This window comes from Carassius auratus, unplaced genomic scaffold (genome assembly GCF_003368295.1).
Source record: "Carassius auratus strain Wakin unplaced genomic scaffold, ASM336829v1 scaf_tig00004858, whole genome shotgun sequence".
In the NCBI taxonomy this organism is placed as follows: Eukaryota; Metazoa; Chordata; class Actinopteri; order Cypriniformes; family Cyprinidae; genus Carassius; species Carassius auratus.
Genome location: NW_020523620.1, coordinates 355,100 through 490,000, shown reverse-complemented (window position 1 = coordinate 490,000; position 134,901 = coordinate 355,100). Strand labels below are relative to the sequence as shown.

The window sequence follows — 134,901 nt, the reverse complement described above, 5'->3', positions numbered from 1 at the left end:
GTTTGCGTGCGTGCGTGTGCAAATCTACTGGTCGCACATGTGCAACTGGATGTAAAATTCAGTCGCACACTCTCAAAATTTGGTCGCAAAATGCGACCAATTGGTCGCAGTCTGGAGCCCTGACTTCACCTAAATGCACTTTGTTTTTATGAGAGAACTGTTCATTTTAAAAACCTTTCTGCAGCCAGTAGGCCTGTACATTATTATTAAATATACACATGAGTGGGATAAATTTTTAGTTTGAATTTTATTTTATACTGTGCATTGTTGCAATGTGCTTAATAAATATTTGCATCATTTGTAATTGTATTTTTATGTTTTTTTTGTTTTTTTTAATAAGTTATGTAATTGTAATTATCTTTGAAACTTTAATATTAATTTATGCAATTGCAATGTCTTAATTTTAGTAAAGTTAGTACACGGTCATAGCAATAAATGCAATGGTACTAATAATTGGCATAATTTCTTTCGGTGTTTCGGTTTCGGTTTTTGGCCTTGGTTTTCTCTTTTTCGGTTTTCGGTTTCGGCCAAGAATTTTCATTTCGGTGCATCCCTAATCATTATAAGGAATAATCACACAATATTTCTTCCATGTTTTATTTTTAATAGTAAATCCCATTGGTTTACCAAAAAAATAAGTTTGCTTAATTTTCAATAATTAAAAGAAAAATTAAATGAATGTTTTAGGTCTTAATTTGAAAACCAGAAAACAGAATTTCTGAGGGGAAGAAACTGGCTATTAAAAAAAAAAAAGAAAAAAAAAAAAAAGATTAAAATAAGATGTTTTATGCATTTAAACAATTAGATATGCTAAAACACAGAATTAGGTAACAATAAAACATATGGTGAAGAAAAAAAAAAACATTTCATAGGGCCCTAAACATGTAATTTTTATTAAACTTAATAAATTGTTATGAAAATGTATGTGTTATTTTAATTAATTAGACAAGCTTTTTGATTAATACAATTAAATTTAACCATTAAAAAGGAGTTGAGAAAAACTTAGAGAAAAAAAAAAATAAAAAAATAAATAAAACTGATTTCATAGGGCCCTATGATTGACATGTTCAATGATTGGACTTGTGACATGAGATGTTATCATACATTAGTGCAGAGGCAGCAGGACACAGGTCAGAATGCACATTGTTCAAGTTCCACATTAAATTAATTAATTAATTAAAGCTGTTTCACACGCAACACGTGTTTTTGGCTAGGTTTAAAACAAGTAAAAGTGCACTTTTAGATAAACAAGGAAATAAATATATATTAGGGATGCACGATCATGATTTTTCAAGGCCGATTCCGATTTTTTTTTTTTTACAAGCAAACGGGCCCATTCAGATACCGATTTAAAAAAAAAAAATAAGCTAAAAGGGTGCATAAATAAGATGTTTATTTGGTATTTAATAGGCCAAACTGGCTTTTGGCTATTGAAAACAATAACCGTAACCATCTGAAATTAACAGCAGTAACTGCACAGTAAGTAGCCTACATTCAATACAAACATCTATACAATCAGCATTTAGCTTTTGTTTTTGTTTTTTGAGACTGAGACTGTTTCTGAATGTGGTGTTTTAATTTTAACTATTTTAACAAGAAAATTAGGCTAATTATTGTGTTTAAATGTGTTGCCGCTTTCTTGAGCAGCTTATTATCCAAACCTAGAAGTAAAATGCATGAATAATGCGTTTTTTATATTAGAGGTCGACCGATATATCGCTCGGCCGATATATATTGGCCGATATTTGTCATCTTTTAATATATCGGCATCAGCCAATAACCCGTGTTATTGGTGCGGTGGAAAGTGCTGCCGTGCATGTGAAGGACCCCAAGCCAAAACGTTTGGAAGATTCAACAACAGACCTGGGAGATAAAGGTAGTCAGAGAATCTCACTCTGTAAATGGGGTGGAGAAGTGGGCAGCTCTCACAAACACTGCAGCGTGATTGAGGGCTCCGTTACTCCGCCCCGCTGACAGACAACACCGTGCTCGGAGAGACTGATGTCCTGGAGCTGCCCAGAACAGTGAATCACATGTGTTCGGAAGCATGGTTTGATGCAGACAATAGCCAGGTTTCCATCCAACTCATTTGTATTTAGGGATGTCAATATTCAATCATTTCCATGACCGATCGTCGTTTAAATTAACGATCAATTAATAACCTTAATATTGCAAAATGCGTCTGCAGCGGTATTATTATGTGCAAAGCCACTTGGAAACAAAAGCTCTCAACCGAATTAAAGGGGAATAAAATGCTAGTAGCAGGACTGTAAAATGAATAGATGTATGATCATTTGATAAAATGAAGAGTGCGCCATACGTTTTAGTTCATGTTACTTTGTTCACTGTTTCCCGTCAAGGAGACCGCTGAATGCATCTCTTTAAATGGTTTTGTGGTGCTCGTTGTTGTATTTTAAAATAGTGCTGCAACAACGCGTCGACGTCATCGATTACAAAAATACGTCGACGTGCGTGAAACGACGTGTCACACTGTTTGTTTACATCTCGCGTAATGGCATAATGTGAATGGAGAAAGTTGCATTCTATCACAAAAACAGAGACTATGGTTATCAAAAGTATGTGAATACTTTAAACACAGGACAAATAAAATGGCCCTTTGTTCCCTTTGTAAAACCGATATGGTGAACCACGGCAGCACAACTGCGATGCGCGAGCACCTCAGAGGAAAACATCTTGGCGCTCTCCGGTTACGGTTTAACTGGTTACCGTGTGATCTGGTGACCAACTTCCTGGTTCAGGTCTGATATTCTTGCGCTTGCGGCATTCTGAAAAGTTGAGATGTTTTTAACTCGATGCGGTGCGGACGCGCCTGGAAAAAAATGTTCATGACGTCTCAGACAACTGTAAATTTATGGCTACTGTGGTTTAATTATACATGCTATCATAAGCTCATATTTATCATAGTAAAATTATTTTCTTTGCCTCTTATTTATTTTATACTGTAAAAACTTCAACCACATAAGTTCAGAATGAATAAAGGTTGAAATATTATATTAGAAGTTGTACTTATATTTATTTTTTTGCTAAAGTTATCCTAAGGATTCATGAGCTAATTTTAAAAAAGAACATTAGATTAATTATTTATTGTTATAAAAATAATCGTTAGATTAGTCGACAGAAAAAATAGTCGTGAGTGCATGAGTGTGTGCCTGCGTGCGTGCATACGAGGACAAGCAAGCACGGGTTTGACTAGATGTATTTGGAAGTTATTGCTCAGGTCTCGTTCTGCGCATATCCAAATATCCACATTCACGATGTATCTGAATGTTAAACTATAATATTATTTTTTTTTTTTTAATGTAAACTAGACGGAAAAGATCATCCTCTCCACATGAGCAAAAACATCCTTGTCATAACAGCACAGTGGACCGGTAAACTACGGTCTATTCAAACTGACCAGTGTAACCTTTTAAATGTTTGGTTGACTGTACTTTATTTTAATAATGAACAGTCTGCGATGTAAGTTTGAAATTAGAATGGACTGTGTCATCTATACTAAACACAAATGTTGCTGGTTGCTAGTGTGTTTGCAGCACTATATTTTATTTTTTGTATAATTGATTTTTATTCATTACATTTTATTTAAATGTATATTTAAGTTTACATTTATGTTCCAACAAACTTGAAAAATTGATTGATTGATTGACTTTCTGATTGACTTCTGTCTGTGCTCAATAAATGATGATAAGTTTAGAAATGTTGTGCATCCACTGATTATTAGTGTGACATTTTAGCATGCAAATGAAGGGGAAAACTTCAAGGTATCGACCCTAAAAATCGGCAGCACATATCGGCCATCGGCTGACCCTGACCTCTAAACATCGGCATCAGCTATAGAAAAACCCATATCGGTCGGTCTCTAGTTTATATTTATTGAGTTTAAACTAATGTCTATATGAAAGATTGTTACTGTTCTGAGATAAAAGACTAACAATGCTGAAAAAAAAACTTGTTAAGTATGAATTCAAAACAATGAACAAATGTTGTGTTTTTGGGTTGAACAGGCGCGGATCAGTAGCGTCCTGTGTGAAAGCACAATGAGTCCGTGCTGCAGACTGCATATGCACTACAGGCGGAGTATGTGTGAAACAGGAAAAAAACGTAATAAACCGGAAAACTGGCATAATTTAGAAAAAAACTGTGATATACATTTTTGTTCAAACCGCCCAGCACTACCTTCCAGTCAACTTTGCATTTAATATGCTCCGTTACAGCACTCTGACTGTAGATACTGTACAACAATGATTGTCTAATGAACTTTTGCAAAGTCAGCAGTCTTCCCCATTACTGTGATTTTAAGAACAAGAGATGCCAACAATTTATCCTGTAGGAATTGTCAATTACTGAAACTAATGAAATGTAAAAAAAAAAAAAAAAAAAAAAAAAAAAAAAACTTTTGAAATGTTTTACTTTACATTTAATGAATCTAGAATATATCAAAGTTTCACTTTGAAATAAGTAACTGTGTATGTGTTCTCTTTGTGTTTTAAAGTTATTGTGTTATAAAGTGATGTGAAGTGTACTGTTAAGTAGACTGATGTCAGGCTCACTTTGGTTAATAACGTTTATTGTTAAATTGTTAAATACCCTGCCTCCATTAACATATTTCTGTCACATCATTTTAAGAGTTTGTTCACCACATTTGAGCTATCATTGCTAAAATGTGTTTATGTATATAATTCTGTTTATCTATACACTGTATTCAATATACACAAAGAATATCAGCCAATACATCGATATCAGAATTGTTTTAATCACTAATATCTTTATCGGACGCTATTTAAAATTAGAGGTAACCACAGCATTTTAATCACGATCCAAACAAAGATGCTGCATACATGCAACAGGAGAAGTTTTTAATCCAGGTTAGATTTTGTCATTTCAAAATCTGAAGCAAAAACAATGTTCTGTGACTGAAAATTTATCTGCATGAAACACACAGCAGATGCACTTAAAGAAAACACAAATTCACTCTAACAACAGCCGCACCAGCGCAAAACCCTCTTTTAGTATCCTACTAACTAATGACATGCAGTGAAAAGCAATAAAAATGTGTTGATACGGTTATTTTTGCGGCTGATCTTTTTGCGTATGCATTTGTAGGAGTTTCAGATTAAACATTTATGGCAGGAGAATATTGAAATCCGGTGTCTATATTGATCTGAATTACTTAAAAAGTATCATCTGTCACGATCAATTATGTCAGTTCTCTGATAACAGTCACAATTACATTAATAATTCATGCACATTCTTCAAGAGACTAAAAAGTATGCTTTGAGAAGACCTGCTTGAATAAATATATTCTTCCAGTAAAAGGCCTTTTAGCATTTGTGCAAACGTCCCTCTTCAGGTCACAATGCACGGTCACTGCTGTCAAATCTTTGCTGATTTTTATCAAATAAATGTAATAACTTATTTCCAGATGTACACTTGGCTTCACTTGAATCATTTATGTAAGTATCTGCTGTACTCTTATGAAAATCTCACTGATTTGCATTACTAGTAAAAGCCTTTCATCTTCATTTTTGCCATATGGCCTAAGTATCAGCATTTACACTAACTTAAAAATGTTTAATACTATTTTTATACTATTACATATTATTAAACTTGCATATAGTTTGAGTCTCTTAATAAAACAGAAATGTTTTTTTCTCCATATTCTCACCTCATCATATTATATGAGCCAAACGCCACATATGCAAACATTTTTTTACTTATTCGTTGTACAAAGGTTCAAAAACTGAAGAAAAAAAGACACTATTTCATGTCATGTGCTTTACGGGGTTACAGTTACACACAATTAAATATAACTTTTATAGTAAAATATTTAATTTCATATTACTGGTCTTTTTGTGAAGGACTTAATTCATTCATTTGTTCCTTTATTTAGTCATCTTGCAATTTTGCATGTTTGATTATAGATTACATGTTTCATAAGGTTTGGGTAACATATGTCCAGTACAACGGTCACTGTCACGATCCAATCAACAGTTGATGGATAAAATCAAGTCCCAAACTACATTTTGTCTGTTTCGATGTCCCAAATAATAACTTTAACACATTTATCCAGAAGTCAGCTCAGCTACATACCATCAGAAGAAACACACATTTAATCAAGTCATCAAATAGCATTTCACTTTAAAGACTCATGCGACTGATTCCGTCTTTGTTTAACACACACTTGCTGCTTAACTAACAGAAACATACTTAAAGTGTACCTTTGCCTGCTGCAATTAACAGCATCCTAAAACAGTGATGGCATAGATAGATAGATAGATAGATAGATAGATAGATAGATAGATAGATAGATAATGCACTGGGCCAAAAAATGGATGAACTTACAAAACATAATATCAACATGATTAAAGCTTAGGTGCAATGTGCAAACACTGACTGCAGTCAGAGAAATACAGTTATTTATATCAGATATAACCTCTTGCTTGGTTAGGTATGTACAAATGAAAGGTTGCAGTCTTCAGTTGTCAATGGTCATGACAATCAACACAGAAGAGCCAGCACGAAACGCTTTGCCAGGCCAGACATTCATACTATCCCTAGATGACCACTGACACACGGGACTAACTTATACAGCAGTGTCGTGACCATCTGTATCACTCTCTGAGCTCCACTCTCACGCATTAGCGAGTTTGCATCATATCTGTTCATGCACAAGGCTAAAAGAACAGCAAACTTTGTGATTTAAATGTCAGGCCTGCGGAATGATCCTGCACTCAGCTCAAAACACCAGACCCTAACATTACTCAAAGCATTTAGCACAACATGCATTGATTGTCATCGGAGCAAGGTGTGTATCCAGATCCGTCAGTTTGTGTGTGTGTTCATTAGCAATGTTAGCAACTCACATTTCTTCAGCCACTTCACCCAGCAGCGCACGACGAGGCTGTGGTGTTTCTTGTTGTCGATGCACCACGAGGATAATCCCTGGATGGACTCCATCGTGTTGGAGACTCCTTGAAATCGCCGGTCCATCGATGACTCCAAAGCGGCCGCCATCGTCCCTTCCCTCCCCGCAGCGCCGCATTTCACCGGCAGAGGGCGACAGTGCGCGGAATCTTCTTCTTCTTCTTCTTCGTCTTCTTCTTCTTCTTCGTTTACTTTTTATGGCGGTTGGCAAACCAGCTTTAGATGCATTTACCGCCACCTACTAGGGTGGAGTGTGGAGCATTGACGGTAATGAAAACTAACTAGAGAAAAAAGGTAACTAACCTAAGTGGTAATTCTTCAAATCCTATTAATTACCTCTGTATCTTTGAGATACCTAATTAATCTCTGAAACAAGTCTATATCCACATCTTTATTTAAAATGTTCTGAAGTGAGATCTGATTTGTTTCTATATTAATTAATTCTGTAAGTTGTAATCTTTCCTTATCATATCCTTTACATCTTATTAAAATATGTTAAACTTTTTCAGGAAGATCACATTTTACACAAAGTCCAGACTCATGTTTACCTATTATAAATAAAGATTGGTTAAGTGCAGTGTGTCCAATTCTAAGGCGAGATATTATACGGTCTTCCTTTCTATTCCCACAAATTTCCAACTGTTCTTTGAATATTTTATAAATGCCGTCCTTTATTCTCACCATCCCATTTAATTTGCCACATATCTTTTAATGCTTTTTTAATTAGCCCTTTTATTTTGTAATTTACTCTTGGACTATTAAATTCTATGTCTGGACGTTTTAATGTTTTTTATCTGATCCACCACTTCATTACCTTCTATACCTATATGTGCAGGTATCCATACAATATATATATATATATATATATATATATATATTTATTTATTTATTTATTTATTTTATTTTTTATTGAGTTTCTGATATATATTTCTGATCTAAATATTTCTGTACTATTGAACTTTTAGATTCTTGTCTATTCTTATACTCACTAAAACCTGAAAGTCAACTACAGGCATTGGGAATAATCATGGAGGTGTTACTGGCAACACAACAGTATTGCAAACATCAAAATTACTTATTCCAATTTCATGTGCCTCATTACTTGCTTTCCATTCAAAACTATTTATATTTACATATTCATGTTCCCAACAGTTTTCTAATACTTTTTTGACTGGATGTATTTCCGAATGCCCTTTTACAGTAGTCCAGTATACCAGTTTCAGCTTCAACCTGCGAAGCTCCAGTGGCATCTCATTCATTTCAACCTGTAAAGCTGGTGCAGGAGAAGTTTTAAGTGCATCTGATTTAAAAGAAACATATTCAAACATTTATTTAAAATCTCATGAAATCTTTGTATTGAATGTAACACCAATTTGTAAAAATGTTAAATAAAATAAAAAATATATGATTTTTTAAAAACAGTTTCAGTATTAATGTATCAATCTGTATCAATCACAGCCAATACATAATTTCCTGGAAAAATATGTACTGTAATTACAGTAAAAGTATGTAATTATGAATGCAATAATTATTAGAACACACTTTTTTAGTTTAAAATGTGTAGTTTGTTGGAATTCGAAAATGTAAATAGTAATGTGTTTCAACATTAAATATATTTGACATATAACACATGCTACTATATTTAGCATTAGTTTTAGCAACAAAATGTATCATGTCTTTAATAATCTCCTGGTAAAGGAAAAAAACAACAACTTACCTTTGCTTGTTGTTACTGAAAACCATTGACCAGCAATAGATCTTTTTGAGGTTTTCTTCAAAGAACTTAAATAATTTGTAAATAATTAAAGCTTTAAACCTCGGCTGTCACAAGACCAACAGCGAGACACACGAGGGCAGCAAACGATTCTCAGTGAAAGAAAGTGTACAAAATGATCACAGCTGTCTGACCCTGCACACTGATTCTGAGTGTTAACTACGTGTTTTAACATTCATATACCAATACAGGCCCTTTTAAATAAAGTTTTTAATTCTAATTTGCATCCAGTTTCAATATCATTCTTTAATGGTGTGAATGCATGCCTTTATGTTATACTGTGGCAAGTTTGATCCAGTAAAACTCAATGAAATCCACACGTGGCACTGAAATAAAATGCTCTCAATTCGCTTTATGACCATACCAGCATTTAATCAACAACAACGATGCTCCATTAATCTTTCAAAAAATGCTTTTGGACACAAGCCTTTATTTAAGAAGAAAAACCTTTTCTCTCTCTCTCTCTCTCTCTCTCTCTCTCTCTCTCTCTCTCTCTCTCTCTCTCTCTCTCCATGTAGCCTAATTATGGATGTAAACAGCCCAAAGCAAAGAAATCAATTAACAACAGTGAGTGGTTTTCTCTCTTTTTTTTGCTAGTATTTGATTACTATTAATGTCCCCTTCACAGAACATGCACACAATGCCTACACCTGTATAGAGCAGCCAGCGTGTCTCACTTTGAGTTTAGGACAGACATGTTGTGACACCATCAACAAGTTGTTTATTATCAATGTGCAAATTGTAAAAAGCAACAAAAAAACAAACAAACATGAATAATAATAAAATATATATATATATATATATATATATATATATATATATATATATATATATATATAGCCTACCAACCAAATCCCTCTTTGGAATATTTGAGGCCAGCGCATAACTGTGACTGAGTATAACCATAAAAATACTTCACTACACTACGAGAAGCATCAACCTGAACTTAATTTTGATTTAAAAATTAAACATTCTAGGAACGTTGATTTGTAACATTCCAAGAACATAAAAAGGTCCAGTTTCCATATTGGTGTAATGTTATTTTAAGGTTAGTAAAATGTTCCTGCAACATTCTCTCAGTCATTCAAACACCTGTTGTGATCAAGCAAGAAAGAAAGAGAAATAAGAACACAAACTACAACTTTCTTCAGCCACAGTCTTAGGTGAACTGAAGATACAAGACTTTAAATATATCAAGATCTGAATAAACAACTCCACAAACAGCATTACCAGCTTCACTTGTAGTAATACTAACCAGAATGAATTTATTTCTGTCATGCATCTACAGAAGCTCTTATTGAGAATTCACAGAGGTTAAGATGTTGATGTCTTAATTAAAATGTTATTTTTTTTTTAGATCACCATCATAGAGATCAGGGTTTGCTTTAGTTGTGCTATAGACCCTCAACATTTGCTGCAACACTTTTTTCTGCAGTTGCAGTTGTTTTCAGAAAACATTTCTGCATATATAAAGCAGATCAACAAGTCTGTTTTAATAATTACCAACTGACTGACCTAATATGGTTTAAATGACCCAACTGATATAAAAATAAATAATTTAAAACACTATTGTGGTTCATACACTGATGTTTAACAGTGAATAAATATTGTTTCTGCTAACTTTTTGTTAAAAACATGTTTTAAATTATTTATACACTCACAGACATCAACATTTGGCGTATTAAACACAACAATGGTGACATGTTTCATGCCAGCATACAAAACATGTTCATGGCTCCCAGCATGCATTGCTGCAATTTTTTTTTTCCGGGATTGTCACCACTGTTGAGGATTGTACGACAGCAATACAAAATACAAAATTTTATTGTATTAATGCTACTGTAATCACAGCAACATTGCTGTATAAACACAGAATTGTATTTTATTAAATCAATAGTATATTTCTTGTATATTGTTTGCTGTAAATTTACGGCAATAAGTTGCCAGGAGTTTCCTGTAAAAATACAATAACTTTTTAACAGTGTAGTTAATAGATTTGTAATCAAATCTTTGCATAGCTGGAAACCCTGGTAACTAATAATGCCTTGGATAAAAACAGTTAATCGGAAACAAATAAAGCACATAAAATGCAAATATGAAATAAAGGAGTAATGGAATAAGCATGTGACCTGAACTCCTGAAACACTGGTGACTCATATTTTAAAGCGGTCAGGGTAGCACTTTATTTTACAGTCCTGTTCTTCATGTACATATTATGTACTTATTATATTAATTACAATAACTATGTAATAACTAAGTAGCCTACTTACCCTGAACCTACCCCTAAACCTAACCTTACCCCATGTAGTTACCTTGTGTTACCAGAACTTTCTTAGATATATACACTGTAAGTACACATACTGTAAAATAAAGTGCAACCGCAGTCAGTACAATTTGTGAAAGAAGTCAGTTAAATCTTTATTTGTGTGAAAATATTCCTATGTAACTCCCTTTTCTGGTTACTCCCCAACACTGTGTGTAACAGGAATACTCTCCCAGATCCATATGTTGTTGTTCAGTTCCACATTAACGTAATGCTCAGTGGAAACACATTGGATTGAACTATTCCCAAACATCCTCTGTTTCTGATGACGGACCCAGAACGGTTGATGAGATCATCTTCACGATGGCCAGAATGAGCAGATCACAGCTGACCAGCTATAAATCAGCTCTCCCTCTCTCTCTCTCTCATTCAGTTCCTCTTCTCTCTGCTGCTTGATCTGTCCTTGTGTCCATACTGTTACTATACTGTACTGTTGTGTTGTGTGTGATGCTGTTACAGAAACTCCTCCAGTTCTAGTCCTGGATCTGATTCCCAAAGGAGGAATAGTTCACTGAGCTCATCTCGTTTTCTTACTGTCTATCTGAGTGCATATTATTATTATGCAACAAAAGAACGAGAAATACAAATACAAAGACAGAATAAGACCAAATACAATGAGGGTTACATACATTAATCCAAAGCATATGTTAGCTTATGATAATCACACCATGAAAGAGTCTTACATTCAATAAAATTATTAGTTTCCTAAAGGGGTCATATGACATTGCTAAAAAGAACATTATTTTGTGTATTTGGTGTAATGCAATGTGTTTATGTGGTTTAAGGTTAAAAATACACATTATTTTCCACATAATGTATATTATTGTTTCTCCTCTATGCCCCGCCTTCTGAAATGCGTCTGAAAAGTGAGGTGTGCTCTGATTGGCCAGATATCCAGTGTGTTGTGATTGGACGAATATCCCAGCACGATGAGACAAAAACAATACAATTTCTAGTTGTGTCCTCTTTGGGAAGGACAAACAAAGTAACTTCACTTTCACAATAAAACAGCGTCTCCATGACATGACGGAAGCAACAATACTACAGCGAGAATAAAAGTCACGCCTTCTTTCTTTGTATGAATGTTTGGCTGGTGTTATACAAGTCTCCCCACATCGTGACCGAGACATGTGGGGGGTGTTTAAATGAGGTGTTTTAGGGGGGTGTGATTGACTCTTAACTTTAAAGAAATATATTTTATTTAAAGCTTTAATCTTTGAAACTTTACTGATATCCTTTATGCACCAAGAGCTTGTAACACTCCAAAGAGAAAGGAAAACTTGTAATCACACCATATGACCATTAAAGAGTTGAGATATATATATATATATATATATATATATATATATATATATATATATATATATATATATACACACACACACACAAACACACACACACACACACTTTTCTTAAAAGAAAGAAAAAAATGTTTTCTTTGGAAATATACATTTATGAATGTAAAATTAGGCAAGAGATAGCACTACATTAAGAATACATTTAAAGTGAGAAGGGTCTAGATTAAAGGTTTAACCAAAAACAAACAAAAAAAAGTTCGGACAAAAATATTTTTGAGTATATTTTGATATTCCACTTTAGACATTCTCCTAACGATAAGTTACTTTTAATAGAATAATAACACATTTTTCTTGTAGAAGTCAAAAATCTTCCCATTCTATATCACTATTTATATTATCCAAAAAACTTACACAAGCAGGTAAAGAAATCTGAGATCTATTAATAATTGAACGAATGTCTTTGTTTGACATGGTATTGGAGTAAGTGCATATTAATGTACACAATTTAGTTTCCTGTTTTTGAAGTACCTTTTTCTGTCTTCCTTTGCAGCATTCAGCTGGACCCCCATTTGTCCTACTTTTAAGATAATCATTATGTAACACTTTATGCAATTGCATACAATTAATTGTTTAAATATGCAATGTTTAAGTTACTATGAAGTGACACATTTCAGACACAATATGTCAGTACCAAGTGTTTTTGCTCTATTCCGTTATAAAAACCAAATTAAATATACACCTCTCCAATTCACTGTGTAGTGTTTTGTTCCTGAATAATTCAGCATTTTTTGACCAGATCAACTGAGTCAGTGATTCAGTGGCCCATTCACTTGCTTTTTCCTGAATTATTCAGCTGTTCTGAACAAATTGGTTGAATTAATAATTCAGTTATTCATTGGGACAGTGATTTCCCATCAGCTGGCAGTTTTAGTTTCATATTTAAAGTATAGGTAATACTTTAGAATAGGTAACAGATATTAGTTGCTTATTAGAATGCATATTACTAGATTATTAGCCATGTAATAGTGCTAATTAAGAACATATTAATGCCTTATTCTACTTGACCTTATTCTACATCCCTAATCTTACCCAATACCTAAACCTAACAACTACCTTACTAACTATTAATAAGCAGCAAATTAAGAATTTATTGAGAAAAATGTCATAGTTAATAGTTAATAAAGGGTTACCAAAGTATAATTTCATTTTCCCCCAACACTGCATATTTCTATATTTTAAAGGTTTTATATTTAAAATGTTAGTCATATATTAAGCCATTGTAAGGCCAGTGTAAATGCATTCATGACACCTCTGAGCTACATTAAACAGTTTGTGTAAATGCACCTAAATGCTGCTTCTGTGCCATATCTGATTGCATTCTTTGCAGTGAATGGGTGCCATAAGAAAGAGAATTCAAACAGCTGATAAAAATCACATTGATGAGACACTGATGCAATGCTACATTTCTACCAATCTGATGAAGAAACAAGCTCAGCTACATCTCAGATGGCCTAATTTTCAACCATTCCTTTTAATAAGGTTTATTTAAGGGTGCACAGAGTTTGAATATTTGTGTTTTGTAAAGGCTTTCCACCATTACTGCAGAGTCAGTCAGAGCCGATGCTGATGATTTGATCAATACAGCATCACAGCAACAATAAAGACCATCGTGTAATCATTAAGTGTAAATATCAGACTGTTTTCATCTGGTTTATTGCTTGCGATAGCAGAATTTGTTCTTGCCTCACCAGCTCCACATACAGAATTGCTTCAATAACACTCAGAGCATTCATCTAAAAGACTCTAACAAAACATGGTTTAAGTCTTACCGAATGCCATGAGACATTAATAACATGAAGTGATCTATGTGTTTTCTCTTAAAGTCTTCACAGAGCTGTATGTAAGAAGCCAGTGAAAAGCTCACAAGTCATATTAATTCCTGAACGTGCTCCAGCGGCCTCGTCTGACTCCATCTGGAAACAATAGCACATGAAGAAGAAGAAAAAGCTCTGACTCAGCGTCAGCAATCTGCATATCTGCTTCCTACATCCAAGACAGAAAGACAACACAGCCTGTAATGTGATGGCAATGTGACATGCATCATGTTCAATAAGAACTGCCATTTAAAACAAATCCTGCATCCACTCTTCAGTATAACGATTACATCCATCTACTGCTGCTGTACTACAAATGCAAATACTGTAAAAGATGGAAGTCATTTGTGCGACGCAGCTCTCTTCAAACCCCACATGTGCCGCATCTCTCCATCAGACCAAAGACAGATTTACAGTTCTTGGCAGTCGAGCTGTTGCTAAAATCGTCGTGCGAAGAGAGCTGACGTTGTTAAACGTGACACTTCTTACAGATCATTAAACTAGTTTAATTGGCATTTTGTTTTCCTCCAAAATAATGAAACCCAAACACATAACAGTGCTGTGAAGGCATAATTAAACACAAAAATAACCAATCGTGCAACTATACCCGAAGATGAACAGGAACATAAAAAAACGTATGTTACAGCAAAAGAGCATTCTGGTATACTGCAGTATTGTTAATAAATAAGAGAATGAATATCAATCATACAAAAGCGCTGAATCATTATCATGTTAATTAAAAAACCTGTTATGCAACAGCTGCTCGGCTGCCATTAATATCAACATATAGCACCAAACATGACTGTAGCTCTACTACCTGACGCCATATTCTCCACAGTGAGATGCATTGAGCACATGTTCATGGAAAAACACAACACATGTCCATGCATCTGGACACATGGATTTAGTCTAGCCTATATCCAGAGCCACACTCTGTGAAACACTGTGAAAGGAGTCTTTGCACTCTCGCTGACATGCTGTCGCCTCCAGAGGGCTTCGGCGATGATGTCATTTCCTGAAGAGAGCGGCACACTGACAGTCTCGCTGGCAGTGTCATTCTCCAGACAAGTCGCTCTGAGTCTTTAGTATTGTCTTTGTGTTCAGTATGAGGGCATGGCTCCGCTCCATCCAGGGCTCAGAAGTCAAACATCTCGAGAAGTTCTTACGGGTTCGTGTGCGAGCAGGACTTGCAGCATTGCTTCCCGTAGAACTTGTGGTTGCAAACGCCATGCTGCGGCACCAGATAACACCAGCTGAAATTATCCTTACAGACCAAATCTGCACAGAGAAACACCGATGTTACACAGAAGTATGGGATACATGTCTGTCACACTTCAGCTTACTAATAGTCAGTAAGGCAGTTGTTAGGTTTAGTCTGTTGTGAGAGTAGTTTGTGATATCCAGTTCAGGAACGAATCATTCGATGTAACCGGATCTTTTTGAACCAGTTCACCAAATCGAACTGAATCATTTTAAATATTTCGCGTCTCCAATACACATTAATCCACAAATGACTTAAGCTGTTAACTTTTTTTAATGTGGCTGACAATCCCTCTGAGTTCAAACAAACCAATATCCCGGAGTAATGCATGTACTCAAACAGTACACTGACTGAACTGCTGTGAAGAGAGAACTGAAGATGAACACAGAGCCGAGCCAGATAAAGAACAATAGACTGACTCGTTCACGAGTGAAGAACCGGTTGCATCGGTGTTCGGATCACCAGTAGTTCTTTCGGACAGTTCGATTCAATAAACCAGTTGAAGAAAACGGTTCACTGGTTCTTTTGCGCTCGACGTAATGGCGTCATTGGCGATGATTGGCCTTGAAGGGGGAAGTCGTGGCCTAATGGTTAGAGGGTTGGACTCCCAATCGAAGGGTTGTGGGTTCTAGTCTCGGGCCGGACGGAATTGTGGGTGGGGGGAGTGCATGTACAGCTCTCTCTCCACCTTCAATACCACGACTTAGGTGCCCTTGAGCAAGGCACTGAACCCCCAACTGCTCCCCGGGCGCCGCAGCATAAATGACTGCTCCGGGTGTGTGCTCACAGTGTGTGTGTGTGTTCACTGCTCTGTGTGTGTGCATTTCGGATGGGTTAAATGCAGAGCACAAATTCTGAGTATGGGTCACCATACTTGGCTGAATGTCACTTCACTTAATGGTTAATGGTTGATTCAAGCCTTCGGTTTACCCGCGCTCATAACACTAGCACAGAATCAATCACCAAAAGAATCAGTTCAGTTCAGACGCTCTGTGTGTCGGTCTGCTTCACGCTGAATCACACATGCTCCTTGGTTCACGAATCGGGCGCGTCTGACAGAAACGGTTCTTGACTCGAGTCAGTCTGTTGTTCGTTATCTGGCTCGGCTCGGTGTTCATCTTCAGTTCTCTCTTCACAGCAGTTCAGTCAGTGTACTGTTTGAGTACATGCATTACTCCGGGATATTGGTTTGTTTGAACTCAGAGGGAGTGTCAGCCACATTAAAAAAAGTTAACAGCTTAAGTCATTTGTGGATAAATGCGTATTGGAGACGCGAAACATTTAAAATGATTCAGTTCGATTTGGTGAACTGGTTCAAAAAGATTCGGGTTACATCGAATGATTCGTTCCTGAACCGGATATCACAAACTGCTTTGTTTTGAACTCTCTCACAACAGACACGGAAGAGAAGACAATACTGAATAAAGTCGTAGTTTTTGCTATTTGTGGACCAAAATGTATTTTCGATGCTTCAAAATATTCTAATATTCAAAATATTCTAACGGACCCTCTGATGTCACATGGACTACTTTGATGATGTTTTTCTTACCTTTCTGGACATGGACAGTAGAGCTGAAGATCTTTGCCCGAATTTTTTTTAAATGACTAGTTTTTATTGGTGCGTTGGTCTATTTATAGGTTAAATGAGCCTATGTCTAGAATGCTGAGATGTTACGATGTGACACAGGACTTATTTTATTTCTTTATTCCAACTTCCAAGTGGTCTAGTCTATGTTAGTTATGAGTAAATTATGTTAAAACATGAATAAATTGCTCATTGTTGGCAGAAGGCAAAAGAGTTGTGTGCGTGCGCACATTTGAATAATGTCGGGCTGTAAACGGGTTCGGGCTTTAAAAAAGCTGTCAATAAAAAAAAAAAAAACTTGTCGGGCTCGGGCCGAAACCTGTCTGGCTCGGGTCCTGTCGGGCCTAACTTTTAAGGCCCGATTACAGCTCTAATGGACAGTATCCCGTACACACAGCTTCAATGGAGGGACTGAGAGCTCTCGGACTAAATCTAAAATATCTTAAACTGTGTTCTGAAGATAAAAGGAGGTCTTACATGTTTGGAACGACATGAGGGTTATGAGTTATTAATGACATAATTTTGATTATTGGGTGAACTAACCCTTTAATATGTGCTTTATAAAGACAAATAAACAGCCAATATCCAAGTAATACGCATGCTAACGAGCAAATAGTTAGAACCCAGGAGAATTGGTCTCTAAATTAAAGTGTTACCAACAAGGGCTTTGTGCATTTTGACCATTTCATTTCAACTGATTTGTAAATCACAATAAATAATAAATAAAAATAAATAATTTTTATATTTAACTTTAATTCATTTTCATTATAGTTTTAGCAATTGTTTGTGTGTGTGTGTGTGTGTGTGTGTGTGACCCTGGAGCACCAAAGCAGTCTTAAGTCTCTGGAGTATATTTGTAGCAATAGCCAAAATATTGTATGGATCAAAATTATTTTTCTCTGATTACATAACCAGTATTATGTCATCATATCATGTCCCAGCTCACGACAGACCTTTCTTCTGTGGCTGAGGGCAGAATGCAGTGTTGCAGGCCTGGGACATCACAGGCTTCTTGTGCGGGACACAGCCGGAGGAGGGACGTCCGTGAAGGAGACACTGCACGGAGCGCACCTGAACACCTCCTCCACACGACACCGTGCACTGCAGACCAACACAAAACATTAGGGATGTAACCATATCATCAATATCGCCATAGCAAAACTCTCTCCGTATTATCATGGTCACATTACGACATGAAACGATAGGTCTTCCGGGCAAAAAGAGTGGTTTTGCATTTTTGTAAGGATGTTTTCACTGAATTTGGAGTTTTCTGTCAAAATAAAAGCTCTACTGCCATTTCCATCAAAGTAAAAGCATGAAAGGGCATTATGAATTCCTGACAGCTAGCAGTTTAAAGCCAATCCAAATTCAAAATATCTCTTTCAAGTGTAGAAATCAGGAAAGAAGTATTGTAATTTTTCTACAGAAGTGTAAAGCAAGTGAAATTAAGTGCTGGGAGTACATGTGAGACCACACTCAAGAGTGTGAAAGTGTTAAAATAGGAGTGTTAAATTAACACTGAAGCAGATTTAAAGTTAATGAGGTAATTAAGTGATTAATTGAGTGATGATTGACCATTATTGATGAGACCTGATGTTAACATGCAGAATCAACAAAGATGAAAATCACAATTTTTATGTCACCATTATAGTGGTCAGTGTTTGGTTTAATTGTGCTCTTGAGCCTTAGATTTTAAAAGTCAGATTTGGTTTGGCTGTTACAACTGAATTGTAACAAATAGACAAGAAAAAGTCAAAATATGGGCATATGACCAGAATCACCAAACCCATCTAAAGTCTAAATGGATTTGATTGACCTCATTGAGTATAACAACCCTGTGATTGTACAGTTCCCGCTAATTAAAAGTATTTCTTGAAAGTTGTTCTGATAATAAAAAAAAAAGCTTGTTTTAGGCACACACACATACATCACAAATTAGTGTAGGAATCTCAACACCGGTTACAAACAGTATATTCAGAAAAAACAGATCAACTCTACTAAAAGTTTCACAGGTTGATTCTTGATGTTTGCATGTCTAAATAAAGACTCTTTTGAAAGATTTTTGAACAAACAACTTTTAAGAAATTCCTCAGATTGTATCTAAAATGCTGGAAATACATTGTTGAAGAATCACAGCGCTGCAATAATCAACAATGTAACTTTAACTCAGTAATTCAGGAAAAACAATACTCTTTGCTTGTCCATCAGTTTTATAACATAGTTATAACAGGCAATTAAAATCTGACTTTAACATTTTAGGGGTCAAGAGCCCAACTAAACCAAACACTGACCACTATAATGGTGACCTAAAAATAGTGATTTTAATCTTTGTTGATTCTGCATGTTAACATCAGGTCTTGTCAATAATGGCCAATCATCACTCAATTAATCACTTAATTATCTAATTAACTTTAAATCTGCTTCAATTAATTCAATTAATTTAACACTCCTATTTTAACACTTTCACACTCTTGAGTGTTGTCTCACACATACTCCCAGATGAGTTCATTTCACTCAGATTTTTTTGCTTTGTGAAATATTAATTTCATTTATTTTACAGTGCAATTGTTTTGTAATATTTGGCTATAACCAGGGCCACTGATGGCCAAATGGGTGCCCTAAGCAGGACTGTATTGTTGTGCCCCCTTCCTCAAATATGATGATGGAAAAAAAAAACACCTACTTGGGGGTGAAAATAGAACTTTAATCAAATAAAAAAGTAAATTAATACATTTTATTATTTACAAATTACAATTGTAGCTTATGACATTTACCTTTGGCTATAAAATTATTATGACTCTAATTTATTTTATAGTCTCAAACATTCAGAAATCATGCAAAATGAAATTAAGCAGTTTTACTATGATAAAACCATGGTTTATTTTTGTAAGGGTTGTGATATGTGAAGTTTTTTTTTTTTTTTAAGAAATTATAAAGGCTGTGTCATCTATAGCAAAAAGGTGGCCAAACCTGAAAGATTAAGTAAATATTTGAATGAAATGTTTGGTCAGTAGCCTAAACAAGGATTTGATTGTCCTGTAAGAGTAACAGCAGCAATCACATGACATTTGGCTCCCTATTTGCCTACATTATGCATTTTATTTATTTTTGTTATTTTTAACCAATCATTATTGCCTCGTATTTTAATATAATGCATTTTAAGTAATTTTAAAGACTATTGATGGCTTAGGTCTGTTTTTATAGCAACAACAACAACAAAACAAAAAAATACAGTATATTAATACTTATTTGGGTCCCACTTTATATTAGGTGGCCTTAACTACTATGTACTTACATAAAAAAAATAAGTACAATGTACTTACTGTGTTCATATTGTATTGTCAAACACTTTTGCTGCTATTGAGGTGGGATAGGGTAAGGTTAGGGAGAGGGTTGGAGGTATGGGTAAGTTTAAGGGTGGGTTAAGGTGTAAAGTATGGGTCAACAGTGTAATTATAAATGTAATTACAGAAATTAAATACAGGTGTAATTACATGTAGTTTTTTAATATAAGTACAATGTAAAAACATGTATGTACACAATAAGTACATTGTACTAAATTATTAATTAAAATGTAAGTACATAGTAGTTAAGGCCACTTAATATAAAGTGGGTCCCTAAGTGGGTCCCTTATTTGTAAATTATTATTTGAAGTAACAAAACGATGGTTAATTTGCAGTTACCATGGCTACAAGAACGATGATTTGGGGTGTTATAGTTAAAACCATGGGTCATTTTTGGGTAGCACTTTATTTACAGTCTTGTTCCTCATGTACATACTATGTACTTATAATAGTAATTACAATAACCATGTAATAACTAGGTACTAACCCTGAACCTACCCCTAAACCTAACCCTACCCCATGTAGTTACCTTGTGTTAACAGAACTTTCTTATATAAATACACTGTAAGTACATGTTAGTACACGTACTGTAAAATAAAGTGCAACCCATTTTTGTAAGAGAACCTGAAAAAAAAAAAAAAAAAAACTTCGACAAAAATGTGCCTGAAACTGATAAACGGGCCTTGTTTTTACCTAAATGATTTATAATTTATTTGAATATATAGAAAAAATGTATAAGGTGTGCATTTTAGCTGACATCTAAATGAACACATTACAATTGTTTTATGACTGCAAGTATTTCTCATCAAATGATATTGAGCTTCATATTTGCTTTTGAGCCCATGTGAAAAGGTAGCATAATTTACATATGATTTACAGTTTTAATAAATATAAAACATTCAATTCAATTGTGCATTATAGCTGTCACCTAGATTAACAATTATAGTTGATTTTATGACCGTAAGTCATTCTCCTCAAATGCTACTTACGATAAAAAAGTGTATACCATATCGCATGTAACTTTAGATACGGTCCCTAAATTTGAGACTCTCAAACATCGAACGTCAAGCCAACTTTAAACCTTTTTTTTTTTACTTTCTTTAGTTGTCTTTTCTCTGCGCCGGGTTGCTGATGTCCTTTACCTGGGCATAGATGTCCATCAATTATGAACATTGAGCTGCAAACATGAGGTGCGAGCAGTCACGAGCACGGATGGGAAAATGGAGCATGTTTTTTTTTTCACTGTCCCTACGCAGACAGTGTACTCTACGTATAGGGAGCGGTGGTACTGGCTATTACTGTCATTGTTGTTATGTTGAATGTAATGAAGACTGAGACAGTTTAGGCAAGTTAATTCACTTACTTTTCTCTGACTCAAGTTAATATCATGGGTCAGAGCTCTTAATTTTGAACTCTCAAAGTGCATTAGATGGAATAATGTAACTTTAAAATGTACAACATTAACGCCCCCATCCCCCTCAACACAACATCAAGTGCCTTTGCTTTCTGCAGAGCTCATGGCCGAGGGAAGACCTGCCTGAGACCACGGGGAGGAGTACCAGTCCACTCTGCTCTGAGGACAGTCTGACAGGACACAGGTTCTCTGGAGATCCATGGAGGGTTTGGGCACATGCTGACACTTTCTGGCTGACAATTCTCTGTATTTTCCTGCGACATCCTTCTCTGCGCACTTCACAACACGCAGCTGAAGGCCCTTACCACAGGACACTGAACACTGAAGAGAGACAGAGAGAACATCACAGCCCTCGGTCAGCTCAAACACACGTCTGTGCATCAGAAAATGTGCTTAAGATCATGGGCTCAATTTTCTGAAAATGCATGAATTTATATATATAATGAATGCAGTGGCAGTTAAGCATCTGCCAAATAGCATTTACACATTTATGCATTCAGCAGATGCTTTCAAACAAAGTTTAGTTTAGGGACCAATTCTCACTATTAACTAGTTGTTTATTAGCATGCATATTTCTAACATATTGGTACTTATAAAGCACATATAAATGCCTTATTCCACATGAACATATTTCAGATCCTTTAATCCTTAAACCCCATATCTAAACTTAACAGCTACCTTACTGAATATTATAAGCAGAAATTAGGAGTTTATTAAGGAAAAAGTCATAGCTAATAGAGACAATTGGTCCCTAAAAGACCAGTTATTTTTTGCAAGTGCACTTGTTTAGTGTTGGTTTGGGGTTGTGAAGTGGTTATGCAGTGATGGAAAAGTAGTCTAAAGCTGTTTCCTGAATGTTGTGATGGTTTCAGAAGTCCAGGTGAAGGTTTGCAGCTCGTTTTACCGGAGAGGAACAGAGAGGGCGAAGGTTCTGGAAAGAGACTTTGTGCCATGTTGTAAAGGAACAAGGTGTACCAATTGTTTAAAAATGTAACACGTGCTGTAGCTGTACACTTAAAAAATTCACATTAGTTGAGAAAATGTAAAAAAAAAAAAAAAAAAACCTTGATGCAGTAAGACTTTTTGAGTTCTCTCAATAATAGTTTTTAACCTCTTCTCAGTAAAGATACTTTGGTTAGCCAGTGTAAATTTGTTTGTTCATGCTATACTAATTGCTTATTTTGCTATTAGAAACAAACAAACAAACAAACAAATTACTGTCGTAGAGGTAATTATTATTATTTTTTTTTCTGCTTCCTGGAAGATAAAAGAATGTGGAAAAAGTCACCACACTACCAAAATTATGTTTGTTTACGAACGACAAACCTTAAAGACTAAGATATCCAGAAAATAGATATAAGTGGTTGAACATTCTCTAGCCTCAAAAATAGACACAAAAACCTCAAGAAAGGTGGCAATCAACAAAGATGAGCTCTTATCAACTAACAATAATGACAAAACAATAACAACAAAAAATTTAACTGAATCCAGCAAACAGCAAAACAATAATCCTATAACAGTAACTGCATAATTTATTAATGCTGCAGTGCATGCTGGGTATTGTTCATTTCATTAATGAAAACTATGAAGAAAATGTTAGTTGACGAGCTTTTTTTCCCATGACTAAGACAAGACGACAATAAGGTCAATCAATGATAACTAAGACTATATCAACATGCAATTTCATTTACAAAATAAGCAGACTAAAATGTATTACAAAAGATAAAAACTTTACCAAACAAACTATTTTTATTTTCGTTAATAAAGGAGACAAAATGTTATTGCAGATTGCTCTATAGACTAATTTCAGTGTTTGCAAACAGTGATGATGTTTTTTCCAGGGCGGAGCCAATCTGGTGGCAGAAAATGACAGTTTTAACATAGCAGTCATGTTACATTTGCGATAGATATGTTGTTTTATTAAAATTTTACAACATGGAAATGTGTAGCAGGACTACTGCGTCTTGAGCTGCAGAACTGTAGGAGGCTGGTATGTAACGTTACAGCTTTTTTCCGCGCTGCGCTGGTTTAAAAAATAATAATTCTCTGCTCGTCCAGCACTTTGCAACAACAAAGCCTAGTTATCGGCAGCGACTTTAAGCATGTTCCCTATAACACAATTATTCTATAATACTATGTTTTCAACAGCTGCTCAGGTCCACATTTTAAGCCTGCTGGAGCACATTAAGCAGCAGCAGGACCAGCTGGTGGCCAAGGTCAATCCCCTGAGCAGCAGGGTGCTCAAGAGCCAGAGTGTCCTGAATGCATTCAGCTGCCCATCGAATCACTGGAAGCGGGGGATGAGCTTTTTGTAAAAATTACACATGTGCATGTGGTTGATGAGCTGATGCTGTGACTGTACCTCTCTCAACCACAAACGCCCTCTTTAATCACTTTTTTTGCTCTCTTCTCTTTAACTTTTGACAGAACCTGAAATGTTTTTAACCGATGCGACCGATTAGTACAGACCAAAACTCGACCATTTTTTTGCAGCAATAATCAGCCAAATTTGCGAGTCCGTTCAGTGGCATTTGTTTACGTTCAGTGCCTCCAAAATATCCGACTTCCGAATTGAAGACGCGTCGTGAAAACCCTCTATAGTTTCAATAAAATTGATTTTTTTTAGTATTTGAGACTCAAAATGTTTCATAAAATGGAAAACATGCAGTTGCATTTTTACAGTGTAAATGTGAAATATAAGAGGCCTGTGATAAATTATGAAGTTATCCTTTAGGAGCACCTATCATGGAATTTTGAAATTTACCTTTCATGTAGTGTGTAACATAGATCTAAGTGAACAAAAACATCCTGCAAAGTTTGAAATATCGTCCCCTTGGGATTATAAGGTTCTATCTGCGTTCTGAGTAGTTTTGAGATATTGAGTTTTAAAGTTTTTGTGTTCCATGGACTTCTGTAGATAGAACCTTTTTGTTTTTTCAATAAAAAAATCCCAAAATGTGCACAACTTAAAATAAAACATCACATAATGTAAATAAATGGTCACAGAATAAGAATATGTGAATAACTCAATTTTGACAAAAATGTCAGATAGAACCTTATAATTCCAAGGGGACGATATGACAGTGCACCGTATATAAAGTTATTGTCTTTCAAAAGTAAGAGTCGATTCTGAGTCATTTTTATGAATCGTTAGAAGACCGAAGCTCTTTCTCTGACTAGATGACGTCAACTTGTCAAGTTATTTGAATACGATACGCCCACTTATTGCGCTCCAAGACGCCAGCGAAAACTAGAAAACATCATGGCTGTTCTGTTCTGAAGTGCGACTCAAAAGCAAACTTTTTTCATCTGCCCAAGGATGAGCATTTGAAGACTAAGTGGCTACAATTCATATATACAACTGTACCATAGAAGTATAGTCCGAGCCTTGTGCTTTGTTCACGCCATTTTGAAGACGACTGTTTTACCAACTTATATGCAATCAAACTTGGATTTGCGAGCCGGCTGATATTGAAGGAAGGTTCAGTTCCAAGTGTATTTGCATCAGGTCCCTCCTCCGTATCACAACCTGTAAGTGTTATTAATAATTGTTGCTTTTATGTTTTATGTAGCATGCTTAATAATTGTTTGGTTTGTTGTGTAAGCACCGTTTAGCTTAGGTCTTCAATGACAATTGTATTGAGATATGTGAATAGTTTGTCGTTGTTTTCGTAGTTTTCTTTAAGAATAGAGTCATACCTCGTAGTTACGTAACGTTACTGCATTTTTTTTTTTGGTAAAAACTTTATGTTTATGCATCGAGTTAATGCAAACAAAGACTCATTGTGCTTTTACAATATAAACTCTGGGCTATACTCGCTAACGTCATGTGAAGGCGGGGTTTTGAAAAGTGAATCACTAAACGAATCATTTGAGAATCGCTGTCAAAACAGGTAAAAATAAATGCATATTATAAGAAAACTAAAGTGTTTTTTGTCATTGCATGCATGCAAAACTGTTGTTGTAAAACAATATTTGGAACATTTTAAATGCCATAATAGGTGCTCTTTAAATTGCAAGGACAATCATTTCAGGGCAGCGTTGGGTTCCTACTCCAAATATTTGCTTTCACACCACATCACCACAGTGTACACAATGCAGTGCAAGGGTTTTACCGGTTGCCAGGTTGAGACGAACCACTGGGCCTTGCGCTGTTTGAGGCAGCGTTTGATCACGCAGGTCTCTTGACTGCTGGGTTTGGGCAGAGCGGCACAGGAGGCATCCGGCAGCACACGGGAGTAAGAGTCACTGCTCACACACACCACTGCTCTCTTCATCAGCCCCTTCCCACATTTACGAGAACACTGGGGGAAACATTCAGACAATAATTTTCAGTGAAGTTTTAACTGGGGAATTATTTGTGCTTTTAGTCCCTGTTTGTTTACATTCTGCTGGTCTGTGGATGCAGCATCATGCAAAACAAGAAGTCTTCTGTTACAGATGCACTATTCACAACGAGCCATAATTAGCTTATTTTGCAAACATGTTGACACTTATGCAACACAGTCTTCTCTAGTAAAATTTGTCTGATAATTAACTGGAGTGTTTAATCTAAAATTCTGAAAAAAATAAAAAAAACTTTTTAAATGAGGGGAAAACTGCACCTTGAAGTCAAACTGAATATAAATGAAGTACAAAGTGCATTGTCTAGAAATTTACAATTTATCAATGTATTAAGTAATATTCTTAAATTCTGTGATATTCCCGGTTAACTTGACCTAAGCCTGATTGACTACGATTTTGGATTCTGATTGTAAATTGTTTGCTGTTAACTTGTGTATATATATATATATATATATATATATATATATATATATATATATATATATATATATATATATATATATATCTTGTAAACATTTTGTTGATCTTAGTTTTTGTTAAGTTGAGGGATGTAGGGGGTTAGACGCCATTTTATTTTGATATCACTTTTCACATTGTTTTGGGTTTAGGGAGTCAGGTAAGTTGAATCTGTATTTTATTTCTTTTGGTTTCTTTAATTTTGATTTAGGAAGTGTAGAGGGTTAACAAAGAGGATTTTTGTTTGTTATTTTGGCCTTGTTTGCCCCTGACGCTAAGTCCCAACTTGTAAATAAATTATTGTTTATTCAACCTCTCTCTGGTTCAGACTCTCTTCCTTTTCCTGTTACGGCTGACCCCTAGGGGTTAATAACAGAAATTTGGGGCTCGTCTTAAAAGAGTTTTTCCCCACAAACCAATTGGAGTTTTGCGGTCGCGTGTTTGTGATAAAACAAATTCATAAAATTTGCTTTGTTTTTTGTTTGGCTAGTGGTTTTCACTTTAAGGGGGAGGGAATTCAGTATGTCCTCTAAATTTGAATTAGAAAAGTTTGCAATTCAGCCTACTGCTGAACAATTGGATATTTGTCGCAAAGATGATCTGTTTTCAGTTGCTGATTTATATCAAATTAAAGTTCCTCGTGGTGCAGTGAAGCGTGAGATTAGGGATGTGATCTATAAGCATTTGGTGGAAAATTGAGTTTTTCCAGAGGTGAGTGAAGCGGGTGTTGCAGATCAGTTGCCAATTTCCGTGGGTAAGGGGGCGGAGCATCCCAAACCCGAGGAGATGGCCAGCATGGATCCTGTCGATCTCCCTTTTCCGAGAGATCCTCGGTTGGCAATCAAACTAAAAGAGTTGCAGTTGGAGTTGAGCAGGCAACAATATCAAAGTCTAGTACCACTGTTTCGAGAAAAGTGAGGTTGACACTTATTTCACTGTGTTTGAGCGAATCGCTGCCACATTAAAATGGCCACGTAATGTTTGGCCACTGTTGTTGCAGTGTAAACTCATTGGTAAAGCCCAAGAAGTCTGCTCAGCGTTAACACTTGAGCAGAGCTTGGATTATGATGTAATGAAAAATTCCGTTTTGCGTGGTTATGAGCTAGTTCCTGAAGCATACCGGCAAAAGTTCCGCAGTCTTGTGAAAATCCCTAGCCAAACGTTTGTTGAATTTGCGAGAGACAAAGCTAATTTATTTGATAAATGGTGCGCTGCGAACAAGGTAGATACGTTTGAACAGCTTAAAGAGTTATTGCTGTTGGAGGAGTTTAAGAGTTGTTTACCAGAGAAAATTGTGGTCTACATAAATGAGCAGAAAGTCTCATCTCTTTCTGAGGCTGCCGTTTTTTCTGACAAATTTGTACTTGTACTGTAAAATAGTGTTTTCACCCACAAAGCGTAATTTCCCTGATCGAGTTCGTACTTCTAAGGATGCCACAGTGGCATCAAAGAACATTTTGAGTGCAGACAGTAATGAGAACCGTGAGTGCTTTTATTGTCATAAGGTTGGGCACCTCATCGCTAATTGTCCCACCTTGAAACGCAAGGTCAGTAGAAAAGCAAACCCTTCGAAAAGTGTTGCGTTGATCGAAAGAAAGGTTTTCGCATCTGAACAAAATGTGTCTTTGAATTCAGTGGTTGAGTCTACTTTTGAACCCTTCATCTGTGATGGTGTAGTATCATTGGGTGAAACGGAGTCTGAGTTGAAGCATATTCGTATCCTCCGTGACACTGGTGCTGCCCAATCGTTTATCCTACAAAATGTTGCCATTCTCTGAACAGTCAAGCTGTGGTTCTAATGTGCTGGTACAGGGTATTGATCTCACAGTAGTTAAAGTTCCTTTACACCAAGTGTTTCTACGCTCTGGGATCATTTCAGGGAAGGTTAAACTGGCAGTCCAAGCACAATTACCTGTTAAAGGGGTGTCACTCATTCTTGGTAATGATCTGGCAGGTGATAAAGTTTTTTGTCTGCCTGAGGTAATAGATACTCCTATTGTGCACGAGGGTGATGTTCTGCAGGAAGAGTTTCCTGATGTGTTTGGCGCATGCATTGTGACCCGAGCTCAAGCTCGCAAATTTAGGGATACTGTGGATCTGTCTGATTCATTCATGTGTGCTGACAATGCTGTCAACGCAAAGGAGGTTAGTACTGATCAGGTAGAGGTGTGTGCACTCCCAGGTTTTGATTTACCCAATGGTAAACCCATGTTAATTGAGGCACAACGTGCTGATAAAACTTTGACTCATTGTGTTGAAGCCGCTGTTGAGCTGACTGATTTGTCAGAGCATCCTGTTGCATACTACTTTGAGGATGATGTGTTGATGCGTAAGTGGTCTCCACGCCACGCCAACTATGATTGGAGTACTGTTTTCCAAGTTGTTGTCCCGAAACCTTACAGAGAGCAGGTACTGAGTGTTGCACATGATCATGAGCTTTCTGGCCATTTTGGCATTCGTAAAACTTATGATCATTTGATGAAGCATTTCTTTTGGCCTTCCATGAAGTCAGATGTAGTCAAATTTTGTAAATCCTGTCATGCGTGCCAAATAGCGGGCAAACCAAATCAGGTGGTTCCTCCAGCTGAAACCTATACCTGTATTAGGTGAACCGTTTGAGCAAATTCTGATTGATTGTATAGGACCGTTGCCCAAAACCAAGTCTGGAAATTCTTATCTAGTAACGTTAATGTGTGTGTCAACTAGGTTTCCTGAGGCAATACCGCTATGTTCCCTCAAAGCTAATGCAATTATCAAGGCAATTGTAAAGTTCTGCACTACTTTTGGAATGCCAAAATACATTCAGTCTGACCAAGGTACCAATTTTATGTCCAAAGTGTTTGCAAAGGTAATGAAACAGTTAAACATCAAACATCAGGTGTCCAGTGCATACCACCCTCAGTCACAAGGTGCTATTGAACGTTTTCATCAAACCTTAAAGTCGATACTCTGAACCTTTTGCGTGGAACATGAAAAAGAATGGGATGAACACATCCCGCTCTTGTTATTTTCAGTACGTAATACCACTCAAGCATCACTTGGATTTAGTCCCTCTGAGTTAATTTTTGGACACACTGTTCGTGGTCCATTGAAAATTTTGCGAGAGCAAATTCTTTCATCTAGCCATTCGTCTTCAACTACCAATGTATTGGATTATGTCAGTGCGTTCCGCGAACGCTTGCATACGGTGTGGAAGTTGGCAAAACAATCGCTCAGTTCTGTGCAAAGCCAAATGAAATCTCACTATGACCAAAAGGCTGTATCGTGATCATTTCAGACTGGCGATAAAGTTCTTATCTTACTTCCAGTGCAAGGTTCAGCACTCCAAGCTAAGTTCACTGGTCCTTACAGCATCAAGGAGAAGCTAGGAGACACTGACTATGTAGTTGATACCCCTGATCGAAGAAGGAAGTCACGAGTCTAGCACATTAATATGCTTAAAGCATATTTGTCACGTTCTGATTCTGAAGTTAGTAAGCCCGTTGCTACTGTTGCACCAGTTACTGTGTCATTGTCGGATTATTCACCTGAAAGTGATGATTTGAAAATGAATAGTGCATCATTCTTGTCAGCTCATTTGCCAAATTCTGAGGCTTTGTTGAATCTGTCAGAAAAATTGTCCAATTTGCCTGTGTCTGCCCAGGCAGATATTTCCAGTCTCCTTAATAAATACCTGACTTTGTTTAATGACTTCCCTTCAACTACCCACGTAATTGAACATGATATAGATGTTGGTTCACATGCCCCAGTTAAACAGAATGCCTACCGTGTAAACCCAGTTAAAAGAGAACTAATGAAGCAGGAAACCCAGTACTTGCTAGAACACAATTTAGCAGTTCCTAGTGCCAGTCCCTGGTGTTCGCCATGTCTACTTGTCCCTAGGCCAGATGGGACCTCCAGGTTTTGTACTGACTACCGTAAAGTTAACGCTTTAACTAAAGCTGACTCTTTTCCGCTTCCTCGTATGGAAGATTGTGTTGATCGGGTAGGTAACGCTAAATTCATGACTAAACTAGATCTGCTAAAAGGATATTGGCAGGTGCCACTCACAAAGCAAGCATGTGAGATTTCTGCTTTTGCCACACCTGACGTATTTTTGCAGTACCGTGTTATGGCTTTTGGCCTTCTAAATGCTGGAGCTACCTTTCAGCGACTAATGTCCATAGTGTTGTCTGATGTGTCAAATTGTGAGGCTTATTTGGATGATGTGGTGTGCTATGCTGATACTTGGAAAGACCATCTCAAAACTTTGGATGATGTCTTCAAACGCTTGAGAAATGCTAACCTAACCTTGAATTTATCAAAGTGTGAATTCGGTTGTGCTACTGTCACATACTTGGGAAAGGAGGTTGGGAATGGTCAAGTGCGTCCTCTTAATTCCAAAATACAAGCCATCCTTGATTTCCCAGTTCCTAAAACTAGGAAAGAGCTCCGTCGATTTCTTGGAATGACTGGCTACTACAGATGTTTTTGTAAGAATTTTTCAGATGTTGCCAGTCCTCTCACTGGACTATTACGTAAAGCAGTCTCATTTAAGTGGTCTTGTGAATGTCAGTCCACCTTTGAAGTCTTGAAAACTTTGCTTTGTAGTGCCCCTGTGCTCGCTGCCCCCTGTTTTGAAAAAACATTTTTGATGGAAGTGGACGCTAGTGGTACCGGTGCTGGAGCCGTCCTTCTTCAAACCGATGCAGCTGGTTTGAATCACCCAATAAATTTCTTTTCGAAAAAGTTCCACAAACATCAGATTAACTACAGTACCATAGAAAAAGAAGCCCTTGGCTTAATTCTCGCTCTTCAACACTTTGAGGTCTATGTTGGCTCCAGTTCAAAACCTGTTACAGTTTATACTGACCATAACCCTCTTGTATTTCTTCAACGGATGTCAAATGCTAATCATCGTCTTATGCGCTGGTCGCTAATCTGCCAAAGTTACAATTTGGTGATCTGTCATAAAAAGGGCATTGAAAATGTGATTGCTGATTCACTGTCTCGTGTTAATCTGTAAAACAGGATGTTTTATTTTGTGGGTGGGGGTGTTATGAGCAAAAGTCATTTGTTGGTTGTTTCCATTCTGCCCTCTTGTGTTCTCTGTGCATGTTTGTTTCAGATGGGCGGTTCCTGGAGATAATTAATTGGAGGCTGTGATTGGTTCTCCTCTTCACCTGATCCAGATATAAGGACTGCCCCAAACACTCAATAGAGGCCATGATTGTGCCATCGCGTGTGACTCCATAGTTTGCTGTTTGCCTTGTTTTTGTTTGTTTAAATTTGAGTGTCTTACCAGAGAGATAGTGTGTTGGTGAATAAGATTGCGATTGTGTTCTGTGATAATTATGTTGTATTGTTTTTTCTTTGCTTAAATTCTGTGATATTCCCGGTTAACCTGACCTAAGCCTGATTGACTACGATTTTGGATTCTGATTGTAAATTGTTTGCTGTTAACTTGTGTGTGTGTGTGTATATACAGTATATATATATATATATATATATATATATATATATATATATATATATATATATATATATATATATATCTTGTAAACATTTTGTTGATCTTAGTTTTTGTTAAGTTGAGGGACGTAGGGGTTTAGACGCCATTTTATTTTGATATCACTTTTCACATTGTTTTGGGTTTAGGGAGTCAGGTAAGTTGAATCTGTATTTTATTTCTTTTGGTTTCTTTAATTTTGATTTAGGAAGTGTAGAGGGTTAACAAAGAGGATTTTTGTTTGTTATTTTGGCCTTGTTTGCCCCTGACGCTAAGTCCCAACTTGTAAATAAATTATTGTTTATTCAACCTCTCTCTGGTTCAGACTCTCTTCCTTTTCCTGTTACGGCTGACCCCTATATAATATATATATATATTTTACTTTGGTCAGTTTTGAGCAAAAACCTATTTATTACTTCTTTTTTTTATAATACAGGACATTGAAAGCTTTGAAAATAACTATGATTAATTCAATATCTGCGTTTTATTTTTTTATTTTTTTTTTTAAGACTTAATAGATGGTCTAAACAAAAAGAGCTGTAAAAATGTAAAAGTTCTTTCAAAGCTCATTGTATTAAGGTTTTCATAATCCATAAAAAAAAAAAAAAACATTAATGAATAGATATTTACGTCATTTTTGTATTAAAAAAAAAATATATATATATTCATGTAGATTATAGCTTCCGGCCTTTTAATCATAGCATTCTCGTGATTTATTTTATGACCAATTATTGCTTTATTTATTCCTAGACACAAGATTAAATTCTTTTATGGGTGTCTGTGAAAATGCCTTTAAAATTTTGTACGAAACACCTCAGAGTGTCAAAACTTTGCAGGCATGTTCATGACCCCAAATGAGAAATAGTTACACAATTTCAAGAAAATATACCAGTATTTTCCACAAATCAGAAATGTATTTTGGTCAAATGGCCCTTAATATAACATAATATAATAATTGATTGTCTTTCGCTGCAATTTAAATAAATATATAAATTTTAATACACAATATGTTTATACAGTCAAAACTAATTTACCTCACAAATTTCCCACATTGTGAAGGTTTATTCGCTTTAGTTTAGAAAATGGTAATAAATCATGACAAGAACTCAACTGTTCTTGATGCAGTTAAAGTGTTTCAGAAGAAATTCATCTTGATAATGTCAGATAACTTTGATGGAAAGGTGTGTAATGAATTTGGTTAAATAACTTTCAGCTGTTCAATTTAAAAACATAAACAGAAAAAGACAATTTAGCTTAAGCAATGCTTCATTTTGTTTAGTATGTGGTGTAAAATGTTGCCTTAGCAATTGAAGAAAAAAAAAACACTTAAGCAAAGCATGGTCAGGTCAAAGTGTCTGAACCTTTTTTGAAACCAAATTTTAATGGTAGTCCACTGTATGAATAATTTGTGGGTATAATCCAGCGGCAACCCTCCCTCTCTCTCGTGAGGCCAATTAGCTAAAACTGTAATTCATCGACCGGCTGCAAAAGGGAGTCTATCCCATAGACTCCCCATGTTAAAATGCCCAACTTTACAGCAGAAAAAAACATGTTTACAGCCATGTGCAAAAAAATATTTTGGTCTAAATGGCTAATTTTGCCCTCCATGACAACTGTGAGGGGGGTGAATTTTTTTTTTATAACTCATCCGTTTAAATTATCTTAAGACTTAAAGTTCTGCATAATTAAGGGCGTGGTCACTTGAGTGACAGGTGGATTGCCGATGCTGACACTGCTGTCGCACGAGGTGGGCGTGGCTTCAGCAAGTAGCTCCCGCCTTTTTGCCCATTTTTGATTGTCCGGGAGAGTCGCGTGGTGACGCGCTGCCAAGATGGCAACGGCCGGCTCTGCACACTGTAGCCTTCAAAAACACACTTCAAGAGACTACAGGTGACGTCACGGAAACTACGTCCATGTTTTTATACAGTCTATGGGTATAATATGTCACAGTTTGCTTTATTTTGCTATCCTCACTTAAATAAATGAACAGCATTCTATAGTCTTACCGGTGTCTGAATAATTTTGGGGTTTGACTGTATGATGCATGAATTGTATGACTGAGCACTAACCTGAGACCAGGGTCCAGGGCTCCAGACCGGTGGGCAGGTGTGTGTGTTGCAGGTCTGTCTGCGGGACGGCGGTGGCTGTGCACACCAGTCATCAGTCACCATGTGCACCTGATCTGGTCCTGCTTTCTGGACACAGTGCACCTGTCTGATCTGCTCACCGGATCCACAGCTGCGGCTGCATGCGGCCCAGTCCTGCACTCGCCAGCTGTGGTGTACATTAACACACAAACACATAAGTGCCTCACATCCGGAGCCAGTTATATCTGTTAAAACAATCACTGATATTTATCTTATGTGAAGAGTTCAACCCTAGCTTTCTCAGAGCATTTATTATGCAAATACTAATGTACTGCTTATTACATAATGCTCAGTATATTGTACACTGCAGAAAGATTACTGTTTTTAAACATTATGACGCATTTTAGCAGCATTCATGGGTCATAATTCCTATTATGTTTATATGTTCATATGTTTAACAGTTTTTAAAGATGTGCAGTGAATCATATTATGTACATTTCCTGTGATGTTTTGTTCGATCATGTTTGATATTGTTACATAAAAAATAATTGATTTTAACTTTAAAATTATTTTTAAACACAATAGTATTTATTTACATTTAATTATTTTTTATATTTTAAATAGCAAATTAAGTATAGAGATATTTCGTATTAAAGGTTAAAGAGTTCAGAAGGTACTTCTGGATTATTAACATTTATTTTGTTTAATTCCTCTTTATTTTATATAAAATTACAAAATTATATTTACAAAATGATTAAAGACCTTGTTATTTTTTTTATTATTTATATACTACTTTTTATTCATTTTTGAATAAGCTTTCGCTTTTATTTCAATTGACAAAGTTTTTTTTTTTTTTTTTTTTAAGTAAACAACAACAACAACAACACTGGTCCAAAAGGACATGATAAAGCTGTGGTTCATTGATCAAATTGGAAATTAAGGGTGGAGTCGAGTGCATTGCACAGTATTCTAAGCATTACCAGAAACAATATAATATTATGGGAGTGTGCGATTCTGAACGTACCCAATGAATGTACTTACAGTGTCCTTTCCCACAAGCTTCATCTAGTGAAGGGTTAACACTGAGACACCTTAATCAAAGGCAGATGGTTTGTTGAATCTCAGCAAAGCCCACCAGTCAAAATATCAGCTCATAAAGGCATCATCAATCACCCTAAAGTCCCCAAACAACCCGAGACCCCCATCAGCACATTCAAACATCCTACAATTAATTTCTCAACACATGACTGGAATGAGCAACAGCTCTGACCAGTGGTTTCACACCGACATCCTCTTTCAAATACATCTCATATTTATATACGTGGAATCAAACATTTGATCTGCTTTAAAAGGTACCTATGGGAATACCTCGGCTGGGCGGTTGTAGTAATGACAGGAGCTTATAGGATTAGTTCACCCAAGAATGAAAATAAGCCCTTAAATTACTCATCCTCAAGTCATCCTTGGTGTCTATGACTTTCTTCTTTCAGACGGACGTTTTTGTAAGAAAAATATCTATATTCAAAACCTAATAATCCCTTTAATCTAGCTTTCGCTCACTGTTGTACACGGTGGATGACTTATGAGGTCATGGTCAGAGGATTTGATATAAGCCAAGAGTGGTTTTCTTTGCTGAATTCTTTACTTAAACTATGCTTCCTTTGCTCCTGTTAACAAATGTTGTTTTTCATGAGACTTACCTTTTACACAACATTTAAATATGGTTATTTTACTCACAAAAACGCATTGATTCGCTACAGGAGGACTTTGTTGAGACACATTTTATTAGGGATGGGCGCTTTTTATTTCACTTCTTTTGGACTGATGCACTGCGACACCTGTGGAGTGGCATTAAACAGCTTGAAAGATCAAAGACAGTTTTTAATATAACTCCGACTGGATTCGTCTGAAAGAACAAAATCATATACACCTAGGATGACTTGAGTAATTTATGGGCACATTTTTGGGTGAACTAACCCTTTAATAATATGTGACTCTGGATTACAAAACCAGTAATAAGGGTCAATATTTGTTTTTAATTGAGATTTAGACATCACAAGCATAAATAAGCATATGGTTTGTTAACTTGGACAATATTTGGCTGAGATACATACCCTGTATAAATACCCGGTCTTTGTCACGGAGTCCTTGTTTAATGTTACAGTTATTTCATGTCCGTCATCCTTGTCTTGCCTAGTGTTCGTGTCTTGTTCATGTTATGTTTTGGATCTTCTGGTTTTGACCCTGCCTGGACTGTTTACCCCTTTGGATTTGCCCTCAAATAAACACCATACCTGCAATTGGATCTCTCTCTCTGTGGTTCCAGTACACCGATCTTGACAGAAGGACTCCGTCAACAAGAGATCCAGCGGTATGTCGTTTTTCCATTCCCCAGCCAAGATGGCAGAGCGGTATCTTCTATTGACCGCCCTCCGCCAAGAGGGCAATGAAGTGGGTGCCCAAGATGGTCGCCAGCTTAGAGCCACAGCACAAGATGGCCAACTCAAACTCTGAGTCGCCAGTCAAGGTGCCACCGACTCGCCATCGTAGAGGGCGGAGGACGAGGAGACAGTCTTCTACCGTTCCTCAAAGCCTGGAGAACGTTCCCGAGCGGGCCGCTGCCGTCCAGGGGGACGTTCCCGAGCGGGCCGCTGCCATCCAGGAGGACGTTCCCGAGTGGCCCGCTGCCGTCCCCGAGGCGGTGCCCGAGGCCGTTCCCGATGCAGTGACCGATGCTGTTCCGGAGGTCGAGGCGGTGCCCGATGCTGTTCCGGAGGCCGAGGTGGTGCCTGATGCCGAGGCGGTGCCCGATCCTGTTCTGGTGACTGAGGCGGTGCCCGATCCTGTTCTGGTGACTGAGGCGGTGCCTGAGACTGTTCCAGAGGCAGTGCCCGAAGCCGAGGCGCCTCAGGTCTCCATAGACAGTTCAGAGTTGACTGGGTAGTCTGCTGCTCCGTTCTGGGGGACTCCAGCCTCAACCACGGGGGCGTGTTGGTCATCTGCTCCGCCCTGGGGGACTCCGACGTCGACCACGGGGACGTGGTGGTCATCCGCTCCGCCCCGGGGGACTCTGGCGGCGACCACACAGTTGTGGTGGTCTTCCACTCCGCCCTGGAGGGCTCTGGCTTTGACCACATGGCTGTGTTGGTCTTCTGCTCCGTCCTGGGGGGCTTCTGCCCTGACCACACGGCTGTGGTGGTCCTCTGCTCTGCCCTGGTGGGCGCCTCAACATGCCCTTAATGGATTTCAGTTTTGTGTACTTGGGTTCTGTTATGTTTCTGTCTGTTCCCCTCAGTTAGTCTGGCCCTCCATCCCCCTGAACCTCCTCCGGTCCTCCTCCCTCCTGGTCTCCCTGTTTGTGTTTACACTTCTGGTGTCTGTTCCCCATGTTTTGCTTTTCCGGCCCTCCGTCCCTCCCCTGAGCCTCCACCTGTCCGCCTCCCTCCTGGTCTCTGTGTTGTGTTTATCATGGAGCGTCTGGGAGCCGCTCCGTAGAGGGGGGGTACTGTCACAGTGTCTGGGTTGTGTTCCCTGGGGTTCCACTAGATGTCCCCCTTTCTCACGGTGTCTGTCACCTTATCACTTCCTGTTCCCTTATTTGGTCACCTTCCTCCTTGTTGTGTAATTGATTGTTCCCCCACCTGTCTCCTGTTTCCCCATTATCCTTCTGTGTATAAATACCCGGAGTCTTTGTCACGGAGTCCTTGTTTAATGTTACAGTTATTTCATGTCCGTCATCCTTGCCTTGCCTAGTGTTCGTGTCTTGTTCATGTTATGTTTTGGATTTTCTGGTTTTGACCCTGCCTGGACTGTTTACCCCTTTGGATTTGCCCTCAAATAAACACCATACCTGCAATTGGATCTCTCTCTCTGTGTTTCCAGTACACTGATCGTGACATAAACACCTTTGAGTTTCTCTCGGTCCATTTCTCATTCAACAGAGATCAGGCGAGACAGAACAATATCTGCGGCCTAGAGACTATCAACATGAATACACTGGAGTGTTGAATAGCTGATCGCTCGTGGAGAGACTTTAAAGATTCAGAGAAAGCATTAATTCCTAGAAGGAAATAGCAATGAAGCTTGGTGTCGACAACCCAGAGTTATGCAAAAAGCGATGCAGAGAAACATCCGAGACATGTTTTCTAAAGCCATGAAAAGAATGAAAGGAAAGAGTAAAGATATAAGGTAGCAAGTACCAAATACATGTGTTTCAAATACATGTTACACCATACTGCTGCTGCTGCTGTTGTTCTTTCAATAAGCGAATTTATACAATAGGGTATACAATAAATGAAATGCCAAACAAACATACAAACATAAAGTTTAGTTTTTTTTCAAAAGTAAATCATGACACCACGTAAAATATAAATAGGTGTAACAATTTATCCAGTTTAATATAATAAATGAACACTAATAAAATAAAGTAACAAACTGACTCTAATATATATATATATTTTTTTTTTTTTTTTTTTTTTTTGCACATCATGCTAGTTTTACAGACTATGAGACATTCACACTTCCCATATAGGACTGATTATGTTTTTTTTTTTTTTTTATTGCAAACATGATACTTGACTCTGTACTGCTGCTAAACATCATTCTTTTGTCTATAATATTCTGACCATTGGTGCCCGTTTCACACCTAGAATGCACTTCATTTCATCGTTGTTGTGTTCAGGGGATACGCGCGAGCATCACGTGTCATGTTTACATTATTCTTAAGCCATCGTCAGCACACTGGAATAGACACCAGCACATGTTTGGCTGCTGTTACACACAGAGTGACTCATCGCTGTGCTCTTGGACACCCCAAAGTGTCTCGCAACCACATAATACCTTCTATGAGTACGAACACAAATGTTTTTAGTTGCACAATCTTGATTTTACACACTGCTGCTTTCCAAAATACACTCAAGCAACTATTGCAGTTTCAGTGGTGGCCTTAATGTGCTTAACTGTAGTGAAACCCTCATGGATTTACAGCCTAAATTTAAATAATTTTCCTTTTTCTTGTGTAGTTTTATGGATTTTCTTAAAGGATGTGAGGTTAGATAAATTGAAGTATTCAAATATATAATTTATGTTCTCTACAGCTAGACTGACACCATCTTGACTGTGAAGATAAATAAGTAGGCATACTTTTGGATGGCCAGGTGCGGTCACATATTTTTCTGTGCTGTTTTGTGCCCATCTGTAATTCTCTCAAATGTTGTACAACTTATTGGGCTGTGAATGTATGTTTATATTTGTTGTCCTTTTTTTTGTAAACGGTAATTTGACTGTGATCTGATAAAAGTGTTAATGGTTTGACCGTGAATGCTCCGAAAGAGGATGGATCTAAATCTGTGATCATATAATCAACTGTTGAGCAACCATGAAATGAACTGTAGGTGTATCTTCCGAGAGAGTCTCCTCTCACCCTGCCATTGACGAGGTACAGACCCAGGCTTCAGACCAGAAGATTCACATTTTTATTCGGTTGGTCATCCGTCCCCCAGTTATTTCTTGGGAAGTTTACAATGTTTTGTAGGAAGCTCTGTCTAAAAATATAGTTATTCCCATAATCTGTGGTGTAGTTGGGAAGAGATCCTGTCCTGGCATCTAGATCTCCACAGATTTTTTCCTGGGCCTGGAAGTCGTGTTTTTGACTTTTGAAAGATTCAAAGATGTCCTCATTATAGTATGGAGATTCAGAGGGAGGACTATAGAAAACATCTTTAGTGGTTTGGGTAAGGTGCTTGTAGATTTTGAGCCAATTTTAATAGTTTGGATGTATTTGTCAATTTCTTGTTTGTGCCAGATTATGATGTCCTCTGAATCTCTTCCAAGTGTGATTCTTTCCCACTTTCTAGAGCCCCCTTCCTCAAATCTTGCCCTGTAGGCCAAAGCACTGCAGAGTTTGGGTCCAACCCTGATTAAAGCCACCTGCCTGGTATTTTCTAATGATCCCAAAGACATTGATTAGCATGCTCAGGTGTGTTTGATTAAGGTTAGAGCCAAACTCGGCAGGAAAGTGGATATCGAGGTCCAGATTTGAGGATCCCTGTTCTAGAGGATAGAGATGTTTCACAGTATCCTGAGGGATATTTTCTCTCTCTTAGGGCAGGAAGCCCATGAAGACTCAATGCTTGGATGAATCACTTTACAGAACCAAGTCAGCTTATTCTGGGAAGACTGACATAAGAGGACACGAGATCTGTGACTGGAAGATCGTCTGTGTTCCAAGGAAACTGGTTTAATTAGACTAATCCACCGATACAGCAGTCATCTGTCTCACAAACACCAAAACACTGCTCTTTCAAGCACATCTGAAGAAATGAGGAATGCTTGTTCGTTCCCTGCAGTGATGCGAGGGTGGTTGTCAGGGCGTTGCTATGCAGTTGTTTTTTAGGGAATTCCTTTTACAGTTTCTAAACTCTTAAAAATAAAGGTGCTAAAAAGGTTCTTCAAAGGGGTGCCATAAAAGAACCATTTTTTGGTTCCACAAAGAAACATTCAGTCAAAGGTTCTTTAAGGAACCATCTTTTTGTATAATCCGAAGATCCTTCTTTATCCACTAAGAATCTTTTGTGAAACAGAAAGGCTATTCAGATGTTAAAGACTTTTTATGGAACCATTAGACAAAAAAGGTACTTCTATGGCATTCTGAAGCACATTTATTTTCAAGAGTGTAGGGTGTTTGCCAACTGGATCTTGCACTTATCCTTCTTCGGGACCAGAGTCTGTCTGCCTCTAAAACCATCAACACCTGCGGATATGTTGTTCAATAATTTCGCTGACAGTACGTTACGGAAAACACAGGCAACACAGATCTGTTCTCCAGCCGTCGGAGACCAGTGCTTTTGGATCTGTAATGTGCATGGGTGTATAAACTTTACAGAAAATGTTGTGAGGTATTGATTATGTTGTGCAAGCTATCATCTAATTGACATAAAGACAAGACGCTAATCTAAACCCAATTACTGTGTTAAAATGATCTCCAGCCAGAGGTCTTGAACTTCTCAACTGTACATGACAATTACATTTAGGATACAGTCACTTTCAATCCAGAAAACCATTTACATTATTTATTGCCATGAAAATGGCAAATCACACAAGGTTTTAAATAATTTTTTAGGGCTTTTGATCACTAAAATGGCAATTAATTGTTATTTATAACATTAAAAGCTTTCACATTGGCCAATAAAACCGCACCAAACAGGAAAACGAACTCTGGTACGATTCAACTGAACTAAATGAGGCAGGTGTGAAAGCACCCATAAAGTATTTTTAATCATTGGTGTTATAAATATTTGTGTCATGGCTTCTTATGATAGACATTATGCCACGCTGTCTGGTCTCTGTTTCCCTGGGTGTCCACTAGTGGTCTCACTTCCCCATAGGCACCTCACTGTAGGCACTACAATTCCCACATAGCCTTGTCCCTTCATCACAGTAATTGCACTCCTGTTAATTGCACTCAGGTGTCTTCACTTGATAGTCATTAACCTGCCTATATTAACCGGTCTTTTTCTGTTTGTTTTCATGGAGTCCTATCTTTCCGTCACCCAGTTTCCCCACCTTCCGACCTTCCTAGTTTCCTGTTCCTGTTCCTGTTCCTGTTCCAGTTCCTGTTCCTATCCCTGTTCCTATCCCTGTTGTTTGTTTTGGATTGATTTCTGGTTTTGACCCCTGGGCCCGGTTTTTCAAAAGTAATCCAGTAGGATTTTGGATAATGAATTGGATCAAATCATCTGGATTAAACTGATCCCATCAGAAGGGTGGATTCAGCGTGGATTTCATGGCCAAAATGTAATGAAAACTTTAAAAATGTATCAAATAATACTATATTTGGATCATGCAGTATCTTACAAGATATCCTATTTATTCATAAGGTTTTAATTTTATTTGTTCATCCGTCAGGCTACAGTGATAGGTAGGCTTTAACGTATTCAGCCTTTCAGTATAGGCCTACAGCAAAGTAGAAATAGTTTGCCCTCATAAAATAATCCCCCAAACAGCTGTCAAAATTGACCAAAAACAATACATTTTATTCTGTCACTAATTGTCACTAATTGATTGCACCCTCACTGGCTATTCTATTTGTTGCTCTTTACATATCTATAGTTCTACATTGTGATTTCCTATCCTGTTTGAGCACTGGTTATCCAGCACTGCTTATCCAGATTTGGTGATCCTGAAAAGTTCCTATCCGGATCAGATTGATCCAATCCGATGTTGCTTTAAAAAACTGGCTCCAAAAGAAAGCTGGATTACATGATCACGGATCGCAAAAAAAGGATTACTAAAACCGGATCAATTTTATCCGGAATAAACCTTTTGAAAAACCAGGCCCTGCTTGTTGGATTCTGATTTGGATTACCGATTTTTCCCGGAAAAACACGACCGACTGGAGGCGTGACGTGTGGGCGGAGCTAAAGAATCACAAGCGCGAATAGGCTTTTGCATTGAGAGCTTTTGGGAAGCTGTGACATTACCCAGAGCCGTTGAAAACATATTTAACGGCTCCGACATTACCTTGAGGAAAAAACCATCATCCAAAATAAACCATGGCTAACAGTCTGATTCAGCCGTTTATTTATGATCCAGAATCAGATCCAGAGGCTGAAACTGAACGAGAGCAGCAGCAGCAAGGACTCGCTCCGAGCGGGGCTCGAACCCCGGGTCTCCGATGGGAGGCAGACGCACTAACAAGGAGGCAGAGATATTTTAAGCAGTTTTACTCACCGCCTGCGGTTCCAACACACGATCGTGAACCTTTTTCGTTGGGATTGCATCATCCTTAAGAAATAAACAATACACAAATCCGTCGTCAAACTGGGCCTTGTTTGTAAAACAAGCATCTTCGAAATGCAGGGGACAAACACAAACACTTGCACAACTCCGTTGATGCTCTGTAAAAATAAACTCCATCCACTGGTCCCTTAATGTTGTTTTTTCTTTGGTAATCTGTGCAGGGTTGTCTTGCCCTGGCAACCAAAAACACACTCCTTTTGTGACATTTGGCGACGCTCTGGCTCTGATCAGTGAAGTCTGTTGTGCTCTCAGTGTTCTGCTATACGGGAGCGCGCGCTCTTCTGGGAGACGTGCCTCAGGACCCATATAAGGAAATTCCGCTCCATCTAACGTCACACAGAGCCATACTCGAAAAAAAACTTTCCGAAACTTGTGACAAACCGGAAGGAGTATTTTTGGAACAGAAATACTCCTTCAAACGTACAACTTAATTTTTGAAACTTTGTCCATGTTTAGCATGGGAATCCAACTCTTTAACAGTGTAAAAAACTCAGTATGCATGAAATAGCATTTCAACCCCCCTTTAAATCTAGATTAATAACGCATCTCTTTCGACAAGCATTCAAATAATGTATCTCTTAAATTGTGAGTGTAGTTGCATCTGATCAAATGCATTTCTTATTCTTAAGCTTGGGTTAAACTAATTAATTTTACTTTGTTGGATCAGCAGCTATGCTAATGATGTCTCTGTTTTTCCAGGGGATTTACATCCCGTGGTAACTAGGATTTACACAAGCTCCAGTCTGGATCCAGAACACCTGAGAAGAGATGATGCTGACCCTCAGAGGACCCCAGATGATGCTAACCCTGAATCAACAAACAGAACTAACAAATATTGCTACTAGTGTGACTGCATTATATAATAATCATTAATCATTATTAATATTAATAATGTTCATCATCTGGCTGAATATGTCTTGTATTAATTTTTCTGTCTGTCAGCAATGTGTACTGCATTACGCCTTAAAGCTGATCTGGTTTGGTTCTCCTCAGTCCCAGCAGACCCAAACAAGAACCCCAAAAAAAGTAATCCGGCAGGACATGCTCTTATCCCTCCAAAGTCCTCATTTTTCAGCAGCAGGTTAAGCATGAACCTTCATCTCGATAGTGTTTCTCCAGCGTCTCCTGAAGAGCCATGAGCTCACTGCATATTCAATATCATTCACCCCAAATCAGCACATTAGCCAGATTATTGTATATGTTGAGACAGAAACGGATATCTCTCATTTGCATCTTCTCAGGTCAGATTGTTCTGTCAGAACATGTTGTTGCACAATCATGTGGAATAAATAAAAACAGCTCTGACATCTGAAATCACAAAAACGTGCATCTGGTTGTCCAACATTATAAAAAACCATAGAAGCAACAACAAACCTACAAAACAGCCTCTCAGCATCACAGTCTCTGTTTCTCGGATCTGCCTGTCATGCCTTGTCGAATCCATTGACCACATGCTGGTCTACACTGGTGCTGATCTGGGGTCAGGGTTGTGAGGTCTCCTTTCTCACTGTCCCAGGAATGGATGAATGGTGGTGCCAACATGTGAGTAATGTAGGGTACACCCAAGACATGCCAGTTGGATAAGGTGACCTTTCACCCTACCTCGCCCAGACTGAACGTCCAGACACCCATCAGTGGGCCTATTAATCTCAACATGTTTACTGGGCAATGCCCTTCTTTGTCAACCATCAAATCAGCTCTGAGTGCATGCAAACATGATAAACGAAGCATGTTCTCACAGGCACTGGGGAAATGACTTGTTTGTTTCAATCAGTAAACTCATATAAGAGCTGGAGAGGCTTGAATACTCATGGGATGCCGGTCCTTGCACCAGGTGAATGTGTTTAAAATGCTTTATTAGGTAAAAATTTGGGACTGTTACCAGTGGGTATCAGACAGTCTCATTTAAACTCATCTCGACTTTTCATGTTAGTCTCTTGATTGAAAATCTGTCTTTTTAATGCTTTCGTCTTCCATAATAATGCAATGAATTACATTCACATCAAAAGCTTTCTCCACTAAAATTAACCATATAATTAATTAGATCAAAATGTTATATACATTTTATAAAACAATAAATTTTAAAACATACATGCACTACCATTCAAAAGTTTATGGTTATTATGATTTTTTAATGTAAAAAAAAAAAAAAAACATCAAGGCTGCATTTATTTGATCAAAAACACAGTTAAAAAATATTTCTTTCTGTGAAGTGATGATGATGTAATTGATGTAATTGTAAGTGATGTGCAGCTGTATTTTCAGCATCATTCCTCCAGTCTTCAGTGTCACATGATCTTCAGAAATCATTCTAATATGATGATTTACTGCTCAAGAAACATTTCTGATTATTATCAATGTTGAAAACAATATTTTTGAGGAAACTGTGACATTTAATTGACAACATTTAATTTTTCAGGATACTTTGATGAATAGAAAGTTCAAAAGAACAGTATTTATTTGAAATGTCAATCTTTCGCAACATTATACATTTCTTTACTGTCACTTTTAAATCAATTTAATGCATCATTGATGAATAAAAGTATTTAAAAAAAAAATAATAATAAAAAAAGAATATATTATTGTCCCCAGCTATAGACATGCTCTAAAATCTGCTACGGCAGAGCATATCCACAAACTCGAAAATGGCTAAATTAACAAATAACCAGATGCCACCTGATTCAAATATTCCATCAACATTTAATAGTAATGGCCTTATGAATTTCTTCACTGATTAAATAGATAACATTAGATATAACAGTTTCATCCATCGCACCCAAAGATAAACTGCAGTGCTTCACAACTATAGGACAGGAAGAGCTAAATAAATAAATTACACTGTATCATTAACTCGTCGTTATATTTAGGTCACGTCCCAAAACCTTTCAAGCTGGACTGAACTGGCCAATTATAGGCCTATTTCAAATCCTCCATTTATGTCTAAAATTTTTGAAAAAGTTGTTTCAGCTCAATTGAGCTCCTTCCTGCAAAAAAAAAAAAAAAAAAAAAAAAAAGATCTGTATGAATAATTTCTCATTGCTAGTTTTACTTGATCTTAGTGCTGCGTTCGACACCACAGATCATGACATACTCATAGAAAGATTACAAAACTACACAGGCAGGCTCTAAGATAGTTTAGATCCTACCTGTCTGATCGCTAACATTTTGTTTATTTAAATGGGGGTCATCTCATTTATCACCAGTAAAATATGGAGTGCCACACGGATCCGTCCTAGGTCCTCATCTATTTTCAATATACATGTTGCCCCTTGGTAATATTATTAGAAAATACGGGATTAGTTTCCACTGTTATGCTGATGATACTCAACTATATATGAAACGTCTAAGGTAGTCCAAAAAGCAGCTAGAGTCCTTACGAGGTCAAGAAAATATGATCATATTACCCCAATTTTACAGTCTCTGCACTCGCTACCTATTAAGTTCCGTATCAGTTACAAATTATCATTACTTACCTACAAGGCCCTAAATGGCTTAGCTCCTGCGTACGTAACTAGCCTTATACCACGCTACAATCCATCACGCTCCCTAAGGTCACAAAACGGAGGTAGAGCTTTTTCACATTCGGCTCCCAAACTCTGGAATAGCCTTCCTGATAATGCTCGGGTTTCAGACACACTCTCTCTGTTTAAATCTAGATTAATAATGCATCTCTTTCGCCAAACATTAAAATAATGTATCTCTTAAATTGTGACTGCAGTTGTATCTGATCAAATGTGCATTCTTATTCTTAAGCTTGGGTGAAACTAATTAATTTGACTTTGTTGGATCAGCAGCTATGCTAATGATGTCTATGTTTCTGCTGGGATCTTCATCCCGTGTTAACTAGGATTCACACAAGCTCCAGTCTGGATCCAGAACACCTGAGAAGAGATGATGCTAACCTTTCAGAGGACCTCAGATGATGCTAACCCTGAATCAACATAAAGAACTAACAAATATTGCTACAAGTGTGATTGTATCATATAATAATTGCTGTTAATAATTTTCATCATCTGGCGGACTACGTCTTGTATTAATTTTTCTGAAAAACCCTGTCATATGTGCACAAAGTGACAGTCACCAATTATAAGCTACTACTAAATATTGTAGAAACTTAATTTTCTGTAAAGTTGCTTTGAAATGATTTGTATTGTAAAAATCACTATACAAATAAACTTGAATTGAATTGAATCCCCAAACTTTTACACGGCAGTGAACGTACATAATTTATATTTTTGTAAGCCTGATTTTAAATACAAATTGAACAAAAATGCTTGGGCCTTGCAAAAGGAAAACAGCGAATGGTCAGCAACATGCATTTAAAGTGGTAAATATAAAGGTAGGAGGATTATGTCAAAGTAATTTATGTGTGCCATATTTCCTGCTGCCAACTGGTGGCATCATGACTATAACTGAATAATTGCATGTTGATGCCTTTAAGCAAGCAGTTTTATCAAACATACGAAGTTTGGTGAATATTGAATATGGTGTGTTTGTTAGTGTAAAGAATGACATATCCTGTTGCCAGCAGGTTGAGCTATGATTATAACTGAATATTGGTCTTTAGATGTCTTCAGGCCAAGACTATCGTAGAGCAAATTAAAATCATAAAGTGCTTTAGATTACACTGACTAAACTTGGTGTTGATCTGTTTAAATCTCTAGGAGGAGTTCGTTTAAATACAACGACAGCAACACACAACTTGCAGAGAAAATTCAAAATAACAGACTTCCTGTTGAATATCGGACTTTGTGCCATGGGACTATTTTGAAAGTATTGGTGTGCTACATGTGCCTACTGAATTTCATACATGTACTGTATGTGAAACATAGCTCAAGTGGCACTTTGTTGAATTTTATAGGTGGCGCTATTGAGGCATTTTACCACACCCTATTTAGAAAATCATATCAGATAGTGGTTTTTTCACCACTTCTGGTGTGTGTGTGTGCAGAGTTTCATGAGTTTCTGAGCATGTTTACGCCCTCAAAAATATGATTCATTTTGGAGAAGAAGAAACTGAACAATTCCTATAGTGTCCTTTTACCATTTGGGCTGGGGCCCTAAAAATATATTATTATGGTAATTATGATTATTATTACTATTGTTAAGAGATGCTCAGGTCTTTAAGTGGATATGGCAAACGGGAGAGGCAGCAGCAGCAGTGCAGTGTTTTCCCATCAGTACGAGCAGCTGTGTGTTTAGTGTGTTAATGTCGGCACAGATGCAGATGCTCAGCAGGATTATAGTGCGTGATCTGCCTCTTACACTCAAGATATGTGAGATATGGAGAAACTGAGCGAGTGTAGCAAACAGGGGAGAAAGAGCTGGATCTCACTGCCAAAGAAAACACTGCTACACTTGGAAACAATCAGCGGAGCATCAGGCAGGTTTACAGGAGCTTCAGACACTTTAATGCTTTCAGAGCAGCTCTCAGAGACATGAGGAGTCTGTCTGTCAGCTGTGAAGACGGCTCTGTGCTGGACCTCAGGGAAGCACAAAACCTGCTCTGTGAACTGAGATGCTGGCAGAGCAGATGTGAGCGTCATTCTGTGTCTACCATTTCCAAGCCATTGGACATTGTTGGTAATTACTCTGCCCTGGAGTCTAGCTGCACTAGGCTTGACAATCAAGACAAAACATGCTCTGCATGATGCTGCCATGGAGACACTTCTAAAACATCTGATGATGGACACGAGAAAACATGAGCAGTGAGGTTTAAAACCACACACACACACACACGCACACGCACGCACACAGAGATCTGCTGCTGCAGTGACACGAGATCAGACAATATCTGTGCCTTGTGTCAAATCCCTGCAACCAATCATTACCATGTGGTAACTAGCATGAGAATAAAACTTTGCATAAACAAAAATGACCTCATACATAATTCCCCCGGAACTGCTTCCATTTACAACAGTGAGCGCAAGCTACATTAAAGTTATTATTAGGTTTAAAAAAAAAAATCTTACAAAAATGCATTGATTCACTACAGGAGAACTTTGTTCACCGCCCAGTTATGGATGGGCCCTTTTTATTTCACTTCATTTGGACTGAAGCACTACAATTAGTGTTGGGTAAGTTACTTTAAAAAAGTGATTAATAACTATTACTAATTACATCATCAATATTGTGTTTAAATTACTAATTAATTAGTAATTTAATTAATTAGTAAGTAACTTATTCAAATCGTTTATTAGGCTACATCTTAAAATCCCTATAAACCTTAATAGAAATTAAACTTTATGTTTTAAGTTTGAGTGAAACATAGAATAGTTTAGCCTTTTAGCTTTTAAACAACTGTATTTTTTATTTAAGTCCAACTAGTATAATCCGAACAGGTTTATGTAGAAAATAACACGTTAACTAATGTAGGAATACATTACTTAAATGATCTTCTCTGCTGAATAAAGCCATGTCAGATCGCACTCCTCTTCTGAGGCAAATTCCTCACAGCAGGACTTCTTTCAAAAACAAGGAAAATTTGATGAAATATTTATTATTATTATTTGTTTATGTTTATATATATATATTTATTTGTATTTTTTCATCTATATGAGGGTATTTGCATAGAAGTGTCTGCAAATAATGAGGTCAGATACGGAAAAGCCTGTGCCTCACTTTAGTTTCATACGGTTTACATAATCAGATAATATTCATTTTCGTTAATTTAAAAGTAGACACAAGCTTTCTATAGACATATTTCTCATGTCTCTGTGTCAAATATTCGCTGAGTTTGTGACATGTAGAAAGTTGCTCACAGAGACCTACATGGCAGAAAGTTAACCCTGTTTGTTTTGTTTATTTTGCAAAAGCAAAATGTTTTGTTGTTATTGTCAGTGTACACAAATAAAAGTAGGGCCTTTTTAGATTCGATTAAGGTTCATCTTATTTAAGGTTTCTCTGTGAATTAGGAAAAATGGAAAGTGAATGCGCAGGTGCTTCAAAGGTTAAAGACGCTGCATTCATTTTTATTATTATTTAGATTTCAAATTCAATATTGATTTTAGAACTATTGAAATTATTTACTGTATGTTACGCAAGTACTTCATAAGTAACTGTAATTAAATAACCTATACACTGACTGCAACATCCGCTGATTGCAATGAAACAACTTGAAAGATCAAAGACAGTTTTTTTATATAACTCCGACTGGATTAGTCTGAAAGAAGAAATTCATATACACCTAGGATGCCTCTGGGGTGAGTGAGACACAGCCTTTTTTTCATTTTTGGGTAAACTAACTGCTTAAACACATTAAGGAGATCTGTGCCTATTTGCGCCTTGTTTCTTAGCGTGTGTTGTCAAATTGATGAAGATATTTTCTTATTTGAAGGTAATTTGCAGGTGTTTTTTCATTTGCAGCGAGTTGAGCCTTTTTGGCCACCGTAGTTAAAGGTATTTGTTGAGTAAAATAACACAAGCATTCACAGTATGTGGATCCTAAACAGTTAATAAAATGTACACACACACACACACACACACACACACACACATCAGTGATGCGCGGGTTGATCCAAAATTAGCAGGTGCCTATGGTCACCCACGGTTACGAGTCATCCAAAAATATTTTTAATGATATTCGGGTCGCGGTCGGTCAATTTTGAAATAAATAGGCCTACACTTTATTGGCTGAATAACTGGCGCGAATAGAGTGACCAACTGTCCCGCTTTACGTTTTACTGTACAGCAATTTTACCCTTTGTCCCGCCTTACGCAAACTGAGCATCTGTCCCGCATTTTCATTTGACCCTGCCTAATAAATACACGGATACGTCCATTGGCGTACTGTTAACTTATGTCCAGTAGTTCAGAGAACGATAAAAGCGTTAATCGATAGGCTGTATGTCAATCAAACTGTTGACTGGTGCGTGAACGCCTCCTCAAGACTTATACTTGAACAATCTCAAGCGCGCTGATCGGTCAGGTTAAGCAGCAATGGCCAGTGTGGGCACGAAAAAGAGAAGATGCACTTTTAATAGCGAATGGACCGCAACATAGTCTTGGTTAAGACCTGTAGATGGTGAAGCAGAGAGAGCTTTTTGCATTTTATGCAAAAGCAGTTTTTCTGTGGGACATGGTGGAGTATACAACGTGAAGCAACATGGTGCATGTGAGTAACTTACCACAGAAAAAAAACACCAATAAACATGCTAATCAGTGCAATAGTTTTTCAATAAACTAAATGATCCACAGGTTGACAAAGTTTGGGCAGCAGAAATGACGAGCATTTATCATGCCGTAAATCACACACATTGTAACGAGTTAGCCCCAGTCATTTTTCCAGATTCTGAAATAGCTAAGAAAAAAGCTGTAGAAACTTTGGGTGATATTTTGAGTCAGGTATTGTATTAATATTTTAGTCTGTGGGTTTAAAAAGAAATATAGGCAATATATTACAGAAAGCTTAAAATGTCTACTTTTAAACAAAAACATTCAAACCAAAATAAATAGGCTACTCTCTGATTATGTAATCCATATGAAATGTGCATTTCTCTCTGGCGTTCATGGGGAGTCCACATCGTCAACTTCATCTTAGCAGCGACACAGAATAGACCAGTTTATTACTAAACAATCAAATGTCTCTTTGGTAATTTAGACATATTCATAATCATTACTTTGTGGCAAGCTTTATGTGCGTGGTCATAACGTGTATTATCCTGTAGGCTATAGCCTATTTAAGTAATTAAATTAATATAAAGGGGCGAAGCATTTAGTACTTTTAAAAAATGCGGGTCAGGAAGCGGGTCGGGTACAATATTTTGAGTTGCGGGCGGGTTAGTTGAAAACATCGGTCGGGTGTGGGATGTTTATACATTGACCCGCGCATCCCTGACAAACATATATACTTATACATATATATATATATATATATATATATATATATATATATATATATATATATATTAGAGCCCGACCGATATGGATTTTTGGGGGCCGATGCCGATGCCGATATTAACTCGAAAAGAGCCGATTTATAAGCCGATATTTTGATTTTGAAAATAAACTGGATATTAGACCCATTTCCTATATACTGCACTTACACAACATTCAATAGCAAAATATCTGCCTGTTCTATGTATGTGGGCTGTATAAACCATTTTCCAGAAGAGATTATGTAAAAAAAAAAGCCTTAGATTATAGTCTCAATGACTAAACAATTGCACATCAAAAGTATATATTTTTTAATGGTCAAAAAAACACTTTTACTTTCTTCCAGTTGAAGCTGGTTTTAACAGTCTGTGTGTGTTCTGTAAATAAATTATAATACTAAAGTTAAAGTATTTGCAGAAGTAGTCCCACACTTTGCTGCTACAGCATTCACCTTTTTCAGGTATCTGTAGGCCAGAAAGAGACAGAGAAAGAATAAGCATGTGTATTAATAATGACACCATGTATCATTACTCGTGTCATCATTAGAATTAGAATTATAATAAACAGGGATCTCCTACATAGGCAAAAATGAGAAATATATATTTTTTTTATTTGTCAACCAATAGGTATTACCTATTACCTACTTCTATTTAACAATATTACAACATTTTCCTGTTATGTCTTTAAAGCTGCTTTGAAACAATCTGTAAAAAATAAAAATAAATAAAAAAAAGCGCTTGTTCAGCTCACATTTATTTACATGTCCCCTCTGGTTAATCATTTCTGACCCACCTACTCGAAGTTGAATGGTTAACGTTAGTGTCATGAACACACCGCTGTCAATTTTGAGAAGAACCACCTTCAATCAAGTTAATAGCAAGCATTTAAGGGGCCTGCTAAAAAGGAAGCTATATTAGCGTTAGAATAACATAAGGCTGTAAATATCGAATATTTTAGTAATCGGGTCTATGATAGGCTTTTGTACATTCTGCTGAACAACAGCCTTTAACTGGACTTTTATTTTGACGGGTTGGCGTACATTTACAGTTCTGTGTATGTGATGTGGCGCTGTTTTTACTTAAATCAAACGGTCAAATGCTCATGAAGTGACTGTCAGAGCAGTTCTGGGGATGTTGTTCATGTGTTCACGTGATTATTTAGTGAGACAGCGGACGCTGAATTCACCGCAAGCTTAATGCGCGCTTACGTGTGTTTAATGAATGAAGAGGCGCTTCTGCGCCATTCATTAACAGAGACGCGCAGAACATGCAGGATTCATATTTAAAAAGACTATTCCGGCTTAATACTTACAGATATTCGTCCATATCGTGATTTGATGTAAGTGCAATGACCTATTTTTAATGAATTCATTCAATAACATAACAGCTGTTGTTTTTTCGAGGCACGCTGTACATAACTTCTAGTCATTGCCCCCCTGCCACAGTTACCCGGTCATTATGTGGGAAACACTGCAGATATATTTAGAATAAGTTAAACGATAACGTTATAGTTTGACATCTTATTAACGTTCGCACTCTTCCACTAATAAACATGGTATTAGCTTCGTGGCTAATCTAATATAGCAATGCATTAGTGGCTGTAAGTGATGTTACAGAATATTTATAAGTGATAATGATAGGACCGTTAGCTAGAACTACCACATCATTGTATATACAGTGTATGAACTAAATCATTTCACATGAAGAACGACAGACTCACCGTCAAAACAGAAAAAAAATCTCCGTGGCTGGCTTGGCTTATCGCTTTCTTCGCTAGTGAATTTCTGGCGCTGTTGTCAACTCTGGAGCTGCAGAGCTCCCTCTGGTGGGTAAACTATGCAACACTCATAACATGAGTAAAGCATGAGACTCCGTTTCTCATGTTCCATCGGCCATTATAAACGCCGATGCCGATTTAAATGCAATAAGCTCATATCGGCCGATAATATCGGCCGGCCGATATATCGGTCGGGCTCTAATATATATATACACAGTATATAAAATTATTTTTCCCCCTTCCCTTCATTTTAGTTACATCAAGTAACACACCTTTTAAATTATTTTAGTTTTAGTTAACCATTATATCCCTGATTTGAAGTACTAAAAAACTCAGACTGAAAAAACGTGGGACAGATGCTCAGTTAGCGTGAGGCGGGACAAAGGGTAAAATTGCTGTACAGTACAACGTAAAGTGGGACAGTTGGTCATTCTATTTGCACCAGTTATTCAGCCAATAAAGTGTAGGCCTATTTATTTCAAAATTCTGTTTATTAGGCTACTATATAAATTACAAAGTTTTAATTGGCATCATTATTTCAAACGACCTGACCGACCGCGACCCGAATATCATTAAAAATACGTAATCGTGGGTGACCACAGGCACCCGCTCATTTTGGATCAATCCGCGCATCACTGGTAGCCAGGTCTCATCTCGCTTTAGAGAGTCGTTATGCTGAGACCTCCATCCTTAAGAGCTTCCCTAACCGGGTTGAGTAGGTAGGTTTCCTCTCGGTTTAGAGAGTCTTCTTGCTGAAGCCTCCACTCCCCAGAGCTCCACTTAGGCAGTAATGCGAGTAGTAGGCTCTTTTTATTTGAGCCTCACTACCTGCCTCTGGCATTGAGTGTAGCTAGGTCTCCTCTCATTAGACCTGAGACCTCTACTCTTAGAGCTCCAGACTCTGGCGGGTAAGGTAGTCTATGATGATTGGACCTGGAGTCTGTAGTATAGCCTAGCAGTTCGCTAGAAGGGATGCTGTTCCTCAAGTCATGACTTGGAGAAACAGTTACTTGGGCACTATCCTTCAGCATGGCAGTGTTGGAGTACAGTTCCCATAGCGCCCTCTAGACGATGCAGCGTAGAGTTCCCTTTCGATAGGGAACGTCTCAGGTTACACATGTAACCATGGTTCCCTGAGAATTGGGAACGAGACACTGTATCTCTTTGCCATTCTTTGGTATCATGCCTGTGTCTCCTCAGACAAAAAAGAGGATGATGTGTTCTGCAGGTACCCTTTTATAACCACAGTCACTTATTTGCTTACGTCATAGACTTCCGCCTACCAATGTCAAGTTCATTGTCATTATTTCATTCATGCTTCAGACACCGGCCACGCAGACATCGTTTCCATAGTTCCCTCTAGAGGACACAGCGTCTCGTTCCCTATTCTCAGGGAACCATGGTTACATGGGTAACCTGAGACGTTTCTTTCTCTAGACACGTTTCTCTCAGTGTTTGAACAGATGAGAGGAGGTCAGTGAAGATGTTACCTTGCGGGACAGGGCTGTGTGTTACAGGACATCACACCGGTGGATGGCCGAGATCGTGAGGTACAGTAAGACGTGTTCACCTGAACCCTCAGATCCTTGTAGCATACTGATTTATTGACCCTCTGACCTGAGGAGAAAACACAAAAAACATATAAAAAAAGAAAGTTCAAGGTATTTGAGCTGAAGAAGCAGTTTTCCAGAGGTCGCCTGTAGGGCGTTTGACCTCTGACCTCCTAACAGCTGGCCTCGCCTCAGGCTCTCTACATACCATCACAGAGCACTGATGTCAGGTCTGGTGTGAAAGAGGAGTCAGCTCTACTGATGGGAACAGACCTTACTGACTCACCTGAGGCTCAGCTATCAGCTATAGAGTTACAGCTGCACAGACCAGCAGATACACTTGAGAAACACATAATGCTGTTGAGTTTCACTCAGATCATTTAGATTGATTTTGGATGCATGTGCATTGATTCGCAATTAATGAAACAATGCAACAGGTTTTACAAAATCATGCATGCACTTATGGAAAAATACACTTTTTTAAGAATTACAGTTTTTCTTGTTTGCTAACACACTGTAATGGTTTCATTTGGCACCATTTTCCTAAAAATTTATACAGTTCTCGAAACAAAAAGACACATTTATCAAAACTTTTAACACATTTCATCTGTTTTCACACATGCTCCAATTTGCTTAGTGTTTTCTGCAAAACTCTACACAAGAACAGCATAATTTTGCACAGGTTTAACCATGTTCTCATTCAGAAAACACAAACACAAAACCTCAAGTATCACAAAAGGAACACAAATAGCACACATTTACCCATGTGTGAATATTAAGTAGCAAAACTGATGACACACAGATCAGAATCTTAGGATAATATGAACAGGAGCACAGCTGGTTATGAGTTTTGGAAAATGAATCCTGGCAGTGTGGTACAAAGAGGAATAAGAAGGAGAAAAGAAAAATGAAAGGGACGAGGTCAAAGGTCTATTGTTGCTAATGAAATATAAGCATTATAGTATATCATAAGAAAGGCTGGCCTGCAAGCTCTACAGGGTTTTTAAACTACTTGCACATTACAATTACAGTGCATTGCAGTAATTCAGATGAGAGAATGTGTTTTTGACTAAAATGTTTGCCTTTGACCTGGAAGTTTAAAGTTTGCAAAAGTTGGTGTGTAGTTTTGAGATTGTATTTAAAGTTGTGAGAAAGTGGTGAATTGTTACATTATTTGTGTGTTAGCAATCGAGAAAAACTGTAATAAATCATTCAGACTGATTTTGTGAACTGGATCAGATGATTCATTGAAAAGTTCTGATTCCAAAGAAGGATTTGTTGACAAATCTGATATCACTGCTTCTTTCGTAAACTCTCATGAATGAGCTAGGATGGATGTCTAGATTTTCAGTGAATATAAATAAAAAAATAGTAGTGATGCACATGGGTTTGATTTCCATGGAATGCATGCACTGATTAAATGCAATACGTTGAAGGCAATGCAAGTTGCTTTGGATAAAAGTATCTGCCAAAGTCACTAAAACTAAAATTTTGATTCAGGTTTATTTTCTGCATATATGCATTTTATTACGAACATCCGTGAATTTAATCAGCACAAGAATATATGTGTATTGCAGTCAACAGGGCATAATTTAACTGGACCAGAATCACAGACTGCCAGAAGATCTGTAGCAGACTGACTTAGTTAAAGTGTTAATGTTTTAACATGTGACTTCACTACATCTGCCATGTTCCTCTAATCGCAGCAGGATGTGTTTCAGACTGATCAGTACCTCCTGCACAGCTGACTGAGCACTGCGAGCGAACGATGGCCCATGTGTAGTTGTGTTTGGGCTGGTTGCGTCTCTCCGTATGGTCTTTGGTCAGTGTGTATTCCCAATGAAAACCTGGATTCCAGCCCTGCATGAGAACCTGTGCAAGGACAAACACACAAGACCTAATGAACCATCAACCACACAGGAAGTCACAAAACCATTCTTCTTTAATTCTTCTTGAGGACAACGAGTACACTGACGCTGTGTTACGACAGAGCTCTGCCCACATGCTGCGTCCCCGAACTTTCTTTCATAAGTTTTTATAACATTTTCAAGTTTGAATTTAGCAACTTTAACAATCACGTAATGACTTCTAATATGTTTTAAACTTTTTTTGGCTTGTAAACAGTGCTTGATCTGTGCAGATTTCGCTCCTGCTTCAGACCAGACCACTTTTACATCAGAGGAAAAATTATTATGGACTGGTATTTCAGCCAAAAGCAAGCAAAAGCCAAATTTGGTTTCTCATGTCATGACCCCTTTAAAACAACTTAATGCTGGATTTGTTTCAGCTTTTGTTTTCTCCATATGTTAACTGATGGACTGGAATGGTGTGATTTACGTATGTATTATGGTGATGTTTTATCAGCTGTTTGGACTCTCATTTGAAGGCACCCATTCACTGCAAAGCATCCAGAGCAAGTGATAAAATGAGACATTACTCCAAATCTGATGAATAAACAAATTCCTCTACATCTTGGATGACCTGAGGGTGAGTGCATTTCCAGCCAGCGCTCTCATTAGACAGAGCCAATAAAGCAGAGCCCATATGTCTTATTAAAGAACACAGTAAAAGTTAATAAATAGAAAAATAAGTGGTATTTTTTTTTTATTTTTTTTTTTTTTATTTATTTATTGTAATTGGCCAGTTATGCAATTATGGAAGATCAGAAGTTACAGGCAACTACTACCTCAACCACCAGTGTCTCATTGGTGGGTCCAATGGAAATGAGGCTCTCAGGACGATTGTAGGTTCTCTTGTAGTCAAACACAGCCCCAGCGATAGAGTGTCGTCCAGGCCAGTCCACTGTCCAGCGTCCATTCAGGTAATACTTCCTCTGCAGATTCCTCAGGGCCAGATAAGAGCTGGAGGAGTTGAGCTCCATCACACGGATGCTGCGTGCTCCAGCTGGTATGGTCACCACACGGTAATACTCTACAGACGGCCAGAAATCATACAAATTAGATTTTTGAAAATAAATGTAATTCATATTTTATTAATTGCTATTTCCTGGATTACAAAAATTATTATTTCACAGGTAAGTTCCTTAGGAGTGACTTATAAAGTTTATATATCGGTGATACATAAAGTTGATCAGAGTCAGAGTAGCTTTATAAACATTCCAGCTACAATTAGAATACAGTAAAACAAGTCTTTATTTTCTAGGTGGGTGAGAGCCAGATGGACTGAGGTGGTGATGGCGTCATCAGTAAAGCATTTGGGGCAGTATGCAAACTGAAGGGGGTCCAGTGTGGGGGGCAGCAGAGACTTGATGTGCCTCATGACCAGCTTCTCAAAGCACTTCATGATGATGGGTGTGAGTGCGATGGGCCGGTAGTCATTGAAGCAGGACACCAAGACTTCTTAGGCACAGGGATGATGGTGGCGGTCTTGAGACACGTAGGGACAATGGTGTTGTTCATGGAGATGTGTAAATATCTGCTAGCTGGTCTGTGCATCCACCGAGTACTCTGCCGGGAATATTGTCTGGACCCGTAGCCTTCATGGGTTAACTCCGCGCAGAGTTTTCCTCACATCATCCATGGAGAGACACAGTACTTGTTTGTTGGGAGGGGTGGTGATCTTCCTCAGTACGTTCTAGGCATCTAGGATGGAGGCATCAGTGTCAATGGCAGGTGGTGTTTGCTTGTAGTTTGTGATGGCCTGGGTGCCCTTCCACATGCGCTGTGTGTCTCCACTGTCACTGAAGTGAGTGTGGATTCTCTGTGCATGTGCACATTTTGCCTCTCTGATGAGAGGGACAGTTCGGACTTCACCTGACTTAGAACAGCTTTGTATGTTTGACCTGTTCTGAAGGCAGAGTCGCGTTACGCTGTATGCTGGGATCAGAGAGAGATGTGATCTGAGTAGCTGAGGTGGTAGCGGGGCTCCGTCCGGTATGCATTGGGAATGTTTGTGTAAACAAGATCCAGCATGTTTGCTCCTCTCGTTGCAAAGTCTACATACTGATGGAATTTTGGGAGAACTGTCTTGAGATTCACATGATTGAAATCTCCCATGACAATAAACTGTCCATCAAGGTATGCATTCTGCAGTACGCTAATAACACCATATAGCTCACTGAGTATCTTGTGAGCTTTAGTGCTCGCACTAGGAGGAATATACATGGCAACTATGAACACTGTTGTGAATTTTCGTTGTAAATAAAAAGGTCTACATCTGACGGTCACAAACACCACCATTGATGAGCAGTGACTACAGACTACTACAGACTTTCGAGATCACTTACTTTCTCCATCAGGTCACCTGAAAGTGCAGTTTTTGAGTGGTTTCTGTATTACAGTAATTGAAAGGCATGGACAGTGGATGGTGCACTGTCCATATAACCGTTCGGTCCGTAGCGGCCAAAGAAGACAGTAGTTTGTAAGAGTTTTTTATCTTATGTCATTAGATTTTAGCATGGTTGTCATTGCTAGGACACATTGTTTTACTTATTGTGAGTTAAAATGACAGATAAATGTATACTCCGAAAGCTCCACAAGACATGTGTGATTATATTACTGAATACTCGAAGTTTAACGGGAGAATTCCAAACGGTTTATTGTACATGCAAGTTAACCGCTGTAAGTTAATGCGCTGCTGCACTGTAACACACACACATAGGCTACAGACAGTAACTTGTACATCACATGCTGATTGCGCATGCACATGCACTTTCATCACATGAAAGTCTACTTTAATAAATCAGAAGTCGTTCATCCACTAGTTTGCACCTATAATGGTTATTTAGGTACAGTATTTTCTCAAAAACTAATCTTTTTCATCTTACCGGTCTATCGGAGTACAATGTGTGATTAAAAACACAGGTAAACACAGGTGAGAACTGGGGCACGGCCCAGGCTCATTTGAGGCTTGCCGCTGTGACCCAGATTTCGAGGAGAGCCGGGTCACCTGTGTGATGATGGTGGTGACGAGTGAGGCGAGTTCTGGGCTTTGATTGATCTATTGGCCAACTTATCTAATTTGCGGGGTGAAGAATAGATTTTACAGATCTGCTTTATCTACCCTCTGTGAAAATGGTTCATCTGAATAAATCAGCATTTGGTTCAGGCTTAAACACTATCTACTTTCCGATCGGATGATATATTGGCATGGCCGAGTGATACGAGGATGTCGGCGAAGAAGTTGGAAGCCTGTGATGAAGCCTGGTGATCAGCAGCAGTGACTGGCAGAAAAGGAGTGAGCCTAGAGCCGGCAGGTTACGACAGAGGAGACAAACAAATCCTCAGTACCTCATCGTAGGTAAAAAAAAAAAAAAAAAAAAAAAATGTTGTGGAAGAGTGGTAATTTGGCTGTATAAATATACCTGTGTTGTCCTTGTTAAGTTGATTCACTGGCGAGCACCAGCTGGGCTAGACTGATTGATTATCTGATAGTGCTCGTCCCGAACCTTGTTAATAAATCATCATATATTGTTGCTCTCTTTGTTATGATTGCTTCTACTTTGTAAGTCGCTTTGGATGACAGCATCTGCTAATTGATTCAATTTAAATGTAAATGTGAGAAAGATTTTTATCAGACTGAATTAAATAATTAAATCACAAAATAACTTAACATTAAAATGTACAATATTTTCCATTTTATTTTCAGTTTATTTTTATAAATATATTTTCACATTAATTTGGAAACCACCAAACGACAGTATTTAAATTAAGTAAATAATTTAAATTTGAAATATTTGTTTGGATATATGTTTATTTATTATTAAATGAGTAAAATTAGTATTCTGTATATATATATATATATATATATATATATATATATATATATATATATATATATATATATATATATATATATATATATATAAACAAAGTTAAAGTCGTAAAAGGTTCAGTTGCTGCTATACATTTTTTATTATAATGAAACTAACTCTACAAGTTATTTCAACTTAAATTATATTAAGCCAACTCTAAATAAAAAGTATATCTGAAATTGATTTAATTAATTTGATTTATAAAGTAATGGGAAAATATATATTGCCATGACATTATAGCGATTGAGCATTACAGTACAATTCAAACCAGTACAAATATATAAAATGGTTTGTTGTGTCATTTTTTTTTTTATTCAACAAAAATACAATAAAACTGCAAACATAATTGCAGAAATTAACATGTTATTTTCCCCAGCTCTAATTAGAATAGTGTTCATGTGTTCATAGAAAAAAGACAGAAACATACGGCTCAGGTAATGTTGTTTGGTGTACTGCCCTTTGTAGATCTTGCAGGTGGAGTTGTCGCCCTTGCAGATGCCACACAGATCCTGCACGGCATTGGATCCCAGTACCCTGTCACAGCCCACTCTCTGAAAAACACAAATCAGGAGCTTTTAGCAAACACAGAAGCAGCAATAAAGTGTTCATAATCAATATCCCAGTTACAAAAGTTCTGAAAAATTATACAAAAAGCCATGAATGACGAGGAAGTGCCTCCATGGTGCAGTGATGTTGTCAGTGTGATAATGCCAATGTCTGCAAATTGGCATTAATCAGTCAAAATGGCGTAAATTAATGGGTTAATTATAAAGAAAGCAGCTCACCCGCTCCGATATCAGCATTTTCTGTCATGTTCAAATCAAACCGAACTTAAAGTAATGATCTGAGCAGTTTTTGTGACTGCCCACCATCATTAAACATTCAGAGTTTACCAAGAATTAAAAACCCAAAACCAGACAGGGGATTTAGAGTCCTTGTTTCAGAAGACCACCACACACCACTGTTACACAAGCTTACATTTAAACACATTGTGTTAATAAAGAGGTAAAAGATGCTCCAAACTTCAAAGATGATCTTAGAGAAAGAAACACAAGAAGGTAATAATTTCAACATGCATGTCCAAATACACACAGATCAAATGCTCTCAGCTGAATAGCATGTCCATGTTCAGTGTGTACAAATGTTCTTTGTGTAATGTTTTCAGTGCAAACTACTTATGTCATCAACTCAAGTATAATCTAAAACATGAAATGACAAATGATTCCAATGATTCATCATTACTGCTTATTTAAACTCAATCCACTGAACTACAATTGTTCTGGTCCATTGCAATTTGTCACTACTGCATGCTAACATAATTTCTTGTTTAATTTAACAGCAGATTTAACATGTTGTCAGTGAAACGCAGCAGCTGAAGTCAAATTTAATAGAATTAGATAGTAGTTGGCTCTTTCGCCGCAAACATCCAAACTCGCAATATGAAACTGATGTGTGTTCTGAAAGGTTGTTTTATTTTTTTACTATAGTTCTCTGAACCAAACTGAGTTGAAATGCATTTGATCGCTTTGCCTGTCAGGAGGGATTTCCACAGCAGAAGAAAACATAAAACCAATCACTGGGAGAATTCACTACAGATGAATCCTCTTGAAAATCTCTGGTTTTGATGATAACACACACACTTTGTCAGTAGTCCATTACCAGAGGAAAACAAAACAACCAACACCATGATGCTTTTATAATATGTAGCTTTGCATTACAACTCAACAAACCACTGGACAGAGAATACAACACACATAAGTAAAGATTTTTTTTGCATTCAAGACATTTTCAGCTGAAAGTAACTTACACCACATTAATCAGTTATTTTAGAGTAACTCGACTGAATCCTGACAGTATCTACCAGTGTTCCAGAGTCACAGACTCAGATTAGTTTTTTCAAGTAACAAGTAACACATTACTTTTTAATTTACGTGTAAATATCTGAGTAGCTTTGTTTCCCATATATTGACTGACAGCTCTCCATGTTGCGAGAAATTGGGAGAAAGTGCAGTCGTGTGTTCTTTGTAAAGATGATGAATCTGTAGTTCTATCTAGACTAAATGTCTCACCTGCACACAAAAAAAAAATAAAAATAAATCAGATTCAGTGTTTCTCAAAATTAATAAAAGCAGTAAAATGCAAACCCAGAATAGTATGCAAACCTGCACAAATTAAACGTTAACACAAACATTTTTTATGCATTTAATCCCATGTTAATAACTAGATTCTTTAATGTTGTAAAAATGACTTTAGATAAACTTAACATTTGTGTTTCTTTCTTTCTTTTTTTTTATTTTGCCCTTTTCTGCATGCAATTCATTCCAAAAAAATTCTCAGCCTTGTTCATTTCACTTTTGGTGTGGAAGGTACATTAGCCAAATATATAACATTTTATGTTAAACCCAGGTTAGAGGAGAAAGAGTAATGCAAAAGACATAAAAAGCACAACGCATTAGGCTGCTTTGCATAAAGAGTAATTAAATAATGCAATTAGTAACATTTTTAGGAAGCGACATAATTTTGTAAAGCATTACATTTAAAAGTAATTTTCAACAACACTGGTATCTAAAATATTGTGAATATTGTACATTACCTCACAGATGCCATCAATGCAGACATTAGAGCTGTCCTGTTTGCAGAGTGTCCCATCCTTGACTTTACTGGAGAGGGCGAAGAAGAAGTCATAACCTTCAGCGAAGCAGTAGAGCTTACATACGTCCTGATCTTGAACAACACACACATACATATACACAATGAATATCAGGCATAGTTCCCTAAAAACACACATACTATAACCTGTGGAAAGTAAATTCAAAAGTTTTCACTCCCATTGATTTCTGCTTTGTGGCATTCCTAAATTAAAGCGTATTTACATAAGATATCTATCTTATATGATTGGTTTGAATAGCCTATCTTGTGTAAACTATTCAATCACACTAGGAACATAAACTCTGAAATCACGCGAAATATGTTAACCAGGTACAACTGTGTTGCTTTAAAATCCATCTGTGTTCAATTGTCTGGAAGCACACCAAATTTCACTGACTCCCAAGGAACTTTGAGATCAAGCTGCAAGGAGGAAAACAGATTGAAATGGTTATAGAAAGACTGTCAAAGCTCTGGATCTTCCTCGAAGACCTAAAAACTCTGCCCCAGCTCAATCTCTTAATTAACTCGCTTTACAATCAAAGAAAACTGACCAACAAGACTGTTGATGAAGCCCCATCTCCATTCTATAACTTAAGGCTGGTTCACACGGCAGGATAATTAGGCCGATTTTAGCCCCGATTCACCCCTTCCGACAATCTTAGGATGCTCCGATTATCGTAAAATAATCTGATCAAATATTCCTGCCGTGTGTGGTGTGTTAAGACTGCTCTCCTCTGCTCGGAAGAATGTCGGGACCGCTCCGATCTCAAATCGGGGATATCCAACATGTTGGATTTATTTGGCCCGATTTCGTCTCGTGTGTGGTGTCCCCCGAGGACAAACAATCACGCAGCCTGTGGACTGTGGCGTGTAGCCAATCAGAAAGTGAGGTGACGAGGCAGTGATAGTACCGGGAAACAAAATCAAAACAGCCGGCGTATATAATATAACAAATACAAATAAAGTCGTTGAGCATAACTACATCCACAACTGCAGTCCACCAGAGTACATGGAAACGAATATATGAAAGTTTATTTCAACGGTTATTAATCTGTGTAGTACGTAACAACATTTCTATGAGAGAAAACAACAACTTATCTCCATATTATGATATAGCAAGTATAGTCCATGCTCGCGTTGTCTCCACCTCTTTGACCATCGCCTTTTCTTGTTTTTCTTATGTTTTTTTTTTTCGTTAAAAAACAAAGCACAAACTATGGCCACTGCATCCTCTTCGTCCGCCATGATTGTTTACTCTGAAGTCACGTTTGATCTCGAGGGATTTTGCGAGATTTCCCGTCTGACCTGGGAATGCTCGGGAGTCAAATCGGTTCGTGTGTGATGAGTTGATATTGCCGTGTGGCTGCACACCACACACGGAACGACCAAAACTGTTAAACCCGTGATTTTTTATCGCTGTGTGTGGGGTCTCTCATATTTGGAAAATCGGCCGACAATTTTAAAATCGTCCCGTGTGAACCAGGCCTTAAGTGCTTTTTTTCTTTTTCTTTCTTTTTTTTTTTAAAATCTCAAACAAAAATTCTAAAATCTGAATTGTTGATATGAAATGTGGTTCCAGAAGCAATAAGAATATGGATTCAGCAACTTTTCCAAGTAACCAAGAATGGAAGAAACGTCAGAATCATGCATTGGGATTGTTTTTAAAGAGGACTAAAAGTCTTGTTTCAATTAATGCCAACATGGATGAAGCCAAATACGGAAAGACACTTCATGAGAACTTACTCCGTCATCCAATGATCTGCTTTAAGTCTGAAGATCCAATGACCCAATGCACATAGTAAAAACTATAAAATATTATGCTATACATCAGATTTGTGATAGAACCTGATCAAACTTTATTCATTTAATTCATAAGGCATCAAGACACTTTGTGCTGAAGAATAGAGATTCCAGTCATACCTGCGCGAAGATGCATGACTGTAATCATTTCTAAAGGACTGCATAGAAACGAATGACATTGTGTGGAGGGGTGAAAAATGTAAAAATAAATAAATAAATGGTGCATAAATGTGTTGAATTTAAGAGTAACAGAAACAAAATGTGAAAAATTCAAGGGGGTGAATATTATGTGAAGGATGGACATACTTCACTTCAGTCTAACTTTATAAACATAATACAATAAACGTTTTTACCCAGATTTTTGTCAAATTCACTGACTCATTTCTTTTGAAACATCCCATCAACTGGTAGAAACACGTTTATACCAACCGTCCACACGTGTGTAGGGTTTCCACTTGTAGTACCATCCACGGAAGGGTTTGCTGTTGAACTCTGTGCACTGGGTAGCTCTGAAGTCCACAGCGTTTTGAGGACAGTCAGCAGTGTTACACAGTTTATAAGAGCGAGACAAGCCCTCGCAAAACCTGCCACCATACATGGGCCTGAGAAAAAAGAAAAGACAGGAAAAGAAACTGATCACAAGGCACATCCTGATTTACAGCAACTTCATTCAATCACTCATGGTTGCCAAGTGGCTGTAATGTTTGTTGTAGTAATGAGATGCATTGCCAGTGAAATTAAGATGTCATTCTATTTTGACAAGGAATCCATTTTCTTGACGCTTAAAATGGAATTTCTGCACAGGAAAGTGTTTGTATATAAAGTGCAGCAGTGCATAAAGCATCTTATGATGAACAAGATGAATGATTATCAGAGCATGAATCAACCTCTCTTACATTGCCAGCAATTTTCCATGCAGCAGTTTTTCTTACATTCCTGCTTGTGGGAAATGAAAAAATCAAGTATAGAAAAACTACAGTATTTCACAGGATCACATTTATCGCAATGTCTCAATTTCCGTTAGATTTCCTTTTTCTATAGAGAGTTTCATGGCATAAGGCTCAGGCGATTGGCTGAAAATGTGTTTCCATGAGCAAAGAGCAAAATTCAAAACCAGTACTTCTGAAGAGTTTTGTGAGATAGATGGGATTGCTTTAGCAGACTGGAATTTAAAGAGATTATTGGTTCAAACCAAGTCCAAAATAATCACTAACTGTTTGTTTGTTTCAAACCTCTCCATATGTTTGTTATTCTAAAATAAATAAATAATACAAATTTGAATCAGCCAATCAGCCTAAAATTTATATATTTTTTAAAAGAAGTCTCTTTTCCTCACCAACTCTGCATTTATTTGATCAAAAATACAGCAAAAAAACAGTAATATTGCCAAATATTATTATTGTTTAAAATAGCTGTTCCTCTTTCAAGAACTCTAGCTGTGTCGAAGTGCTTTGGGAACGCCTTCTAATTGACCACACTCTGAATCTCATGTGTAATCAGTCCAATGGAAGGGCAAGACGTCATGGGCGGGTGACATCATAGACCAGGAAGCTTAAAGCATGTGCAGTGGAGCCAGCATCAGATTTCTGTCATTTAGCTAAGCACTTTGTATGTGTCAGTCTGAAACTCTGTGTTTGTGAGTCTTATTTAGTGTTCAGCTTCTTCCACTGCGTACACTTTGCTCCCGGAAAGATCACTTCGAGGAGGAAGCCTTCACCAGCCTTCCTCGCTGTGCTGGTCTCAATTCCGCCGAGGCGGAGTGGTGGCTGCATTCGTGGGGTTTGCAGTTGGATCTGATGGAGGGAATGGATATGGGCGGGTCCCAGTCTCTTTCCTCACCCACCAGATCTGCCTTATCTCTGAGTTCGGAAGCCTGTGCTGCAGCTACTTCCTTGGTAGGGCTTGATGCTCTGCCTGTCTTCCTCCAAGGGGGTTGACGTGGAGATTGTCGATGCCCCCTCAATTGCCAGAGAATGAAGAGCTACTGAAGGTGGTTACTCGCACTGTGGCCAAGTTGAATATTGATTGGCCTGCCGAGAAACATGCCGAGCCTCAGCGAAGCAAGCTGGATGAACACTTTCTGTGTTTTTTCCCCAACCTCCAATGGGCCAGGCATTTCTCAGCCCATCTCTTAATCCCTATGTCTGATTATTATGGGAATGTGGCAGGGTTGAGTGAGCGTGGTTACAGGACGATGCACCAGGTTGAACAGACGGTAATTAGCTATATGTCCCCGGGCGCGGCAGCATCCTTAAAGGCTCCAGCACTGCCCTCCAAGCCGCTGTGGGCAAAGGGTGTGCAGCAGAAGGTCAGGCCGGTGCATATCTGCACGCAATGTCTGTGTTACACTTAATTTCTAGCATATCGTTGACTTGATTTCACAGATACGATTTAAACTGAATTGAGCAGGATGATGACATCACTGAATTCAATGATGAACTGCCTTTTTGCATTATTGACATACAAATATTTTCTTCAATTCAATTTTCAAATTCAATCTGTGTTGTTAAAAGCATTATATAAATAAAGGTGACTTGACTTACAGGCGTAGCAGGCAGACCTGCTTAAGGAGCTAAACGAGGGTGAGGAGCTTAACTCTGATAACATCACAGAGTTAAAAAGAACTGCTGATCTCGCTCTCGCACCACCAAGGAGACCACTCGTGCTATTGGCTTGTTTAGTCTGACGTCACGTAGCAGCGCTTCCGTGTCCAAACTCTCTATCAGTTACCACGAGAAAACAACAAAAGGTGCTAATATAAACTCACAATGTGATAGAATACTAGCGAAAAAGTTATAGTCTTAACCTTTAACTCCATACCGAAGTCCCAGATAGGCAGAGAATGATAATTTAAATATAAAAAAATTAATATAAAAATTATTTGTGTTTGGGACGCTGTGAGCAAGGAGACTGTAGTGTATAGCGTAAGTTTGAAAGCGTTTAGCTTAAATTATTAACAGAATAAACAGTGCTAATTAACGGCTGCTGAAGTCGTATTCTCAAGTGAAGCGAGTTGAGGCTTGGACCCGGAAACAGCGCTTCTTACGTCATCACTTAACAACCGAATTGGGCGGTCCATGGCAGCTATGGTGGCATCGGAGAGGCATTTGTGGTTGACCCTATCTGACATAAAGGACACTATCAAGACTACCTTCCTTCTCTAAAGAGAGTTGGGTATTTCCAGGCCCTCTCAGTAGCACCTTCCTATCTTGACTTTGTGTCCAGCCTAGCCAAAGTATTTCTATACCCTCGAGTGGGGGTATATCCCTAAAGTCCCCTCATATGCACCATGGCCTGTCGTACTCCAGGCTTTCTGTCCTTCATTGGATACAGAGCTGCCCTGTGGAGGAGGGCGGACCAATTGCTTGTTTGCTATGGTCCCCCTAAGAGAAGTCTTCCACCAACTAAATGGACACTTAGCTGGATGATAGTGGATGCCATATCCATTGCTTACAAGTCCTTTGATATCCCCACGCCTTTGGGGTTCAAGGCTCACTCAACCCAAGGTATGGTGGCCTCCAAGGCCTTTCTATCAAAAAAAGTGAAAGTGAAGTGACATTCAGCCAAGTATGGTAACCCATACTCAGAATTTGTGCTCTGCATTTAACCCATCCGAAGTGCACACACACAGAGCAGTGAACACACACACACACTGTGAGCACACACCCGGAGCAGTGGGCAGCCATTTATGCTGCGGCGCCCGGGGAGCAGTTGGGGGTTCAGTGCCTTGCTCAAGGGCACCTAAGTCATGGTATTGAAAGTGTGCAAGTGTGTCCATGCAGGACATCTGCGACGCTGCGGGTTGGTCCACGCCCAGTACCTTTGTCAAATTTTATGGTCTAGATATGTGAGCCAGGCAGGGATTTTGAAATTCTGATGGCGTGGGCATTCTCATTCCCAAAGTGCTTCGACGAAGCTCAAGTTCCTGAACAGGAACGTCTCCAGGTTACATATGTAACCATGGTTCCTGAAAGGAACGAGAATATGTGTCTCAGTGCCATACTTCCAGCATCCCTGCCAGCGCTTGCTTCATTCGTAGAAGATGTTGAAAACAGTTATGCTGCACAATATTTTTGTGCAAACTGTGATGCATTTTATTTTTTAGGATTCACAGATGAATAGAAATTTCGAAAGAACAGCATTTATTACAAATAGAAAATGTTTGTAATTTCATAAACATCTGTGCTGTCACTTTTGATCAATTTAATGTGCCCTTGATGAATAAACGTTTAAATTAAACATTTAAAACAAATCTTGCTGATTCCAAATTTTTGAATAGTAGTGATTCACTGCAATAAGATAAAACATGAAATAATTCAATGAAGAAAAATGAATCTGCACACTTTTTCATTTCATTTCCAAAAGATAACAGCTCAACACTTTCAACATTTCATTTGCTCTGTATCCAAAAAAGGATTAATATATGATCTAAGCCATTCTTGGATATGCAGCAAAATATTTTTTTTACTTTTTTGAAAGAAATGATTGCAATGTTTTGTTTAAAATCCTGTTATGCATGATTTTCACGTCAACAACTTAAATTGTTGTGTAGAGGATGCTCTCATTTTATTTGTATTGCCTATATGTACCTGGGGCTGCTGCAGTGTCTTTCTCTGTAGGTCACTCCACTTTCACAGCTTCTCGAGCAGCTGGACCAGCCAGACCAGGGTGACCACTGACCATGAACCTGCTTAGGACCTTCATCACCCTGCTTTACACACTGACCCCGACGACACCACTGCAAAAACACACAGAAACCCACACACATCAGTCGGAGAGCGATAATGTTTTTTACATTTAAAGGGACAGTAGACCGAAAAATAAAAATTCTCTCATCATTCTCTTAACCTGTATGAACATAATAAAATGTAATTTCTTAAATAACATAATTTCTGATCTTTATCTTACTGTATAAGGAATGTAAATCTTCAAAATGACAAAACAAACACATAACACATTATATATATATATATATATAACACATTCAGTTAGTTTAAAGCAGCATATTTAGAAAGATGTATTATTATTATTATTATTATTATTATTATTATTACTACCAGTGGTGGACAGTAACGGAGTAGCTTTACTTCGTTACTATACTTAAGTACATTTTGGTGATGAAATAACAGGAGGATGCAAGATGCAAGTAAACAAAGTTTAATTAATGAAAGTCAGAGTAAAGACACAGATCGGGGACAAACACTCAGGTGGTGGTTGAAGCAGGGACGAGATCCGGTGGTGGTGTGGTGAAGAGCGTGTAGAGAACCCAGGAACCGTGGAAGATCCAGACAACACGAAGAACTGACGAAATCCAGACGACACGAAGAACTGACGAAATCCAGACGGAGAACTGAGCTGGTGAGGCACGAGAACAGGACACACACCAAAGAACAACCACAATGATCTGACAACATGAGAGGGAAATTACAGGCATATGAAGGAGGTGGAATCAACGACAGCTGGTGACGCTAATCAACACAACGAGTAACCACACCCACATAATTACACACACGCAGACACCTCCGTGTGAGACAGCCGATTCATGAACCGTGATAGTACCCCTCCCCCTAGGACCTCTTGGCATTCCCAGACAACCTTACCTGTCGATTGTAATCATCAATAAGGGAGTGATCCAGAATGTCCCTAGCAGGAACCCAACTTCTCTCCTCCGGACCGTAACCCTCCCAGTCCACCAAGTACTAAATTCTGCATCCCCTCCGTCTCGAGTCCAGAATGCGGTTTACGACATATGTGGGTTCCCCATCTACGAATACGCCTACCGGGGCATTCGAAAAAGTGTGAGAATAAAACATAGGCTTGATTTTGGACACATGGAAGGCGGTGTGAATTCTCCTGTATGCCGGAGGGAGTTTGAGTCGGACTGCCACCGAAATAATAATTTTGGTGACAGGAAACCGGCCAATGAATTTGGGAGCTAACTTGTTAGACACAGAGCAGAGAGCAATATTCTTGGTAGAAAGCCACACTTTTTGACCCACGATGTAAACGGGAGGCTTCAACCGGTGACGATCGGCCCTGGCGTTCATGCGCCTCCCTGCTTGGAGTAGAGTCTCACAGGCTCCAGTCCAAGTACGGCGGCACCTCTGGACGAAAGCGTGAGTGGAGGGGACCGCGACTTCGGATTCCAGACTTGGAAACATTGGTGGCTGGTAACCTAAACTACACTTAAATGGCGAGAGGCCCGTGGATGACACTTGCAACGAATTGTGGGCATCCTCCACCATAGAAAGCTGTTGGCTCCAGGATGACGGATTCTTGGCAACCAAGCAGCCCGTCTAGGGGTCGGTTAGATGTCTTACCAGTGGCACAGACTGAGCAAGCCAAAACAAAATCGTGAATGTCGTGAGCCATTAAAGGCCACTAGAATCGTTGCTTAACTAGAAAACTAGTGCGAGTCACTCCTGTATGACAAGCCATGTTGGAGCAATGACCCCATCCAATAATGTCGGACCGTAACCCCTCTGGCACAAACAAACGACTCGGTGGGCAACCAGGCGGAGGCATTACCCCTTCTAAGGCTGTCTTGACCTTCGATTCGACCTCCCATACCAGAGTGGAGATGACAACTTAGGTATTTTATCAGGTAAAATACACCCGGGAGTGACTGGGTCCTCTGAGCTGGGTTTTGGACGGCTGGGGCACGTTAGCCTGTTCACGCGATTCAGACGAGCGTCCACTCTCAGAGTGAGTTCTATCAGTCCGTTCATCGTCTCTGGTAAGTCCATGGTGTAAATCTCCTTATATACGCGGTCAGCCCATGCAGGAACATATTCCACTGCGCTTCCTTGTTCCAACGGCACTCTGCGGCCAGGGTGCGGAATCGAATGGAAAAATCCGCGACCGAGCCTTCTCCCTGTCGCAGTAAGGAGAAGTAATCTGGCCGCCTCCTTACCCACCACTTCATTTCTTCGGAGAGTGCCTGAAACGAGGTGCAGCAGTTGTCCGTTCTCTCATACTGCCGACCCCAAAGCGCTGCTCTTCCTGACAGTAGGGTTAAAACAAATGCAACCTTTGTCTGTTCGCTCTGAAAAGTAGTGGTCAGATCGTTCTGTAATGAAATAACAGGAGAATGCAAGATGCAAGTAAACAAAGTTTAATTAATGAAAGTCAGAGTAAAGACACAGGTCAGGGACAAACACTCAGGAGGTGGTTGAAGCAGGGACGAGATGGTGATCCGGTGGTGGTGTGGTGAAGAGCGTGTAGAGAACCCAGGAACCGTGGAACATCCAGACAACACAAAGAACTGTCGAAATCCAGACGACACGAAGAACTGACGAAATCCAGACGGAGAACTGAGCTGATGAGGCACAAGAACAGGACACACACCGAGGAACAACCACAACGATTTGACAACGTGGGAGGGTAATTACAGGCATATGAAGGAGGTGGAATCAACGACAGCTGGTGACACTAATCAACACAACGAGTAACCACACCCACACCATTACACTCATGCAGACACCTCCGTGTGAGACAGCCGATTCATGAACCGTGACAATTTTTCAAATATCTGTACTTTACTGGAGTCGTTTTATTTTTAGTAACTTTTACTTTTACTTCACTACATTCCAAAGCATAAGATCGTACTTTTAACTTCACTACATTTCATAAAACATATTGTTACTCTCTATAATATAACACGTGCTCCTACATGCAGAAGCGGTCTCTGATTCATCATGAATGAACTGAGTCTTTTCAAAATAAACTTTTCAATCGGATCACAAATCGCACCAAATGATTCATTTACGAATTAGAATTATCCCATTGCAGCTGTTCTAGAGTCGACAACTCACTGATTCAAATGAACCGTTTAGTGCGAGTCTAAGAAGAATCGGGAGATCTTGTGAGCGCACGTACCGCTGATGTTGCTAAAAGTAAGTTATTAATGTCGAAATTTAGGATTAATTATTGTAACTGAAAATCATATTTAAGTCAAAATTGTCAGTTGTTTGGGAACTAAATCCGCTGTAAAGAGTGATCTATTTAAGCCCACTGAAATGCTTGAATGCAGACGATGCAGACACATCAATCAGCGTCTCTGTGTTTTAGGTAAAAAAAATAAAAACACAAAAAAAGGTTTGAGAAGGAAAAAATCATTATGAAAATATAACTATATTTCCCTTAAAATGTTCTTCCTAACTTAGTCCTTATTCTCATGTCATATATAACTGTGATGTTCTGTAAAACAACTAACTTTAAAACACTTTTTCTTACTGGAGAAAATCAAATGGTCAACTCTGCTTTCTCTCAGGAACATCGCAGTGTAAGCTTCACAGTGAACATCACTCTCGTCAACATAGTCCATATCAACAACAAAAATATATCTTGACTCCATATAGTTGTTATTTTGGAAAAAATCCCAGGTGTTTTGAGCAGTAGGATTATAAAAAAATATGTGCTAATATAAAATTATATTAAGTAGTCTATATAAAATTGCAAACATCTATCATTCAGTACTTTTTTACCTAAGTACATAAAAAATTTAGTACTTTTGTACTTTCACTTGAGTAAAATTGAAAAAGGTGTACTTTTACTTTTACTGGAGTAATATTTTATTATATGTATCTGTACTTTTACTCAAGTACTTGATTCGTGTACTTCGTCCACCACTGATTACTACTATATAAATAAAAATAAAACAGATAGAACAGAAAAAGAATAGAAAAAGCTAGTGTTTGAGGTATTTGTAAATGCAACATGCACCGACTATTTCCCCATGAAATGAGAAACTTTTATCAACAGTTTTTTTTTTTTTTTTTTATCAAAATAGAAGTTCAATGGTTTGCTGTTATTTTACAGTTGGAATGCAAAATATACTACTACAAATTTTAATTACGCTTGTTCTTATTATTTAAAATCTTTTTATTTTACAGTGGTATTTTACAATTATTGTCTTATTAAATAATCTTTTTATTGCTATCCAATCACAAAATTTCTTGCCAAATTGTACAGCCCTACAAACAAACACAGCAAATCTGGATTTTTTTTTTTTTTTTTTTTATGCATTTTTAAACTGAAATTGGGGTAACACTTTCTATGAAGCCTGTATTTATAACACATTATAAGGGTATTTTTAAGGCATTATAGTGAATGTATAATGCATTATAAAAAACCTCATATGTTGTATCATCTAATGAATAATCATAACAACAGTTTTAATATATTATAATTACTTATTTGTGGTCATAGCTTTTAAGTGTATGATGATTTATAACACAATGAACACATTGCATCCACTTTTCATAAGTTTCATATCTTTCCATTTTTCTGATGCTACTTAAAGCGGTCAAAGGCCACTTATAAGTAGTAGTAATAATAATCTTAATAGAAAATAAACAATAATCTCTTTCAAACAGCCATAAAATCAGATTGATGTGGAATATGACACATTTGCTTTGAACTATTTGTATTGTAATATTAGTTTGATTATTTTGATGGTACCCCTTAGACAGCTGTTGATAAGTAACTCTGCAACTACATGCCAACTAGAGGTCATTAGAGTATTAGTATATATGCAAAATATATGCTTACACTTTATTTTGATGGTCAACCAACAGATTAACTGACTTTAAGTGTCTTTGCAAGTACATCATCATATTCCTCCATACTAGAAAGAATACTGTGCAGATCTTAAATAATGTCAAGATATGATACAGTCCATTATACTGTAAATGAAGTAGATTTAATAGGAGTTCATTGTGTGTTATAAATAATCATACTCTTAAACTCATAACCACAAATACATAGGCATTAAGATGTATTATAATTGTTGTTTTGATTATTCATGAACTGATATAACATATTATATGTTTTTATTTTTATAATGCATTATGCATTCATTATAATGCCTTAAGAATATCCTTATAATATATTATAAATACGGGCTTCATAGAAAGTGTTACACCAATTTCTTTTAAGAAAAATTGCAATTCTATTTTTTTCACCCCAAAAAGTGCAGCCCTGCATAGAATATTGTGCATAAGTCACACATTATAATGCTCTTTCGTCATCACTAAACTGAACAGATTCAGTCTCTCAAGTTTAATATAAGGACATTTTTTTCACAAATTGTTTAACTGAAGGACATTTGGAAAAGTCTGAAAGAACATGCGAGTGTGACAATAAGTAACTGAATGGCCCAGTTTCACAGATTCATTTTACTTCCCATTAGGCAGCAATTCCATCTAATTCAGCTCTTTGCAAGAGGTTAAAGACTGACTGAGCGATAGTCCCAGTCCAGTGCTCTTCACACCCAGTGTGTAACTGAATCTGAGTCTCTGGCTCATGTCACAGAGCTCATATTTTCTTAAACGGAGATGGGCAGGATTCCTAGAGGAGACTGTCATCATTAGAGCTGCGTAGCATCACGGTTTCTCACTCGGGTCAAACTGTTGTGTCTAATATATCACAAACCATACACATCCAGAGCCGCCTCTCGAGGAACAAGTGTGAAAGACATCCAGACCACCAGCACTGGCCTCTGTATCAGCAGAGAGCTGTTCCTCCCTGACCGGCTCAGGATGGTCTGTAATTGCCCTCATGCCCCAAACCCACTTCAGTAACATACCCAGGAGGTCAGCATGAGCTCATTAAACTCAATCTGCTGTGAAGGGCCAGGATCAGTGGAAAGGCATTCTATGGCATGACAGGAGAGGGAGGAGAGCAAGTACTGTATCTAAAACACTGATCTGTCTGTCTGACAAGATTCAGACCAGCAGTGCAAATTCTTTCAATATTTTTGATGTATCTGGCACCTCCTTCAGTTGTTCAAACAGCAAAAACATCCAGTTTAAAACCGGATCCACGCCACACACTTAAAATCTGATTCAAGTGTTTAGATGAGTTACAGATTGAGGGATCTGAGATGACAGACAGACCCTAAATTAGGTCTAGAAACGTCGCCAGCAGGTCTCGGAACTGCATTCATGTTCATTTTCACTCATTTTCTTGTATAAAAGGACTACACTTTAACATGCTATAAAAAGAGTGTTTATGAAAAACAAAAAACAACAACTTTAAAAAAATCATACATAAGTGCGAACGGAATGTTTCAGAGATTCAGTTGCATGCAATTAATAGTCTACATGTAAATCAAAGTTTTACAATGAATGCAATTTTGACCCACTTAGTGCTTTTTTGACACACTTGAATAGGACTTAAGTACATATATTTATATAATTTCATAATTACTTCTATTGTCTTTGAAATATGGTTAAAGTACTGCTGAATGTGCAGACAGGCATTTACGATAAAGTTAAGTTTATTGAAACTTACAGTATATGTCATGCATTTAAATACATTTGTAATTACACCTTTATAATGATGAAGTTTCAATTTAGTACATTTAAAATATATTAACTTTAAATGTAATATCAAATTACACACTACAGTTAAAATTGTAATTTAAAACATATAATTATAAGTGCTTTACATGTGCTTTAGTATGTTACTCAACACGTTAAAATAAGTTAACTTCTTTAAAGCACAACAAAAAATATTAAAACATTGATTTTAAATGTCCTTTAAATGAAATCTTTAATTTGACATCATTACAACGTGCACTTTTTAAAATTGTGAAACAATCATTTAAGTGTCTCACTTTAAATACACTAACAGTAAGTGGCCTTTGTTTAATCAATATTACAAACCCATTTCAAAAAAAGTTGGGACACTGTACAAATTGTGAGTAAAAAATGAATGGAATAATTTACAAATCTCATAAACTTATATTTTATTCACAATAGAATATAGATAACATATACAATCTTGAAAGTGAGACATTTTGAAATGTCATGCCAAATATTGGCTCATTTTGGATTTCATCAGAGCTGCACATAAAAAGTTGGGACAGGTAGCAATAAGAAGCTGGAAAAGTTAAATGTACATATAAGGAACAGCTGGAGGACCAATTTGCAACTTATTAGGTCAATTAGCAACATGATTGGGTTTAAAAAAAGGCCCCTCAGAGAGGCAGTGTCTCTCAGAAGTCAAGATGGGCAGAGGATCACCAATTCCCCCAATGCTGTGACGAAAAATAGTGGAGCAATATCAGAAAAGAGTTTCTCTGAGAAAAATTACAAAGAGTTTGAAGTTATCATCATCTACAGTGCATAATATCATCCAAAGATTCAGAGAATCTGGAACAATCTCTGTGCGTAAGGGTCAAGGCCGGAAAACCACACTGGATGCCCATGATCTTCAGCTCTTAGACGGCACTGCATCACATACAGGAATGATACTGTAATGGAAATCACAACATGGGCTCAGGAATACTTCCAGAAAACATTGTCAGTGAACACAATCCACCGTGCCATTCACCGTTTCCAGCTAAAACTATAGGTCAAAAAAGAATCCATATCTAAACATGATCCAGAAGCGCAGGCGTTTTCTCTGGGCCAAGGCTCATTTAAAATGGACTGTGGCAAAGTGGAAAACTGTTCTGGTCTGATGAATCAAAGTTTTAAGTTATTTTTGGAAAACTGGGACGCCATGTCATCCGGACTAAAGAGGACAAGGACAACCCAGGTTGTTGTCAGCGCTCCGTTCCTGCATCTCTGATGGTGTGGGGTTACATGAGTGTGTGTGGAATGGGCAGCTTACAGAAGAACTTGCATTTTCCAACATCACAATGCCAGACCACATACTGCATCAATTACAACATTATGGCTGCGTAGAAGAAGGATCCGGGTACTGAAATGTCCAGCCTGCAGTCCAGATCTTTCACCCATAGAAAACATTTGGTGCATCATAAAGAGGAAGATGCGACAAAGAAGACCTAAGACAGTTGAGCAACTAGAAGCCTGTATTAGACAAGAATGGGACAACATTCCTAGTACAAGTGCAGTTTATAAAAATATATATTTTAAAGATTTTTCTGGTGAACATGCACTTTCAATGCAAACTTCTATTTGGCAGAGGTTTCCCTGTTGAACTGAATCTATTCTAGCCTTCAGTACAGTGACAGTGAAATCTCACATTAATCTCCTCTGCTTCTCTTGTGAACAGCAATGTCACATTCTGGATTGTGTTTTCAGGATTCTCAGCATGAATTGTTCACTCATTGTCTGTAAACACTGTTTTAAGACACTAAACATCTGTTAAAAACCCATCTGAAAGAGCAACAAAACCCCTAAAAGCCTTTCTCCCCCGCAGGGTTAATGTCACATGCTGAAGAACCACGAGATGATGGTAATGATTAAACTCCTTCAGTGACAAGAAACAGAGTGTGATGAGATTTCTGTTGAAGATGAGATGCTTCTGAAGACATGAATGCATACTGTGAGCATGACTCACCATCTCTGGACCACAGGCTGAGCCCTCGGCGGCTGGCATGAACTTGGTCTCACATTTTCTTCCGACCCGGTGGCACCACAGGGCTTTACAGATGTCCTGTGTGACACACATTGATATGGATTTATTAAAGAAGTTGTCACTGTGATAAAAGACTAACCAGCAGAGATCGGCCAAGAATTGTGACAGAAGTCTGAGCGATAGCTCTACTGAACAAATGAAGGATTACAGCACACTATGTAAGGGATAGATGTTATAAATGTGCTGTGTGACTGTCCAAAAGCAGCTTTGCACAATAATGCTCTCTGGATATAATAATGACAAGTCTGGTTTGTTTTAGCTTATGTCAAACTCTCTGTTTGTGGTGATTCTGCAACTACGGGACTTGTTTTGTTTAGTTTGTACATTTAAACATTCATATGACAGATTAGAAAATACACTTTTTTTGTGCATTTAATTTAGTTACTTTTTTAAAAGTTTGGTCTTTAAATGCCAGAATTACCTCTATGTTTGGCTTAGCCCTGACCACCATTTTAAACGTCTGTTTTAACACTGATACAGTTATATTAAAGTATAAAAAAAATAAATAAATAAAAAATTCTACAAAATTAAAAAATGAAGAAATTCTTTCAGAAAGAAATTCATACATTACAGGTAATGTATTATAATAATATAATAATTATTATAATAATAATATATAATTATATAATATATTATAATATATTAACTTATAATTATATAATAATTATAAGTAATTATTATCTTATTTTAATTTATTTTTAACATTGTTTCATTAATTGCATCAACATAATGTTATTGAATTGCATATTATGTTTTATATGTGTGTGTGTGTGTGTGTGTGTGTGTGTTCTTGTTTTTGTGACATATCAGGACACAACTCTGTATAATGACATGGGTATAACCTAACTGAGACTTGTTATAGCACTTATATATCATTGTTTTCTTTTGTTGTTTTTGATTGCTTCCACTGTCCTCATTTGTAAGTCGCTTTGGATAAAAGCATCTGCTAAATGAATAAATGTTATGTAATGTAAATATAATAATAAAAATACTAATTTAGAGTGAAATATTACACTAGTTATATGTATTATTTTGTTTTATTTGCAGTTTTAAAATTTGCATTTAGTGGCAACACAATAATAATACTAATAATAATCACCTTAATCTCAAAATTTTAACCGCATATCAAATGATTATCACAGTTAGATTTTCACATACAAATACTGTGAGTGGGAACTAATGGAACTTTTTAGTTAAATCTTTTGTTCATTTCTAATTAATTTTTCATATTTATAATAAGTTGTGGATTTAAAAATGCCACAATTTCCCTATTTTTGGCTTCACCATTGCCACCCTTTTTTTAACATCCTTTTTACTTAAACTTTACTACATTTATAAAAGAAAAAATTAAACAAACAAATAAATAAAAAGAGGTAATGTCTCTGTTACGTATGGTAACCCTCGTTCCCTGAAGGAGGGAAAGGAAACGTCACATCGGTGACCAACAAATTGTGATATCGCATAAATAGACCGCTCTACTTTGAGTGTAAACTAAATGAGCCAATGCACATTGGCATGCGATTATTGCATCCAGCTGCCGCTGATCACAGCCTGATTATAAGTAGGCAGCAGGTGCACTGCATTTTCAGAATTTTCGCTGATGTGCCAAGCCAGAGACCAGGCCTCTCGGCGGTGGTACATGAGCTGTGGCGACTGTACGTGACATCTTCTTTCCCTCCTTGAAGGAACCATGGTTACCATACGTAACTGAGACATTCCATTTCAGTCAGTCACTTCTGACTTCACATCGGATGACCGACGAATTGGGATCCCTACCAAAGGGACCCTTCCAGTGTCCTGTGTAAGCCACCTGCATCCGTAAGGCGCCACAAGCAGGACCTGCTCCTTGTCCTCCCTGACCTTGCACAGTGTCTATGCAAAAAGGCTCACTGGGGGAAACACATACTTGTCCAGTCCCCACGGCCAGCTGTGTGCCAATGTGTCTGTGCCGAGTGTTCCCCCGATCAGGGAGTAGAATTACTGGCCGTGAGAGGTTTCTTGAGAGGGAAACAGGTCTATCTGAGCAGCTCCGAAACGTGTCCAAATCAGCTGGACCAACTGGGGATGGAGTCGCCATTCTCCTGGGAGTGCAGTTCGGGACAGCTCGTCGGCTGCCCGGTTAAGCACCCCAGGAGAATGTGAACAGCATGAAGCACATAGCACATGGAAGAATGAGTCCTTCATGTCGATCGCTACAAACCAATCTTGGGGACGGATGCACCTGAAGATGCACTTCTGCGTGAGTATCTTCAACTGAAGCCTTTGAAGGGCCTGGTTCAAAATATGCAGATCCAAGATTGGTCTCAACCCACTGCATTTCTTGGGTACGATGAAGTGGTGGCTGTAAACCCTGTCCTCATATCGGCTGGAGGAACCGGCTCTATTGCATCTTTCGCCAGCAGGACTGTGATCTCTGCACAAAAGACAGGGGCATCTGCCACTTTCATTGAAGTAAAGTGGACGCCTCTGAACTTGGGAGGGTGCGGGGTGAACTTAATCGCATAGCAGCAGCTGCATTCTGGGGAAGGATGTGCCTGATGGCCTCAGTCTGCTTTGGGGCAGCGGAGAACACACTGCGATTCCGGATAATACATGGGTAATGTGTCCCGGCTCGCTAGATTTTGTACTTTCACACTGCTAGTGATTACCCAGAATATGTGCATGCGTTCACACACAACCTTTGCAAGTATATGCCAACTTATTCTACTAACCCTAAACCTAAAAGTCTACTCTGAGAGTTAGCAGACATGTAGTTGTGAATTAATGAGAGTTAGGAGACATGTATTTGTGAATTAATGAGAATTATTTGACATTACATTTATTCATTTAGCTGAAACTTTTATCCAAAGCGACTTACAATTGCCATATATGTCAGAGGTCGCATGCCTCTGGAGCAACTAGGGGTTAAGTGTCTTGCTTAGGGACACATTGGTGCCTCACAGTGGATTCAAACCTGGGTCTCTCACACCAAAGGTATGCGTCTTATCCACTGCACCAACACCACCCCACAAATGTGTTCCCAGGGAATCGAACCCCCAAACTTGTTCTAGCTTGCTTGCTAACGCAACGCTCTACCAGTTGAGCTACAGGAACACTGTACTTACTTATAGTTCTGCTTGTTTTCTAACAATTAAAAATTATGTTTTCAGTTGATTTGGTTTTTGTAATGTTTTTATAGCAGAGAATCACTTTACTCAAGTGATTGTCCTCAATACTGATGTCATTACTATTGCATCAAACATTTAGAGAACATTTGAGATTATATTTGGTTATCATCACTGATATGAGAAGTGACAGGCCTGCACATCTCTGCTGAATGCTGAGCTCTTTCGCACAGAAATACTTGTAATTTAACATCCTGATATGACAGCAGTTTTATTAAAACTGTGGGGTATTTAAACCAGTTTGTGTGTGTACGGGTTAAATGCAGAGCATGAATTCTGAGTATGGGTCACCATACTTGGCTGAATGTCATGTCACTTTCATTATACCAAAATCCACTTGGAGGTTGCAGTATAGTTTGGAAAAGATTCAGATAATTATTTTCTAGATTTCGAAATCGAAAAAGTAAACGAAAAAGTATCTTACTGAACAATGATTTGTAAAACCTACTTCATGATTCATCAGACATCATAAAAGTGTCTTACTGTCCTGTAAGAGCAGCTCCCATATGTCTACATCTTTAACACAATGCCCGTCTCATTCACTAACTCTATGAGAAGAGCGAGGAGCCGCTGATGTGTCTGTATTACTCACATCTGGATTATTGTATCATATTTTGACAATGGGTGCACAGATGGGAGGAAAAATCAGCTTTTTGCCAGAGTGACCTCGGTCCAGATCCCAGCACAAGTTCTGCAGCTGTGTGTTAAAGCGAGACCTCCTCAAATCTGTTCCTGCTGAGCATGAGGAGAGCGATCACACAGTGCTCATCACAGTCCCGCTGCCAGACAATATCAAGACACTAATTCACAGTGAAAGCAGAGAGAGCTCGGCATCTACAGAAACAGTTCAGTGACATCTGCTGCTCTTCTGAAATGAAGCTCTCTTTGTGCTTTGCTCTTACAGTCTAATGAAAATGTATCTTCAATTTCCACTAGATGTATTATAACAGATTATAAGATAATTAAACACTTTAAAGTGCCACTATTATGCCTTTTCAAATATTACCTTTCATGCAGTGTGTCATGCTTGCAATTGCTTCAACGAGTCGTTAGAAATTTGAATCTTCTTCTGTTAAGGCTCTATGTCACGAAGTAACACATTTTCATAATTTCTGCATACGTTCTACATAGCCAACATGCCTTCCCACACACAGTAATATTTCTGTGTGGTTAACATCATGTCAAGAAGACGCTGTATCCTACACTGTGAGAGTAAATTTGTTTCATCACATCTTTTAATTACCACAAACTTGTTAACATATGACACATACCACTGAAACATCCTACTCCAGTCGTGCTTGCAAATTAATCTCTTATTAATCAGCCAGTTCAACCATTTCATCATCAGACTCCGGCTCAAATTGGCTGTCATTCCATCATGGCAATCACTACGACTCTGGACTTATCACACAGGACTGCGCCATCTGACCAATCACAGCAGTGAGGGCTCACGGAAAGGAGGGGTTTATAGAGACTGATTCTTTGAACTGCTTCACATGAGTCATGTACGAATAATTTAGAAACTAAGTCAAATAAAATCAATTTTTTTTAAGAAAACTAACGTTTTTTTGACCTTGCATGCATATAAACCTGTTTTAAGAGACTCATAAAACAATATTGCAAAATTTCACAATCGGGGCACTTTAATATCCAAATGTTGCAGTAATTAAAAACCCTTTTCCCACTAAGTAAAATGTTTTGTTGAGAAAGGGACAAATTATCTTTCTGAAAAACTACTTTTTATAATCATTATGTGAAAAGAAAATGTATATACTCTACTTTGAATTTGTTCATGACAGGGTGGACATATTTCGTGGTTTACTCCAAAATTGTCTGCTTGCAGTTATTTTATAAAAAGTGCAGGAGCTTGACCAGTATGCATTTCTAACAGCCTATAGCCTCATTAATACAACAAATATGAATTTTAATAGAAAATCTCATATATTTATTTTGTAAATTGTGAAGTCTTAAAAAGCACTTTATAGTGATATTGACCCATTTACAATTTTTCTTCAAAAAAAAAAAAAAAAAAAAAATGTTTCAAAACTAAACGTATCATTATTTAATTTTCATTTGTTACTGCTAACTGTTTCTTGGTCAAAGCCATTTATTTACTTATACACTGTGGTTGGGGTTTGTAAAATTGTCTTTTCTGCTCACCAAGTCTGCAATTACTTAAAAAATACAGTAAAGGTTCGAAAAATTATTACACTTTAAAATAGCTGTTTTCTATATGAATATCTTTTAAACTATAACTTATTGCTGTGATCAAAGCTGAATTTTCAGCATCATTCCTCCAGTCTTCAGTGTCACATGATCTTCAGAAATCATTCTAATATGATGATTTGCTGATCAAGAAACAGTTGCGATCATTATCAATCTTGAAAACATCTCTGTTGCACAATATTTTTGTAGAAACTGATTGTCACGTTTTACGCTGACGGAAGGAACACATAGAAGAGGATAAGCAAAATAGTCTTCATTAATCCAACACATGGGAAAATCCAACAAAGCAAACAGGAGGAAGGACAACACCCATACTGACTTGTAACTGGCAGACCCAACAAACAAGAACTGAAAGGACTATGGTTTTTTAAAGGCAGTATAATGAGGAACAGACAGGTGTGGGGAATCAACTAATAACCAGACTAAAAAAGGACAGGAAACAGACCAAGTAAGACAAAACAGGAACTGAAACACATGACAAAACAGCCCAGCTAGAAATTTTTCATGTTCTGGGAATTTTTTCAGTGGCAAGTTTTATTTAAGTTCCCAGAATGTTCTTTTAAAAGGTAGGATAACATTCTCTAAAAACATTCTAAAAATGTATATTGATAACATTGTTAGAACATTATCTTCTAACATTCTTATAAAGCTTCCCATTACACTATATGGGGCTCAGAAGTCAAATGTTGGTTGAAAGTGAAAACCCAACCTTTGTTTGATGTCAAACTCCATCGTAAATAACTCCAAAAACAGTATTACCAATTTAACTTATTATAAACAAGACTGACTTTATGTCTTTCATAAATGTAAAAGAATTATATAGAGATCAACAGAGGCACTGATGGTTTATTGAAAATAATAGTTTATTTTGACGTCACCATTATGGTGATCAGTACTTATGCAGTATGAATCTTTTCAAAGTTACTTTTTGTTTAACTGTTGTAACTATATTTGTTATGATGAAAACAGTGAGCATTGAAAAAAATCATCAAGTGATGTGGGTTACTTGCTGAGATAAAAAATTCATCATGTAACGATCTGATCAACTGGTTTTATCTGGAGCCTAGTCTATGCTATTATTTTTCTGTTAGTGACTATAGCAAATGTGTTGCAACGCATAGGATCCTGCAGATTTATATAATATATATTTTTGTCTATTCTTTTTAAGTTACTTTGTTCATGAACCTCTTTGCAACACAGAATGCTTAGACACACAGATACCTCAATAATTAGTGTATGAATCTGAACAATGGTGACATGCTTCAGGCTGCAATGCATTCTGGGTGCCATTGATGTATGTTTTGTATGACGTACCCAAAATACATTGCTCCATGAAGCATGTCACCATTGTTGAGAGTCATACACTGAATCTTGATGTTTGTGTGACAAAAAAAAAAAAAAAAAAAATCAAATTCTTGAAATTATATGCTTTCTATTCAGCTGGCTCTCAGGCTGTTGACCCATTGAGTCAATTTAATAAATAATACGCAACTAAGGCCATACATAAGGTTGGGTGAAACAATGTAACCGGAGCTCATATTTGGTGAGGTCTTATACATCAGCAAGCAATCAGCGTCATGCACATGTCCTCCTGCTGTTTTTGCCATAATAAAGATTACAGCAGCTAAAAAACAACACTGACAAGTCACGTATCAAATTGCACAACTAAAGCCAACACTTACCACCATTATGGTGACATCAAATCAAACTATTACTTTGAAACAGACATCAACATCTAAACCTCTGCTTAAATCTTAATTAGAATGTTAGGGGATAATGTTCTAATGATGTTATTAATAAACATTTTTAGAATGTTTTTAGAAAACGTTATCCTATCTTTTGAGAGAATGTTCTGGGAACAAAAATAAAACTACCCACTGAAAACATTGTTAGCACAATGGTAATGTTCTTAGAATCTTAGAATGTTCTTAGAATAGATCTGGGAGGTCCAATCTTGACACTGATGCATTTTATTTTTCTTTGACAAATAAAACATTCAAAATAACATCTTTTATTTAAAATATAAATCCTTTGTAAAAACATTTTAAATGTCTTTACTTTCACTTTTTGATCAATTGAATGCATACTTTTTAAGTAACTTTTTTCCGTTGTAAAAAAGTTTTAAACTAAAGTAAATTAAATTTTAAATCCTTCTGAAAAAATATTATTATATTGACATATAGGTCGGTAAAATATGTTATAAAATATGTTATACTTATCATTCATCTTGATTTATGTCCATCAGTGTCATCAGTGCCCATGACCTCGTCTCATTTCTTTGTGAAGTAGAGATCAGGACAATAGGAGCACAGTGAAAACAGCTTCCCACTGGCGTCTCTCCAAAGTATATTTAGCTCTGCATCTGCTTTACGAGAGCGAGCAGGACTGAAGAAAGATTGGCCAGAGCCACACTCTATCAGATTTCTCTGCAGAGAGCTCCAATTTTACATGTATAGACTACGCAGTGGGAAAATGATTTTAGCAAAACTCTATTGAGTTCAGACCTGAATTGCTGCATCATAGAATAACTTTACAGCTGATTTGAACAACAGAGAAATAAAGACAGTACTCTCCTGATGTTATGAGCAATCCGATGTGAATATAGCAGCACACATCAAGGCATTTGTGCATCAGACTCTCTGGATGCAGGTCACACGTTCACCTGGGTGGGTCACATTTTGGTTTGGGGGGTAGATCTCACTATTGACTAACTGCTTATTAGTAGAATATTACTATCAAATTGGCTTATTATTAATTCTTATAAATAACATATTTGAAAGTCTTATTCTGCATGACAATATTTTGGATCCCTTAATGCTTAGACCAAAAAAAAAAAAAAAAAAGAGGTCCATAATCTCTTATAACAAGCCGCGTTTCCATCCAAAGTTGCAAATTTAAATTATGCGCAAAATTGGAATATCGCACAAAACATTTGTGAACAAGCACCGTTTCCATCCAACAAGTCAAAGAGAACAAAATCGTCACTTCCTGATAAATTGGCACTATACATCACTAAGAAAAGTAGGAGAACCTCAGAATGAGCAGACAAAATACAGTGAATGTGGTTATTGCTTTCGGAGGTGGATGCTGCTGTCTGGGAACGCAGTCATTTAAAATTTGGTTAAAATCATGGATTCCTAATATAATGACTAGATTTGCATGGAATATTTCACAGAGCAACATGATGATGGCAGCGGCTTCTCTCTCTCCCGTCAGAACGGTGTTTTCATGTGTTTTGTCTTGTGAGTCGCAGTGTTTTTGTACGTTACTGCGTCTACCTCTCTTTAAGCACACATACAGTCGTGAGTTTCTGCACGATGTCGGCCAATTTCTTTTTTCTTTTTTTTTTAAGTTAAACTCTGCTCTGGGGCCTTCACCATCACCGACCACCACTGCTGCATCTCGCCCACAGTGGAGGCGCCACAAGCGGCATGATAGGAAGCAGAAGAGGGCTAAGTGCAGAGGTATCCGGGCTAGGCTAATGGCTAACCTTAACAAGTCAGCTATCGTACTGGCTAATGTACGATCTTTGGACAATAAACTGGACTACATACGATTCCTACGCTCAACTCAGAGGACTGTAAAAGACTGTTTTGTTTTTGTGTTCATGGAAACATGGTTCACCAACAGCGTTCCAGACTGTGCTTTCGAATCTTGAAACATGATTTTTGAATCGTGAATCAGATCAGATCTCGGACAGTAATCGATTTAAAACTCTAAGAATCTAATGAATCACGATTTCTATAGCGATTGAATGAATTCAGAATATATACACATTAAATTTCTACACCCAAAAAAAATTATGGAGACCATGAACAGTATTCGTGCCTCATCTCTCCTTCACGTGCTCCACTATTACCGCCCGAGACTGTCACAGGATTGCGCTGGTGGTCCGTTTTGTGTGATCTCTCCTCAGCATGCGTGGCCAGTATTACTAAAGTGAAGTAGCTTTACTTTTCTGTAGTTTATTTGCTCTCTGCATCTGTCTGACGTCATTACCTGAGCAGTCGAAAGCTGCGTATTTATTACAAAAATAATAAATATTTATAGAACCTCACAAAGGTTAAGGTCTTTGATCAACCCACTGCACTGCAGATGTCCTGCATGGAGACACCTGCTAAGAAAGCTTTTTAGGCCACCACACTCCTAGTGGAGTTAGCCTTGACCCCCAAGGGTGAGGGGAGATCAGAGGACTCAAGGTTTTAGGATAGCCTTCTGATCAACCGCTTAGCATAAGCTTCTTCTGGCCAGAGGCCTCAGCCTTAGCGCACCACAGAGGATACATGCAATCAGAGGGTGTCTGCCCACTGAATGGCCATCAAGAGGGGCGCAGTAGGCCACAATGGCCCCCATGTAGACCTTCAGGGTGGATTGGGTCAACCCTGTGGAGAGAATGGCCTGCAGGAACTCTAGAACTGTACCAACCAGCCAATTAACTTGGTCGAGCTGGCTGTCTCCACACCAGGAGGTGAAAGGTTTCCACCTCAAGGTGAACAGTTTCCTCATGGAGGGAGCTCTTGATTTGAGGATGGTCTCAGCAACCTTGGTTGAGACACCAGAAACTATGTACCAATAGCCTCTTAGGTCTGGGTGAAAGTGTTTTAATGCTCGAAGCATGGCCAGCATCTCCAGGAAGTTTATATGTCTCCACAGACCACGGGCAGGGTGGCCACTTATCACCGCACCCCAGCCGATGAGGGACATGTCCGTCGCTAGCGTTACGAGGCGACAAGGAGTTCCCAGAGCCTCCTCAGAGCATGGCTGGTGAGAGTGGAGAAGAACAATCACCCCCTTATTTTTTCAAGGAGCCAACTGCGCGAGCTACACTCCTCATTGCTGCTTGTTATAATATCAAAAAAAAAAAAAAAAAAAAAAAAAAAAACACAGCCTGAACGCTGCCTGCTTTAGCCCAAAAAACTGGAAAAGCTGAACGGAGTAGCTGGTTACTGGTGTTCGGTGCACATGAGAGCGAGAGAGAGAGAGAGCCGCGTATCACGGACACCAAAACTGAACCAAGCTCTCTTCTGCGAAGAGAAAGGTGCCTAAAAACACTTGAACATCAAATTTGCTTATTTTTGCTCTTGTGCCGACAAATACATACAAAACATGTCAAAATATCCACCTTGGAAATTATGCTCGAAAAAAACTGTCAGTTATTTCTTAAGTGAAAGTAAACAGCTGAGGGAAAAAATGGGATGTGTATTATATTGGATGCGTTCATCGTCTCTTAAAGTGACCGCGCCTAATTTAGCTACTGGCTGCTGTAATGTTAATCCAAGTAAATCACTCACTGCTCTTGACTGAATTACTTTGTAGTTTTAACAGTAAACCCAAAAATTATTCAGACACCAGGTATAATTTTTGATATATATAGCAAAACTGTAATAATGTGAGAAATGTTTAAGGTGTCTGAATAAATGTAGGTTTGATTGTATATTTCATTTTTACATTGAAGACTATCCAGTGCTATTTTACATTTAATTATTTGGTTTCTGTACCTTGACACCTACAAACTTGAAAAAAACTTAAACATTGGTGTGAAACAGGCGTAATGTTGTTTGCACCTTGTGCAATGTGGAATTAGTTTACAGCTTTTTCAAGCACTTTGTGATGCATTTTGGAAGCAGGAGATGAGCCCCTTTTCTAATGCACCACCTAGCTTGATAAACCCCTTCTCAAAGACTTACTGTTTGTCAATTTTATTTGGGTAACACATATTCTGAATGCCTTCGAACAGTAGAGAATCCTTAAAAAAAAAAAAAAAAAACATCTTACCGACCCCAAATCTTTGAATGTTAGTTCATGCTTGAAAGCCGGTGTGCAAATTACAACCAGTCTTCTTAACTTGCTTAATCAGAAGATCCACGCTTGGTTGAGCAGTATGCTTTGCTGGTGAGCAGGTATTGTTAAGTGTGGGAAATTTGTGCTGTCTAATGCTGCCTTCAAGAGCTTTGAGGAAGTTCAGATTTGTAAGTCTGGAAGTCATAACTAAGTGCATTCTTTTGATTTTGGTCAAAATGGCATGTACTGTATGTGTTGTGGGAAATTTATAAAGTTTCCTCACTTTCCTCTCTTTTCGCTTCCTGACAAAGAACAGAAAGCTCGACACCAAAAGATGAAAGCAAAATGATGTGTGCAATCTTTTACTGGCATTTTAAAAAAAGCAAAAACATTCTAGTGATGTAGTTTTGCAGTGTAAACGATCACCTCATTAACTGGCTAAATGAGCAGCGTTTCCTGCCGAACCTAAACAGCTCATCTTCTACAGTACAAAAAACGTTCAGTCATGTGTTGCTGTTCATGTGCACTCATGACTCATTTCGGGGGTCTTGCATTTGTAAAGCAATATGTAATACTGCTACTAATGGACTTGCCTTCTTGAAGTCCAGAGTGCAGAGTTTAGCTTTCTCTCCAAACTGCCACTTGCACTGCGTGTCAGCGTCGTACAGCTCTCCGGGCAGTTTCTCAGGGTACTTGTACTCCTGGATGGCACTGGGCTCGTCAGACAGACAGATGGCCTGTGAAGTACTGAGACACAAATACTACTGTAAAACCACTCAAGTCCCATACAGTAGAGCAGGAACCATGACAACATAACAACTGGAGTTACCTCGGCTACATTTAGACATCTCTCTTTTCAACACATCCTCTGACTTCAGCATTACGTATGTTATTGAACGCTGCCGTTTTATACGTCCCACAGTGAGGCTCCACGTGTAAGCGATATCAAGGATCATGAGAAAACATTTAACAATGTTTAATAGCTTATGTTGTAGGAGCGTGACACACAGTGAAGCCCTGAATGAAGTAGTTTAGCAGGCGCTCCATGACGAGACTGGGTCAGTATGTGAGTCTGTGTGGGATGTAGGTCTGTAATGGGGGTCACATCGACTGGTGTATCAAGGCTGATTTATACTTCTGTTTCAGACATACGCCGTAGCCTTTACACTGTATGATGTGCGTCTGTATTCATTAACACTTCTGTGTTTATGTCTGCGTCGATGTGCACTACACATGCAAAACTGCTATTCTGCAGATTCCACGGGCATGTTTGCACTAGCAGACCAGTCACAGCGCTTGCAGTCCACATAGATTTGATGCGCAGTGACATTTTTGGAGAGGTACATGTCAGGCTACGCCACTGCCTGCACATACTACACACAACCTACAGCATAGCTACAGCATAGTTTTGATTCTGAAATATAAATCAGCCTTAAGGTCTAAATATATGCAACACGCAAATCAAAAAAATATACTCACACAGGTGGTCAACCTAAACAATTAAAGAATACCCATGCAATACTTGAGTTTAGAGTTGCATGATATAAAGGGGAAAAAATATGTAGATTTTTTTTTATTATTTTTTTATTTATTTGCTAAGAAAGAAAGAAAGAAAGATCCAGGTTTGTTATGCTTTTATGTACTAGGTCTGCAGAATTTGGCCAAAAAAAAGATCATTTATGAGCATGGCTATAAAATACCACCACCAACAATAATAATAATAATAATGATAATAATAATGTATAGTCTTATTCTTATTTTGTCTTCACTTTATCTTTACATGGCTCCAATGTATACATTTCCGAATGACAAGTTGACTAGTAAAATTAAGCAGTCACTCAAACACATTGTATCCGTAGATGTTCTTGTTGAAGAACAATCCATTATAAAAATCAACTACATCCAGTGATCCCTCAATGATTCAGTGCATCCTGTGAAGGGAAGCCCTGTTCTTTTGCAGCACATGTACGTCCTGCTTCCAATTATCTAGAGATGGATCAGTGTGGCAGCATCTGGGCCAGTGTTAGTGTCAGATGAATCTGATTCAGTTCCTCATCATCACTCATTTCTCCCAGTGTCACCTCTTTAAGTTTCCTTCTCAGATTTAGGCGAGCGACAGCTGTAAGACAGACCAGCTCTAGCCAGACTCCCTTTCAAGCTCTGTTTTATTAGTGATAAAAGTGAAGGGGTATGGAGAGGAACGACAGAAGGTCTGAGAGCAGCTACTTCTGTGATCTGCAGGCTGTACATTGGTGACGTAGGTGAGGCTGCTGATGAGGAATGGGAAACAGATGATGGAGACAGAGTCGCCGTACTTATCTGCAGCGTGCTGCTGTTTTTTGGGGGTATGAAAAGAGAAACAAGGGATGAACATACAGCACTTTATCGCCTTCAGATGCCCAGTCCTGGAAAAGCTGTGCTTCACAGACAGACTCTGGTGACACAAAAGTTGATTGATTGGTTGGTTCCAAATTCACACCTGTTTTCAACACTTAGGACAGGCCCGGTTCTACGAGGGTGCTATAGGGTGCTAAGCAACTAAAGATTTGGCATTAAACAGAGGTGTTCTAGCAGTTCTGAAAGAACTTACTGAGTTCAAACTTGAAGTTTTTGTTCCATTTATACTTGGCCACATAAATGTGTCTTCGCAAAACAGATATAAATCTGATGTTGAATTGAAGTGGTTTGAGCAATAGGATTTAAAAAGCATTCTCAAAATGTCTTGAAAGCAAATTGGAGGGCATCTACACATGGTCTTTCCACGATTGGATAGCTATCTGATCAGAGAAAACGCATACAGTGACCAAGTGTAAACAGGCCCTTAAAGGGTTAGTTCACGCAAAAAAAAAAAAAAAAAAGGAAATTGTGTCATTACTTACCCTCATGTATTCAGCTTCGTAAAATTACAGTTGAAACCCTGATGCCACATGGACTATTTGACCGATGTTCTTACTTCGTTTGTATTTGTTGATCGTGGTAAATTCCTTGCTGTCTATGGAAGGTCAGAGAGCTTTCAGATTCCATCAAAAAAAGATCTTAATTTGTGTTCTGAAGATGAACGAAGGTCTTACAGGTTTGGAATGACATGAGGGTGAGTATTTAAGGTCCTTGAGTCCAAATATTTATATCTGAAATTTTCACACGTTAAAAAATGAAGACGATGTTCATTGTAAATCACATTTACACACTGCCTCTGAAACTTTTGTACGTCATTATAAAAATGTGGATCCGGTTCGATCTTCTGATTTTCACATTTGGATCAAGCATTTTGAGAGGAGTTTTGACAACTCAGAGCTACTGTAGAAGTGAACACCAAACGCCAGAATGGTGTCTGACAAGTTGATCCACTTCATCTCGCAGCCCAAAGCACTGTCTGACAAACAAAGTGTGGAATACAAAGAGACAAAATATACTGTAAAGACCAATAGTGGAAATCTGTGGAGCTCAGTGGAGCATGTAATCAGGGAAAGAGAGTGCTGCAGGGATGATGTATTTTTGTAGACCAGCCAGGAAGTTTAAATCACCCTGGTTTCCTCCGCAAAAACCTAATAGGATTTTTCAATTAGCTTTTTGGTAGATTTAGAGTATTTTGAGTCAGACTGCAGTTATGATTTAACTCGAACGCTCTCGGGTGGACTTCACTCGAACTTGACACAGACTCAGACATTTTGGAAGTAACAGCATAAAAATAAAATGACAAGATATTAATAAATGTCTCCTACTCAAACTCAACTGGTTAAGGATATGAACTCAAGTCAGACTCAACAAGGTGGATTTGGACAAAACACTAGCTTTTGGATTATTGCAGAAAACAATCTCTGTGACAAACAAGGATTTTTCTATTGACATTTTGATAGATTTGGGGTACTTGGACCCAGCACCAGCTTTTGGATTAACCCCTTACTAGTAACCCCCCTTTTTTGGCATGGAGACAGAAATGACATACCCAAAATAAAAAGGTTTCTGCTCATGATTCTTTCTGACTAGATACATAATCAACATATGTTCACAAAGCTGACACTTTAAAGTTTACTGTTCAGGAATCAGAATCACCCAGACTGTTATGATAATAGAGATATATAAGCTCAAACATAAAAACAAAAATAAAAATATTAAAAACATATGTTTTAAATGTATTTAAAAAATTGTTGATGTAGGAAATGAGTTTGAAAACACAGTGTAGCTAAGGCCACAAGTCTTCCAAAACTTCATAAAAAATGTCATAATCGAATCTGTAAAACTGTGAATTTTATGAAATATTTTCTAAGGCCATGTCATGTGTGTTTTTAGAGAAGGCAAATCAGATTGATTTATGGCCCTTGTCATCTCTGTAAGATCTCACATGTAAACACTGATGTGTGTTTTATATGTGTGTTTGGCTGTGAAAACTGCCCGTTTCATGATTGTATTGTTCTCACCAAACGAGTCTTTCACACCTCCGCCAGGTATGACACATTATCCGCATTATTCTTTTATCATTATTCTTTTGTTTTTATTCCACCTTTATTAGCCTTGATTGTGGTTTTTCAGGCTTTACAAAGCAACAAAGCAGCGATCTCACTTCAGTCTCTCTTTGCATTTAGCCCTTATTTATCAAAAGTCTTACTATAAAAATACAACAAAACATTTTCTTACGACCTTACGTGAATTATTGAGACAAAAATGCATTATGAAGAAGAAAAGCATCTGCTATTAGTAGCATTGTAGCTAACGTTAGCATCTAGCTACAGCAGACAATTTATGAAATTATTAATACACTTTTACTCAAAACTCACTTTAAACGCCGATCGAGTGTTTATAATAACTTCCTTTAGCGATCAGGGGTGGAATTTGGTCGTTTACTGTTGTAAAAATATGTTATTTGTAGCCTTTTTCATCGCTGCACAAGTTAGCATTTCCCATGTACATTTTCGATTTTTTTTAATAAAAACGCCCCAGATCTCAAGAAATTCTCATACCAAGCTTTACTATCGTAATCGCGGGTTTATTATTTGGATATTTCGTGTGTACAGAGGTGTTTCAGTGTTGTTTTGGCCAGATAACTACCAGGAAGTGTGCAGGAAGCATGTGACACGATGTGGCGGTGTCCATATATGACACTGTAAGATTGACACTTGCAAGGCCCAATCAGAGTCTGAGTCACACACCGCACGAGCTGACACCACTGCACGCACACACAGATCGCTGGGAGAGGCTGTTTATCATCAGATCGCGTAAATCCGTGGAAAATGAATAGAAATGACGATTCTGTCTGAAGAAATATGAAGTAAACATCAGTAAATATATCCATATATCTCCGCAGATATGCATCTTTGGTCTAAAAATCCTTATTGACGCTGTTCAGTGAATCTATGTGAACACAAATAAACCGCTCTTGACGTGACTGAATATGAGTGAGTGATTAATTTCTATTCAAAATGTGGCATAATACGGATTTATTATTTTGCACTTCTGACATAAATCACTAAATATCTGTCACTGCAACAATGTTTTATCAAAATATTGGTCAAATATCGAAACTAGAGTCTTTAAACTTTCCATTGATGCACAGTTTGTCCAGATGAAGTAAGACAGTGATGTTTAATGTGCTGTGAAAGTGAAACAATAATAAACTGGGGCCGTCGGCGATGTTCGCACGTAAAGGGGTTAATACAGAAAATAAACTCTGTAACCAAAGTTTATGATTCTTGCACGTTTTGTCCATCATGATAATCTTTGAAAATGAACAATTTTTGAAGCCTGAATGGAACTGGAATTAGTCAAAGATAAATGAACAAAATCATAATTTCCTGATAAACTGGTGCCATATAACACATACAATGTATCTTAATAAATGTGTATCAAGTAATTTAATCAGTAAATGTGTTTCTATAATAGTGTATACAAATGTTTTCTTTGCCAATAAAAAATGAATCCAACTCAGTTGAGCGCAGAAGCTCATTTTTAGAATTTATGCACATCTTGTCATTCCCATTCAGTGTTTTAATGCAATAAAATTAAGTGGATGAAAACATAGTTAATAAGGTTGTAAAAGCAGCTAGTAAGTATTTGAGTTTACCTGTTTGGTCTGATGACATTAATGTCCTGACAACCTCTATAGTCTTTTATTAGGTCAGGTAAAAGCCTTCCTTATCTATCAAGTAGATACATTTGAAAACATTGTTTTTACATTGTAGTGTGGACTGTGTGTAGTCATGAAATGCATACTGTACCAATCTATCTATGTTTATACAGGTATGTGCCTTTTACGTGATATTCACATTCACAGTAATGCCACAGACGTGTTACTTTGTACAATCTTCTTATTACATTTCTGTAAAGATTTACTCGGGTTTGCTGTCCTGTGGCAAAACATGAGGGCAGTTGTGATTAAGACTACACATGTTAATTAGATGCATGCTATACATGCTAATTCTGCCAATAAAACAATTGTTTCTGTCTCATCTCAGTAAACTTTTATTAAATTTTGCATATGCTCAGTTATAGATTTTACATTTTCCTACATTTCAAACTTAAAAATACTAGTGTGGACAGAGAGAAAAAAAATCTTGCTTTCAAATGTATCAAGATTAGTGTAGGAATCACCAAAGTCACTGCTGGTCTGAATGGGACTCTACTGAACTTTTGTATTTAAAATTTACATTTATGCATTTGGAAGATGCTTTTATCCATCAGGTACACATTACACTGAGGGAATACATTTTATTACCATTTGCATTGCCTTGGAAACAAACTCACGACCTTGGCGTTTATTAACACTTTTGAAAGCATACATGTGACCATCGCGACCAGTGAAACACAGGGAGAGAGAGAGAGATCCAATAGCAGATGTCTTTATTAAAGGGGGGGTGAAATGCTATTTCATGCATACTGAGTTTTTTTATACTGTTAAAGAGTTGGATTCCCATGCTAAACATGGACAAAGTTTCAAAAATTAAGTTGTACGTTTGAAGGAGTATTTTTGTTCCAAAAATACTCCTTCCGGTTTGTCACAAGTTTCGGAAAGTTTTTTTCGAGTATGGGTCTGTGTGAGGTTAGCGGAGTTTCCTTATATGGGTCCTAAGAGCACTTCTCCCGGAAAAGCGCACGCTCCCGTAGAGCAGAGCAGAGACATTCACTGATCAGAGCGAGAGCGAAATGTCACAAAAGAAGTGTGTTTTTGGTTGCCAGGGCAAGACAGCCCTGCACAGATTACCAAAAAAAAAAAAAAAAAAAAAAAAACAGCATTAAGGGACCAGTGGATGGAGTTTATTTTTTACAGAGCATCAACGGAGTTGTGCAAGTGTTTTTGTTTGTTCCCTGCATTTCGAAGATGCTTGTTTTACAAACAAGGCCCAGTTTGACTCCAGATTTGCATATCGTTTATTTCTTAATGATAATGCAATCTCAACGAAAAAGGGTCACAATCGTGTGTTGAAACCGCAGGCGGTGAGTAAAACTGCTTCAAATATCTCTGTGTTGTTAACTTAGCTATCGGCGCGTAAGCACATCAAGTAAACAACATGCAATGTTGCAACACTTGCAACACTTTCCACATGTACACCTTAAAAAAAGACGACATAAAGTGGAACTTAGTAATTTTCCAAAACCGCTAAGCAAATATATACAGGTTCAATACATACTACATAGTGACGTCCTGCTGTAGTCGTTGCTGCTGCTGCTGCTCTTGTTCAATTTCAGTCTTGGGATCTGATTCTGGATCATAAATATATGGCTGAATCTGACTATTAGCCATGGTTTGTTTTGGATGATATTTTTTTCCTCACGGTAATGTCAAAGCTTCCATCTCTCAACGCAAAAGCTTACTCGCGCTCGTGATTCTTTAGCTCAGCCCACACGTCACGCCTCCAGGCGCTCATGTTTTTCCGGGAAAAAACGGTACAGACTATCTTTCTTTTATAAATATAAAAAAAACTAAAGACTTTTTGGAGTTATGAAGGATGCAGTACTACTCTATAGGTACTCAAGATTAACAGGAGATTGAGTGAAAACGAGCATTTCACCCCTTTTACCCTTTAAGGATAATCCAAATCGTGGTCGAACAGGCCAAGGTCAAAACCAAACAAGCAGTCCAAACAAACAAATAAATAAACAAAAAGAGGGAACAGGAAAGGGAAAGGAACGGGAACTCGGAGGACGAGAAGGCAAGGATGAATCTCGGAAGACGAGAAGGCTGGACATACAAACGGTAAGGACTCCATACAAACAACAGGAAAAGACTGGTATTTATAGGGAGGGCCAGGTAAAATGGGGAAACAGAGACAAGACAACCAGGTAAAATGGGGAAACAGAGACAAGACGAATAGGTAAAACCAGTAAAACCGAACCAGACGCCCCCCAGGGCAGAGCAGAAGACCACCACATTCGTGTGGCCGAAACAGACGCCCCCCAGGGCAGAGCAGAAGACCACCACATCCGTGCGGCCGAAACAGACACCCCCCAGGGCGGAGCAGAAAACCACCACATCCATGTGGTCGAATGAACAGGAGGACAAGTCTGGTTGGGCAAGTCTGAAACAAAGAACATGAACAAGTTAAGTGTAGCCTCCGTGGCCACAACAGGAGCAGTCGGTTGCTCAGAGAGTCCGACTGAGACGTGACGAGACTCTGGAAGTTCCACAGAGGCGAAGAGTGACTCATGTAGATCAGTCGAGCCGAGGGGAGACTCTAGTAGTTCAGCAGAGACGTGGGGAGGCTCTTGTAGTTCATCAGAGACGTGGAACAGCTCTGGTAGTTCAGCAGAGATGTGGAGAGGCTCTGGTAGTTCAACAGACTCTGGTACTCCCATGGTGTTTCTACTGGATTCCGGAAGATCAATGCTGACTTGACTCTACTCATGAAAAATATTGTTGACTTGCCTTTGTTCATGAAGATCACTGGTGACTTGAATTCTCCCTTGAAGATCACCGGTGACTTGACTCTGTCCTTGAAGATCACCGGTGACTTGACTCTGTCCTTGAAGATCACCGGTGACTTGACTCTGTCCTTGAAGATCACTGGTGACTTGACTTGACTCTGGAAGGTCAACGGTGACTTGCCCTGACTCTGGAAGGTCAAAGGTGACTAACCCTGACTCTGGAAGGTCAACAGTGACTAACCCTGAATCTATAGGGTCCACGAGCACCTAACTCGACTCTGGAGGGTCCACGAGCACCTGACTCGACTCTGGAGGGTCACCCGGAACCTGACTCAACTCTGGAGGGTCAACCGGAACCTGACTCAACTCTGGAAAGTCAACGGGCACCTGACTAGACTCTGGAAGGTCAAAAGGAATCTGACTTGACTCTGAAGGGTCCACGGGAACCTGCCTCGACTCTGGAGGGTCAACTGGAACCTGACTCCACTCTGGAGGATCAACTGGAACCTGACTCCACTCTGGAGGGTCAACCGGAACCTGACTCGACTCCGGAAAGTCAACTGGCACCTGACTCGACTCTGGGTGGTCAACGGGCACCTGACTCGACTCTGGAAGGTCAACGGGAACCTGACTTGACTCTGGAGGTTCAATTGTGACTGTCATCCTGTACAGAGGCGCTGGACAAACAGCCATCTTGTGCCATGACTCTGGACCGGAGGCCATCTTGGGCACTGGCGTTGGACCGGCAGCCATCTTGGGCAGTGGCGATGGGCCGGCGGCCATCTTGGGCAGTGGCGATGAGCTGGCGGCCATCTTGTGCGGTGGTGCTGGGCTGGCGGCCATTTTGCATCATCGCGCTAGGTTGGTGACTTCCTTGTGCTGTGGCGCTGGGCTGGCGGGCATCTTGGGCAGTGGCGCTGGGCTGGCGGCCATCCCACCGGAAGAGACATGAGTGGCTGGGGCATCCCATGGAGTCTGATGCTGTAAATAACACACAAACTCCCAGAACCCATATGTGTCCAGCTGAGCCAGTTCTTTTTGTGGAACCCCGGTCATCCAGCCCACTATTAAAATAGTCCTTAAAAGGCAGCATCATTATAGCCCATGACCTCAGCCAGGGACCAGAACACCTGTGCCATGGCCCCCACATCATTACCCTCCTGGCGGAGGGAGGTTAACTTTAAATATTTAGCCCTGCGCTCTACCATGCTGGCTGGGGAGGAGACATGAAAAGACATACTGCTGGATCTGTTTGATGGAGTCCTTCTGTAACGATCGCGACCAGTGAAACACAGGGAGAGAGAGAGATCCAATAGCAGATGTCTTTATTAAGGATAATCCAAATTGTGGTCGAAACCAAAAAAGCAGTCCAAACAAACAAATAAATAAACAAAAAGAGGGAACAGGAAAGGGAAAGGAACGGGAATTCAGAGGACGAGAAAGCAAGGATGAATCTCGGAAGACGAGAAGGCTGGACATACGAATGGTAAGGACTCCATAGAAACAACAGGAAAAGACTGGTATTTATAGGGAGGCTAATGACAATAAAGTTACTGCACCTGGTGCAATTAACAAGAGTGCAATTACTGTGATGACAGGACAAGACTAGAGGAATTCTAGTGCCTATGTTGAAGCAGTTGTTGGAGTACTATTCTTTGGACTCGAGTCCGACCCGACACGCCATTCTCTGGACTCGTGACTCGACTTGGACTCGCGGACTGATGACTCGTACTTGGACTCGGACTCGAGGATATATAAAATCTGACTTGAGCATTCATCACGTTCTCTTTGACTAAAAATGTTATAAAAAAAAAAAAAAAATTATATATATATATATATATATATATATATATATATATATATATATATATATATATATATATAAGGTGTTACACTTTTCCTGTTTCTTGCCCATGACCGGGCGGGATCTATTATTTTCCCTCACAGACATTGCTACCGCTCGCTGTCTTTGCTTGACAACACACTCACTGACGTCACTCACTTTACTTTCACTTAACTTTTTTTCCCAAAGCGCTCGGGCACTCGCGGGAAAGGATGAAGCTGATTGGTTAGTTCTTGTCACATGACCCGCGGTGCGCTTGCGGCTTTCTGAAAATGTTTTTAACTTGATGCGGTGCGGACGCGCCTGGAAAAACTGAGCGCGTCGCTTCCATTATGAGCGCGCATACAAACGCACTCAGGCTAAATCACTCGGTCACTCACACACAAACGCTCTCTCTCTTTCTCTCTCTCTCTCTCTCTCTCTCTCTCTCACACACACACACACACACACACACACACACACACACGCACTCTCTCTCTCTCTCTCGGCATATCGTATTTATTTTTATGTTTGAAGTATCTTTACAGTGTCCTTTAAAAAGCACGTTTCTTTTTTCACAGAGTGTATTTCTGTAATACAGTGTTAAAGAATTACTTCAAACAAAAATGAAAATGTCCTAATCATTTACTCCTCTCAATGCCATCCAGGATATCCTTGGCTTTTTTTCTTAAATTATGTTTTTTAAGGAAAACATTTCAGGATGTTTTCTTCATATAATGGATTTCAATGCCTACCAACTCAGTTGGTTGCTATTGTTTCCTCCAAAAATTATGGGACTCGAATATGGGACTCGAGACTCGACTCTGACTCGAACTCTGGTAATGGTGACTCGACTCGGACTCTTCTTTGGTGACTCGGACTTGGACTCGGACTCGAACACTGAGACTCGAGACTTGACAGTTGGTGACTCGACTACAACACTGTGGTGAAGTGCCTAAGGGGAAGTGAGCCCACTAGTGGACACCCAGGGAAACAGAGACTAGACAGCGTGACAATGCATCCCTGAACTTTTCTGTGCCAGGAATTAAATATCAACCTTCAACCAATGCACAGTATGCCGTAATAACCAGGTCAAAAATCCTGCAGATTGCTGTAAGCCCCATTTTCTTCTGCACTTTCAAACAACTCTTCAGTCTCCACATAAAGCGTTGCAGGAAGACGAGCGGTAGAAACAAGTAAAGCAGCTCTAAGCATCTGACAAACCCCTGCCAGGGAATCCCTTCTTCTGCTGAGGCCTAGAGCTACTGATCTGGGTGGCAGTAGAGAAGATGATCTCATCACGATAATGCAGTACCAGGCTACTACATTTAACACGTCTGTTAATTTAAGAGCAACAGGTCAAGCTGGTCCCTTTTCAAAAGTACAGACATCGCTCTCAGACAGAAAATGAAATTTAAAACTTGCTGGAGCTGCTCACAACCAAAAGAGCACTACAAATACTACTTTTAAAGATGAGGTTGGTGTCTAGACTCACACTGGACTCATGCTGGGTGATTCTGCATTGATGAATGATGGACAGGAGATGCTCATTAAAGGGCAGGTTGTTAATATCTTTGCATGCTTTTTTCTAATGCCGCTTTGGGCTGCCAATAGGTAGATCATGTGATTTTGGATGGTCTTTCCAAGTGACTCAAAGTTAAATACAAATATCAGCCACAACACTCCTACACTGTTTTGATCCATTGTAAAAACATGCATTTATGATACTGGGATTTCAAGCTGTTATTTGGGAAAAGGATTCTAAATGTGAAAAAAAAAAAAAACTCACCTTAGAAATCGGTTTAGATATTGTCGGCTACAAGATGACCAGGAGAATAAACCATTGTGTCCTGCCAAAGTAGGAGACATAATATTTCCAACTGACTTCTTACATATGTTGCCTTCGCCATCATGGACCATTCCAAAGCTGTGAAAAACATGGCTTTCATTGATCCAGTACAGGCAATCGGATTTGAGGAAATCAAACAAAGATGAATTATAAATTGAACTCTTACTTGTGGCCAGATTCGTGTGCGATGGTGAAGGCCAGACCAAGACCAGTGTCCTCATTGATCGTGCAGCTGCGGTACTTACTGCACATCCCACTGATTGGAGCAAATCCTGAAATCAAAACAATTAATGGATGGATGAATGAAGGAATGATGAGGAGTATGTAAGTCTAGACTAGTGTACCACTGCAACTTATTATGAAGTACATCTCATAAAAGGAGCCAAAGAGTCAGCGACAATAATTTTGCACCAGATCACCTCTGACTGTACTCCACCGATCAAATGTTTGGTGTTAAAATGTTTTCGAAATAAATCTTTTCTGCTCACCAAGGCTGCATTTATTTAATCAAAAATAGAGTAAAAACAGTACTATTGCACAATTCTGATTGAATGATTACACTTTTCTGTGTGAATCTCTTTTAAACTGTTATTTATTCCTGTGATGTGCAGCTGTATTTTCAGTATCATTCCTCCAGTCTTCAGTGTCACGTGATCTTCAGAAATCAGAATAATATGATTTACTTTGAAAATATTATGATTTACTGCTCAAGAAACATTTCTGATTATTATCAGTGTTTAAGACAGTTGAGATGACAAATATTTTTTTGCAAACTGATATATTTTATTTTTCAGGAGTCTTTGATACACAGCATTTATTTGAAATATAAATATTTAGTAACATTATCATTTTTTTTTGATAAAACATAACTAATTTGTTTAAAATAATAATAATAATAAAGTAAATAAAATCTTACTGACCCCAAACTTTTGAACCGTACATAATCCACATTGCTCAAAGAGAGGGCAGTAAATACAAGATGTTTTCCTGTGCGAGAACAACTGATGGACTGCTGTAGTAAGATCAAGGTTTGCTAGTTCAAGAGCTAGAGATCAAATCCAGTTGTTTCAAGTCTGTTGCAGGAAATCTGAACAGATATACGAGTTACTTCGACCAGCATGAATCTGAAACACATTATATGCAGGCCATCTACAGCTAGGAGTGGTATATTAACTGTAGAAAGCATAAAAATAGAAAGGCAACCTCACAAAATGCTTTGAACAGTTCTGTAAGTGTCGCTACGTAGGTCTGAGATCTAAGAGAACTGTATTTTATGACAAATTATGACTTTCTAACTCTTTAATACAAAACCTGTGGTGATGAAGTCCAGTGTATGTTGGACCAAAGTCAAACCCCAAAAGGACCAAAGGAGTCTGATTTATTATCCTTTGATTTAATCACTTAATATATGTGCTGTTTTTTGACACATACACACAGAGTGATTAAATACTTGCACGTATGGCACAAATGTGTTGCACCAGAACATTCTGTGATTTATTTGTATCTTCTGGCCTTACTGAAAATCTCAAGCGGGACAAAACAATCATACTAAAAATTTCATTACACTTGATATATGGATTCTTATGTTGTAAAATAAATAAAAGAAAACAATTTGTTACTAAAACATGTTGCCATCTCATAAATAAGCACTATAAAACAAATATATATTTCAATATCTCTCTGTCATGTGCGGAAACGATGCATGAGGGTAATCCAATGCATGCGGTGGTTTTCTCAGTCTACAGTATTGATACTTTATGGAATAGGGTATGCTAGTATTAAAGGTTCGGCAGAGCTCTTTAATCTTCCAGTCCATGACCTCAGAGGGACCTGAAATCTCCCACAACCCTTGACCTCTTGACGTCTGAGCGTGAGTCTACACTCAAATGTTAATCATTAACACTCCACAAATGTTGTGTTCCTAGCAGCCTTTGAACCGTGGCCTTGCATTTGAGTGGCATGGCTAGCTTTGCTAATGGGGTTAGGGGTTAGCGGGGAAATATTTTGTAGGTTAATAGAGGAAAAGCTTCTGAAAAGCTACTGTACCTCTAATAATTTATCAGTTTAGCAATAGCTAAATGGAGCCGTTGAATGATAACTACCGGCAGTACAGTATACATTAGGTCATAAATATTAAATGTCCCACCACACCTGTGATTTGTTACTCTTTAATGATAGCAAAATTACAATAAAACCTGGTATCATCTTAAGAGTTAGCTTTTGTCTCATAATGTCACATAGTGGCATTAATGCAGCATGAGAGGAGGTTTTGAGTTACCCATGCCATTGTACATTAGCGGGTGTTTTTATCCAAACCTACTTACATTGCATTGAGGGTGTGCATTTACAGTTTTATTTGCCATCAGCCATGATTAATTTAATCAGTGTCCAATAACTGTCAGTTACCAAAATAAAGCAAGTAGTATTTGGATGGGCTGGGAATTGCAAATAGTGCAACATTACAACACTATTTAAGTATTTTTATGCATTCAGCATTTCATGCATTTTGGCTCATTTAGGCCCGTCAGATGTTGTCCTTACCCAGAGTGTCACATGGTTCATTCTTCCAGGAGCAGATATCCAGACCGGTTAGCAGGATGGCATGATCATGGCGGCGACCTCCTCGTCCAGCCAGTCCTGACTGCCATTGGCAGAAACTGTTTAGAGTGTGATCCGCATGATGGTTAATCACTAGTCCATCCTGAGTGAGTAGAGAGTTAAGTAAAGTCAAGTGCAGATTGAAGTCAAAAGAACAAAACAATCACAGGCAACTAGTGAATAGTGCTAAGAGACTAACTCAAAATGGGCTGAGTAATTACTAGCTACCTCTGCTGACCCCACCTCAATAAATGAGTCTATGGGTAATTAGCCCCTCATCACTGATCCTGAGTGACTGCGGCTAATTATTCCAATCAAAAGGGGGATAAGGGCAATTTTCTGCATTCCTCAGCCGGTGGCTAATGCAAGCTTCATTAACATTAGCACAGGTGTATCGGTGTTTGCTGGCCAGCTTTCCTACAGACTCATCCCTCATCTGGCTGGAATCCAATGGAATGCTATATATCCAATTAAACTGTCATCATAAAAACCATAGACCTTTTCAGATTGGTCTCAAAGAGGATGAAGGAGACAAGCCTCTCAAGGGCAATAAAATCCATCTGAAGCAATGTTTCATTCGGTTTCAAAGCTCTGTGTTATCTAAACCTCTCATGGTCCATGACCTCAGTCCCCTCCAGAGGGCTTTAACTCTCATTCATTTGACAAATATACACTTGGTGTTGATGTAACATATTAATTTGAACATGCATTATCAGTGCAGTAGAGCCCAAATCTCCTCCTTTGTTTCCAAACATCTCCAGTTCATAAACTCACCTGGTCTTCGTCCAGCAGTATTAGTCCAACAATTACTACATTGATGTCACCTCCAATCGTACCATCTTTGAAAAGTGTTGAGACCTTTGTGGAGATAAGCAACAGTGCAGAAAAATCTGCATTAGGATGGTGCATTTATATGGAGGCATCTAAACTCAAATGACCATCTTTAACAAAACAATCAGAAGTGTCTTTTTGGAGAAATGAGAAGTATATGGCAGGGATGTGTATGGTGTATGGTATGGAGGCATACCATATGTACTTAAGGGAATCCCTAATCGCACATTTCACCGGCCTTTGAAACAGAGATGAAGATAAAGTCCTTTGGATGGCTTAAAGTGCTCAGGTATCATAAATACAAACACTTAGTCCCAATACAAGGTCTTTCATTCCTGCTATTTTGTCTTTGTTTTCACTGACACCAACACAAGAGGTGAGGATTTTGGTTTCAGGTGTCAGTATTTCACTAATCCTTTGTAAACTAGGACTCTTAAAACACCTTCACAAAGTTTATGTTTGATGGGTATGTTCATAACATGTAACACAATCCTATTTCCATTAGTCTAAAAGAGTGTTTTCATATGTGCTTACATTTTTCACTGTGCACACCCCAAATGGACTCACTTTGACTTTCAGCAATCATTAACTAGTCCATTTGGTCAACCAGATATGCCACAGTGAAGTGAAAACAGGTGCTCTGACCTCAGTTTGACATTTTTCTCCATGTATTCAGAGCAAACTCAACCACAGAATACTGGGAAACTAATGAGTGGATGGGAGGATGGACAAATGGATGCATCAATAGCTCGACAGATCCATGGATGGATCCATGGATGATAGATAGACAGATGGATGCATGGATGAATCGATGCAAATGCATAATGGTTGCATGGATGAATGAAGGTATGTACAGACAGGTACATGGATGAACAGATGAATGGATGCAATATGCACATGAATGGATGGATGAACAGATGGAGAAATGGATGCATTGATTTCCGGATGGTTGCACGGATGGACAGAGATGGATGCATTGCTAATTGGATGGATACATGGATGATAGATAAGACAGATGAATACATATGGATGGATGGATGGATGGATGCATGGATATCTTGGATGCATCCATGAATGAAGATAAATGGTGTGGTGGGTGGAGCAAAAGACAGACAAAGTGGGGGTGTTGTCAGGCCTTGGAGAGTTTTTTTATTAACAGAAAATAACGAAACACAGGGAAATAAAAGTGTCCAAAAGGGAAGAGAGTCCAAAATAATCAGGGAATCTGGTGTCCTCGTCATGCTGCGGGGTTCGTGTAGGTCAGGCGGTGTTCAGGAAAAAAGGGTCCAGGTAAGGGGTGAAGTCTGGCGACCGCATGCGCTCCCCTCTTCGGTCAGGGGCGCGAGGGGTGGCGTCTTCGGCATCCTTGCCCGATGGCAGTGTAATGGGTGCGTTTTTTGTCTGGACCACGGGTTTGCCAGCTCACGTCTCTGGTGATGTGGGAGACCTTCTATACACCCTTCCTGGACCCACGAGGACACCAACGTGCGTGCACGGGAAAGAGACCGGTCTCCCGAGGAGAGGCGCGCTCTGCATTTAAATAGTGATGGTGATGAGGCTGTATTAGGTGTGCTGCATCACACACCGCCAGCCCAGGTTATTTCAGCGCCCCTCCTCTCTCACACACCCACTCCTGCCAGGAGCCTGGTGAAGGGCGGCGATTAAGGGATGGGGTGACGATGAAAATTAGGGGGGGAGGCGGCTAACTCTTCACAATGGATTGATAGATGGATAGATAGATGTAAGGATGCATGTTGTTTGGATGGATGGACACATGGACAGATGACTTACCATGTTAAGAACAGTAAGGACATATGTGGTTATATTCTCATGGCCGTGATTGTCTATCATCTTGTGATCAACCACCACCAGGGTCTCCACATTTAGCCTCTTGTGCGTCTGAGGTTTGAACATAACGGCCCGCTTCCCTCTGGGCATGAACTTATATTCATCTGGAAAAATATAGATATCGTCCTCAGGAGGTTTAGGCATATCTGAAACAGAGGACCAAGACAATATCAACACTAAGTCACACAGTCAGTTTTGGTTCCCCAAAGAAAATGCATTACTAGTTCAGCAAATAGCTGAATATATGTGTGAAAAACTCTGGCCCGTACAAGACATTAATGCATGCCATGTGTGTCAAACTGTATTAGTTGTTACCTCATGTGTCATATAAGATTTGGTTTCTCAGTTCGTAAAATATTACTCAGAGATCAAATGCAGTGTGAGGATGTGGTGTTTGTTTAGAGTAGGTGAAGATAATTCATGCCTGACCAAACACAATACAGGTGTGATGATGTCATGAAAACATGTTCAAACTGACCCTTTAACAGCTGTGACCTCTGTACATATGAACATCGTCTACAATAAATCCCTGTCCTCCTAATGAATGTTTTTGACAGCACCATGTAATGGAAAGCAGCTCAGTGTTAATGACTCTGAAGGTGCGGTTGGAAAGAGAATGTCCTTACATACATTTCTTCCGTCTTCCACAGAAGTGCTGTCTCTGCCGTATGCCGTCATGACTGTGCAGCATATGCTGGTACTCCTCTGGATCCGTCTGTGTGGTTCTCCACAGATACGGGACTGCTGAATCTCTTCTGCTAACCGTCTTTAGCTCAGTTGACCTCCTGTTTCTGCCTCTGTTGTTCTGTGTTGGAGTGGATCTTTTGTATAAAATGTGGGGATGGTGGTCAGATGGGGCTGAGAAATTCTCCAGAAGTGCCTGATGTGGATGCAATGGCTTCAGGAAGTAATCCGCACCCTGAGTTCTGATCAAACCTGACTGGAGGGAAAACACACTGGTCAATACCTCGCCATCTGATCAAGAAACCCTGCACTCTTCATGCTTCATATAATGTGTGTGTTTCCTGCAAGAAACCGCAGTGCTTGCAAGGCAGCAAAATAACCAGGAATCCTTGCTCATCCACAGAAACTATATCTAGTGATGTATTGTGATGTAGGTTAATGTCACTGAAGGCTGTGATTTAACAAAATAAATATATCACATTCACTGCAGTGTTATTTGAGCTGAGATGCAACGCAATATTATGAGCTGTACTTCACACTAAAACTGCCAGTGCATACATTATTTAACTGACAAACCATCAAAATAAAAGCTAGATGGTTTAACTTTTGAAAAGAAAGATCTGAATATATATATATTGTGACGAGTGGGGCGGGGCCGAGGGACGTGGGAACGAGGAGTGAGGCCAGGTGTAGTGATTGGAGATGAGCTACACCTGCGACCCACCACCTGTCTCGAGTCCCACGTAGGAGATGGAAGGATATAAAACTGGAGCGACGACCGTGAAGGACGAGAGAGGACCAGGCCTGGGCCATTATTTTATGTTTGCTTTTTATTTTGTGCGCACCAGTCGTCCGTGAGGGGCTGGTGCGCTGTTTTGTGTTTATTTTTGTCATTAAAGTTTCATTTTGATTGTGCGCTGGTTCCCGCCTCCTTCTTCCGGATGATTAGGAAGTTTTTATCATTACATATATATACTCAGTTCCTCTTCAGGAACTCGAGCTGCGTCACTGCGCTTTGGGAAACGCGCCCAGCGTGCGCGACTCTGAATATTGTGTGAAATCAGACCAATGGACGAGCGTGACGTCATCGACGGAATGACGTAAGCGACCAGGAAGCTATAAAAGCACGTGCCACGCAGCTGGCGTCAGCTTCGCGTCTTTCAGCAAGCGCTCTGTGTGTGATTGTCAAACTGTTTGTCTGTGAGTCTTATTTACTGTTGTCTGTCCAGTTTAAAGAGCTCCAGATATGCCAAAAAGCAAGGCGAAAGTCAAACACTCTGGCGATTCCAAATCGCGTTATAGGCTGTGTGTTCCTCCCTGCCCAAGATATATAACGGGTGGGGATACACACAGCCTGTGCGTGGTTTGCCTGGGTGCGAAGCACGCTGAGTCGGCTCTCGAGGGGGCCGACTGCCCGCACTGTGAACGCATGTCGGTGCGGCTGCTTCGCTCCCGGAGGGCCCTCTTCGAGGAGGGGGCCTTCGCCAGCGTTCCCCGCGGTGCTGGTCCCGCTTCTGCTGAGGCAGAGCGGCGGCTGCACTCGTGGGGTTCGCAAGTGGATCTGGTGGAGGGAATGGAGACGGGCCAGTCCCTATCTCCTTCCACTTCTGCCAGATCCGCCACCCAATCCCTAGAGTCGGAAGCACGCTCAGCGGTTCCTTCCACTCAGGGAGAGGGGTCGACGCTCCGCCTCTCTTCCTCCGAGGAGGTCGATGTGGAGTCGCTCGACAGGGATTCGCCACCCCACTCGCCACAGTATGAGGAGCTCTTGGAGGTGGTTACTCGAGCGGTGGCCAAGTTAAACATCGATTGGCCGGCCGAGAAAACAGCTGAACCGCAGAGAAGCAAGCTCGATGAACGCTTCCTGCGCGCGAGTCAGCCACCTCCCAGCCGGGGCCTGCCATTCTTTCCCGACCTGCATGATGAGATCGCCAGGTCGTGGAAACGCCCATTCTCAGCCCGGCTCTACATCCCCTCGTCAGACTACTATGGGAACGTAGTGGGGATGGCAGAGCACGGTTACAGAGCGATGCCCCGGGTGGAACAGACGCTTGCGAGCTATCTGTCCCCCGGTGCGGCGTCGTCTCTGAAGGCCCCGGCATTGCCCTCAAAGCCTCTTCGAGCAACTTCGGCTTTGGTGGGCAAAGGGTATGCGGCTGCAGGTCAGGCTGGTGCGTGTCTGCACACCATGGCGGTGTTACAGGCGTACCAAGCCGACCTGCTGAAAGAGCTAGACGAGGGAGAGGAGATCAAGTCCCATGATATAACAGAGCTAAGAAGGACCGCTGATCTCTCCCTCCGCGCCACCAAGGAGACCGCTCGAGCGATCGGGCTGTCCATGGCAGCGATGGTGGCCGCGGAGAGGCACTTATGGTTGACCCTGTCAGAAATGAAAGAGCGAGACAGGGTCTGCCTCATGGACGCCCCGATTCAGTCGACTGGCTTGTTCGGCGACGCAGTCAATTCTGTCGTCGACAGGTTTCAGGAGGCCCGCAAACAAGCGGCGGCGTTCCATAAGTTCCTCCCTCGTCGCTCCCTTGGGGCATCTGGGCGGGAGATGCCCCAGCCGCACCCTAGCTCCTCGTACCGCGAGGCTCAAAAACAGAGCGTCGCCTCTCGTGCTCCTCCGCGTCGGGAACGAGAGTCACGACGACGCTCTCGGCCGAGGACTTCCCAGCCCAAATCAGATCTTAGGGCAGTTATCGAAGCTAAGAAGTCCTCGGCCAAGAAACCCTGACGCCAAGAGCCCAGGGTTTCAGAGGGCAGCCTCTGCTGGGGTAGAACGGTACACACCGCAGTACACGGTGCCCGTCTCACTTCAGCGCCCTCTGGGGGCCGGTCTGCCAACCCTGCCAGTGTTCCAGGGCGCAGCAGGTCCCAGCGAGCATCGCTCTCAGTATCTTCCGCCCGTGCGCGTAGCGGGGCTGAGACGCTCGCCGCCCCTGCGGGGGCCTCTTACACCAGAGATCAGTCTCGAGAGACTGATTCCCTTAGTAGATTATTTAGCAGCGTGGAAACTACTGCCAAATGTATCTCGATGGGTCCTGCACACAGTAGAAAAAGGCTACCGCATTCAGTTCGGCTCCGCGCCGCCAGTATTCAACGGGGTCGTTCAGACAATAGTCGGCCTCAGGCAGGGTCTGGTTATGGAACAGGAAGTGAAAACCCTATTAGAGAAGGAGGCCATCGAGGTGGTCCCTCCTCAAGACAGGGAGTCCGGATTTTACAGCCGGTATTTCATAGTTCCAAAGAAGGATGGGGGGCTGCGTCCGATTATAGACTTGAGGGTCTTAAATCGTTCAGTTATGAGACTAAAATTCAGAATGCTCACAATCAAGCATGTTGTAGCGCAGATCAGGTCCGAGGACTGGTTTGTCACAATAGATCTCAAAGACGCATACTTCCACATATCCATCCTTCCACAACACAGGAAGTTTCTGAGGTTTGCTTTCAGGGGCGAAGCTTACCAATATCGAGTACTTCCCTTTGGCCTCGCACTCTCACCCCGCACGTTCACAAAATGTGTAGATGCGGCTCTGGTCCCCCTGCGCATGCAGGGCATCCGCATTCTCAACTATATCGACGATTGGTTGATCTTAGCTCAGTCAGAGCAGGTTGCGGCTCGGCATCGAGATGTCGTCCTCGCACATATGGGGGAGCTGGGTTTGAGACTGAACGCCAAGAAGAGTGTGCTTTCTCCGGTTCAGAGAACCACCTATCTAGGCGTAGTATGGGATTCGACCGCGATGCAGGCACGATTGTCCCCTGCTCGTATCGAGTCGATCCGCATATCAGTCGAGAGAGTCAGAGAAGGCCAGTCACTCACTGTCAAACAATTTCAGAGATTGTTGGGTCTGATGGCAGCTGCGTCCAACGTAATACCTCTTGGCCTGCTGTACATGAGGCCCCTACAGTGGTGGCTCAAGACCAAGGGATTTTCCCCGAGGGGCAATCTACTTCGCACTATCAAGGTCACGCGGCGCTGCCTACGTGCCTTAGACATGTGGAAGAAACCTTGGTTCTTGAAACAGGGCCCGGTGCTGGGAGCTCTTGGTCGCCGTGTAACGCTAGCGACAGATGCATCCCTCACTGGCTGGGGTGCAGTCATGAGTGGCCACCCTGCCCGTGGTCTGTGGAGCGATCGCCATCAAACATGGCATATCAATTGTCTAGAAATGCTAGCAGTTTTCCGTGCACTGAAGCACTTCCTCCCAGACCTGAGGGGTCACCATGTGTTGGTGCGCACCGACAACACATCGGTGGTCTCTTATATCAACCACCAGGGAGGTCTGCGTTCGCGCCCTTTGTACAAGCTGGCGCACCAGATCCTGGTGTGGTCCCAGAGCAAACTCCTCTCACTAAGAGCAGTATATATTCCTGGGAAACAAAATATGGGAGCAGACATACTGTCGAGGCAGGGGCCGAGGCCCGGGGAATGGAGACTTCACCCAGAAGTAGTGAAGCAGATATGGAGAGTATTTGGCAGGGCTCAAGTAGACCTTTTTGCATCTCAAGAGACGTCACAATGTCCCCTTTGGTTCTCTCTAGTTCATCCAGCTCCTCTGGGACTGGACGCTATGGTACAGACCTGGCCGAGGCTTCGTCTGTACGCATTTCCCCCTATTGCTCTGCTCCCGGGAGTTCTGGCGAGAGTGCGCCGGGACGGGGTCCGTCTGTTGTTAGTAGCCCCGTTCTGGCCGGGCCGAGTATGGTTCTCAGATCTAGTCTCGCTCCTCGACGGCTCTCCGTGGGAGATACCGATCAGGACAGACCTACTCTCGCAGGCGCAGGGTACGATAATTCACCCTCGCCCGGAGTTGTGGAAGCTGTGGGTGTGGCCCCTGAGGGGGCACAACTAGTAGCAGCCGGTCTCTCAACCGAGGTTGTTGAGACCCTTCTCCAATCCAGAGCTCCCTCAACGAGGAAACTGTACGCCCTGAGGTGGAAACTCTTCACCTCATGGTGCAGAGACCGCCGGTTAGACCCAGCAAACTGCCCGATTGGTACAGTTCTGGAGTTTCTACAGGCTAGGCTCTCTGCAGGGTTGACCCACTCCACGTTGAAGGTCTACGTGGCGGCTATTGCGGCCTACCACGCCCTTCTCGATGGCCAGTCCTTGGGAAGACACCCCCTAGTTACACGTTTCCTCCGCGGTGCGCTGAGGCTGAGACCTCCAGTACGGTCCCGTATTCCCCCGTGGGACCTGGTTGTGGTGTTAGAGGCGCTGTGCAAACCCCCATTTGAACCTATTCAAGATATCTCAGACAGACATCTCACACTTAAAACCTCCTTTCTTTTGGCTATTACCTCTCTGCGGAGAGTAGGAGACCTTCAGGCCCTCTCTGTGGCCCCTACTTATCTTGAGTTTGCACCAGGCATGGCTAAAGCGTTCATATACCCTCGAGCGGGATATGTTCCTAAGGTTCCCTCGGTCACGCCACAACCGGTAGTGCTGCAGGCCTTCTGTCCTCCTCCCTTTCGGGAGCCCGACCAGGCGAAGCTAAATTGTATGTGTCCAGTTCGAGCGCTGGACGCATACGTCCACAGAGCTGCCCTGTGGAGAAAGACCGATCAATTGCTTGTATGCTACGGTCCCCCCAAGAGGGGTTTTCCTGCTTCTAAGCAGACTATTAGTCGTTGGATAGTCGAGGCTATCAACGCTTCCTATGAGTCCTCTGGTCGTCCCCCGCTGCTGGGAGCCAAGGCTCACTCTACTCGGGGTATGGCGGCCTCCAAGGCCTTCTTAGCAGGTGTATCCATGCTGGACATCTGCAACGCTGCGGGATGGTCCACGCCCTCCACGTTTGTCAAATTCTATGGCCTAGACATGCCAGTCACTCCAGGCGCTTCAGTCCTCCTGACCTAAGCTGTGCTCTTCGGATACACACTAGGCAGGGGTTTGGGAGTCTGGCGGCGTTGGTACTCGTTCCCCAAAGCGCAGTGACGCAGCTCGAGTTCCTGAAGAGGAACGTCTCTAGGTTACGTATGTAACCCTAGTTCCTCGAGGGAACGAGACGCTGCGTCTCGGAGCCATACCCCCGGCACCCCTGCCGGCGCTTGCTGGTACTCGAAGCTGACGCCAGCTGCGTGGCACGTGCTTTTATAGCTTCCTGGTCGCTTACGTCATTCCGTCGATGACGTCACGCTCGTCCATTGGTCTGATTTCACACAATATTCAGAGTCGCGCACGCTGGGCGCGTTTCCCAAAGCGCAGTGACGCAGCGTCTCGTTCCCTCGAGGAACTAGGGTTACATACGTAACCTAGAGACGATTTTTGTGATTAGTAAAAACTCAAATGTCAGATTATTTTTTTTACAACATACTGCAACCCTAACATGTACTGACATATCAAAATTCATCACATTTTGGCGAAATATGACCTGAGAATTTGCATAGTGCAATGAATTTTCAACAGCATGAAAATTAAACATCACAGACTAAACTCTGACACTCAAATTTAAAGATACATGGTTTTGCAGCAATTAAGTAATTTCAGAAGCTCAAAGCCTAGTGTGATCAACAGTTTAACAGTGGCTACAAATGATATTAAACGGATAAGAGAAATAGCAGACCAATCACAATTAAGATCAATTGCAATTCAAATAATTAATCTCAAATTAATATATAAAAGTCAAATAAAATAAAAACAACACAACAACAGATTGAAATGATCTAAATGGAGTCCATGCAGTAAGCAGTTCAGGCTGAATTACCCACTGACAAATACTACTTCGTGTAAGAGGCTGGGAACAGACTCTGAGCCGGAGGATTGAGGAACACCAGCACAGGGTTTCGCGAACACTGTCACAACGCTAATGTGCTGCAGAACATTAAACAGACACTTTGTTAATGTTCTGGAGACGCCTGTAGTTTCTCAAAAGCAATACCCATCTGTATTAAAGATGCATTAGTATGATTTCCCAAGCGTGATCCCTGTTCAAGAAGCAGCACAGATCACATTCAAGGTGCAGTACTTGCACATCGAGCCGACTCTGAGCTAAGTTTATGACATAAACGCCCAAAATTTCACTGCTCTAAGGAGCTGCACTGTCATTAACACTAACAAGCTTCACGTCCCATCACAATGTTGAGATCCCAAGGACTCTTCAAGCCCTCATCCAAAATACACGGCAGGTCACAGCGAGAACTCATTTGCTCCGCCGCTTCAGATAATTATCTTCAATTGGGCTCCGAGGATAAGCTCCTCTCCAAACAAACAGAAAAGCCCTCCTGAGAACCTGTTTAAACCCATGTGCATCTGATTAGAATTTGTCACTGCCAACAACACTTAAGTTCATCGCAAGGCAATCATACACACAATAGGCTGTAAAACACATGCTGAACTCTGGAAAGAGAAGACAGAGTTGAGGATTTGTGCAAGAAGGTGAATAAGAGACACATTCAAAATTGTCTGGAGGACACAAGTACAATCAAGGATTGAAGCCTTTAATGTGTGTTTGAGGTGGATTTTTAATGGTCCTTAATGTGAACCGAGCAGATGTTTATGTGTACACACTTTTCACATTCATCTACATCACATAAATACTTACACAAGTGTAACTTTGAAGAGAGTATGTCCTTACTACGGAGGTTAATGTTGCTTAAAACACTGGTTTATGCCCTTTTTTCCCACTTTTTTGATGCCTACACAGTCGAGCAGAGATCTGGTCTCCCTCACTCAAGGAACATTGCCTTCACTCCACGCTTAAGTAATCAGTGAGTGAAGCCATACAGGTCTCGCCAGACTAAACAACCCTGATCCAAGATCACAGTGTGTGTAGAGGATACACATCTCGTCACGTAATTAACGCCTGTATGGGAGGTAACTGCTGACAGACTGCAACACTTTTCAAACAACACTCACATGATTCTGGAACCGTCCACGATGTGCAATGAGAATTAGACACTTTAATTAACACAGAACACGTATACTGTGCATTTACAGTGAAGTATTGAAAAAAGGGAGGTTGCAAACATTTGCAGTGATACACTACAGAACATCTCATGGGAAAATAACAATACAACACAAAATAAAAGCACACAACTTAATTTGTCTTCCAGATTGCAACAGTTTGACATAACCAAATATAATGTGCAAATTCTAGCATTATTTTAGATTAATAAATGGTATTTCATGCATACTAAAATTTATGCAAGAAATTATATTTCTATAACAGTAACTGATTCCTGTACATTTAGACCCTACAGGAACAATTAGCGATAGTAGTTTTATTGCAGAATATTCACCTCTAAAACACCCTGCATCTTAAATAAATAAATAAAAATAAATGCGATATTTGGTTTTTAATAATGAAGTTTTTGTCTGGTAATGTTAGATAGCTAGCCAAGCAGTCTATATGGTAGGTAAAGTAATTATGAACCAAATCTAAAAAGTGCAACTAGTACAACATTAGGCTGAAGTATTTAGGAAATTTGCATTACTCAGGGGAAATTAAATATGAATTGTAGGATTCCTAAAACCTCAAACAGGTGATTCAGTTCATCTCATAAAAATTCAGGCAACTCTATGAAAGACACAACTCAACAGGACAACACAAGTGATCCATTAATACAAAGCTATGATCATGGATGACTCTAATTTATCATCTTGAATGGGATTTTATGTCACTCCATGTCGAAGGCAGTATTTTATAGAGCTGAAGAAGGCAGCAATAAAATTAATGAGGATGCCTAAAAATATCAGACAAAATAGATTTAATGCAAAAAAGAAAAATACATGTTAACAACCACTAGGTGTGGATCATATTTAAGTTCATTATGCTATTTGATATCATTAGCAGCTGTAGCTGTCCAGAGCAGTGATTTAAGACTCCATCAGGGGAACAATAGAGTTGGGTCCGAGTCCACCTTTGTCGAGTACAAGTCAAGACCAAGTCCACAAACATCGAGTCCAAGTCCGAGTCCGAGTCCAAAAGGGGCCGAGTTGGACTCAAGTCCGAGTTCTTAAAGGCCGAGTCCGAGTCGAGTCCGCCCGAGTCCAGAAAGTAATTAAATTAAAAAAGATTATAAATTGGTATTGTACATTTTTTCATTCTATTAATATTTTAACCTTTCAACCCATTATACCAATGGCAATATAAAAATGTAATAAAAAATACCACTGTTACATCTAGTCATTGCCATTGAACATTTTTATTTTATGTCAACAGAACTAGTTTCCTATCAAAAAGTTTTCAAAGGTTTTATTGTATTACAAGTGCATGAAAATACAAATGAACCTGTTTTATCATTGTATCACACTATATTGTCCTCCAGTTAAACCTGACATTTCAATTATTCACTGCCTCTCCCCCACATTTGACAGAGGTAAAGTGCAGCCAATGAGGAGATCCTTAATGATGGCATTATGAATTTCTTGTTGTCTTGGAGAACTTGCATCATAAAGTTGCACTGCTCGTTTGGTCAATTCTGGTCTTGCAAATCCTGCAATGCTGAGCTGTGCAGCATCTGTTGGTTGCTGCTGCTGTCTTTGGTACTTGGTTGCATCGGTTTTCGGATCACCAGTACACTGAACCGAAAACCGTTTCTTTCGGACGCGTCCGATTTGAGAACCGATGAACTGATGATACTGCGCATGCTTGTAATTTTTCAAGTATTTTGTTAAACATCGGAAAGTGTGATAAAATAACTATATATATATATATATATATATATATATATATATATATATATATATATATAATTATTATTATTATTTTTTTTTTTTTTATGATACATGTTTCTAATCTGTATATTGTAGATTATGTATGGGCCAAAGGGGTTTTCAGGGAAGTTGGACAATAATTAATACTCTAAAGGCTCCATGTTTAATATGAATAAGGGATGATTTATGAAATATCTGTACTGTATTTATAGTTAATGATGACAGATTCACAAATTGAGTTTGTAGTAAACGGAACATGAACACGAGTAGAGCAGCTGATGATACTGAACTGCAGCATGTGCCGGTTTGAGCGATTCTCGTTTTCGAGTCAAGAACCGGTTGTATCGGTTTTCGGATCAAACTGAACCGAAAACCGTTTCTTTCGGACGCGTCTGATTCGAGAACCGAGGAGCTGATGATACTGCGCATGCGTGATTCAGCGTGAAGCCGACTGACTCACTGCGCGTCTGAACCGAACGGATTCTTTTGGTGATTGATTCTGATTCTGTGCTAATGTTATGAGTGCGGGTAAACCTAGGGCTTGAAAGAAGGGCAATCTGACGAAACGTAAGTTCATTTAAAACAAATACATCGCAATGGATTATGTAGCTATAGTAAGTGGATCATGGTTTCTGCGCTGATGACACCTAATTTACTTTATATCTTCAAGACTTAAATCCTCGTATGCACATTATTGCTGTTACTGTATTTGGGTGTGTTGTTGCATGATTATGAGGTTTTTATATATTTGAATGTTTGATAGACTTGACGCCATAACGTCATCGCCAATGCCAGTCATTACGTCGAGCATAAAAGTACCGGTTTATTGAATCAAACCGTCCGAAAGAACCGGTTCGCGGAAAAGAATCAAACTTCCCATCAATCCATAATGAGATCCAGTGAGTGGTGCGTGTGTTTCGTCTGCAAGCATGAGATGATATGCTACTGCTGCCTGCCAGTGTGGTGCAGTAAAATGACAGAAGGGGAGACATTCATTAATTCATCATCTCAATTTTATGATGGTTTTATTGTTACACATGACGCGGACTCGACTGTACTCGGAATATTTTCCGAGTCCAAAATGTTCAAGTCCGTGTCAATTCCGAGTACAAATTCACCCGAGTGCGTGACAAGTCCGAGTTCATTCAAAATTGGACTCGAGTCCGAGTTCAAGTTCGAGTACCCCAACTCTAGGGAACAACACCTGGGACTTAATCTCAGCCCAAGACCAAAGGTCCTACAGTCAAGCATTTGATCCTTTATTGGACTCTGAGGACTTCAAAGAGCAAAATAACCCAGTTGTTTTGGTGTCAAGGCAGCAATCCTCATGAGATACTCTTGTCTTCTGTCACCAGATCACAGGGTTTAGTCAACAGAAGCGACCTTTGCCAGAGCCGAGGCTTTTGGGCTAGACGTGGGATGAAGTTCAGGCATGACTGGTCAGTCCACATGACTCCAACCTGCTGCTCTCGTGTTAGGAGTTTGAGCCGTTGTCAAGATTAATTCCCAAAGTCGAGTCGATTTATGGCGATTGTCCTTTCATGCTGTTTACATGCTTGCCTCACGTCTTCCAGTCAGTCCTTCCTATCCATCCCAAGTTTAGTCAATAGGATCCCACAGGCTTGCAATTATGGCATTTTAGTTAGTTGAGGAAGACGATATCTCAGTGACATAATTCAGACAGACAGTGAGCAACCTTGCAGTGACCCCCTGTTGTGTTTTCCATTTGATTAAATCCACATGGCTTTCTGATATGAAAATATGCACTAAGCTTAGCGTTCATCCTCTGTGACACCACTTCCAGTTATCAAGCCCTATTTACCCCAGACTGTTGAAGAACTTTGATTTGCAGATGACCTTTGCTTTCAGTGGGGTACACGGGGTGTTGTGGGGGGTCTCGAGCCCCTGCCCCTTTGAGGTCCAATGCTAAGGTGCCCTTGTGGTCCGGTCTGCCCCGGGTCTGAAATTTCTGCTTAGGGTAGGGATGTGCGATATGAAGATTTGAAGAATATGAAGAATGTCTCCATGATCTGAAGAAATATTGTTACAATCGTTACTTACAAGCTACATAATATCGCATTCATTATCGTAGATGATTCATCTGGGATAATGAACGTGATATTGCATAGCTTGTCAGTGATCTACGGCTCTGTCTATTAAATGCCTCTCCATTTAAAAGCAGGTGTTGGCGATTTAGCTGTAAACATGGAACCAGATTTACTGACTAGATGCACATGATCATATCGTTAGATATATCACCCAGCCCTAGTTGTATTGTGCTGCAGCCCACATACTATCAGCTGCAGTTTTGGCGCCGCAGAATCTATATAATGCAACATACATTAACATCAGTGTTAACTCATTGGTAGAGTTACTTTCACAGGACACTGCACATATTCACAAGAGTACTTTTTATTTTTATTTTTTGCATCTGCTTAAAAGTCTTACTGGTTATTTAAATGTTTGATTCATGTGCTGTTCTGGTGTGCGGTTTTTCTAAGCACACTCAAAGCATGCACATGAAAATGAAAAATCCTCTCAAACTCTGCCTGATTATTGAACTAAGTTATGTTTTGTGCTAACACTGTCAAAACACACAAGGTTTATGTATAGACTCAGTTGGTTATGTCTAAAATGAAATTAATCAACCGAAAGACACATATGTATGTCTGTATATTAGATGTGTGCAGGTCTTGAAGGGACAGTAGGCTAAATGCTGCTGTAATTAAAGGGATAGTTCACCCTAAAATTACATTTCTGTCATTTTTTATTCACTCACATGTTGTCCCAAACCTATATTAATTTATTTCTTGTGCTGAATACAAAAGAAGATATTTTTAAGAATCTGCATAACCAAACAGTTGCTGGTCTACATTGACTTTTATAGTAGTAAAAAAAGAGCTATGAAAAAATGAAACACTAACCTATTTAATTTTTTGGGTGAAATATTCCTTTATTGTTAATAAAACTTTTGAAAATCACTCAATATTTTTGACTGAAAAACCCTTTATACAGTTACTTTAATATGAATTAATGTATTGGTGTTTTATTTTTATATTTGTTCATTCAGTCATTCAATCCTGCTAAATACAACTATTATAACTGAAAATAAACTCTTTATATTATTTGTATATGATGTGTATTTGTAATGTGTATCTTTGTTCTCATTTTTTATAACAAAGATAAAATAATGACGATTATAAGGTAATGAATTTGCCTAAATATTCAATATACTTTTTCAGATTTGTTACCTTAAAAGGCTTTATCTTTATAATAGTGAAATTAGTTTGGCTGCAATGCTCAAACAGCATGACAAGGAATCGTGATAAAATCATGACATTAAAAATAAATAAATAAATCGTGATATTTTTGCCATATCACCAAGGGGGGACAAACCCATACACAGCAGTGATGCGCGGATTGATCCGAAATGAGCGGGTGCCTGCGGTCACCCGTGGTTACCCGCGGTTACGAGTCATCCAAAAATATTTTTATTGATATTCAGGTCGCGGTCGGTCAGGTCGTTTGAAATACCTTTGTAATTTATATAGTACTAGACACAATTTTGAAATACATAGGCCTACACTTTATTGGCTGAATAACTGGCGCAAATAGAGTGACCACCTGTCCCGCTTTGTTGTACTGTACAGCAATTTTACCCTTTGTCCCGCCTCATTCAAATTTAGCATCCCGCCCAGCCCTCAATTTTCTGTTTCTCTGCTGGTTCCGCCCAGCCCTGAATTTTCTGTTTCTCCGCTGGTTCCGCCCAGCCCTGAATTTCCTGTGTCTCCGCTGGTTCCGCCCAGCTCTGAATTTCCTCTGTCTCCGCTGGTTCCGCCCAGCTCTGAATTTCCTGTGTCTCCTCTGGTTCCGCCCAGCTCTGAATTTCCTGTGTCTCCGCTGGTTCCGCCCAGCTCTGAATTTCCTCTGTCTCCGCTGGTTCCGCCCAGCCCTGAATTTCCTGTGTCTCCGCTGGTTCCGCCCAGCTCTGAATTTCCTGTGTCTCCGCTGGTTCCGCCCAGCTCTGAATTTCCTGTGTCTCCGCTGGTTCCGCCCAGCTCTGAATTTCCTGTGTCTCCGCTGGTTCCGCCCAGCTCTGAATTTCCTGTGTCTCCGCTGGTTCCGCCAAGCTCTGAATTTTCTGTGTCTTCTGTATTCCCTCCCAGCCTCCCTCTCCCACCTCCTCCTAAACCTGCCAGTTCCCCTGCTCCACTTCTGCTGGTGCCGTCCAGCACTGATCCTCCTGTGTTTCAGTCAAATAAGTCAAACAAACCCCCATTATTAAAATAGCTACATATAATTGTTTAGAAGGTTATAGTGTGCATTATTTGTTTTCTCTTTAACTTCCTTTAGCTCTTTTCATGTTTGGGAGGTCGGATTGTACAAATTATAAAATATTTGATATCCCAATTTTGATTATCATCCAGACAATAATTTGAATATTTTCGTCTAAACTGAACATTTTGTCATCATTTACTTACCCTCAAATTGTTCCAAAACTGTATTAATCCTTTTCATCTCACTTAACACAAAATAAGATGTTTTGATGAATTTTTTGGGTGAACTTTCCATTTCATAACCCAAAAGTAAATTTTGTAAACCTTCTTCTTTTCAAATTTATCTTCATAGAAACAGGTCCCAGTAATCTCACTCTAGAGTTTAGAAGAGGTCTTAACAAAACACTGCTCATGTTTGTCAAGATCTCTCTATACACTTTCAATATACAATATCAACTGCAACAAACATTAACTTGAGCTATAAAGAGCATGGGTTGACAAAGATTTGCGGCACAGACAAGAAATTCACTGTTGTCGTAAGAGCTTGAATTATGCTGTTCGGGAACTGCTGGATGATGCAATGGATAAATCAAATTTCAGTCAAATTTATATCAGGCACAATATAAATATCAAGTTTGGTCTAAAGCAACTGCCAAATGGGAAACGGGAGAATTCTGAAGGAAATCATAAATTTGATGATCTATCCAGGGAAATCTGTACCTTTCCATTTCTGCCAGGAGGAAACTCGAAAATGTAAATCAACTTACACACATGGCACTTAGCATACGGTTAAGTGTAAGTAAACATTGCAAATCCATGTTGTCAAGTGGGAGTGGTGCTGCTGACGGCATTCCTGCTTAAGTAACACGTAAGAATCATCCGCCACAAATCTGCATCTCAGTCTCCCAGGGCCATGACAAGCTTAACTTAAAACAAATGTCTGCGCTGCCTCCTTAAATACCTCTCATGAAATTACACACTGAGAGCTACAAGGTGCAAATAGCAGTCGTAAAGTGCAAGGAGACGGGCTGAGATGCTACCTGGGAGAAAATAACAGCTTGGGAAATGGGCAGATCCAGGCACGACCCTGGAGGAATCAAAGGTGCGATGCACCTGACACTGTTCCTATTTCCATGAGAGAGAGGCTTGTACTTGCTTCGCTGCATTTAGAAGCCGAAACTTAACTTCTGCTCTCCTCAGAGCTGCTATAACAGTTTATTTGCCAGCTGAAACTATTTGAGGAGGCTGTCAATGATTTGCTTGTTTTTTTTTAAATCCTCTTACATCATCTCAGTGACTAACTGTTGCTGTTCTTGTCATGAAGAGGCAGATTTGGTCTTAACTCTTTCCTGGACATTGCATTGCATGAACACTGACTATAACATATCAAGGCTAAATCAACTTAAGCTCCCCAGAAACACCACCTCCAGCAGGACAGCATTTATTCCTTGCACATTAACAACGACCTCCTGCCAACAATTAGTCACCAGCGGCGCCTCTTTTTGCTCTGTTTTTATAGGACAAATCGTGCTACGCTCCATTTCTGTTCATTATAAATAAATATGTTAGTCTTTAATTCTGTCAGTCCATCAAAGCCACATTTAAAGCCTGTAGAGTGAAACATTGATTGTTTCTATGAGAGATAATAATGTAAATATTTTGGAAAAGAGATCTGAAGTGTTGCTGTGGGTTGCATGGCTTGGTTTTCAAAGTCTAATAATGAATGCAAAATCATAATTATATTGGAAACTTGGTGAAAGATGATGAACCAATGCAGCAGGCTCTGCTACGGAGCAGCTTGGGATCAGAAATCAAACTTGATTTCTTGCGGACTGAGAGTTTGTCCTTGTTTTTTTTTTTTTTTTCAATATAACAGGACCTGTACCAAAAATAGATAGTACAAAGTCTCAGTTTAGACCAGTTTTGTACTGCCTTGTCTTCAGTGCTTTAAGTGGCTGAAAAAAGGTGCCGGTACTCTATTATTATTATTAATTTTTTATGACTCCCTTCATCCCCTGAGGTAACAACAACTAAACTGAAGGGGTTTTATATACAGCAGTCAACAGACGACCTAATAAAAAACAATAAATCCTTTTGGATTTGCTTGAGCTAGAAAGAGCTACTGAACATAAAATGTGCAAAAGGGTATTGAATTTATTTAATTTTTTTAATAAAATGTAGCCTACATAAAATTAATTATAAAACGTAACATAACCACAGAACCATAGAGCCAGTGAGTCATCTGATTCTGACCGTGTTCTTTTAGTACTCATATTAAGTGTTGTTCACTGTATTTGTATTTTTACCGAGCCGAGTGTACACGTTCCACACACCCTCTCTGGCTATGTTTAATTGTTGACACTGACAGCGGCAAAAGCGACACATACACTTTTCACTTGTAAAACTCAAGGATGTATGGGTATGCTGTGTCTGAAATCGCTCACTCATTCACTAATCCCTATATAGTGTATGGCAGTTGAGTTCACTCAGGAAAGAGTGAACAAATAAATAAGTGAACGGATTCGGACAGTAACATATAGCTTACACTGCACGTGAGACTTGGAGCTGTTGCAAAAACATTGCCATATGTACTTTTAAATTACATGTACCTAATTTTAGAAAATAATACTAATAGCAATAATACTCAAAATTACTTTATAATGCAGTTATATATACCTCCGCGTCAGCTTTTTGGTTTCATTGATGGTATATAATTATTATTATTATTTTTTTTGTAATGCTTTTTTGTTCATAATCATTAAATGCTATTAAGATAATGTACTGAGAACAAAAATAAACACACATAAACACGTTCACAATTATGTATTTATTATTTTTAGTATCTTGACACTCGCTCAAGCAGTGTTTTGAGCTCAGATAAGATGGTTATAGAGCATCCTCAAGCGACTGTTAATTTTACATCAGAATACACTACCTGTTATTAACGGAAAAATGTAAATTATCCACCAAATTATCATCATTTTTGTAAGTTAACGACGATGCCACCTCAGTAAATTAGTCAAATATTAAACTGAGTTATTGCCTACATAATTAATGTTTTGCTTGCTTAAGCTGTGTTATTCACAGTGTTGTGTCAGATGTGTTGGAGGTTGGGTGTCCAAATGTAGATTTATGGCTTCAGCTTATGGCTGACATCACTTACAATTAGCCTGTTTTTGCAGACTGGCATCACTTCAGAAAGACTTTTAGCATGGAGTTTCCATGGCATGGCATCCGTCTCAACCCAGACTCCCATTTCCAATGACCCTCCTAATTGGCATCCCATGTGCCACCACTAAAGACAGCTATTGTACCGTTTTGTATAAAGCCGTCAGCTTGAAATCATTGGGGCCTCAATAGTCCATTCATCACGCCTTTAAATTCACATTTGGGACCTTTTATGACAAACTCTGACTGTCATCAAAGCCCTGCCAACCTACAGTAGTGATCTGCCAAGCCAGGCTTCACCATTCAAAGTGAATTTATACACAGACTTTACTGGACACAGAGTTAACTAATGACTCTGCACCACAGCTAATCACATCCAGCTGGGGGACAGTGTCATAGTCTACAAAATTACACTTCCAAAACATATTTCAGCTAGTTGTAGACCCAGCATATTGACAATGACAGTAAGATTTGAGCTGCTTCCATTTAAAGGCTTACAATCGCATAAAGGTTAAAAGCCATTGGAAATTAACTGCCACAGGATTAACTCTGAGTATCTCTCTTCAGAATGAGTTCACTACTTGCTAAGACTTCTTTCTCAATGATAATTGTTCTTAGATTTAACACCAACTTCAAACACACCAGGTGTGATTTCATACTGTTAATACTGTGAATCTCCAATTGGTTTTTAGCCATTAGTCTCTGTTTATAGATTTGTAGCTGAAGTGTTCCTGTGGCTCAGTGGTAGAGTAGTGCAAAAGGTTGTGGGTTCAACTCCCAGTGAACACACATACTGATAAAAAAAAAAGAAGGGTATAGCCTGAATGCACTGGAAGTTGCTTTGGATAAAAGCGTGTAAATGTAATGTAAATGTAAATGTATCATTATAATGGCACCAATGGCTGATGCAATTTGCTCAAACTCCTTTTCAAAATGAACTGATTAAAAATAAAACAACATGTATTGATGCCTATGTGAGTATAATATGTGTTTGGTTCACTGAGGATGAGTATGAATCTTCCAAATGTTGATTTGACTAATAAAAGAGGGCTCTGTTTTCTTAAGTAAAACCTCCACTGACCTAAATTTATGTGGATTATTGAGTCACTGGTGTAAGGGGATCTTAATGCCGGGCTTTTAGACGGTCTCTGTTGATGGGGCAGGACACTTTATGTCCAGTCGGGGTAAAGTCATGAGAACTGTGGCAGAGTCGATCCAACGCTCCCTATTGACTTTGTATTCCAGGAAGCTGCCTCCTTGTCATTTCTGATTTATAACAAAAAAAAATAAAAAAATAAAATAAAATAAAAACAGAGCAATGCCTAAAAGCTGCTGAGTGACAAGTTTGGAGCAAAAAAAAAAAGCTAAAAAAATAAAAACATGTTGGGCCATTTGGTTGGATCATTTCTCAAACAAAAGGAAGGTAAGGGAAAGGTAAAGGGGAACTGATATAAACCAATAAAAAATGTTTCTCAGTATATCTCCTCCTCTCAGACAAGGGTGGTGAAATAATCAATTGACATGGTTAATAATAATAATAATGAATGTTTCCTGTTACTGATTACGTTTCCCTCCAGTGTGCACAGTTCTCAGACCACTAGTAAAAGTGTAACTGTGACTCATATCCAGTCTTTTTCAATCAATATCCCACATACAGTAATGTGTACATTAGTACTGTACTTTTGAAATGGATATATGGCATACATAAGAAATACAGCTTTCTACATTTCAATACAGTAACTGTCATCCAAACTGTTGTCATAGTTTACAGCAGGTAATATTAACAGACTGCAGTGTTATATTGACGAAATAACTAAGCATTTTGACTCAGGCATAGTTTTAAGAAATGCATTCGAGAATAACTGTAAGACTATCTGAAAATGATTCCTTCCCCAAATGACAACAATCAGCTGTGAAACAGGATAACCCATCAATCCACTCACCATCCCTGCACATGTCGACAGGGCCACGGATGAGTTGACCTCTGACCTCAGCACCCCGTGGTAGAAGCAGAGGTGGTCTTGAGGAAAAGGCAGCAGGCTCTTGGTGCCGCTCCTGCCCAGGGTTTGTACGGTGAAGCTGGGGGCGATCAGGTCACGTGACGGCTGCAGGTCCATGTGGAAGTCCTGTCCTAATCCACGCAGCCTGAAGTGCACAGCGAGGTCATGATCTTGACCCTCTGCGGAGCGTTTCCTGTGGTGATGGTGGGCCACGGCATGGGAAACATAACGCCCTTGATGGTCCACCTCGTATGGGGCCACGATTTCATATTCTACATAGAGGAGGAAGTGAGGTCATTAAAACTGGAGTTGAATGATTATTATTTTTTTTTTTCTGTTCAGGGGTCCGTTCATCATACTTCACTTAATTAATCTGAGATGATTTGAAAGATTCCAGGGGTCAGTTTTACTAACAGCTTGTGCCAGCGCAAACCGTCTTTTGATGTTAAAATAGTACTGTCAAATTTTACTAAAGACGAGCAGTGATGAATTAGTGCTTAATTTATAATTGATTATTTTTGCATCTGCTCTTATTAAATATATACTTTTGTAGGAGTTTCCCTTTTAGACACAAAAGTTATGGGAGAAGCGTATTCAAATGAATCATGCAATGCGTTTTACTAATGTTTGTGCTCGTCAAATTACTGGATTTGCGCCATTATTTAATGCCCAAATAAAGCATGTCACACTATTTTGCACTTGAAATCGCTGCAGTTATTGCTGCAGAGAACAGAGAGCGAGTGCTAGAAGGGAGAGCGTTTTTTCCTACACATAATTATTTATTTTAAATCCCAGAAGAACACATTTTGCCAAGCTATGTTATTTTAAATTTGCTTCAGGAAATAAATGACGAGTTGAAATTTAAGATTCACACCAGCTCTATCAAAACTTCTTGCAAACCTTCATTTTTTGGCCTCTGGTTCTTTTCAACTTACTGTGGCTCCTTTATTTCTTCTTTCTTTATTTGCGATTGCACTAATTTGCGCTAGCTTGGGATATTGCATTGATTGATATGTAAATGAGATGTTGCGTCTGTGTTCTTTGTTCTGCACATTGTTATTAAATTTCCCCTTCCATTGGCGCTGTTTTGGAATTGCACTCTCGCACTAATTTGCCCTGTTTAGTAAAAATCTTCTAATCATGATAACTGATCTCTGGCTAATTTGGTTCTTCTAATTAATTTTGCGGATTTGATTAAAATATCTGGATTGTCTATGATAAGTATTTTATTATTAATTAATAATATTATTAAGATCATTTTATCATGAATAAATATTTCAATGAGTAAAACTGGCTGTGTCTATAGTATTATAGACTACACAACATTCTTATATTATTTTCAAATTATTATTATTTTAAATAATTGTCCCTGGATCGGTAGGGCACTCTAATAAAGCAGCAGTGGCTGGGAGAGATTTCCACTTAAAACAGATCTGATTTAATCCTGTTTACGTGAAGTAAGCCTTCTCCTATGCAAGTTTAAGTTTAGCAACTCTAGGCTTTGAAGAACCAACCGATTCAAGATCCAGAGAAATCGTCTACTATCAAATACAATTAAATGAGGTATGGTTATATATTGGACTAAAGGTAAGGTTAGGTTTATGAGGGTAATAGTGTTAGTTTTTGAGGTAAGGTTAGAGGTAAAGTTAACAGTTTTACTACAGATGTTAATTAAAACACTGGTACTTTAAATGCACAATGTGACAACATTGCATCATGTGTAATGGATAAGGCTACCTAATATAAAGTGTGAGCAAAGTTTTTTTTTTTTTTTTTTTTTTCAGAAAACTTTAAAGATTCGTTTGCTGAACACCCTGTCTACCAATTGTTCAACAGATATTACCACTCTCTTGTATTTTTTATTTTTATTTTTTATGTATATGCAAATCTTATGAACAGCGGATAAAAACTGTGGAACACACTACACTATTTATATTTATATACACATACACTTATTTATCTAACACACATATTTAGCCTACACTTAAATTTTTTGCACATAATATACATGTACATCCATAAATGCTCATTGTAATATACCTGCCATACATTGTCAATTTGTATATTGTCATTCCTTACCCACCTATTTGTATTTTTTTGTATTTTTTTATTCCTTATTGTGTTTTTTGTTCTGTCGCTGTTATGTTGCACTGCGGAGCTTCTGTCACGAAAACAAATTCCTCGTATGTGTGAACATACCTGGCAATAAAGCTCATTCTGATTCTGATGTGATGTTAAATGAAAATAGTAAGAATAAGACTATAACACAATAACACAACATCTCGACTTCCCTTATGTGTTGTGTTCATGTTGAATGATGTTAATCCCGTACTAGAATACGTCAAGCTCATACTAAGTGGATGATGTTGATGTGGTTAAGCCTTGTCAGGTACTCTGTGCCGTTTCTTTGTAATAATTTGTGAAATTTACTCCTAATTTCTGACATTAAACATTACAAAAGTCCTTTATCATTTAATGATTCACATCAGGATAAAAAGGCCATATGCACTGTTGTTATTGCATAAAATAAGTAACTGTACAAATGCAAGTTGAAGTGATTTATTGGAAGATCCATGGAGATGTTGTGTGATTCTGACCTCCACATACACTCGTGCTCCTCTCATCCTCGCGGTGGCTCAAGTTATAAATGCTTTTACAGACATGAGCAGACAGATTTATGATCTCTGACCGTGGGGTGAGATACACACTGATGACACACACTCTTAATGCTCCACTGTGATATGGAGACACACGCTCTCATTTTCTCTTTCTCTTTCAAGCACACACACAAGTACACACACACACACACACACACACACACACACACACACACACACGATCAAGCTCGAGCCAAACAGCGCAGAAACTCTTCACAGGATAAAGGCAGTAAGTGCACATAGAGACTGTTTGTAAAGCTTGATTGATAAAGAACTTCTTCAAGTGTCTGTCTTTGTTTATTCTTCACTAAGTTCCAGTGCATGCCAATCTTTATGCTGCACACCTCCTCCTTCTGTCTCTCTGTGTGTGTGCGTGCACGTGACATAACCTCCTTTTGGGGACATCTGGGGACATCATTTTCACATGAAATACACATGCTTTTTGAATTAGGAGAAGGCTTTGAATTAGTCTGTAACCAAACCATTGGATTATTATAATAAGCTTTATACAAAAACACACATTTGTGGTGCTATTTATATAACAATATTTAAATTCTCCTGAATTGCAAAGCTACCTTGGATGATGGGTCTCAGGTTTTTCTAACACTGCAGGTATTAAATGTCACCACAAGAAACAATAATTATTAACACATTTATTATTATTAACACATTTATTATTATTAACACATTTATTATTATTATTATTATTATTATTATTATTATTATTATTATTAAACAGCCTAATCACCTCAACACAACCGTTTCGAGTTTGTATTTTAAGGTGCATTTGTCATCAGAGTAATTAGGATATCTAGCGCCCACTGCCGACCATATCCCACATAGACCGTGTAACGGCAATAAAGTCAATCTCTTTCAATTATATTTTTGAGTTGCTTTCTTTTAATTTTTGGGAGGAAAATCTAAATTAATGATGCAATATCAATCAACTGCTGATATAATGCAACTTTGACTGACAGCTGTCAATCACGTTTGGCAGGTAACACGCTCTCACCTGTGTTGTGAGGTAACCGCAGAGTTTCCAGCAGAGCTTTATGCTTTACACGAGGAGCAGTCTGAAGGGTTGCAGATGCACTGTGGGATCTCTACGTGGACAAACAGTGAACATGCATCAATTGCATTGCAATACAAATCAATATTGACAGTACATATACAGTAATATAAACAGGCGCGTGTTTGCTCACCTGCTGGCATCCGAGTATAAAAAACAGAATGAACAGCACAGAACAGATGGATGCGCAATAATTTCTCCTCGATGGCACAGAGCGCAGGCAAGCCATGTCTCCTAGAGACTCTTATCCAAAATCTGCCGCGTAAAGCCTCTCCAAATACGCGCCGCTCTCTCACTGAATCTCTTCAGATCTATCGTACAGCATCAGTGAAGCGCAATAAACGCGATCCCGAATCCATGGTCTGCATCCTGACGGTGCGTTTCTGGAGAACGTCTCTCCGTACGTTAATGCAGTGTGGTTGAGGATAACTGTGCCATTGCTCTTTGATGTCCTCAGAGTCTCCGCTCAGTGCGCTGTAACAGCCAATCACAGCCCACACCTGTGCGTAAGAGCCCAAACATATACCCTGTAAACCAACTGACATTAACTGCTGCCTTACATTTTAAATTCCAGTTAAGGTGGTGTAAAGCCCACAGTCATCAGCTGATTGCACTTTTAAACCACTTTATAATTCAGTAGCCTACAGATGAAAAGATACAACCCAAATTAAAAACTTGTTAAAACATAATGATGAAATGTCCCGCTAATACTGGACCAATCAGTTGTCTGTAAAAAAAATAAGACTAACAAGATGCCTTTAATAAAAAACACAAATTTAGCTAATTAATGCATACATGGAATATCCATTATCTTTATAAATTGTATTTCATGATTATTGGAACTGTCCAATATTTATATATCTGTATGTGCTGGAAATATACATTTACATTTAATCATTTAGCAGACGCTTTTATCCAAAGAGACTAAGAGATGAGGAGAACGATAGAAGCGATCTGACCAACGAGAGAGTCTAGCACAGTACACATGGCAAGGTGGTCTTTTAAATACATAAATCAATTAGACCAAAATGAATAGAATTGATAATAGAATAGAATAGAATAGAATAGATAAAAGTTAATGCTGACATTATGTTCCTTAAAGGCAGGGTAGGTTGATTTGGTTCAAAATAATTTTTTGTTGTCCTGGTTGAAAGTCTCTTCACATCCTGATAGCTGTCATCAAGTTAAGTGGTCTAAATGTTTTTCAAAGTAATAAGCTCCAAGAAGCCGAGGTTTACACTTAAATTATATCCTTGAGTGGCTTTGGAGAGTGATTATGCATCGGGGTGGGATCTTATGGCCAAAATTAAAAACACCAGAAGGTAGATAGAGTATGGAATGGAAGTACACTGAAATCTGTTATAATGTATTTTTTGCTAATCTAGTTCATCAGGTTTAAATCCCAGTTGTGCAGGTGAGGCATGTGTCTTCCCTTTTACATGTGCAATCACATGGTCATTTTTATTTTTTTATATATTTTCTTAATGTTATAATCTCTTTCAAATCAAAATCTGTTAGAAACACTATATTTTTCCGCTAGAAGGCCTCCCAGATACAGACAGCAACACTTTATAGCCATTTTTATTTATGTGTTATCTTACTGTTTTAGATAATAATAATAATAATAATAATAATAATAATAAAAACAACAAAAACAACATTTGTTTCTGAAACTGCTCCTCACATTTCAAAAGTGCATAAGTTAATGTTTGTCTGCTCATCCATGCAGACAGAGTTCGCTAGCAGAGCGCATACAGCGGAGAGCGTGACGTGTCCAGGTCTAGTCTCACGATGCACCACAGGGATGCCGTTTCTGTGTTTTGTTCACAGACCGCTAGAATAACAGCCTTTATGTCTCTCAGAAGAGGAGTGTGGCTGATTAAAATGCAGATATAAACACTCAGATAGTTACATCAGCAGCATGAGTGTTATGTGCTCATTTAGAGTTACAGTATATGCACTGAAAGACACAGATGTGCAGTCAAATCCGATAGAGTCGATCACAGGCAGCCAGAGCAGCTTATCAGTCAAAGCCGTGACATGTGGAGTATGTCTGGCCCACAGAATAAAGGATAGTGGCCTCACAGTTTGGTGGCCAGGGCCTGGCATACAGCACTGAATGAAAGACCCTTTGACAGTCGTCCTACAGTCCTTTTCCACAGGAAAAACCTTCGGATCAGTGCATCTACACTCCAGCCACAGTGTGGAGAGCCAGCACATCTCCAGTTAGCCTCGTCTCAGACTCCCTCAGGAGTAGAAGTGAACACTGAAGACGAGCTCGGAGAGACCACCCAGACTCAAGATCAGACTGAGATCAACTTCAGAAGCCACCGAGACGACATGCAGTGGACAAACATGTCTATATTTGACAGTATTGTGTGTAAGGGGATTGGCCTGGGGAAGACCAAAGTTGGTGGCATTAATTAATTATTAATTAATTAAACATTATTAATTATTATTATTATTATTATTAATGCTACAAACTTTGTTCTTCCCAAGTGCAATACCGTTACACACAATACAGTCAAGTAACTTTATGTGGTTGATCTACTGTATAAATGAGCAAATGTTGAGTGCAAAATAGGTTAAGACATGTTTTTTTGGCCATTAAATAATGGTAGAATACAGAAAAGCTTAGTAAATAACACTGCATGATTTATTTTAATGCTGTCCTGCCATAAATGCGACATCTGAAAGGGAAACTCCTACAAATTAATATGCAACAAGGTTAACTGTTGCAAAAAAAAAACAAACAAAAAAAAACCTGTCCACACATTTTCATTGCTTATGTTTCACTGCATGTCTTTAGTAAATCCTTGACAGTAGATTTTAGTGCTAAAAGATAGATTGCGCAAATGAACGTTAGTAAATCTGGCCCTAAGATATATAAATTAATACTAATAAAAAAAATACAAAAATGCACTGATAAATTGTGCACAATAAGATCAATACAATAGCATGTGCTTAAAAAACATGTGGGCGAAATTCAGGGTAAATGTGACTGTTATGAAGTATTGAAGTAATATAATGAACTAATCAGGTTTTGGTGAAACTGGTTTCCTAAGGTCTCTGTGGTAAAGTTAGCATGAGGCCTGCTGGGGTCACCATCACACCAGATGCTGCCAGTGACCATCTTTCTGTGCTCTTCTTATCAGCAGAGGAAACACGAAATATGATATCAAATATCAAACAATTGTTTTGTCTCACAGAAATTGTAATAGATTAACTGTATCAAACAATGCAACAATTTCAAATGTGCGTCACAGTGTCACAGTTATTCACTTACTGTATCTCTGGTCTTTTCTTTTCATACTTATGATGTTTAGATTTATTTGGCCAGAGGGATCTGTGTGGCAGTGAATAGATTCTTGACCTAGTTTCTTTGTAGTCACACGGTAAGATGATAAGTGAGAGTTCAGGATGGACGTGTAACCCTGCTGCTGACATGCAGCATGTAATTGAACATTCAACCTGACAGTAAACTGACCTGCCAGACCTGGGCATGAGTTCTTCTGTGAAGAGTGAATGTGAAGCTTGAAGGAGGGAGATGAATAGTATGTGAGCCTTTATCCATAACTCATGCATCTGATCTCCAGTTACG

At 39.0% G+C, this 134,901-nt stretch overlaps 1 protein-coding gene across 1 annotated transcript; it reads right to left on the bottom strand.

Annotated features, from left to right (window-relative positions):
* Positions 1–14,037: 14,037 nt before the first annotated feature.
* Positions 14,038–131,573, bottom strand: LOC113070621 (A disintegrin and metalloproteinase with thrombospondin motifs 16-like). The gene is made up of 23 exons (XM_026244023.1): positions 131,434–131,573; positions 131,244–131,334; positions 127,518–127,846; positions 108,412–108,721; positions 107,725–107,927; positions 105,877–105,960; positions 105,046–105,205; positions 102,671–102,776; positions 102,445–102,582; positions 90,571–90,724; positions 78,729–78,824; positions 70,004–70,152; positions 65,844–66,016; positions 63,559–63,689; positions 61,393–61,516; positions 57,879–58,123; positions 56,926–57,064; positions 55,133–55,259; positions 34,176–34,380; positions 25,934–26,122; positions 21,942–22,139; positions 18,014–18,161; positions 14,038–15,492 (listed from the first exon to the last, which is right to left on the bottom strand). Exons 1-23 carry the CDS (start codon positions 131,527–131,529, stop codon positions 15,377–15,379), a joined length of 3,711 nt encoding a protein of 1,236 aa, XP_026099808.1. The 5' UTR covers positions 131,530–131,573; the 3' UTR covers positions 14,038–15,376.
* Positions 131,574–134,901: the final 3,328 nt, after the last annotated feature.

Coding starts and splice junctions, on each gene's coding strand:
- LOC113070621 (XM_026244023.1), bottom strand. CDS start 131,529: ATGGCTTGCCTGCGCTCTGTGCCATCGAGGAGAAATTATTGCGCATCC. Junction 102,777..105,045: donor TGAACCATGTGACACTCTGG/GTAAGGACAACA, acceptor TTTTGATTTCAG/GATTTGCTCCAATCAGTGGG. Junction 70,153..78,728: donor CAGCCTGTGGTCCAGAGATG/GTGAGTCATGCT, acceptor GTGTTTTTGCAG/TGGTGTCGTCGGGGTCAGTG.